Below are 144,179 nucleotides of genomic sequence, written 5' to 3'. Positions count from 1 at the left end.
CACGAAACGAAAAGATGCTTGCTCCTTGGAAGAAAATCTATGACCAACCTAGAGAGCATATTAAACAGCAGAGACATTACTTTGCCAACAAAGGTCCATCTAGTCAAATCTATAGTTTTTCTAGTAGTCATGTATGGATGTGAGAGTTGGACTATAAAGAAAGCTGAGCACTGAAGAATTGATGCTTTTGAACTGTGGTGTTGGAGAAGACTCTTGAGAGTCCCTTGGACTGCAAGGAGATCCAACCAGTGCATCCTAAAGGAAATCAGTCCTGAATATTCATTGGAAGGACTGATGCTGAAGCTGAAACTCCAATACTTTGGCCACCTGATGCAAAGAACTAACTCATTTGAAAAGACCCTGATGCTGGGAAAGATTGAAGGTGGGAGGAGAAGGGGATGACAGAGGATGAGATGGTTGGATGGCATCACCAACTCAATGGACATGAATTTGAGTAAACTGGGGGTGTTGGTGATGGACAGGGAGGCCTGGCGTGCTACAGTCCATGGGGTCGCAAAGAGTTGGACATGACTGAGCGACTGAACTAAATTGAACCAAACTGGGGCCACAGCCCAAAGGGGGCATGTATTTTGAGAGATACATCTGTCACACTATGGGTTGCTCCTGTCTGTCTGCCTTCTTTTCCTCTGACCTGCTGGCACTGGAAGAGATGTTTTCCTTTCAACTTCTGCTTCCTTATTTCTTACTTTCTTATTGTTTTCATCTTTTTAGCATCTTCCTTAAGACTGCTGCTGCTGCTGCTAAGTCACTTCAGTTGTGTCTGACTCTGTGCAACCCCATAGATGGCAGCCCACCAGGCTCTCTGTCCCTGGGATTCTCCAGGCAAGAATACTGGAGTGTGTTGCCATTTCTTTCTCCCTCCTTAAGACTACCACTCCTTATAGGATTTTTAATAATATTCATATAGGAAGAGGTCCAGTTAGCATGTTAAATGAATATATATCTTCACAAACTCTTGAGATGAGAAGCTAAAATGAACTTAATGATATAGAAAGATATCTATCTCCCAGAAGGATAATATTTTTGTTATGTAAAAAATATGATGAATGCTTTAAAAACCCAAAATATTTTTCTTGTTGGCACATTTTTCATGTTGATGAATGAATATGTCGGATAAACCCAGCATTTCCACTTGGCTCAAGATTTCAACCCCAAACAAGACTCTGTTGGGATTGAAGGCTATGAGTGATGCTATAGCTTTTGGCCAAAGAAAGTACATCATTCCCAGAAGCTGTATCATTATTGAAACTTTGCCAAGGAGTTTATGTTGTGATTTAGTTCAAGGTGACTCAGATGAAGCAGGTGATGCAGCAATTAATCTAAGAAGACTTAAAGTGAAATAGAAGCCTAGAAAATACATTGTGAAATTAAAATCAAGGATGGGGTCCTATAAAAATAATATAATTTTTATTTAAAGTTTGATTATCATGTCTTTTTTAGTGCTATTCTTGTCCCATGTCCTGAAGTCAATGATATACCACATGCAGCTTATTCTTTTATACTGGTTTTCTTTGCCAAGCAACTTCTTCTGGAGACCTATGCTCCTCCCTTCTCTGCCCTGCTTTGTTTCCTGGAAGACTGACCCATGTGGACTGCCCAAGAGGTTCCCTTGCTCCCTGGCATTGGAAGAGATGGGAGAGTAGGATGGCAGAGGAATTGGAGTATTTTCTCCCCAACTCCCTCATGGACTTGGTGATGCAATTCCAAGGTCCCCCAATAGTCAGTCATGTTCTGCTACTCCAGCCCCCACTGGACTACAAGACATCATTGCCCTTTCTGCTTATGGACAAAGAGCAGCTTCCCACTGGTCTCTGGCTATCTCAACATTCCTGTTAGTTTTCTTAACTCTACCCAGACCTCTGTGAATAGATTTTTCATAACATTCTGTACTACAGTCCAACTCAACCTATGTTCTTCCTGCTGGTCTCTCAACTGGCATTCTTTTCCAGGATATTTGCACTTTAAGAAACAATAGATTTAGACACAGTTAGAAGAGTACATCATGAGAAACGCTGGACTGGAAGAAACACAAGCTGGAATCAAAATTGCTGGGAGAAATATCAATAACCTCAGATATGCAGATGACACCACCCTTATGGCAGAAAGTGAAGAGGAACTAAAGAGCCTCTTGATGAAAGTGAAAGTGGAGAGTGAAAAAGTTGGCTTAAAGCTCAACATTCAGAAAATGAAGATCATGGCATCCGGTCCCATCACTTCATGGGAAATAGATGGGAAAACAGTGGAAACAGTGTCAGACTTTATTTTTTTAGGCTCCAAAATCACTGCAGATGGTGATTGCAGCCATGAAATTAAAAGACGCTTACTCCTTGGAAGAAAAGTTATGACCAACCTGGGTAGTATATTCAAAAGCAGAGACATTACTTTGCCGACTAAGGTCCATCTAGTCAAGGCTATGGTTTTTCCAGTAGTCATGTATGGATGTGAGAGTTGGACTGTGAAGAAGGCTGAGCGCTGAAGAATTGATGCTTTTGAACTGTGGTGTTGGAGAAGACTCTTGAGAGTCCTTTGGACTGCAAGGATATCCAACCAGTCCGTTCTGAAGGAGATCAGCCCTGGGATTTCTTTGGAGGGAATGATGTTAAAGCTGAAACGCCAGTACTTTGGCCACCTCATGCGAAGAGCTAACTCATTGGAAAAGAGTCTGATGCTAGGAGGGATTGGAGGCAGGAGGAGAAGGGGGCGACAGAGGATGAGATGGCTGGATGGCATCACTGACTTGATGGTCGTGAGTTTGAGTGAACTCTGGGAGTTGGTGATGGACAGGGAGTCCTGGCGTGCTGCGATTCATGGGATCGCAAAGAATCGGACACGACTGAGCAACTGAACTGAACTGAACTGAGAAGGACAATTTGCCTGGAAAATCCCATGGGTAGAGGAGCCTGGTAGGCTGCAGTCCATGGGGTCGTGAAGAGTTAGACACGACTGAGCATCTTCACTTTCACTTTTTACTTTCATGCATTGGAGAAGGAAATGGCAACCCACTCCAGTGTTCTTGCTTGGAGAATCCCAGGGACAGGGGAACCTGACGGGCTGCTGTCTATGAGGTTGCACAGAGTTGAACATGGCTGAAGCGACTTAGCAGCAGCAGCAGCAGCAGAATAAGGACATTTAAAGGAAACAGTCTTTACAGTTCAGCTCAATAGGGTTCAGGTCAACAGAGCTCAGATCAACTGCCATCAGGTAATTTTAGATCTAGACTCATTGAGAATTTATATCTCAGTTTTGACTGTTAAAAACCCATTTTATCAACTCACCTGGGGATGACAGAATCATAGGGAATATGTTCATGCCAGATAAACTCACAGGACACCGAGTTTTATTTCTAGACTTACATTTATTAACTTGCATATGGGAATCTTTGGCACCAGAACTGTTAGACTATCAGCCCAGGGTTCTCCTTTCAGATGGATAGAGTCATGCAGAGTCTCAAATTACAAATTGGAGGTTTGCATCATGGTATGTACAGAGTTAGAATTAGAGACATTGGGTGCTTTTAAGGGCTTTTTCCATGAATTTGTATCAACACAATGAATTGTTCTTATATACTTCAGGTATTTGCCTAACACAAATGCAACAAAAACCAAACAGTAGTCACATGGAATACTATAAAGTAATGAGAATAAACAAGTTGCAACCAAATAACATGAGTGACTCTCACAAACAGAAAGTTGACTAAAGGTAGGCAGACACAGAAGAGCATGGATTATATAATGCATTAATTGGTGCCATTTAGAAGTTAGTGCTTAACTTGGAGTGGGGTGGGAGTTATGACTGGAAGAGAGCCATGAGGTGGGATTCTGGGAAGTTGGGGAGGTTCTCCTTTTTAATCTGGGTGCTGGTTACACAAGGGAATCAATTTGTGAACATTTATCATCAAGCTATACATTTATAATAGGAGTGCACTTTTTTATATTTGTATTATGCTACAATAAAGCTTTTCAAAATTATCAGTACCACTCCTAGGAACAGACGTTGCCCTCTATTGGACGATACTAGAGATCTGCTGACCAACAGGCATCAGTCTTGTGTCTCTGATGAAGTAGTCACTGTCAGTACTAAAGCTTCTGTCATGACATTATCTCAAATAATATAGTCCAACATCACAAATATTTTACATCAGCATCTAATACTTTTTGGATGTCTTCCAGATGGAACATAATGATAGCATTCTGGTTCCATTCACAAAAAAATTCTTGGAAATAATTTCTTAGATTAGGCTATTTCTGGAGAGAGTTCCATTGATCTCTTTTAAAACTTTTATCTCAATTTTTATGTGCCTTCCTGATGCATCAGAGCAGTGATGTGTAATACGATATATGCCTTGGGAATCTCACCCGACACCTACTGAGTCAAAGCCTCTATAGTTTCCCACTTTCTTGTCATATGTATTTTGAAAATGTGTCCTGGATGAATCAGATGCACTTCTCTATTTATAAACCACTTTCTTATTTGAACAGATATTTGGTTCATCACTGTTCATAGCTTCATTATCTGCAATAGCCAAAAGGCAAAAACAACAAATGTCTGTCAACAGATGATTGGATGAACAAAACTGGTATAAACATGCCATGGAATATTATTCAGACTTAAAAAAGAATGAAATTCTGACACATTCTACGATATGGATGAACCTTGATGACATTACTGCCGGGGTCCAGCCCCGGTGGATCCAGGGTAATTCGAAGGGGAGACAGAGTCAGGGTCCTAGGAAAAAGCTATTTAATTAGAAATATAAAGAGAGATTAGAAAAGAATAGTGTAGTAGGAAAATTAGTGGAGAAAAAGAGGCTGAATAACTTGGTTTACATGGAATACCAATAAAACCTCAAGACAAGAGGTTTGCACCACCTACGTAGGCCACTGGTGCCCGCTTGAATAGCAGAAGGTGCCCTGCCTTGGGCTCCCTCTCTCATGGGTCTTAGCAGCCAGGGCAAAATTAGCAGCCTTGGTGAGCATCCACACTCCAGATGGGAATTCAGCCAGAAGGGGAAAGAAAGAACAACACGGGAGAACCAGTCTTTCCAGAAACTGATCCATTTTCTTTATTTTCAGGTTTGCTTATATACTTTTTGTAACACATAGAGATAGAATACAGAGTCATGCAGGGTCAGGAGACCTGACCCTTGTCAAAATCAGGTGCTTCATATAAATGTATACAAAGGTCTTAGGGGCTTTACATCATCTTATGGCCATGAGGCCTGCTGACATTTTATGGCCCTTTCTGATAACGGTCAGTCAGCCAGAAAACTTATTTTTTCCAGGGGTGATTTTTTCTTAAACCAGGTGCAACCCTCTGAAGGTACCAGATAAAGTTGCATTCCTATAGGGTGAGGGTGCAGGGGGTTATAATCAAGAAAGGAATTTACTTAGCTTAAGGTTTAACATGATTAATATCAAAGGTTAATACTTCTTTCTCAAAGAAAAAACTTATTTCTCTTATATGCTAGTTATATTCATTAATGTGTATAAGGGCAAGGAATATGGAGACTTAGCAGCAAATATGGGCCCAACAAATGAAAACCCTTCACCAGTATAATTTCTAACCAACCCACTATACTAGTAATTTCTAACTTCTCAAAAGAATCTGTATTTAGAAAGTTTAAAGAATCTCGTGCCTCTCACGGTTGAGAGGCTGTAAACAATCACATGTGGCCAGACAAACCTGTTCAGGCAGGCTAGAGAACCTTCAGAGGAGTTTGTAAGTTGAAACACTCTTGTCACGCCCAGGAATTTTTATTGACTGGAGCTGCAAGTTAACTCCTTCTCCAAGAGATGTGGTGGGGGACAGCCCCCTGTAAAGTCAGAGGTGTAGGTGAAAGCATAGAACAGTAAAGTAGGCAGACTCTGGTTTGGGGGTAGATGCTCAAGAACAGGGGTCTCCTGAGGCTCAATCCTGCCTTTGCGTTATGCCGAGCCTCCTTCCTCATGACCTTTGCCACGGGCGGAGTTCCTCACGCTGGCTCCCGGTACATTACCCTAGGTCAGGTACCAAAAGACAAATCGTGTATGATTCCACCTACATGAGGAACTTAGAGAAGTCAAATTCATAGAGACACAAAGTAGAATGACGATTTCCAGAAACTAGAGATACAGGGAACAGACAGCTAACATTTAATAGTACAAAGTTTCAGTCCGGGAAGATGAAGAAGTTCTAGTGATGAATGGTTACAGTGGTTGCATAACATTGTGTATGCATTTAATGCCACTAAAGTTAGTGAAAAGTGAAAGCGTTAGTCATTCAGTCATCTCTGACTCTTTGTGACCCCATGGACTGTAACCCTCCAGGCTCCTCTGTCCATGGAACTATACACTAAAAATGGTTAATACAGTCAATTTTATTTTACATATATTTCACCACACAAATAAAACTAGTCTCCTGGAATCTTATTTAGTTTATTTTATGCCAAAATAAGCTAAGGTTTCACATTATTTGAGGAAGATAATAAAACAAAATTCAAGAGCCACCTTAAATGGCACCAGTAGCCCCCTACTTGAAGACGAGAGTTCCCCATAGCCTTTAATGTAGAGAGATATTTGTACAGTGCCATTTTGGTTCTTGTTTATTTGATCTGGATGGTGATTAGTGGGAGCAAGCATTATGTACTCAGCCTACAGACTACATATGGTTCCTCTGGCCTGTTGATTAAAAACAGCCTCTTATCTCATTGAACTCCTTAGGAAGCTAAGCCCTACGTGGCAACAGTTGCCATGCCAGAGGGACTTTGTTTAAACATTGTTCAGAAATGTCACTGATGAGCATTAAAGAAATCTTGCAATAAAGAATTTTACTCCATTTGTCTTGATTCTTCTAAAGAAAATATCACTTTTCTTTGAGTACTATCATATAATTGTTTCTAATAACAATAGTAGTTTGTTATTTTAAGCATCTAATTGCTTTGGTTTAGTTTGTCTATAATAAGATTTATTTCACCCACCTAGCTGTCAAAAGAAACCTTAAAATCCTTCATGGATTTCATAAGAAGCTCCTTTTGTGGACAAATTCTGATTCATTACAGTCTCAATGAAGATATTCACTATATGAAATATCTCCAAATGTTTAGTATGTATCAACAACATTAGAAAATTACACCCTGATTAAAATTGTCCAAATACCCCTTTTGTAACCATTGTTTGCATAACAACCATACTTCCAACACTCTAATCTACTTTCGGAAATCCAGTTGCAAATATGCTCTTTTTCCTTTAGTTAACTAAAGCTGTTGCAAATATAGGTGCTCTTAACCCTCTCTCTCACCACCAAAAAAAAAAAAAAATACCTTTTATGAGCTAAAGATCTGACGAAATGACAAGATAGAACTTCTTTTCAGCCAGTTATGATTCCAAATTAAAGTGCATCGACTAAGGCACTCTTTTTAGATGAACCATAGTTCTATGATTAGAAGAATGCAATAGTTAATTGTCTTGTAAACTGGCTGTACTCAAGCAGCAATGGATTCCAGGAATGCCCAACACTGCACACGTTTATTATCTCCCATTCCAGCTGAAACATGGAGCATATGTCCTTGGTAACAGAACATGGACTTCACCTAGAGTATTGTATTCATTTCTTATTGTTGAGGTAACAAATTACCACAAATTTAGTGTCTTTAAAAGCACAAATGTCGTATTTTTCAGTTCTTGAGGTCAGAAGTCTAAAATCAGTTTCACTGAATTAAAAAGCTAACATATCATCAGGCCTAACTTCTATGTCCTTTGCCTTTTCTAGAGGCTGCCTATACTCCCTGTTTTGTGACTCATTTCTCCATCTTCAAAATTCTTCATCACTCCAAACTTTCCTTCCATTTGTCCCATCTCCTCCTGCTTTGAAACCTCTTGCTTCCCTCTTATAAGAATCCATGAGAATATATTGGACCTACTCAGAAAATTCAGGAAAATCCCCACCTCCAGATCCTTAATGTAATTATATCAGCAAAGTCCCTTTTGCAATGTAAGGTAACATACTTACAGATTTGAGAAATTAAGGGGACCATGATTCAGTCTGTGGGAAGCTATAGCTTCAGCTAAAATACTGATGTTATACTTACAAGCTTCTCTTACAGGTACAATAATAAGGTCAAAATTTGGCCAGTGAAAGGTAATAAGTGGACCTTCCAGGGAGAACAGTTAAAGGGAGCTGATTTAATTGGAAGGTTTTACCCCTTTGTTCTTCCTCTTTTCTTTCGCTCTTGTGCCTCAAACACAGACATGTTGGCAGGAATTCAGCAGCTACTACAGAAACTGAGGTTAACACTGGAAATACAATCTATGACTAGGATAATGAACCAAAAAAGGTAGAAAGAGCCTGAGCATTTGCAGGGTCAGTGTACCAGCCTGAAATGCCAAACTCTGTTCCTGAGATAATAAACCCTTGGATATAGAACTTATTGTTTGTGTCTATTACTATCATCCAGATACAATTTCTTCCTAACTGATTGTGACTCTTCGCCTAATTTAGCATTTCTATCTTGTTAGTTGATCAGAGGCTATTCGTTAAGAATCACATGAAACTGTGTGTCTCTGCATTAGCTTTCAAACTGAATTTAAGAGGAAGGAAAAAAGAAAGGGAGAGAGGGAAAAGGAGAGGAGAAGGAAGGAAGGGGAAGGAGGAGGGGAAGGGAAGGGAAGAGTGAGGAAAGGAGACGAGATGAGAGGAGACAAGAGGAGAAGGGAAGAAAGGAAAGCGTTAGCCCCCATAACTGAAACCTTCATTTAGGGTTGGCACCAGGCGCAGCCTGAATTTAAGCCAAACTGGAACATTAGGATCATGTTGTCTTGTTAACTTTGCCTCCTCGGGGGCTTCATCATCAAGCTGGTTCCTCTTCTGATAGCAAGATGGGAGCAATTCCATCTTCCTCATAGCCTCATTTCCCTAAATCCAGAGGAAGGGTGAAGGCCTCTCGGTTCTTGAGGTCACTTCAAGGTCTTATTAGGTCCCACTGACTCTGATTAGATTATGTGCATGTTCTTGAGCCGGTTGCTCTGGGGCTGAGGGTTGGGATAGCCTAACTGAATTGGTTTAAGCCAATCAGGACATGCCCTTATGGATGGGAGTGGGGTCCATCCCTCACAGACAACAAGGCTGAGAATAAGGGAGGCTGTACGTTACGCAGACAATGAGTATTCAGAGGCAGTCTAGAAGACTTTTTTCCATGATCCAGTGGATGGCAATTTGATCTCTGGTTCCTCTGCCTTTTCTAAAACCAGCTTGAACATCAGGGAGTTCACAGTTCATGTATTGCTGAAGTCTGGCTTGGAGAATTTTGAGCATTACTTTACTAGCATGTGAGATGAGTGCAATTGTGCAGTAGTTTGAGCATTCTTTGGCATTGCCTTTCTTTGGAATTGGAATGAAAACTGACCTTTTCCAGTCCTGTGGCCACTGATGAGTTTTCCAAATTTGCTGGCATATTGAGTGCAGCACTTTCACAGCATCATCTTTCAGGATTCGAAACAGCTCAACTGGAATTCCATCACCTCCACTAGCTTTGTTTGTAGTGATGCTTTCTAAAGCCCACTTGACTTCACAATCCAAAATGTCTGGCTCTAGATTAGTGATCACATCAGCATGATGTGATCTCTTTTGTACAGTTCTTCCATGTATTCTTGCCACCTCTTCTTAATATCTTCTGCTTCTGTTAGGTCCAGACCATTTCTGTCCTTTATCGAGCCCATCTTTGCATGAAATGTTCCCTTGGTGTCTCTAGTTTTCTTGAAGAGATCTCTAGTGTTTCCCATTCTGTTGTTTTTCTCTATTTCTTTGCATTGATCGCTGAAGAAGGCTTTCTTATCTCTTCTTGCTATTCTTTGGAACTCTGCATTCAGATGCTTATATCTTTCCTTTTCTCCTTTGCTTTTCACCTCTCTTCTTTTCACAGCTATTTGTAAGGCCTCCCCAGACAGCCATCTTGCTTTTTTGCATTTCTTTTCCATGGGGATGGTCTTCATCCCTGTCTCCTGTACAATGTCACAAACCTCATTCCATAGTTCATCAGGCACTCTATCTATCAGATCTAGGCCCCTAAATCTATTTCTCACTTCCACTGTATAATCATAAAGGATTTGATTTAGGTCATACCTGAATGGTCTAACGGTTTTCCCTACTTTCTTCAATTTTAGCCTGAATTTGGCAATAAGGAGTTCATGATCTGAGCCACAGTCAGCTCCCGGTCTTGTTTTTGTTGACTGTATAGAGCTTCTCCATCTTTGGCTGCAAAGAATATAATCAATCTGATTTCGGTGTTAACCATCTAGTGATGTCCATGTGTAGAGTCTTCTCTATTTCTGCTTTATTGACTATGCCAAAGCCTTTGACTGTGTGGATCACAATCAACTGTGGAAAATTCTGAAAGAGACGGGAATACCAGACCACCTAACCTGCCTCTTGAGAAATCTGTATGCAGGTCAGGAAGCAACAGTTAGAACTGGACATGGAATAACAGACTGGCTCCAAATAGGAAAAGGAGTACTTCAAGGCTGTATATTGTTACCCTGTTTATTTAACTTATATACAGAGTACATCATGAGAAACACTGGACTGGAAGAAGCACAAGCTGGAATCAAGATTGCTGGGAGAAATATCAATAACCTCGGATATGCAGATGACACCACCCTTATGGCAGAGAGTGAAGAGGAGCTAAAAAGCCTCCTGATGAAAGTGAAAGAGGAGAGTGAAAAAGTTGGCTTAAAGCTCAGCATTCAGAAAATGAAGATCATGGCATCCGGTCCCATCACCTCATGGGAAATAGATGGGGAAAGAGTGGAAACAGTGTCAGACTTTATTTTTGGGTGCTCCAAAATCACTGCAGATGGTGACTGCAGCCATGAAATTAAAAGACGCTTACTCCTTGGAAGAAAAGTTATGACCAACCTAGATAGCATATTGAAAAGCAGAGACATTACTTTGCTGACTAAGGTCTGTCTAGTCAAGGCTATTGTTTTTCCTGTGGTCACGTTTGGATGTGAGAGTTGGACTGTGAAAAGGCTCAGTGCCAAAGAATTGATGCTTTTGAACTGTGGTGTTGGAGAAGACTCTTGAGAGTCCCTTGGACTGCAAGGAGATCCAGCCAGTCCATTCTGAAGGAGATCAACTCTGGTATTTCTTTGGAAGGAATGATGCTGAAGGTGAAGCTCCAGTACTTTGGCCACCTCATGCAAAGAGCTGACTCATTGGAAAAGACTCTGATGCTGGGAGGGATTGGGGGCAGGAGGAGAAGGGGACGACAGAGGATGAGATGGCTGGATGGCATCACGGACTCGATGGACGTGAGTCTGAGTGAACTCCGGGAGATGGTGATGGACAGGGAGGCCTGGCGTGCGGCAATTCATGGGATCACAAAGAGTCGGACATGACTGAGCGACTGAACTGAACTGAACTGAACTGAACTAGAAGCCTTAGTGTGTCTGTCTACCAGTTTCATAAGAGACTTCTCCAGGGCCCTAGAAAGAGAATTTGAGCCAAGAATAATTAACATAAATGCTTCTAGCTCAGAAAGTGAGAATTTAAAGCAAATACCTTAGATTCCTAGTCCCTGGCCATCCTCACAGTCTTCCAGTTTGCTTACACTATTGCTCATGGACTCTTTCCCTCCTCAAACCAAAAGCTTCCAGAGCCAGTACAGATTCTCTTTGTGGTAGCTTCAAGATTAAATCTGTTCCAGGTTTATCTGCACATACATTTTGCAAGAAATTATGTGGTCCTGAGACACTGTTTCCATGAGAGCTCTAAGATGGGTAATGTCATCACACCTCCCAGGAACAATAGGAACTTCTCTTTGATAAGTTGTGTGTATAGACTCAACTGGTTTTTTGTGTGCAATTCAACCAGTCTAGGACCTTCAATGTTCAGGCATTGATTCCCTTTTCTTTAGTGCATGAACACAAATCTGCATTCATCTGTACACATAACCTGACGCATAAAGTAGATTCTTTTACAAAGGTTAAACTTAGAATAAGGTAATTTTTACTTCATTTTTTATTTTTCAAAAGAATCAGAAAAAAGACATCCACATGTCCATGACCAAGATTAAACAAGCATTAATTATTTGCCATACTTATTTTAGCTTTTGTTGTTACTGTTAAGTATTATTTTCATAACTAAGACAGTTTAGAAATAGTTTTAAAAACAGAAATCTTAACTCGTACTTTCCTCTTCTCCTCTCTTCTTCAAAAATAATCACTACTCTGAAGCTGATATATATCATTCCCATTCTGTTTTATTTTTTGGGTGGTTGGTAACATTTTTCTTCCTGTGTGTATATCTAATATAAGATACACTATGGTTAAATCAGTTAGGATCCCAGGGAATTCCCTGGTGGTCCAGAAGTTAGGACTCTGTAATCTCACTACCAGGGCCAAGGTTCAACTCCTTACTAGGGAACTAAGATCCCACAAGTCCACAAAAATAAATTTTTAAATGTATTTTTAAAAAATCAGCATCCCAACAAAAAAGTGAAGGCACACTCAGAGGAGTAACTAGGGAGAGGTAATAGAGGGGTAAAAAGGGAGTATTTATAAGAGGGATTGTTGTTGTTTTAGTGGCTGAGTCATGTCCTACTCTTTGAGACCTGATGAACTGTAGCCTGCCAGGCCTTTCAGAGGAATGAGCAACTTTAAAGAAAAACAAGATGTGATGAGGCAGCCAGGAAGTTGTAAAGGTGGGAAACCCTGATCACCTGTACACTTAAAAGGATGAAGAGTGGGAGTCATGTTTCCAGAAGCTGGTGTGAGTTGCAACTTGGGACAGAAGTCTGATGGGGCATTGATCTACAGTAGAGGAGTTAGGGGATCTCAGCTGTTGCCTAAACCAAGACCTACTGTGTGTGTGTGTGTGTGTGTGTGTGTGTGTGTGTGTATGTGATTGTCACTCAGGTATGTCCAACTCTTTATAACCCCATGGACTGCAGTCCACCAGGCTCCTCTGTTCATGGGATTCTCCAGGCAAGAATACTGGAGTGGGTAGCCTTCTCCAGGGATCTTGTTGACCCAGGGATCAAACCTGGGTCTCCTGGAATGCAAACAAGCCACCATGATGAAAAGCCATAATGAAAATCAATGTCAGGCTCTCTTTCCTTCCTCTTCTGATCTCTTGCCTACTCCTATTGGCCACAACCAACTAAAAGCCAAGAGGGCTTGTCTGATGCTCTCCATAAAGATCAATTTCTTGTGGCACAGAACAATAAAGAGAAGGATAGGAAATGAGATCTGGACAGTCAAACAGGTAACACAATTGTTCTGTATCTTAAAAAATTAACATAAAAATTATCGCAGGGTACATTAACTTCAAAATGTTGTATAAACTGCTTCCTTCAGCCATAAGTTAAAAATTCAAGTTACTAAAGTTTTATCTATGAGCACTACAGTTGTTCATCAATATGTATTTGGCAATCAGAAAAATAATAATAAAGGAAGAAAAAAGAGAAGAAAAAAAGAAAGAAAAGGGATTATGGTGGAGGGACAGAAGAGAGGGAGGATGAGAGAGGGGAGAACGTGGTGAGAGGGTACAGTAGGACAGGGTAGAGAGAGGTTGATTAATTCCAGAGTTCACTGAAGAAAGGGGTAGATTTGTTTATCCTCTCCTTTGGCTTAGAGAAGCAGCAAGAGCCACAAGTTTCTGATTTCCTGTCATGGGTCATTTTAGAATCACTCCATGTTCCACTTTTCACCTTGCCCTAGCGGAGAATAAAGATATTTGTTGTTGTTTTTCAGTCGCTCAGTTGTGTCCAGCTCATTGAGACACCATAGACTGGAGCAAGTCAGGCTTCCCTGTTCTTCACCATCTCCCGGAGCTTGCTCAAACTCATGTTCATCAAGTTGGTGATGCCATCCAACCAACTCATCGTCTGTCATCCCCTTCTCCCACCATCAATCTTTCCCAATATCAGGTCTTTTCAAATGTGTCAGTTCTTTGAATCAGGTGGCCAAAGTATTGGAGCCTCAGCTTCAGCATCAGTCCTTCCAGTGAATATTCAAGACTGGTTTCCTTTAGGATTGACTGGTTTGTTCTTGAAATCCAAGAAACTCTCAAGAGTCTTCTCTAGCACCACAGCTCAAAGGCATCAATTCTTCTGCGCTCAGCCTTCTTTATAGTCCAGCTCTCAAACACATATATGACTACTGGAAAAACCATAGCTTTGACTAGATGGACCTCTGTTGGAAAAGTAATACCTCTGCTTTTTAATATGCTGTCTAGGTTGGTCATTGCTTTTCTTCCTACGAGCAAGCGTCTTTTAATTTCATGGCTGCAGTCACCGTCCACAACTATTTTTTTGCCCAAGAAAATAAAGTCTGTCACTGTTTCCATATTTTCCCCCCATCCATTGGCCATGAAGTGATAGGACTGGATGCCATGATCTTTGTTTTCTGAAAGCTGAGTTTTAAGCCAGCTTTTTCACTTCCCTCTTTCACTTTCATCAAGAGTCTCTTTAGTTCTCCTTTGCTTTCTTCCATAAGGCTGGTGTCATCTGTGTGTCTGAGGTTATTGATACTTCTTCCTGCAATCTTGATTCCAGCTTGTGCTTCACCCAGCCCTTTTGCATGATATACTCTGCATATAAGTTAAATAAGCAGGGTGATAATATAAGCCTTGACGTACTTGACAAATAAAGATATAGCAGCTGGAAAAATATTCTCTTAGCAAAGAAATACCATTCCCCATCTTAATTTAAAAAACAAAATTAAAAATGCAGAACCTTTATTGAGATATAATACAAATACTAAGTAATTCACCCACTAAAACTGTACAATTCAATTGCTTTTAGTATGTTCATAGAGTTGTGAACCCATCATCACAACCAATTTTAGAACATTTTCATTATCCCAAAAAGAAGTCCATATCCCTTAGCCATCATCCCAATACTCTCTCTTTTTCAACTTTTTAGGTTGCTTGCTATAGCATTGCAAAAACTAATACTGTTATCTAATTTCTGCAATTCTAATTTGCACAATCTACAATTTTCCTGTAAATTCTGAAGAACTAGATCAGATATATTATGGTAACCTATTGAGTGTAATGGAAACATTGTTAACATTCTTCTCTTATTTATTACCCTTCAACAGAGATGCCCAAATTAATCTGTCGAAAATGTCAATAACTATATACTGCTTCTTACTCTTTTAAATTACTATTATATGTTCTGAAGTTTTTAATTACTTTGAAATTTCAATTACTTTTTGCTTATTTCAATATCGTCTTCAGTAAGTGAAATACCATTTAGGATACAACAAATTATTTAAAAGTTTTAAATGATATTAATTGGGACAAACAAAAAAGATTGTGAAATTCCCTGGAGGTAGTTCTGCTTTGCTGGGAATTAATTATAACCTTTATTAATGCACTGCCTCTGATTTTAGTTCCTTCTTTCAAGCATAATATGTGAAAAGAAGTGAATGTCCAGAGCAGAACAATGGAAATAAAAGATTATAAAAGGGAGTAGGTACAGAGAAATTAGAAGTGGGTGTTGGGCATTGTTTCACTTGGAAAAGAGGAAGGCTGAGGAAGAAGCTGGCTTGTCCTCAAGTTTAAAGAGAGGATATTAACTCACCTCCTTCTCCACAGATGCCTACATCTGCTCTGCCCACACTCCACTTGCAGTTCCCATATGCATCTTGCTTTTCAACACAAACACACTTGCAACCTGGAGTTCCCTTAAGTCAACAGGACAATTTCTACTCATCTTTTTTTACTTGACTTTGGTGTCATTTTCTCCAGAAAAATTTCTCAGACCTCACTATCTGGATCCGTGTAAGATGCCCTTCCCATGTGCTCTCTGAGTCCTAATGGGCTTGATCACAGCAGATGGGTTATTTGTTTGCATTTCAATCTCTTCTATGAGATAGCAATCCCCTTATCTGCTGGATTCTTGCCTTATTAATTTAAATGTTCCTCCTGTAGTTAGCATTGTGTTTGACCCAAGCAATAAATGGTTGTTTAATTAATGAATCAATAAGCTTGCACTTTTAAAATATATGGCAGTTGGCAGTGAATGTAATTAACTGCACAATGAGAAGATATTGACTTTTATGAGCAAGATGTGAAAGAGAAAAATAGCCTTATTCTGCCCTCGGCTCAAGGTTAAGCTCCCATGTCTAAGGCATGTGCTTCACAGACACTTCCATTTTTGCAGAGAGTGGTGATGGGGGATTGAACATGGTTCCTAAAAATTCATTCTTGGCTCAACACATTTCTAAGATCTTTGAAGCATTGGTGGAGGTAGTAGAAATTGGGGGATAGTGTAAAATGTCATCTCAGAGCTATAATCAGTCTCTGAGTAAATGTCATCTCAGAGTCATAACCAGTCTCTGAGCATCAGAAGTCATGGCATCAGGTCCCATCACTTCATGGGAAATAGATGGGGAAACAGTGAGAAACTTTGTCTTTGGGGGGCTCCAAAATCACTGCAGATGGTGACTGCAGGCATGAAATTAAAATACGCTTGCTCCCTGGAAGAAAATCTATGACCAACCTAGAGAGCATATTAAAAAGCAGAGACATTACTTTGCAAACAAAGTAATCTGTCTAGTCAAAGCTATGGCTTTTCTAGTAGTCATGCATGGATGTGAAAGTTGGACTATAAAGAAAGCTGAGCACCGAAGAACTGATGCTTTTGAACTGTGGTGTTGGAGAAGACTCTTGAGAGTCCCTTGGACTGCAAGGAGATCCAACCAATCCATCCTAAAGGAAATCAGTCCTGAATATTCATTGGAAGGACTGATGCTGAAGCTGAAACTCCAATACTTTGGCTACCTGATATGAAGAACTGACTCATTTGAAAAGACCCTAATGCTGGGAAAGATTGTAGGCAGAAGGAGAAGGGGGCAACAGAGGATGAGATGGTTGGATGGCATCACCAACTCGATGAACATGAGTTTGAACAAGCTCCGGGAGTTGGTGATGCACAGGGAGGCCTGGCGTGCTGCAGTCCATGGGGTCGCAAAGAGTCAAACACGACTAAGTGACTGAACTGAAGAATTGAAGACAGATTTGATACCAGTTATTTTTTAATTTTAAAAAGCCACCCAAATAGAACATTTAAATACACAGAAGAAAACTGGAGCCCATATAAAACCATGTAGAAATCAAGAGTTCTGTGATTTTCAGTTTGGGTTTTCCCTATACCTGAAACTGAATCAAGACTTGGGTGTAGGTTGTTTATTTAGAAGGTGAACCCAGGAAGCTGAAATAAAAGGGTGGAGAGAACAAGCTAGAGAAAGGAGGACAGCCAACAACGAATGCCTCATTGACCTGTAGGCAACCGGGGTTTGATTCCCATGGGAACCCTCTGAAGAACCATATAGAATGTGCTCCAGAATCATTCCACTGAAGAACTGGTTAGTCACCTGGAGCTCAATCTGGTGCTCTGTGACAACTTAGAGAGGGTGGGGTGGGGATGGGCTGGGAGGAAGGTTCAATACGAAGGGGATATGTGTATACTTCTGGCTGATTTACCCTGTTGTATGGCAGAAACCAACACAACATTGTAAAGCAATTATCCTCCAATTAAAAAACAAAAATAAGAACTGGTTATTTTCCAACCTCCCTCCACCTTGCCCCCAGGGCTGTTAACTACCTCTCCCCCAACTTTCCATCTGAGCTTGCTGGGTCTGAGTGGCCTTCTGTAGCTTCAGAGAAAATCCTGAGCTAGAAAGGTGGAGAAATTCCACTGCCCACAGTGAGACTGGACACTGGCACTGTGCTTGGAATTGTCCATCACCTCTGTTTTGGAATCACATGAGCTAATAGGATATCATGTGAGACACCCAAGTGTCTGCTCTGTGTTTAAGAAGCTGAACCTTTTGCATTGGGGATTGTGAATGTCTCTTTGTTCTAGTCTGAACTGAACCTCTGCAGTTTGTGCCCTCTTTGAAGAAATGTTTGCTGTGACTGGAATTAAATTGCACTAGGTGTGTAGAAAGTTGCTAGATTTTGTTGAGGTGGTTGTGTTCTAAATTGAGTGGTCATCATGGATAAGACTCTGTCATCCTAAGAATGGCAGGAAGCATGTACATACATCTTCATCTCGTACTGGAGAAGAGATCATGACAGGAACTAGCATGGGTTTGACAAAGTTCATCTCAGACTGAATTGCTGTTGTCCAACATATATTATTTGAAATATAACAACATAGGGTTATGAAGCATTTTTTAAAACCTGTCTCTCTGTTATTTGGAAGTAGGGAATTTAAGGTTGCAATCCTACTGCTATTGAGAGTGTATCACCTGTACTGTATCAGATATTGTGCATTGAGGTCATTTCAGGGAGAGTGTTCAAGCTGTTTCAAAAGGTGTGACTATCACTGTCAATCATCTTAGGAAGATAAAGATCTTCAATAGGGTGAGAAGGAAATTTCTCCTGCTCTCCAGGACAGAGAGGTGAAGGTAACTGTCCTCTACCATGGAAACAATGTGGTAACTAGTTAGAAGAGCAGCTGCATTATGGATGAACCAGGGTTGTGAAAACAGCCACATCAGGTAGCCAGTAGTCTATACTGGGTTTCCCTTCCTTCTCCTCTGAGACTCTAGTAAAGTTTACTTTTTTTTTTTTTTACAGCATAGAGCCTAACTTCAAGCTCAGCTTTGAGGATTTAAGCTTCTGCTTGATATAGAGTGCTTTATCCTAAAATTCAAGGGAAGAGGGTATGCCCGAGAGCATAAGAGTGGTAATGGTGTCATCTGCAGAGAGGTTAGGAGGAAAACAGGCAAATAAAACATCATTGGACCAGAGTCAGACATTCTGGAATGTGAAGTCAAGTGGGCCTTAGGAAGCACCACTATGAATAAAGCTAGTGGAGGTGATGGAATTCCAGTTGAGCTATTTCAAATCCTGAAAGATGATGCTGTGAAAGTGCCGCACTCAGTATGCCAGCAACTTTGGAAAACTCAGCAGTGGCCACAGGACTGGAAAAGGTCAGTTTTCATTCCAATCCCAAAGAAAGGCAATGCCAAAGAATGTTCAAACTACCATACAATTGCACTCATCTCACACACCAGCAAAGAAATGCTCAAAGTTCTCCAAGCCAGGCTTTCATTGTCATGAACTGCAAACATCCAGATATTCAAGCTAAATTTAGAAAAGGCAGAGGAACCAGAGATCAGATTTCCAGCATCTGTTGGATCATAGAAAAAGCAAGAGTGTTTCAGAAAAACATCTACTTCTGCTTTATTGACTATGTCAAAGCCTCTGACTGTGTGGATCACAACAAACTGTGGAAAATTCTTCAAGAGATGGGAATACCAGATCACCTTACCTGCTTCCTGGGAAATCTGTGTGAAGGTCAAGAAGCAACAGTTAAAATTGGACATGGAACAACAGACTGGTTCTAAATGGGAAAGGAGTACATCAAGGCTGTATATTGTCACCCTGCTTATTTAACTTATATGCAGAGTACATCATGCAAAATGCTGGGCTGGATGAAGCACAAGCAGGAATCAATATTGCAAGGAGAAATATCAATAACATCAGATATTCAGATAACACCAGCCTTATGGCAGAAAGCAAAGAAGAACTTAAGAGCCTCTTGATGAAAGTGAAAGAGGAGAGCGAAAAAGTTGGCTTGAAACTCAACATTCAGAAAACAAAGATCATGGCATCCAGTCCCATCACTTCATGCACATAGGATAACAATGGAAACAGTGACAGACTTTATTTTGGGGGGGCTCCAAAATCACTGCAGACGGTGACTGCAGCCATAAAATTAAAAGACACTTGCTCCTTGGAAGAAAAGCTATGCCCAACTTAGATAGTATATTAAAAAGCAGAGACATTACTTTGCCAACAAAGGTCCATCTAGTTAAAGCTATGGTTTTTCTAATAGTCATGTATGAATGTGAGAGTTGGACTATAGAGAAAGCTGAGCACCAAAGAATTGATGCTTTTGAACTGTGGTGTTGGAGAAGACTCTTGAGAGTCCCTTGGACTGCAAGGAGATCCAACCAGTCCATCCTAAATGAAATCAGTCCTGAACATTCATTTGAAGGTCTGATTCTAAAGTTGAATCTCCAATACTTTGGCCACCTGATCTTTTCTCTATTTCTTTGCGTTGATCACTTAGGAAGGTTTTCTTATCCCTTCTTGCTATTCTTTGGAACTCTGCATTCAGATGCTTCTATCTTTCCTTTTCTCCTTGGCTTTTCGCTTCTCTTCTTTTCACAGCTATTTGTAAGGCCTCCTCAGACAGCCATTTTGCTTTTTTGCATTTCTTTTCCATGGGGATGGTCTTGATCCCTGTCTCATGTACAATGTCACGAACCTCCGTCCATAATTCATCAGGCATTCTATTTATTCAGCTTACTCTCACTTAAAGCAAAATTAATATTAACTGAGCATCTAGTAATGTGGACAAGTGAGTGTAGCCATGCTGATAAAAAAGAAGATGGATTGTGGTTTTAGTTTGTAATCTCCATGGAAATTCAGATTTATGTTTTTTTTTAATATAAATTTATTTATTTTAATTGGAGGTTAATTACTTTACAATATTGTATTGGTCAGATTTACATATTGACATAATACTTGCTATGGCTGTGCTGGGTCTAGCTGGTAGAATAACTAATTGTCATGGACATTTGTTCCCTTTGTCTGAACAGTAGCACTTTCCCCTTTGGAGAATGTTACTTTTTTCACATCTTCTAGTGAGATGGCCATTTCAATAACTCTCCACGTAGTTGGTTGAGGGAGGGGTCTGCATGTGACTCAGGCAGCTCTCGCTTATCATTATGCCCTCTTCCATGTATAGGGATAATTGGTTCAATAGTTGGACACTTGACCCAAGCCAGGCCGATTAAAGTTCTTCTCTGAGATTGTTCTAAGGGGTAGTGGAGAGAGAGAGAAAAAGGGAGGGAGGGAGTAGGGTTGTAGCCTTGATGACATAATTTAAGTCAATGGATCCATTTTGTGGCTGAGATAACCAGATTAGTTTCCTATTGCTGCTGGAAAAATTGCCACGAATTGCCACAAATTTAGTGGCTTAAGACGATATAATTTATTACCTTACAGTTCTGAAGTTTGGAAATCCAAAAACTGTCTCAATGGACTAAAATCAATCTCACTGGAATAAGTCAGGACTTATTTCCTGTGGAGACTTCAGAGGATAATCTGGTTTATTGCTTTTCCCAAATTCTAGAGGCTACCTGAATTCTTTGTCTCAAGGCCTTTTCCTCCATCTTCAAAGCTCTCTCTTTCTCTGGCCCCTGCTTCCATTATGTCATCTTCTTCTATAATTCTGACATTCCTGCCTTCTTCTTTCCCTCATAGAGAGCCTTGTGACTATATTGGGCCCAGATAATCCAGGAGAATCTCTCCATGACAAGATCTTCATCTTGATCTCCAAAGTTCCCTTTGCCATGTAAGGTAGCACATCCACAAGTGCTGGGGATGAGGATGTGGACATCTTTGGGGAGTCATTCATCTTTTTACCACACCAGCTCCACCCCATGTGAAATGTTGGGCTGGATGAAGCACAAGCTGGAATCGAGATTGCCAGAAGAAATACCAATAGCCTTCAGATATTCAGATGACGCCACCCTTATGGCAGAAAGAGAAGAGGAACTAAAGAGGCTCTTAATGAAAGTACAACAGGAGAGTGAAAAGGCTGGTTTAAAACTCCACATTCAAAAAGACAAAGATCATGGCATCCAATCCCATCACTTCATGAAAAATAGATGGGGAAACCATGGAAACAGTGACAGACTTTATTTTTGGGAGTTCCAAAATCACTGCAGATGGTGACCACAGCCATGAAATTAAAAGACGCTTGCTCCTTAGAAGAAAAGCTATGCCTAGCCTAGACAACATATGAAAAATCAGAGACATTACTTTGCCAACCAAGGTCCGTCTAGTCAAAGCTATAGTTTTTCCAGCAGTCATGTATGGATGTGAGAGTTGGACTATAAAGAAAGCTGAGCACCAAAGAATTGATGGTTTTGAACTGTGGTGTTGGAGAAGACTCTTGAGAGTCCCTTGGACTGCAAGGAGATGCAACTAATCCAACCTAAAGGAAATCAGTCTTGAATATTCATTGGAAGGACTGATGCTGAAGCTGAAGTTCCAATACTTTGGCCACCTGATACAAAGAACTGACTCATTGGAAAAGACCTTGATGCTGAGAAGTATTGAAGGCAGGAGAAGGGGATGACAGAGGATAAGATGGTTAGATGGCATTACTGACTTGATGAACATGAGTCTGAGCAAGCTCTGGGAGTTGGTGATGGACAGGGAGGCCTGGCGTGCTGTAGTCCATGGGGTTGCAAAGAGCTGGACACAACTGAGGGACTGAACTAAACTGAACTCTAACCCTGGACTTGTAAAAAGTTATTTTCTTCATCTCTTCCTTTTGTCACTTGCAAATAAGACTCCTGGCCTCACTGACTGACTATACAACTCTCCATGTTAAATTTTACAGAATAGTTTGAGTCCACTTGGATTTCTCATTGTCTGTAGACCTCTTTACCCAGGCCAATAATGATTCATCATAGGAATTCATTCAACTGATACATTCTAGCATAAATTCTCAAGATTCATGAGGGTTGATGGTTTTGCGTAAATTAAACATGATATTGCCTCTTGTATATTCTGAATCCCAAGAAGTCTAAGATTTTAGAGCAAAATTATTACAAAATAGTGGTACTGTATATGGATTATTAAGTGCTAGGATGTGTTTATGCCCTAGAAATATCAATGCCCTAATTCTATGCAGAAGCTAAAACTTTATACAAATAAAAACCAGTATATAAACAGAAACTACCTGGGGACTTCAGGGAGAAGAATAACAGATAAACCATGGAGAGAGCTCAAAACTTGAAGAATGGCCTGTACAGGGGTTAATTTCCCTTTTTTTTTGTTTTTAATCTGCTGGAGTTGACCTAATGAAAACTCTGGTGTGTGAAACTGTGTAGTAACATGGGCAACTATGTCTGAGAGAAATAGCATCTTTCTATCCAGAATATTGGGAAAAGAGGACCTCAAAAGTTGGAGAGAATGATGGAAATATCCAAGAGGAGAGAGCTGAAGGAGAGCATTTGTTCTGTGCATGAACCAACATGAATGACAGGCTTATTCTCGAGCTGTGCATACATGGAATAGATATAAAATATCACAGCAAAGCCTTCAAAAACTGAAATGACATTGGAACTGCTTCCCATAAAAACTGAGACAGAACTTAAAGTGTGAACCTAACTAGGCTGATTTCTGTTAAAACAAAAAGTAATCAACATTCTCCAGAGGACTTTAACAGGTACCAGAGTCTCACTATGTATTATTCAAAGTGTCCAGAATGCAAACCAAAATTACTCAATGTACAGAAAACTAGGAACATGTGGCAATTTTTAAGGGAAAAGACAATCAACACATGCAAAGCCTGAGCTAATCGAGATCAGGAGCAAACTTTTTTGTAAACAGGCAAATGGAAAGAATATTTTGGGTTGTATGGGCCATATGGTCTGCGTCACAACGACTCGTCTCTGTCATTGTATTACAGAACAAAAGCAGTCACAGTATGTAGACAGTATGTAGATGAATAAGCATGGCTGTGTTCCAATAAATTTCCATTTTTGGAAAGTGAAATTTTAATTTCGTGAAAATTTCACATCACAAAATATTGGCCTTTAAATTTTTTTTTCCCAACCATTTAAAAGTTTAGTTTTGGCTAAAACCATAGCGTGAAAAAAATTCTTTGCTCATGAGCCAAGCAAACCCAGGCAGCTGGATTAGGTTTACAGGTTTTAGCTTGCTAGCTCTTGATACAGATATGGAACTTATCAGACAAACAGTCTAACGTAGCTATTATACCAATACTCCATAAGGAAAAGGTAAACACTTGAAATGGATGAAAAGATAGAGATCCTCTCAACTGAGAAATACAAACAATAGCAATAATAAAAAAGAATCAAATGGGATTTTTAAAACAGAAAATTACATATTTGAAATAAATGTTGAGAAACTAAGCAAATCCTTAAATATTATTAGGATATCTCTGCTCTACAAGAGACCTGGCAGGATAAAAATGTACTACATAATTATATGGGTGATTATGTGGGATGAAACACATCATTTCTGAAGCAGAATGAAGTTGTGTAGTGGCAGCAACTAAGACCTAAAACTTCTAGATGTTAGATATACTTTATTCTTATGTATACTGGGGAAGAGAATGGAAAATGAGTCATCAACTAAAAAAATACCTGGAAGATAAAAACATTTTTGGCATTTTCTTTTAGTAATTTTTCTTTTCTTTCTTATCATTTTTTATTACAAAACTAATACATAAAGTGCAATGTGGAAGGAATTTATCCCTTGTCTTGCAGTATCAGTCCTGAAGTTTCAGTCTCTCTATACATATCTGTATCTACTCAAGGTCTTTATTTCTATCTGTATCTACTCAAGGTCTTTACTGTCCATATAAAATAAATACATGTATTCAAAGGCTTTTCTTTTAAGTAAAAATACCGTTGTATGCATATCTTGCAATTTGTTCCTTTTATTTAAATATATTGTGTACATTTTCCATTTTCAGCTCAGTTCAGTTGCTCTGTTGTGTCCGACTCTTTGCAACCCCACGAACCGCAGCATTCCAGGCCTCCCTGTCTTGCACCAACTCCCGGAGTTCGCCCAAACCCATGTCCATTGAGTCGGTGATGCCATCCAATCATCTTATCCTCTGTCATCCCTTTCTCCTCCTGCCCTCAATCTTTCCCAGCATCAGGGTCTTTTCAAATGAGTCAGCCCTTTGCATCAGGTGGCCAAAGTATTGGAGTTTCAACTTCAACATCAGTCCTTCCAATGAACACCCAGGACTGATCTCCTTTATGATGGACTGGTTGGATCTCCTTGCAGTCTAGGGGACTCTCAAGAGTCTTCTCCAACACCACAGTTCAAAAGCATCAATTCTTCAGTGCTCAGTTTTATTTATAGTCCAACTCTCACATCCATACATGACCACTGAAAAAACCATATCCTTGACTAGATGGACCTTTGTTGACAAAGTAATGTCTCTGTTTTTTAATATCAGGACATTCAAATTTACTCATTCTTATTGATGTCTGCTTAGCATGAACATACTGTATTTAGTTAACCCCTGTCCTATTAATGATTATGGTAGGGTAAATTGTGGATCCAATTCTTCATTATCCTATAGTACGTCACATATCTTAACCATGGCTTCATAGTGGTCTTGGTATGATTTCTCGTGTCTTGACTTTGGGCTCAGCTTGGTTATGTTACTTGCTTTGACCATTAGGATATCATCGGGTATGACATAAGCAGAGACTTAGAATGTGCTTGTGTAATTGGGCTTGCCCTCTTGTTCTTCTATCATGCCCAAGAAGAGCATGCCCCCAGCTAGTCCCTCCTTGCCTTTTGCCTGGGACCTAGAAGAGGACACATGGAGCAGAGCTTTCCCAGCCAAACTGTAGACATTGCAAGTGTGAAAATAAATGCTTGGCTTTATGACACTAAGGCTTCCCTGATGGCTCAGACAGTAAAGAATTCACCTGTAATACAGGAGACGCCAGTTTGATCCCTGGGTCAGGAAGATCCCATGCAGAAGGGAATGGCTATCCACTCCAGTGTTCTTGCCTGGAGAACTTCATGAACAGAGAAGCCTGGCAGGGTACAGTTTGTGGGGTTGCAAAGAGTCGGAAACACCCTAGCGACTAACACTTTCACTCTTGTGACACTGAGTTTCAGAATGGTTTTATTTGATGGTATTACTGTGGTGATAGCATTCTTATAGGATGGTTATTTAGGCTTATTCCAATTTTTATTATCTAAAAATTTACAATTAATATTTAGCACTTTACACATATCTCACAACTTTCAGCCAGATTCCCAGAAGTATAACTGCTAGGCCAAAGAGTATTTTAGATGCTGAATAATGCTGATGGTGATAAATATTAATAGTTGTTGAACATTTTCTACATTCCAGAATCTAAGTTGGTCACATGTGTCAAAAACTGTAAAGGATCTTGGATTTTACCCTACTTTCAAGCTAGCAAGTTATCCTGCCACAATTTCATGGATGCTGACAGACACACAAGACACCTGGGTAAGAGACAAAGGACTTTGTTACTCAGGACACAGTAAGCAGCACAAAGACCAGCAAATTTGCCTTAGTTCCCTTTTTCTCAAAGTATCAGAGGGGCCTCATGGCACCTGAGGTGGATTGTGTTACAGGAGGGTATCCCTGAGCTTAGGGAATCCAAGCCTTTTATAAAGGATGGTAAGCAAGCCTTCCCCTTGCTCTAGAGGCAGACTCTATCTCTTTTTTTCCCCTAGAAAAATATTCTTGAAAAGATAGTTCAGAGAAAGGGCAGTCAGTGCTTTTCCTCACAAGCCATAGAGAAATGCGAGAGACCTATGGACAACTGTCTCCTGAAAGTATTATTAACTTACTTAACCCTCTTTACTTTACAAATATGGAAGCAAAAGCAGAGAATCTAGTAGCTTTCCCAAGATCATATAGCTAAAGGGTCAGACATTGGAAAAAAAAGTCAGGTAAATTGGTTAATATTTCTAGGATAAAGATAGATTTCTGTTTAATAAAAACTTCAATATTATAATTTAAGGATAAGGAATATATGAATTTAATTTCATTACCATGTTAAATATCAGTCAGTATAGTTGCTCAATTGTGTCCAACTCTTTGTGACCCCATGAACTGTAGCACGCCAAGCTTCCCTGTCCATCACCAACTCCAAGAGCTTGCTCAAACTCATGTTCATTGAGTCAGTGATGCCATCCAGCCATCTTATCCTGTGTCATCCCCTTCTCCTCCCTCCTTCAATCTTTCCTAGCATCAGGGTCTTCTCCAGTGAGTCAGTTTTTCGCATCAGGTGGTCAAAGTATTGGAGTTTCAGCTTCAGCATCAGTCCTTCCAATGAATATTCAGGACTGATTTTCTTTAGGATGGACTGGTTGGATCTCTTTGCAGTCCAAGGGACTCTCAAGAGTCTTCTCCAACACCACAGTTCAAAAGCATCAATTCTTCAGTGCTCAGCTTTCTTTATAGTCCAAATCTCACATCCATACATGACTACTGGAAAAACCATAGCTTTGACTACATGGACCTTTGTTGGTAAAGTAATGTCTCTGCTTTTTAATAGGCTGTCTAGGTTTGTCATAGCTTTTCTCCCAAGGAGCAAGTGTCTTTTAATTTCATGGCTGCAGTCACCATCTGCAGTGATTTTGGAGCCCCCCCAAAATAAAGTCTCTCACTATTTCAGTCTTTGACATATTCAGTTGTTGAGTTTATATAAGAAAAGAAACTATATCTTCATAACACTCTATCTAGAGAGAGTGTTTCTCATGTACACTTATTTTAAGAAATTAGGATACTTTCCAGAAAGAAGATAACAGGGTTAGAAAACGAAACAAGTCATACTGTCAAAGGTTTCAAGAGATACTACAGACTTCAGAGCTAATACAGAAACTTGATTTTATGATCAGAATGTTTGATCAAATTTATTACCTTTGTGGGTCTTCAGTATTGATTGTTATGAGAGAAACAAGGAAGAAAGTAGTGTGAATATGTATTTTTCTATTGTTGAGTTGCAGAGGAGTAACTGTTCTACTTGTTATATAATCTTTTTAAACATTTTATGAAGATTTAGCCTTTTACCATTTGATCATTGTTTCACCAAGATATCCAAGTGATACCTTGATGTCTATTTGAATGTTTTTAGTAGAATGTATATATTTATATTTTGTAGGGATAATCATTATTGTAAGAAGGTATCATCTTTGTCTAAATAAAATTATGAGAGGCCTATAAAGAAATCACATAACTTTAGAAATAAAGGAAAAGATTCTGAGAAATAAGATCTATAAGTTGGTTGTTTAGAATTCAGTGTCTGGGTGAAACATTATTTTGATTTCCACTTTTTTCATCCACCTGAAATTTCCTATATTTTAGATGAGACACATTCCTGTTGTAATGTGATCTGTAACTTATTCCAGAGTTCTGTGTTTTGAAGGACTGAGTTAATTTTTGATTATTAAAAATAGAAGCATTCTTATTACTTACAGGAAACGTACCTGAATTCATTACTTACATTTAACTTATCAAATCAGATCTCTAAGAACCTTTTTTCATTCCATAAATACAAATTTTATTCTATTCATATGATTTATTGATTCATGGAAGTCAAGGATATACTGAATATACAATCATACATCTAAATTTTGGAAACAACAGGACTAAGGTCCTGATTGCAGTTGTAACATTTTACCCATGAAATTCTAAACAACTACTTAATAAATTTTATTTTCATCAGTTTTCCCATTATTGTATAGTTTCTCTTGACTAAAAATTTTGTGGGAAAACTCCGTACACTGGAGATATACATCCAGAACTATGTGTGAAGATGGAAATCCCCACAGTAACCATGGAGATGAGGCACAGGTCTTGAGGAAAAGGAACAGAGCTGAGGAAATTCCTCTGCAGGACCTCAGTGATGTCCTCAAGGATGTCTCTTTCTTTTCTCCTGCTTTTCCACAGCAAATTGCAGTTCATTCTTTCTTCATGTGTCAGTTCAGTCCAGTTCAGTCACTCAGTCGTGTCTGACTCTGCGACCCCATGAATCGCAGCACGCCAGGCCTCCCTGTCCATCACCAACTCCGGAGTTCACCCAGACTCATGCCCATCGAGTCAGTGATGCCATCCAGCCATCTCATCCTCTGTCATCCCCTTCTCCTCCTGCCCCCAATCCTTCCCAGCATCAGAGTCTTTTCCAATGAGTCAACTCTTCACATGAGTTGGCCAAAGTACTGGAGTTTCAGCTTTAGCATCATTCCTTCCAAAGAAATCCCAGGGCTGATCTCCATGCTTCAAATAAATTTTAAAAAGGCAAAGATAACTGTAAATGATAAGATACAAATAATAAATAAGAACAATCCAACCAAGTCTAAGATGATAATATTCATATCACCAAACCAGGTGGCACAAGTGATAAAGAAACCGCCTGTCATTCAAGGAGACATAAGAGACATGGGTTCAATCCTCTGGTAGGGAAGATCTCCTGGAGGAGGGCATAGCAACCCACTCCAGTTTCCTTGCCTGGAGAATCCCGTGGACAGAGGAGCCTGGAGGGCTACAGCCCATAGTGTCACAGAGTGTCGGACACAACTGAAGTGACTTAGCACACAGCCCACAAAGCTGCAGTTTAAGAATACAGAGAAAACTAATTAATCATTCATTTCTGATATATTTGTTGCAGACTTTTAGAGTTGGATGTATAATGATGACCCCATTTTCTCCAATGAAACTCAGGTAATTACCAATGCTAACTGATCAACTGATTCATTTATTTATTCAACAGCATATGTTAAGCTCTTATTATATGCCAGGAATTATGCCAGGTATTTAAAGAGATATATTTATTTTAGTTTTAATGGGTTATACATTTAATGATCTAAAATAAAAATAAGACTAACAGGTATATACTGTAAAGTTTTATTCCCACAGAGGTTCTCATCTACCACTTTCCCTATACCTCATAATCTATAGGTAGGGTGATCATACAACCTGGTTTTTCTGAAACGTTTCCAGTTTGTGCATTTTGTCTTGATTTAGTTATTAATAGTGTCCCTTTTTACTCTTAAAATGTTCTGGTTAAAATAATAAACATGAGAGGAAAAAATCGATAAATTTGAAAACAGAAAATCAATAGAGAAAATCAATGAAACCAAAAGCTAGCTCTTCGTAAGAACAGTTAATAAAATTGATAAAACTTTAGCCATACTGACCAAGAAAACAAAGAGAGAAGATAAAAATGACCAATATTAGGAGTGAAAGAGGAACTATCATAACAAATCACCATAGAGAATAAAAGGATAATAAAGGAAGACTATAAAAACTCTATACCCATAAATGAACTACTTAGATAAAAGGGTTCAATCATTAAGAGACAAAAACTACTTAAACTCACACACAAAAAAGATCCCACTGCAATACGAAAAAAAAAAAAAAAAGTAGTCCTATAACTATCAACGAAACTGAATTTGTAGTTAAAAGCTTTTGAAAAGAAAACTCCAGGCCCAGATGTGCCACTGACAAGTTCTAAAAAACATTTAAGGAAGAAATAATATCAATATTCCAAACAATTGCTTTCAGAAAATATAAGAGAAAACACTTCTCATGCATTTTATGTGCCTAGGATTATCCTAATATCACAACCAAACACATTATAATACAATAAAAATAAGGCCAGTATCCCCCCACAGACACAAAAATACTCAATAAATAAACTACTACCAAGAAGAAGTGGTACATATATACAATGGAATATTAGCCATAAAAAGAATAAAATGATGCCATTTGCAGCAACATGGGTGGATCTAGAGATTATCATGCTAAGTGAAGAAAGTCAGACAAAGACAAATATCATATGCTATCATTTTCATGTAATTTAAAAAAATGATACAAATGAGCTTATTTACAAAACAAAAGCAAACTCACAGACTTAGAAAATAACCTTATGAGTACCAAAGGTGAGAGGCATAAATTACGAGGTTGGGATTAACATATGTATGCTGCTGCTGCTAAGCTACTAAGTCACTTCAGTCGTGTCTGACTCTGTGCAACCCCATAGCGGGCAGCCCACCAGGCTCCCCCGTCCCTGGGATTCTCCAGGCAAGAACACTGGAGTGGGTTGCCATTTCCTTCTCCAATGCAGGAAAGTGAAAAGTGAAAGTGAAGTCACTCAATCGTGCCCGACCCTCAGCAACCCCATGGACTGCAGCCTTCCAGGCTCCTCTGTCCATGGGATTTTCCAGGCAAGAGTACTGGAGTGGGGTGCCATTGCCTTCTCTGATAGGCATGCTACTATATATAAAATATGTAATCAACAAGAACCTACTCTATAGCACAGAGAATTCTATTATTCTGCAACAACCTATATGGGAAAGTGATCTGAGAAAGAATAGATGTATGTATATGTATAACTGAATAACTTTGCTATACACCTGAAACTAGCACAGCATTATAAATCAATTATACTCCAAAATAAAATAAAAATTTTAAAATCTATTAGCAAATCTAATCTAGGCATATATAAAAAGGATAATACAGAATGACCAAGTTGGGCTTATCCTAGGAATTCAAGGTTGATTCAACTTTTGGAAAACCAGTGTAATTCACCAGAGTACCAGACTAAAGAAGGAAAAAACTCATGATTATTTCAATAGCATTTGCCATAATTAAACATCTCTTCAAAATAAAAAAACTCTTAACAAACTAGAAATGGAAGAAAAACTCCTTAACCTGATAAAGGACAACTGCAAAGAAACCCCAAACTAATATTGAACACAATGGGAACAAGGCAAAGATAATCTCATTTTACTACCCCTACTCAACATCACAGTGAATGTCCTAACCATTATAATAAGGTGAGAAAAATAATTTCAGATTATAAGGGAGGAAAGTACTCTATTTGCAGATGACAGGATTCTGTATATGGAAAATCCCAAGAAATATGCTCCCAAAAGTCCCTAAAACTACTAAGTGAATTTAGCAAAGTCACAAGATAAGAGATCAAAATACAAAAATCAATTATATTTCTATAAATTGATTTTGATTTATAATTTGTAAATACAATATTATTTATAATAGTACCAAAAATGAAAACATAGATATAAACATAACATACTATGTATAAGATCTACATGCTGAAAATTATAAAATGCTGATTAAGGAAATGGCAACCTACTCCAGTATTACTACCTGGAGAATCCCCATGGACAGAGGTGCTTGGCAGGCTACAGTCCATGGGGTTGCAAAGAGTCGGACACAACTGAGCAACTAAGCACAAGCCAAATAAATCAAAGAAGACCTAAATAAATAGAGAGATATAATATATAATGTTCATGGATTGAACTCACTCAATCATTACATTCACTTACTCATTATACTCAATAATGTTAATACTAAATTCTTTCCAATTTGATATAAATATTCAGCATATTCCCAGTCAAAATCTTAGCAGAACTTTCTGTAGGTATCAACATGTTGATTTTTAAGTTTCTACAGAAAGGCAAAAGAATTAGAGTAGCCAAAATATTTGAAACATTAGAACAAAGTTGGAGGACTACACTTCCCGAATTCAAGAAATACTATAAACCACACTGGTCAAAAACAGTGTAGCACTAGAAGAAAGGATGGATAATCTTTCCAACCACAGTGTTAGAATAAGCAAAACAAAATACCTAAAACCTCAGAATCTATATCTCACACCTTATTTTTTTAAAGGTCTAAATAGATCATAGATCTAAAGGTAAAACATAACATGACACAACCTCTAGAAGAAATAATAAGAAAAAAATCTGCATGATCCAAAGTTAAGCAAGAAATTTTTCTGAATGACACCTAAAGCATAATCCATAACAGGAAAAAAAAAAAAAACAAAACTGTCTTAAGTTGAATTCTATTAAAAGTAAAAAATTTTGCTCTGCAAAACACCATTCAGAGAATGGAAAGACAACTGGCAGACAAGGAGAAAATGTCAAATCACATTTGACGTGTAGCTCAAAAAAAATCATCAGGGAAAAAAATCCACTTCATTTTAATTTTTGTTTGTTTGTTTGTTTTATTTTGGCAGGAGAGGCTTCCCAGGTGGCGCTAGTGGTAAAGAATCCACCTGCTACTGCAAGAGACATAAAGAGATGTGGAAAACCCATTCCATTTTCTAAGTGGGCAGTAGGTATAAACAGACACATTATTACAAAAGATACATTCATGTCAAATAAGCATATGAAAATATGTTCAACATCCCTAGCCACTGAGGAGATGTGAATTAAGCCCCAAGATATCACTAAACATCTACTAGAATGGTCAAAGGGGAGAAAAAAATTCTAACACTATTAAGCATGGATAAGGATGAGAAGCAACTAGGAATGCCATACATTGTGGATGTATATGCAAGATGGCGGAGCCACTATGGAAAGCAATTTGGCAGCTTCTCACAAATGTAAACATATAGCTACAATATAATCCAGCAATCCCAATCCTATGCACTTATCCAAGAGAAATAAAAAATTTATTTTTACACAAAAACTTCTATGCAAATATTTATAGCTGCTTTATTAACAACCCTCCTCTCTGCCAACTGGAAATAACTGAGATAGCCTTCAACCAGCGAATGAATAAGCAAACTGTAATACACACACTCAGTGGAACACTACTCAGCTACAAAAATTAATTATTGATCCATGCAATAACATGGACAAATCTTAAATGCGTTTGCTAAATAAAACCAGTCAGACCCAAAAGGGTATGACTCCATTAATATGACATTTTGAAAAAGAAAATTTATGGATATGGAAAACATGTCAGTGGTTGCCAGAGGCTGGGAGGTGGGGGAAGGGATTCACTATAAAAGAGCAGCATGATAGAATTTTGAGGGTGAGGACATTTCTGTATACAACTGTGATGGGAGAGAGAAGACTCTGTCAAAATTCTTTGATCTGCACACCACAAAGAGTACATTTTACCATATGTAAATTAAATAAAATAACATGGATTTGCATAGAACACAAGTTGGAATGCAGACTGGGACACATACATCTAACTGTATTACAAACACATCAAACAGCCATCCTGAAACAGGTGGAGAAGAAAGGACTGACTCTGGAAAGTGGTATTTGGACTTGGTAGTATAAGACTACCAAGGCTTTCCCTGGTGGCTTAGAGGTTAAAGTGTCTGCCTGCAATGCGGGAGACCCGGGTTTGATCCCTGGGTTGGGAAGATCCCTGGAGAAGGAAATGGCAACCCACTTCAGTATTCTTACCTGGAGAATCCCACGGAGGGAAGAGCCTGGTAGGCTATAGTCCACGGGGTCTCAAAGAGTCTGACATGACTGAGCTACTTCACTTTCACTTTCAGTATAAGGCTGAAGGCAAAAAGAACTGTGCCCAAGTAACATGCTTTAACTTTAAATATGTTTCTTATCTGGTTTGGACTTGCAATTTTTAAAACTGCTTTACATGTGTACTAGGGTTGAACAAACAAGTAGATAAATTGTAGAAAATGAGAGCCAGGTTTTTTACAGTCACAGAAAGAAGTTAAAAGAAAGGGTCAAAAGTTATAATAAATTGTGGTGCTGGATTTGAGTGGCAATATCACTATGAACTTATGTTCTATTTATATATCCATGCAGTTATACATGTAAAATATATATATGGGCTTCCCTGGTGGTTCAGTGGTAAAGAATGAAGGAGACTCAGGTTCAATCCCTGGGTTGGGAAGATGCCCTGGAGAAGGAAATGGCAATTCTTGGCTGGGGAATCCCATGGACAGAGGAGCCTGGCAGGCTACAGTCCATGGGGTTGCAAAGAGTCAGACATGACTTAACAACTAAAGAAAACAACATATTACATACAGACACACACACACATAAATATACACAGGTAGATACAGAAATATAGATAGGTATGCAGATGACACCACCCTTATGGCAGAAAGTGAAGAGGAACAATTTTACATACAGACACACACACACATAAATATACACAGGTAGATACAGAAATATAGATAGGTATGCAGATGACACCACCCTTATGGCAGAAAGTGAAGAGGAACAAAAAAGCCCTTTGATGAAAGGAAAGAGGAGAGTGAAAAAGCTGGCTTAAAGCTCAACATTCAGAAAACGAAGATCATGGCATCTGGTCCCATCATTTCATGGCAAATAGATGGGGAAACAGTGTCAGACTTTATTTTGGGGGGCTCCAAAATCATTGCAGATGGTGATTGCAGCCATGAAATTAAAAGACGCTAGTTATAACCAACCTAGATAGTATATTCAAAAGCAGAGACATTACTTTGCCAACAAAGGTCCGTCTAGTCAAGGTTATGGTTTTTTCCAGTAGTCATGTATGGATGTGAGAGTTGGACTGTGAAGACAGCTGAGCGCTGAAGAACTGATGCTTTTGAAGTGTGGTGTTGGAGAAGACTCTTGAGAGTCCTTTGGACTGCAAGGAGATCCAACCACCTCATTCTAAAGGAGATTGGTCCTGGGTGTTCTTTGGAAGGAATGCCGCTAAAGCTAAAACTCACATCCATGCATGCAAAGAGTTGACTCATTGGAAAAGACTGTGATGCTGGGAGGGATTGGGGGCAGGAGGAGAAGGGGATGATAGAGGATGAGATGGCTGGATGGCATCACCGACTCGATGGACATGAGTTTGAGTGAACTCCGGGAGTTGGTGATGGACAGGGAGGCCTGGTGTGCTGCAATTCATGGGGTCGCAAAGAGTCGGATACGACTGAGCAGCTGAACTGACTAACTGATTAATATATGCATGGCGTGGTATTTATACATATATTTTCTATTTCTACCTTCAGAGAGGAACTAGAGGCAGTGATAGACAGCATTCAGATTTTAAATACCATTCTTTAATTTAAAAAAAGAAAGAAAGAAGGCTCCTTGCAGAAGTGGTTGAATCCAGAGATGAGCCAGGAAAATATAAGATGAGCCTGGAAATTTTGCAATGATAGACAGTAGGGAATTGCTTAAGAAAAAAAGGAAAGACAGAGAAGCTCCTTAATGGTCTCTGAATGACCAAAGCTGGAACAATTTCAGCAATAAAAGAATGATTTAGTTTAGTTTAGTTCAGTCACTCAGTCGTGTCTGACTCTTTGCAACACCATGGACTGCAGCAGGCTTCCATGTCCATCACCAACTCCAGAGCTTGCTCGAACTTGTGTCCATTGAGTCAGTGATGCCATCCAACCATCTCATCCTCTGTTGTCCCCTTTTCCTCCTGCCTTCAATCTTTCCCAGCATCAGGGTCTTTTCCAATGAGTCACTTCTTTGCATCAGGTGGCCAAAGTATTGGAGTTTCATCTTCAGCATCAGTCCTCAAATGAATATTCGGGATTGACTTCCTTTAGGACTGATGGCTGTGATCTCCTTGTAGTCCAAGGGACTCTCAAAAGTCTTCTCCAACATCACAGGTCAAAAGTACTCAGCTCACTCAACTCACAATTCTTTAGCACTCAGCTTTCCTTATGGTCCAACTCTCACATCCATGCATGACAACTGGAAAAAACATAGCTTTGACTAGATGGATTTTTGCTGGCAAAGTAATGTCTCTGCTTTTTCATATGCTGTCTAGGCTGGTCATAGCTTTTCTCCCAAGGAGCAAACATCTTTTAATTTCATGGCTTTTAATTTCATGCAGTGATTTTGGAGCCCAAGAAAATAAAGTCTGTCACTGTTTCCATTGTTTCCCCTTCTATTTGCCATGCAGTGATGGGATCAGATGCCATGATCTTAGCTTTTTGAATGTTGAGTTTTAAGCCAGCTTTTTCACTCTCCTCTTTCACTTTCATAAAGAGGTTCTTTAGTTCCTCCTCTCTTTCTACCATAAGCGTGGTGTCATCTGTGTATCTGAGGTTATTGATACTTCTCCTGGCAATCTTGATTCCCACTTACGCTTCATCAAGCCTGGGATTTTGCATGATGTAGTTTGCATATAAGTTAAATAAGCAGGGTGACAATCTACGGCCTTGATGTACTCTGTTCCCATTTGGAATCAGTCTGTAGTTCCATGTCCAGTTCTAACTGTTGCTTCTTGACTTGCATACAGATTTTTTTCAGGAGGCAGATAAGGTGGTCTGGTGTTCCCATCTCTTGAATAATTTTCCACAGTTTGTTGTGATCCACACAGTCAAAGGCTTTGGCATAGTCAATAAAGGAGTAGATGTTTTTCTGGAACTCTCTTGCTTTTTTTGATGATCCAATGGATGTTGGCAATTTGATCTCTGGTTCCTCTGCCTTTTTAAATCCATCTTGACCATCTGGAAGTTCATGGTACACATACTGTTGAAGCCTGGCTTGGAGGATTTTGAGCATTACTTTGCTAGCGTGTGAAATGAGTGCAATTGTGCAGTAGCTTGAGCATTCTTTGGCATTGCCCTTCTTTGGGACTGGAATGAAAACTGACCTTTTCCAGTCCTGTGGCCACTGCTGAGTTTTCCAAATTTGCTGGCATACTGAGTGCAGCATTTTCATAGCATCATCTTTTAGGATTTAAAATAGCTCAACTGGAATCCCATCACCTCCACTAACTTTGTTCATAATGATGCTTCCTAAGGCCCACTGGACTTTGCATTCCAGGATGTCTGGCTCTAAGTGAGTGATCACACCATTGTGGTTATCTGGATTGTGAAGATCTTTTTTGTATAGTTCTTCTGTGTATTCTTGACACCTCTTCTTAGTATCTTCTGCTTCTGTTAGGTTCATACCATTTCTGTCTTTTATTGTGCCTATATTTGCATGAAATGTTCCCTTGGTGTCTCTAATTTTCTTGAAGAGAGCTCTAGTATTCCCATTCTATTATTTTCCTCTATTTTTTTGCATTGATCACTTAGGAATGCTTTCTTATCTCTCCTTGATATTATTTGGAACTCTGCATTTAGATGCTTTTATCTTTCCTTTTCTCCTTTGCCTTTCACTTGTCTTCTTTTCTCAGCTATTGTAAGGCCTCCTCAGACAACCATTTTTCCTTTTTGCATTTTTTTTTCTTGAGGATGGTCTTGATCAATGTCTCCTGTACAATGTCACTAACCTCCATCCATAATTCTTCAGGCACTCTGTCAGATCTAATCCTTGAATCTATTTGTCACTTCCACTGTATAGTTGTAAGGAATTTGATTTAGGTCATACCTGAATGGTCTAGTGGTTTTCCCCACTTTTTTCAATTTAATTCTGAATTTGGCATTATGGAGTTCATGATCTGAGCCACAGTCAGCTCCTGGTCTTGTTTTTGCTGACTGCATAGAACTTCTCCATCTTTGACTGCAAAGAATAAAATCAGTCTGATTTTGGTATTGACTATCTGGTGATGTCCATGTGTAGAGTATTCTCTTGTGTTGTTGGAAGAGAGTGGTATGACCAGTCAGTTCTCTTGGCAAAACTGTGTTAGCCTTTGCCCTGCTTCATTTTGTACTCCAAGCCCAAACTTGCCTGTTACTCCAGGTATCTCTTAACTTCCTACTTTTGCATTCCAGTCCCCTATGACGAAAAGGACATCTTTTTTGGGTGTTAGTTCTAGAAGGTCTTGTACGTCCTCATAGAAACATTTAATTTCAGCTTCTTCAGCATTACTTGTTGGGGCATAGACTTGGATTACTGTGATATTGAATGATTTGCCTTGGGAACAAACAGAGATCACTCTGTCATTTTTGAGATTGTACCCAAGTACTACATTTCGGACTCTTCTGTTGACTATGAGGGCTACTTCATTTCTTCTAAGTAATTCTTGCCCACAGTAGTAGATATAACGGTCATCTGAATTAAATTTGGCCATTTGGGTCCATTTTAGCTCACTGATTCCTAAAATGTCCATGTTCACTCTTGCAATCTCCTGTTTGACCACTTCCAATTTACCTTGATTCGTGGATCTAACATTCCATGTTCCTATGCAATATTGCTCTTTACAGCATTGGACTTTGCTTCCATTGCCAGTAACATCCTGCTTTTGCATTCCAGTCCCCTATCATGAAAAGGACATCTTTTTTGGGTGTTAGCTCTAAAAGGTCTTGTAGATCTTCATAGAACCGTTCAACTTCAGCTTCTTCAGCATTACTGGTTGGGGCATAGACTTGGATTACTGTGATATTGAATGGTTTGCCTTGGAAACGAACAGAGATCATTCTGTCGTTTTTGAGATTGCATCCAAGTACTGCATTTTGGACTCTTTTGTTGACCATGATGGCTACTTCATTTCTTCTAAGGGATTCCTGCACACAGTAGTAGATATAATGGTCACCTGAGTTAAATTCACCCATTCCAGTGCATTTTAGTTCACTGATTCCTAGAATGTCAACGTTCACTCCTGTCATCTCCTGTTTGACCACTTCCAATTTGCCTTGATTCATGGACCTAACATTCCAGGTTCCTATGCAATATTGCTCTTTACAGCATTGGACCTTGCTTCTATCACCAATCACATCTACAGCTGGGTATTGTTTTTGCTTTGGCTCCATCCCTTCATTCTTTCTGGAGTTATTTCTCCACTGACCTCCAGTAGCATATTGGACACCTAATGACCTGGGAAGTACCTCTTTCAGTATCCTATCATTTTGCCTTTTCATATTGTTCATGGGGTTCTCAAGGCAAGAAAACTGAAGTGGTTTGCCATTCCCTTCTCCAGTGGACCACATTCTGTCAGACCTCTCCACCATGACCTGCCTGTCTTGGGTTGCCCCGCGGGCATGGCTTAGTTTCATTGAGTTAGACAAGGCTGTGGTCCTAGTGTGATTAGATTGTCTAGATTTCTGTGAGTATGGTTTCAGTGTGTCTGCCCTCTGATGCCCTCTTACAACACCTACCATCTTACTTGGGTTTCTCTTACCTTGGGCGTGGGGTGTCTCTTCACGGCTGCTCCAGCAAAGCACAGCCGCTGCTCCTTACTTTGGATGAGGGATATCTCCTCCCACCGCCCTTCTTGACCTTCAACGTGGGGACTGGAATGCAAAAGTAGGAAGTCAAGAAACACCTGGAGTAACATGCAAATTTGGCCTTGGAGTACGGAATGAAGCAGGGCAAAGACTAATAGAGTTTTGCCAAGAAAATGCACTGGTCATAGCAAACACCCTCTTCCAACAACACAAGAAAAGACTCTACACATGGACATCACCAGATGGTCAACACCGAAATCAGATTGATTATATTCTCTGCAGCAAAAGATGGAGAAGCTCTATACAGTCAACAAAAACAAGACCAGGAGCTGACTGTGGCTCAGATCATGAACTCCTTATTACCAAATTTAGACTGAAATTGAAGAAAGCAGGGAAAACCGCTAGACCATTCAGGTATGACCTAAATCAAATCCCTTATGATTATACAGTGGAAGTGAGAAATAGATTTAAGGGCCTAGATATGATAGATAGTGTGCCTGATGAACTATGGAATGATGTTCGTGACATTGTACAGGAGACAGGGATCAAGGCCATCCCCATGGAAAAGAAATGCAAAAAGCAAAATGGCTGTCTGGGGAAGCCTTACAAATAGCTGTGAAAAGAAGAGAGGTGAAAAGCAAAGGAGGAAAGGAAAGATATAAGCATCTGAATGCAGAGTTCCAAAGAATAGCAAGAAGAGATAAGAAAGCCTTCTTCAGGGATCAATGCAAAGGAATAGAGGAAAACAACAGAATGGAAAAGACTAGAGATCTCTTCAAGAAAATTAGAGACACCAAGGGAACATTTCATGCAAAGATGGGCTCGATAAAGGACAGAAATGGTATGGACCTAACAGAAGCAGAAGATACTAAGAGATGGCAAGAATACACAGAAGAACTGTACAAAAAGGATCTTCACGACCCGGATAATCACGATGGCGTGACCACTCATCTAGAGCCAAACATCCTGGAATGTGAAGTCAAGTGGGCCTTAGAAAGCATCACTACAAACAAAGCTAGTGGAGGTGATGGAATTCCAGTGGAGCTATTTCAAATCCTGAAAGGCGATGCTGTGAAAGTGCTGCACTCAATATGCCAGCACATTTGGAAATCTCAGCAGTGGCCACAGGACTGGAAAAGGTCAGTTTTCATTCCAATCCCAAAGAAATCCAATGCCAAAGAATGCTCAAACTACCGCACAATTGCACTCATCGCACATGCTAGTAAAGTAATGCTCAAAATTCTCCAAGCCAGGCCTCAGCAATACGTGAACTGTGAACTTCCTGATGTTCAAGCTGGTTTTAGAAAAGGCAGAGGAACCAGAGATCAAATTGCCAACATCCGCATGGATCATGGAAAAAGCAAGAGAGTTCCAGAAAAACATCTATTTCTGCTTTATTGACTATGCCAAAGCCTTTGATTGTGTGGATCACAGTAAACTGTGGAAAATTCTGAAAGAGATGGGAATACCAGACCACCTAACCCGCCTCTTGAGAAATCTGTATGCAGGTCAGGAAGCAACAGTTAGAACTGGACATGGAACAACAGACTGGTTCAAAATAGGAAAAGGAGTACCTCAAGGCTGTATAATGTCACCCTGCTTATTTAACTTCTATGCAGAGTACATCATGAGAAACTCTGGGCTGGAAGAAGCACAAGCTGGAATCAAGATTGCCGAGAGAAATATCAATCACCTCAGATATGCAGATGACACCACCCTTATGGCAGAAAGTAAAGAGGAACTAAAGAGCCTCTTGATGAAAGTAAAAGAGGAGAGTGAAAAAGTTGGCTTAAAGCTCAACATTCAGAAAACAAAGATCATGGCATCCGGTCCCATCACCTCATGGGAAACAGATGGAGAAACAGTGGAAACAGTGTCAGACTTTATTTTTTTAGGCTCCAAAATCACTGCAGATGGTGATTGCAGCCATGAAATTAAAAGACGCTTACTCCTTGGAAGAAAAGTTATGACCAACCTAGATAGCATATTCAAAAGCAGAGAAATTACTTTGCTGACTAAGGTCCGCCTAGTCAAGGGTATGGTTTTTCCAGTAGTCATGTATGGATGTGAGAGTTGGACTGTGAAAAAGGCTGAGTGCTGAAGAATTGATGCTTTTGAACTGTGGTGTTGGAGAAGACTCTTGAGATTTCCTTGGACTGCAAGGAGATCCAACCAGTCCATTCTGAAGGAGATCAACCCTGGGTTTTCTTTGGAAGGAATGATGGTAAAGCTGAAACTCCAATACATTGGCCACCTCATGCGAAGAGCTGACTCACTGGGAATGACTCTGATGCTGGGAGGGATTGGGGGCAGGAGGAGAAGGGGACGACCGAGGATGAGATGGCTGGATGGCATCACTGACTCGATGGATGTGAGTCTGAGTGAACTCCGGGAGTTGGTTATGGACAGGGAGGCCTAGTGTGCTGCGATTCATGGGGTTGCAAAGTGTCGGACATGACTGAGCAACTGAACTGAACTTAACCAGTCACATCCACAACTGGGTGTTGTTTTCTCTTTGGCTCTGCCTCTTCTTTCTGGAGTTATTTATCCACTGATCTCCAGTAGCATACTGGGCACCTACTGACCTGGGGAGTTCATCTTTCAATGTCCTATCTTTTTGCTTTTTCATACTGGTCATGGGGGAGAATGCTGGATCCCACCAAAGAAAGATACTCTAGGTCCAAGGGCAATGGAGAACCCCCAGCAAGACAGTAGGAGGGGTGAAATCATGTTTGGAATCAAATCCCATACCTGTGAGAGATGCTTGGAGGGCTCAAACAAAACCTCTTGTGCACCAGGACCCAGAGACTGAGCCAGACCTGTGTTTGAGTCTCCTGCAGAGGTACGGGTCAGCAGTGGCCTGCTGCAGGGGCAGGGGCTCTGGGTGAAGCTGCCATTAACCTCACCATAATGGCTCGTTGGTGCCATTAATACCACCTAGCAGACGACCCATAAACTGCAGAACAATTATAGCAAGGAAATTTTCACACTGTTAAGAAAGTTCTAGGACCCACAACAGATTTCCCAACCTGGGGGTCTGGCAAAGGGACTGAGAATCCCTAGGGAATTTGACTTTGGAGGCCAGTGGGATTTGATTACAGAACTTACACGGGACTGGGGGAACAGACTCTTGGAGAGCATAAACATAACTTTGTGTGCACCAGGATCCAGGAGAAAGGAGCAGTGACCCCACAGGCCCAGACTTGCCTGTGAGTGTCCAAGAGTCTCCGGCAGAGGTGTGGGCTGGTGGTGGCCTATTGCATGGTCAGAAGCACTGAGTGTGGCACTGCGTGCATGGGAACTTTGGAAGGAGGTTGCCATTATCTTCATTACCTCCACCATAGTTTGGTCTCAGGTCAAACAACAGGGAGAAACCAGAGCCCCGCCCATCAACAGAAAATTGGATTAAGGATTTACTGAGCATGGCCCTGCCCATCAGAACAAGACCCAGTTTCCCCCACAGCCAGTCCCTCCCGTCAGGAAACTTCCACAAGCCTCTTATTCTTATCCATCAGAGGGCAGACAGAATGAAAACCACAACCACAGAAAACTAATCAAACTGATCACATGGAACACAGCCTTGTCTAACCCAGTGAAACTATGAGCCATGCCATGGAAGGCCACCCAAGATGGACAGGTCATGGTGGAGAGTTCTGACAAAACGTGGTCCACTGGAGAAGGGAATGGCAAACCACTTCAGTATCCTTGCCTTGCGAACCCCATGAACAGTATGAAAAGGCAAAAAGAATGATAGTGTTGAATTATAGGGTTTCCCAGGTGGCTCAGTGGTAAAGAATCTGCCTGCCAATATAGGAGATGCAAAAAATGTGGGTTCAATACCTGAGTTGGGAAGATCACTGGAAGTAGGAAATGGCAACTCACTACAGTATTCTTACTTGAAATATTGCATGGAGAGAGGAGCCTGGCAAGCTTCAGTCAAAGGTGTCGTAAAGTGTCCAACATGACTGAGCATGGCACACATAGGCACCCCACCCCCACAGTACTGAATTATAACCCAAAGAATAAAATAAATATCCATAAGCTCATACTAATATAAATAACTGAATAAGTAAATAAATGGGAGAAAACATAGAACTCTTCTCTACACAAGAATTCCAAATAAGAAACGAGGAAAGAGAAAGCTACCATTAAGACAGCATAACAGCTAAATCAGTTCAATTCAGTGGCTGACAGTTTGAGAAGAAACAGGATATTTGCATAGCCTCAAAGTATCTCTCCCTAGTTCCTTATTAGTTACAGAGAGGAACACAGGAAGATTAGTGGAGAAATCTAACAGACTTCACCTTAAGAAAGTGATAAACAACAGTAATAAGACAGATATATCATATATCTTCAAATATGAGGCATCAAGAAGTATACAGTATCACTTGTGTGTTATTCTTTCCAAACTGCATAACCTCAATCTAGCCACGAAAAATCATGACAAACCCAACGTGAGGGACATTTTACAAAATAACTGACCAGTAGTCTTCAAGACCCCAAGGTCAGGAAAGACAAAGATCAAGGAAAGAGACAGGACAAGTAAACACATAATAGGATCTTGGATTATATCCTGACACAGAGAAAAAGACATTTGTGGGCAAACTAACATTTGATGAGATCCAAATAAAGTTTGATGTTTAGTTAATTGTATTGTACTGGTATTAATTTCTCAGTTTTGATCATTGTGCCATGATCACATAAGATATTAATAGTAGTTAAGCTGGGTGAAGCGCATATAGGAGCTCTACGTACTCTTTTTGCAACTCTTCTGTGAATCTAAAATTACTTGATAATACAAATTTTGTAAAACTTACCTTGGTTGGGATGAAAAATTTTAGTCACTTTTATTGATTCCTTATGTATCCTCCCAGTACTTATTTACACATATATAAAATTTTTATCCCCTCTATTATCCCATAACACCTTGTTTTTTTCACTGAATGTGTACCTTGGAGACTTTCCATGTAAGTACATATATATTTTCTTTTCCAGTTTTTGATTATCAATAAAATTTTAAACATAGAGAAAACTGGTAAACATATACCATCACCTCTATTCCCTCATTTTTTAAAATAAATGTGTGGTATCCCATTCTGTGGAGTTAACTCATGTATATCTCATCTCATAGTTAGATGTTGAAATCTGTCTTGATCTACTATTGTCAGAATGGAGTAGAAAATGAGTCAGAGATGGAATCAAATTGAAAATCATGGGCTTTGAAACCAGATAGATCCAAGCCCAAATAACCATTCTGTTACTGTCTGTATGGCTCTAGGCAATCTCACTTCCTCAAATCTCAACTGCCTTATCAGTAAAATGGGAATGTAACTACTACATCTTAAACTTACAGTTGGGATCATGTGAGGCAACATACAGTCAGCCCTCCATATCCATGAGTTCCACATCAATGGATTCAACCAACCTCAGATATAAGGGTTTTTTTGCGGGGGGGGCGGGGAATTCCTGTAAGTTACAAAAAGTAAAACTTGAATTTGCTGCAGAGAGCAACCATTTACGTAACATTTACACTATGTTAGGTATTACAAGTAATCTAGAGATGATTTAAAGTATAGGGAGGATGTGCATAGTTTACATGCAAATATTATCCTATTTTATACAAGGGACTTGAGCATCCTTGGACTTTGATATCCTGGGGGTGGGGTAGTCCTGGGAACAATACCCTGCAGATGGGAAGGGATGACTGTATATAAAACATCCAATTCAAAAGATATTCAATAGATCATATTGTTATTTTGATTCAATCGGAAAATTTCAGAAATACCTGGCAGCTGATTTAAGTCAACTTCAAAAACACCCATGCTTCTTCCTTCTGTTGATTATATCATCCTATTAATACCAAGAGTACTCTTAGGAAATGTAAAACAGAGCTCCAGCAACATCCCTATAACCTTGACTTTATTCTTAAATTGGATCAACAACACAGCGTGAAAATCTACTTGACCACACAATTTAGTTGCTAAAGCTAAGTGACAGAGACCTTGTAAGAAGCACTGCTACCCTAAACTGATTCAACTAATAGATTTATATATTCAACTCTGGGCTGATCACCAGTTCATTAAAAAGTCAGAGAATCCTCCACATTTTAATTTCTATGGGTGAGTCATGTCTGACTCTTTGCAACCCTATGGGCTGTAGCCCTCCAGGCTCCTCTGTCCATGGGACTCTCCAGGCAAGAATACTGGAGTGGGTTGCCATATCCTCCTCCAGGGGCTCTTACCCACCCAGAGAAGATCTTTTATGTCTCCTGCACTGGCAGGCGGGTTCTTCACCACTAGCACCACCTGGGAAGCCCTTTAATCTTTAATAAACCTGAAGCCAATACTTCATCAGACTGACCACAGAAGGTGAAGAACCAGTTAGTGAATTTGCCATTCTCATTCCTCCATAGTACCACCAACATATGAAAACTTTAATTTTGTGTATGTGTTTGCATTTCTTTGTCCACAGAGTACATTTCCAACTCTAAAGGGAAGTGGTTGCAGCTAACTTTGCTGCTATTTGCGTAATTGCAACATCAAATCATTCCCAGGTGAGGAAAAAAGGAGATACCTTCTCCTGGCCTACAAATCAGAGAAGGCGATGGCACACCACTCCAGTACTCTTGCCTGGAAAACCCCATGGACAGAGGAGCCTGGTAGGCTGCAGTCCATGGGATCGTGAAGAGTCAGACTCGACTGAGCGACTTCACTTTCACTTTTCACTTTCAAGTATTGGAGAAGGAAATGGCAACCCACTCCAGCGTTCTTGCTTGGAGAATCCCAGGGACAGGGGAGCCTGTTGGGCTGCCGTCTATGGGGTCGCACAGAGTCGGACACGACTGAAGGGACTTAGCAGCAGCAGGCCTACAAATAGAATACATAAACAGTCAGGAAAGTGTAGAAGCATTCTGTCTGTAGTAGCATTAAAAATTTATTCATTAATTCATTCACTAAACAAGGATTTACCAAGCTTCTGCTATCTGTGAGGCACTGTGCTCACTGTTGAAAATTTAAAAATCAAAATGAAGAGAACAAAGGTCTTGCCCTAGAGTAACTTACAGCCCAATCCAGGGGAGGTAAGACACACTGACAATTATAATGCTGTGAAATAAATACTTTGGGAGGGAATAGACTGCCTTTACAAAAGAGGTAAATCTTTACATTTGCCTTGAGTTCACCAGCATGAGGGCATGCCTGGCAGAGCAAGCAGACCCTGCAGGGGCAAAAACATGCCTGTAGGCTTGAATTCAAGGTTCCATTAGGGAGGGGATCAGGTGCATATGAGGCTTGTGGATGAGGCTGAAGCTTTTAGCAATCTGGGCTTCATACTTTTCAGTGGAAAACGACAAGTTTAAGTGGAAGCTATTAAATGTTTTTAAGCAAAAGACTAAGATAATCATGTTACTTTCTCAAAAGACCATTTTGGCAATTATATGAAAGATGCTTTGGGAAGAATGATTGTAAACCCAGTTAGAACGCTGTTCCAGTACTGTGATGAGAGAGAAAGTGGTCCTCATGGAATCCCTAGGATTTCCATGGCTGAAAAGACCTTACTTTTTGAATGAGGTCAGCAAGTATGAAAACTATTGAGTTGGCCAAAAGATGTTACAAAAAACCCAGATGAACCTTTTGGCTAACCCAGTATTTATCATTTGAAGTCAAAAGGGAAATCAGGAAAAAAAATCAATAGGTTTAGGCACTTAGAAAAAAGTCTTTCAATATAACAAATTCTCAGGTGTCCAAAAACTGATGAACTAGTTTATTGAAGACTTCAGATTTTTTTTCTCTAACTTTGTAATTGCTAAAGTTTTTCTATGGTATGCCAGATGGTAGACAGAGGAAAATAAATTAAAAACACTAAATTTAAACAATTTGGCTCCCTGACTACTGCTTAATATGGAGATTCAAGGAGAAGGTGAAAATTCTCATTACACTGAAATGTGCAGATTATCTGTGTTGTGCATACATATACCCCTTACCTCCAAGCATAAATCAGAGGTCACTGCAAGAGAAAACGTAAGAGAAAATGACTGTATTGAGGCTCTAAAATACTCTCCCGCTTTTCAAATTAAAAGCTTTATATGGTCCCTTCACTTGAATAATATATGAGGTGCTCATCTCTTTCACTGGATGGGCTTACAGTTTGATGAATATGTTTTACAGCTGTGGTCTGATGGACATTCATCTCACGCGGGGCTCAGCTATCTTAGAACAGCGAGATCAGTTCAGCCAGCCACTCGCTAGGCAAATGAGGACTCATCTCGGATCCGACTGCATTCATTTGAGGGCGAAAATTATTCTCAGCTGCAACCCTAGGGAGACGAGAAGAATGGCTTAATTGCCCTCGCGCTGGTAAAAGGTGTTCTGCCCAGCTACTTAAAGCAAAATCGCAGTCTTTTCACTGTAGAAGAAGACATCGTTAAGTTTGAATTCCCACTCTTAAAACTCAGAAACGACTGCAGTTTTATTCTCAACGCTCCCTCTCGTTGAGAAATACCTACTAATCTGTACACAAGGCAAGAAATAAATTACGCTGAAGAGATCAAAGACGAGAGAGCGGATCCCCGGTGTTTTACTCTCGGTCTGGCCATCATGATCAAGGATGAAGAGAGACTGTTTTTTTCTTTATTGGGAAAAATGTTTGAGCTCGGTTTTACCATTTTTTTATACTCATTTAAAAAAATCTTATTTTCCTATTGTTCAGGAAATTTTGATACTTTCCGTCCTTCTAAAAACATTTTCTTTTCTTGGACTCTGGTCTGCTGTGGGGTGTCAAATAACCCAAAAGCACACGCTCACCGAGAGGAAAAGCTTAACTCTGCAAAGCTGGCGCCGTAGGACCTCCGGGAGGTGAGTGGGCGGAAACTACCTATCCCGGCGTGCCTGGCTCGCGAGCACAATGGAGCCCTGTCGTCATCCGGGTCACTGGGCTGTGCGTTCCGTGCGCGCCGCTGGATTCCGGCCTGGATCCCGCCCGGGGCGGAGGGCCCTGTAGGGCCGGGAAAACTGCGATTCCCGGCATGCCCTGCCACGGGTGCGCAAGCGTACGGGAGCTACCGCCCCGGGGAGCGGGTAGGTAGAAAGTGGAGTCTTAGTTCCATGGAAACCAGCCTGCCTGATACCCGACAGAGCCACGGGCGGCAGAAGGACTGTGGGGCGCTGGGAGATGCGGGGTCATCGGAGGCGAGTCGGTGGCTCAGATAAGGCCCCCGTCATCTCTCCCTGCCGCCCTCTCCCCTCGCTGGCGGAGTTTAGTCTCGCCCTCTTGACCTCAAGACCCTGGGGTTTATGGCACTTCTGCACTGGATTCGGTTAAAAACCGTTTAGGAGCGAGGTTTGCATTGACCTGGCTCCAGCGAGGGAAGGATAGCCACCAGAGAGGGTCTGCCGATAAACCTCAGTACAACTTTTCTTTACATGTTAAGTTGGCGTTATAGGTTCCTGGGAAAACCATTTCGACGTTAATTATTTCTTAGTTTTGCCACCTGTTATTTTCCTTCGCTTGCTTGTTAGCTACTAATTATGTTGGAACAACTTAATTTTTGCTCAACTATCCCCGTTTGCTACCCTCAATATCCCATGTACTGTCCGGCTCTGGAGATAGAAGTGGTTAAGAATATGACCTTAGGTGAAGCTCGAGTTAATCAGACTTGAAAGTCTCACGGAGCGCCCAGGGCTAGGTCTTTGAATCTTTTCTGTTGTTATCCAGTCTCCACGGCTTTAAAAGCCATGTTGACAACTTCAAAATGTATATCCCTATTCCACCTGTCTCTGCTGACTCCATATCTACAAGTTCAGTCATGTATTGGGCATCTTTCCTGTTTTAAATTTAACATTTCTAAAACAACTCTTGATCTTTCCCCGAAAACTTGTTCTTCCTAATAGACTTTCATTGTCTCAATTAATGACAACACCCTCCTTCCAGTGCTTCCTTTCCCACCTAATCTATGAGCCAAACTTGTCTTGAAAATATGTCTGAACACTGACCTCTTCTTACTTCTTACTGTTTCGTTGCTTAAGCACCCTGGTCCTAGCCCTCGGCATCTCCCCTGGATTATTGTAGTTGCTTTCCAGTGGGTTTTCCTACTCCTGTTGTCTTTCTGCCATCTTTCTGTTGTCTTGGCTACCATCTGGGCAGAGTGATCCAGTTAAAAGTTAAGTTAGATCCCAGCACTTCTCCATTCTAAAACCTCCAAGTGCTCTGAGAATAAAGGCAGACCTTTACAATAGCCTATAAATCACTGTGTAACACAGTCCCTCTCACCTCATCTCCCAGTATTCTGTCCTTCACTTTGTCCTCCCCAGTCAAACTGACCTTACTGTTCGCAGACCCATCAGACATTCTGACTTAAGGTCTTTGCACTATATTCATTTTTTCTGGACTTTTCTGTCCCCAGATATCCACATTCATTCCTGTACCTCCTTCACAGGTCTTTCCTTAAATAACATCTCAGTGAGGCTTTCTTTGAGCACTTTATTTAAAATGGCAGTCTATACCAGCCTCCATCCCATCTTCTTTCCAACTTTTTCATCATTGTACTTACCACAAATGAACAAACTAAACATTTAACTTATTTCTTCATATGGAATATAAGTTCCAGGAGAGCAAGGAGTTTGTCTCTCTAGATCATTGCTGTATTCCTTGGTGTCAAAACAGTTTCTGGTTCATGATGGGCATTCAGGATATGTTTGTTGGACATATGAGTTAATGAAGACAATATTACTTACCAGATTATTTTTTAGTGATTGTGATAAGCAACACTGAGTCCCTGGCCTGTTTTTGGAACCAATAGCATATAGTTGTAGTTATTGCCACATAGAAGAATGGAGCTCGTGTCTGCAAAAGCAAATGTTGCCTTTTCAGAATCACCTGACTTACTAGATATTGCTTATGACATTTGTCTTATTGAAGCCATGCTTTCAGTGAGGTAACCTGAGCTTTTTGAAAATACTTTCCCTAAACATAAGGACAGAACTGTATTAATTTGATAATGACATTTATGAAAGTAATTGTGAATTAACTTTTTTAAAAATAAAATCTTATATCTTAGTGTTTTTATTATTGTCGCTTTCAAACTTCAAGATTTTAGGATCAAGGCTGCATTCAATGATATTTACTCCTTTTCAGAAATAGCATAGCACAGATACGTTCAAGCTATATAGTCTCTTTGTTAGAATGTTAGCAGTTAAAGCTCTTTTGTTGTAAGAGAAGTTATGGCTTCTATCCCCTTATGTTAAAGAGTTGAAAGTCTATTATAACTTAATAACTTATAGAATTGCAAGTCTACTGAATATAACATCATAAAGTTCTGGCCACTGGCTCCAGGTAGCCTGTGGATTGTGTATGAAGGCATGGTATCTCTGTTGCCTTTGCTTGGACCCGCCCGATAAGGGAGGACAGGCAGGGGTAGGAGTATCTGCAGTGAAAGTGAGAGTCTCCCCTGACTCTAAACCTGAGCTCAATAGTTTCACTTGATCTCAAGTCCTTCCTTTACTCTTACTCTAACAGGCTCTCAGGGACTTCTTGGTGGCTGTTAGCGCTGTCTTTGCTGTTACTGCTGGGCCATCATTGCTGCTTTGTTTCTGAGTATTCTCCTGACCTTAACATTGTTTGTTTCCCCATGTGGAGAGGGGATGGGGAAGAAGAATTTTAAACTAACCCTGAGACCTGTTTGTAATAAATCCTCCAAGGGATAATTGGCTTGTTTAGTTTTTGAATCAACCTCTTAAATGACCTGAACCTCAGTGATAGACTAAGAGAATATTAAAGCTAGATCCCCTGCACACCATCAGCTGGTGGCCCAGGCATCTCGATCTCTCCTCCTTTAGGATGAGTTTTCTATAAACCTCCTGTCCCTCAGAGGCTGGGGGCCAAGTTTATTCTTCCTTTTTGTTTGAGAGTATTTTTTTCTTTCCAGAAGCCTGAGAAGCTCCAGTATAGTTCAGGTTCAGGTGGGTGTGAGCGATGATGCCAATCAAATTCTTACCTAAACGTATATAGACTTTTCTCTTTCCTAAGCGAATGAAGCAACTTGAGTTGTTTTTCAGCTTGTTTTTTTGGCTGAATGCATGCACATCCTGTAAAGTAATGTAAGCATTTTGTACATGCTGTGGGTACCTTGAGGAAATAGCAGCAAAACTATGACATTTCAATAATTACATGAAAAAAATTTAAGTGGAAATCTACATCCTACTAAAACTAGATGGGGAACTCATAGTCCATTTTCTGTATTTTTTTTTCCAAAAATGAACTTTTATATCTGTGTTAGTATTTTTGTCTGACTTCTTTTAATCAGACAATCCTTTTTATTATAACCAGCTCCCTGGGCATAACAAGTTGCCCCCAAAATTGACCTTCCCTCCCATCTCAGGCACCGCTTGTCATTTTCTTTATCTCCTCCTCCTCCTCATTGGTCTACCAGCTATTACCTGGGACTACTGTGTATCCCAGGAATACTATTGTTGCAAGAAACAGGAAAAAATGACTAACGAAAGTGTATATTTCTCACATAAGCAAAGTTCGGAGGTTACTACTTTTAAATGTCAGGTTAATCTGAGTTACTGTCGCCTTTTCCATGTTCTAAGATGCTGGTGATCTCTGGCTTTGTTTATATGTAACAGTGAGGCACTGCATGGCTGACTTTTCTGAGAGCCTTCAGAGCTCTGGGCTTCACACAGGAGGAGGAAAGGACTGGTGCCATCATTTCTATTCTTTTTATCAGGAAAAAAACATCTTCCCAGAAGCTTCTTGAAAACTGCCTAAAGCCTCTTTGGCCAAAACATGTCACCTGGATGTGCCAGCTATAAGGGAGGGTAAAGATGTGAACTTTTCAACTTCTTTTGGAGAGAGAGGACAAAGGAGCCAGCTGTCTATCACAAACCAGATTAAACACCCTTTTCTTACTTTATCTCACAACCCTTTGTCTGGTTTATTTCTATGTTGGCAGTAGCCAGACAGCAGGTGAAAGAACGTGGAATGGAGGGTAAACCCATGTTGTCTTTTTCATTGCTACTCCTCCATTTTCTCCCCACCCTCTACTGTTGGTGGTTCCCCCAACCCTGACCCTCGTTTCATGGCAGTAGAACCAGTCCTGGGGTTTATCTTGTGGCTCTTGTATTACCTGAGGACCACTGTCCTTGCTCATGTGGTGACCTGAGCAGGAATCTCGAAATATGGCTTTTCCCCAGAAATGTAGATAAATCTCACTTCATATCTTTGTGTATCCAGAGACTCCACTGATACCTGCCTGTACTTTTGTCTTTCCCTTTAAGAATGCATTGAAAACATAAAAGCTTCTTTATGCCATATCCTTAAGCTGATTCTTACCAGAGAATCTGTTATAGAATTCAGAAAGGTTATGTGTGAGAAACGCATTATGTTTTATCAGTTCAGTTCAGTCGCTCAGTCATGTCCGACTCTTTGCGACCCCATGAATCGCAGCACGCCAGGCCTCCCTGTCCATCACCAACTCCCGGAGTTCACTCAGACTCGCATCCATCGAGTCAGTGATGCCATCCAGCCATCTTATCCTCTGTCGTCCCCTTCTCCTCCTGCCCCCAATCCCTCCCAGCATCAGAGTCTTTTCCAGTGAGTCAACTCTTCGCATGAGGTGGCCAAAGTACTGGAGTTTCAGCTTTAGCATCATTCCTTCCAAAGAACACCCAGGGCTGATCTCCTTCAGAACGGACTGATTGGATCTCCTTGCAGTCCAAGGGACTCTCAAAGAGTCTTCTCCAACACCACAGTTCAAAAGCATCAATTCTTCGGTGCTGAGCCTTCTTCACAGTCCAAATCTCACATCCATACATGACTACTGGAAAAACCATACCCTTGACTAGACGGACCTTAGTCGGCAAAGTAGTGTCTCTGCTTTTGAATATACTATCTAGGTTGGTCATAACTTTTCTTCCAAGGAGTAAGCGTCTTTTAATTTCATGGCTGTGGTCACCATCTGCAGTGATTTTGGAGCCCCCCAAAATAAAGTCTGACATTGTTTCCACTGTTTCCCCATCTATTTCCCATGAAGTGACGAGACTGCATGCCATGATCTTAGTTTTCTGAATGTTGTGCTATAAGCCAACATTTTCACTCTCCTTTTTCAATTTCGCCAAGAGGCTCTTTAGTTCTTCTTCACTTTCTGCCATAAGGGTGATGTCATCTGCATATCTGAGGTTATTGATATTTCTCCCAGCAATCTTGATTCCAGCTTGTGCTTCTTCCAGCCCAGAGTTTCTCATGATGTACTCTGCATAGAAGTTAAATAAGCAAGGTGACAATATACAGCCTTGATGTACTCCTTTTCCTATTTGGAGCCAGTCTTTTGTTCCACGTCCAGTTCTAACTGTTGCTTCCTGACCTGCATACAGATTTCTCAAGAGGCAGGGCAGGTGGTCTGGTATTCCCATCTCTTTCAGAATTTTCCACGGTTTATTGTGATCCACACAGTCAAAGGCTTTGGCATAGTCAATAAAGCAGAAATAGATGTTTTTCTGGAACTCTCTTGCTTTTTTGATGATCCAGCGGATGTTGGCAATTTGATCTGTGGTTCCTCTGCCTTTTCTCAAACCAGCTTGAACATCAGGAAGTTCACAGTCCACGTATTGCTTATGTTTTATAGAGAAGCACAAAGGGGTGAAATCTTGATCAGAAGCATAAAATGAGACTAAAAAGAAAATTTGTACACTTTGACCTTCATCATTCCATTTCCCTTAGCCCCTGGCAACCACCATTCTATTCTGTTTCTATGAAATTGGATTTTTTTTTCCATTGGTTTGGTGTTTAGATTCCATATATGAGTGATATCACACACTTTTCTTTTCCTCTGTCCAGCTTAGTTCACTTAGCACATGCCCTCCAGATTCATCCTGCAAATGGAAGGATGGCCTCTCATGTGGCAGAATAACATTATAAATCACATCTTTATTCATCTACTGAAGGACATCTAGGTTGTTTCCATATCTTGGCTGTTCTAAATACTGTTACAGTGAACATGGAAATGCAGATACTTCTTTAAGATACTAATTTTATTTCCTTCAGATATTTACCCAAGAGTGGGATTGCTGGATCTTCTGGTAGTTCATTTTTAATTTTTTGAGGAATTTCCATACCGTTTTCCATTATGTCTGTACCAGTTTACAGTCCCACCAACAGTGCATAAAATTCCCTTTTCTTCACATCTGTGCCAATGTTTGTTGTCTTTTGTTTTTTAAAAAAATAGGGAGGGGGGGTTCAGGATTGGGAACTCACGTACACCCGTGGTGGATTCATGTCAGTGTATGGAAAACCAATACAGTATTGTAAAAAAAAAATATATATATATATATATATATAAAAATAATAAAAATTAAAAAGATAAAAATCTAAAAAAAAAAAATAGCCATTCTAACAGATGTGAGCTGCTATCTTGTGGTTTTGTTTCCCTGATGATTAGTGATGATAAGCATCATTTCATGTACCTGTTCACCACCTGTAAACCTTCAATAGAAAAGTGTCTTTTCAGATCCTCTGCCCATTTTTTAATTGTATTGTTTCTTCGCTACTCCACTATATGTGTTCTTTATATACTTTGGATATTAGCCCTTTAATATGGTTTGCAAATATTTTGTCCCATTCAGTAAGTTCAGTTCAGTTCAGTCGCTCGGTCGTGTCCGACTCTTTGCAACCCCATGAATCGCAGCACACCAGGCCTCCCTGTCCATCACCAACTCCCGGAGTTCACTCAGACTTACGTCCATCGAGTCAGTGATGCCATCCAGCCATCTCATCCTCTGTCGTCCACTTCTCCTCCTGCCCCCAATCCCTCCCAGCATCAGAGTCTTTTCCAATGAGTCAACTCTTGCATGAGGTGGCCAAAGTACTGGAGTTTCAGCTTTAGCATCATTCCTTCCAAAGCCTTTTCAAATAGGAGGATCTAGTGTATAACATGGTGGGGAGAAGGCGATGGCACACCACTCCAGTACTCTTGCCTGGAGAATCCCATGGACAGAGGAGCCTGGTGGGCTGCAGTCCATGGGGTCGCTAAGAGTCAGACCCAACTGAGCGACTTCCCTTTCACTTTTCACTTTCACGCATTGGAGAAGGAAATGGCAACCCACTCCAGTGTTCTTGCCTGGAGAATCCCAGGGACGGTGGAGCCTGGTGGGGTGCCTTCTATGGGGTCTCACAGAGTCGGACACGACTGAAGTGACTTAGCAGCAGCAGTGTATAACGTGGTGACTATAGAAATGAGATTGTATATTTGACAGTTACTGTGAGAAGGTCTTTAAGCATTCTTGCCACAACAAAAAAGTTAGCTACATTAACTATACAAGGTTGTTAATTTTGTGGATGTAATTATTTTGATTTTGGTCAACATTCTGGAAAGTATATGTATGTCAAATCACATATACACTTTATATATATATTCAATTTTATATTTGTCAGCAATGATTTGAGCAAATACCAGGCGATAATGAAGGACAGAGGATCCTGGCATGCTTCAGTCCATGGGAATCACAGAGTTGGACATGCGTTAGCAACTGAACAATAACGTCCCTCAATAAAGTTTTTTCCTTTTATTTAAGTAAAAAGAAATAGAAAAGCCATTCTCTGGGACCTGTAGGGGAAAGATAGAAGGTAATTGAAGAGCTATTCCATGATGAGAAAATGTCTTCAATGGCTATAGCAATATTACGTTGGAAAGAAGCTCAGCCTTGCCACAGTGCTCCCCTACCCCTGCCATGGTTCTTAAATCCTGCCATCAATTTTAAGACTTACTTAATTCCTTCATTGGTTCCTGGGGACCATCTTCAGTGACTTGAACCTAAGGTAGTCCCCACTTCCATTGCCTGGGAGGTAAGGAGAAGAGAGAGTAATTACACACCAAGTTGGGGAGAAAGATGTGTTAATAATATCCCAAGTGGGGCCTTTGTGAGCACATTCTCACAGGTACAGTATTGCTAGTGATGGTTAAGGTTTACAGTTTGTTTAGTGTGGAAATGTCTGTACAGGATGGAGTTACAGGAAAATGTTCTTAAAGTTTCCACCACTGATCTTGTCATTGAACTTTGGAAATGTGATTCAGTGGTAAGAATGCTTTTAAGCTAATTCTACTTCTGTAATTAATACGTGAAAGAGTAGTGTCGCTACTCCCAGTTACTCTTGTGTGTTCTTGAGGGAGGAGTCTGGTAATTTGATGTCAGTAGCTGTAGAAGGAAATGGCAGCCCACTCCAGTGTTCTTGCCTGGAGAATCCCAGGGACGGGGGAGCCTGGTGGGCTGCCATCTATGGGGTCGCACAGAGTCGGACACGACTGAAGCGACTTAGCAGCAGTAGCAGCAGCTGTAGAAGAGTTTTTGCTATGAAGTTTGCAAGTTATTTTTAAAAGTCACTGCTTCAAGGTATTTGATAAATCTATTTTATGTCAACTGCTCAGAGGTCCAAGTACTGCAGAATTGTTTTTATCAGAAAGTTTGGATGGCAACATGTTAAAATGAAAATGGCTGGTAATGAAAGAGGTAATAACTCCCTCAGCCAAGTTATAGATCCTAGTGCATGTCTAATAGCAGCAGACAGGATAGACTGTGATCAGTAGTGAACTACCCAACAATCTGTGGCTTATAACAACATAAGTTTATTGCTCACTCACACTGTGCGTTATGAATGGGCCACAGCTCTGCTCACGTCATCTTTACTCTGGGATCTTAGCCTATGGAGAAGACCCTATCTGGGATGTTGCTCATCTTACAGAGAAGGGAAAAGAAAGAGCTGATGAATGACAAGTTGGCTCTTAAAGTTTCTCTGTGTCTGTTCAGTTGCTTCAGTTGTGTCTGACCTTTGTAACTCCATGGACCATAGCTCACCAGGCTCCTCTGTCTATGGGATTTTCCAGACAAGAGTGTTAGAGTGGCTTGCCATGCCCTTCTCCAGGGATCTTATTGACCCAGGGATCTTCCTGACCCAGGGATCAAACCCTCATCTCCTGTGCATCTTCTGCATTGCAAGTGGATTCTTTATCGCTGAGCCACCTAGGGAAGCTCCTTAAAGCTTCTACCCACATTTAATTGACTAAAGCAGGACACATGGCCATTTCCAAGCTAAACAGGACTGGGGTGTATAATCCTCCACAGAAAGGGGCAGTTGCTATCTTGAACAATAATATAATCAACTACACTAATATTGTAACTTTATTCTCAGGTGCATATGGAAACTACAATGTCCAGACCAGTCCTCTCTCCAACCCGCATCAATGCTACAGCTTCTGAAACATTCACAGTACTTCAGCAAAGGATGAGAATAGTTGAAGAACAGACCAGTTCTCTGAGGGATGACCTAATAATGTTGGACTTTGGTGACAAAAGGTAGCAAATGAAAAATGAACACTGTAGGTTGAGTTTTGCTTCACTGGTTACAATAAAGAGTCACAGTATGGATAGTTTGGCAGTTGAAATAAGTATTTAGAAAATAATTGAGAAATAACCATTTTGAGTAGAATATTAATTAGAAAATATTTGCAAGATAAAGGGTTGTCCTCCTTTACTACCACTTGTAAACAGGTATTCAAAGTGTGTTATATTCAATACTTGATTAAAAACAAATGTAATTATTTACATAATTAGAAAAAATTTGATCCTTTTTGTAACAATAGACTTTTATATTAGTTAAGATTAACATCTCACTTGATTCATGCCGTTAATATGATCTGTATTTTCTTTCTCCAGATTTATTGTAAATTAAGAGAGAGGTTTTAAGTCTTAAAAAAAAATTCATAGTTTAGAATGCTGCTGCTGCTAAGTCACTTCAGTCATGTCCGACTCTGTGCGACCCCATAGATGGCAGCTCACCAGGCTCCCCCGTCCCTGGGATTCTCCAGGCAAGAACGCTGGAGTGGGTTGCCATTTCCTTCTCCAATGCATGAAAGTGAAAAGTGAAAGTGAAGTCACTCAGTCATGTCCAACTCTTAGCGACCCCATGGACTACAGCCTACCAGGCTCCTCTGTCCATGGGATTTTCCAGGCAAGAGTACTGGAGTGGGGTGCCATTGCCTTCTCCGAGTTTAGAATGAAGTACTCAAAAAAAGAACTGTGTTTTTCCTTTGTGCTATAGAAGAAGTTATTCCCATTAAAAGTTAGATTGTTAAAGGCCTGAAGAATATGGGTGCTTACACAGCCAATATTGAATTTACTGGTGTGATTTTCTTTAAAATTACCAGAGAGATGATATGGGATGGGAGGTAGGAGGGGGGTTCATGTTTGGGAACTCATGTACACCCATGGTGGATTCATGTCAATATATGGCAAAACCAATACAGTATTGTAAAGTAAAATAAAGTAAAAAATTAAAAAAAAATTTAAAAAATTACATATATATATTTTCCTGAATGTCTCTTATGAAGATCAAAAATTAGTATGATTGGTGTTATAGCACCTATAGAGTAAATAACTGTTCAGCAGTTACAAGATTAAAATTGTACCAATGTTGAGTATGTCAGAACAAAAAAGGAATTTTTATTATGTCTTTGTTTAAAAATTTTCTAAGAAGGATGTGAGTATATTGCCTCCATGCTAACTAATTCTTAATTTTCTATTATAGAATTAGCATTTAGCATGTTTTATGTATCACTTGTTTTTACATACAAAGCAAGTTTACGAAAAATTCAGATTAAAATAACCATTAAAATGTCAGTAACGTTTACCCATCGCACACTGGTCTCATTCTCTTTACCTAGTTGTTGTCATTTAGTTGCTAAGTCATGTCTGATTCTTTGTGACCCCATGAACTCTAGCCCACCAGGCTCCTCTGTCCATGGGATTTACCTAATAGTTCTCTCTATAGTTAAATTTGCAGAGGCTATCAGATATTTGTTAACTAAAGAACTTACTGTTTATTCTCAGTAGAAATGCAACATTGACTCAATGGTTTCAGTTTCAGTTCAATCACTCAGTCGTGTCCAACTCTTTACGACCCCATGGACTGTAGCACACCAGGCTTCCCAGTCCATCACCAACACCCGGAGTTTATTCAGCCTCATGTCCACTGAGTTGGTGATGCCATCCAACCATCTCAACCTCTGTTGTCCCATTCTCCTCCCGCCTTCAATCTTTCCCAGCATCAGGGTCTTTTCAAATGAGTCAGCTCTTCACATCAGGTGGCCAAAGTATTGGAGTTTCAGCTTCAACATGAGTCCTTCCAATGAACATTCAGGACTGATTTCCTTTAGGATGGACTGGTTGGATCTCCTTGCAGTCCAAGGGACTCTCAAGAGTCTTCTCCAACACCACAGTTCAAAAGCATCAATTCTTCCATGCTCAGCTTTCTTTATAGTTTAACTCTCATGTCCGTATGTAACTACTGGGAAAACCATAGCCTTGACTAGATGGACCTTTGTTGGCAAAGTAATATCTCTGCTTTTCAATATGCTGTCTAGGTTGGTCATAAGTTTTCTTCCAAGGAGCAAGCATCTTTTAATTTCATGGCTGAAGTCACCATCTGCAGTGATTTTGGAGCCACAAAAAATAAAGTCTGTCAATGTTTCCACTGTTTCCCCATCTATTTCCCATGAAGTCATGGGACCAGATGCCATGATCTTCATTTTCTGAATGTTGAGCCTTAACCCAACTTTTTTACTCTCCTCTTTCACTTTCTTCAAGAGGCTTTTTAAGTTCTTCTTCACTTTCTGCCATAAGGGTGGTATCATCTGCATATCTGAGGTTATTGATATTTCTCTTGGCAATCTTGATTCCAGCTTATGCTTCATCCAGCCCAGCGTTTCTCATGATGTACTCTGCATAGAAGTTAAATAAGCAGGGTGACAATATACAGCCTTGACGTATTCCTTTTCCTATTTGGAACCAGTCTGTTGTGCCATGTCCAGTTCTAACTCAATGGTTGGGATTACTTTATAATATTGTTACATTGGCATCTTTGTCCAGGGGCCAGTTGGAAACTCCAGAATGTTTAGAACAGCCTATGAGCCAGAACATCACTAGACCTATCCAGAATGAGATAATTTGCTCAGGAAAAACAAATATTTTGTGGAAGAACTGTGAGTTCCTGGTCAATCGAATGTGCCGTCTGGAAAGTCTCATCCAGTCCTTGAAGATGAACATCTTCCGTCTGCAAACTGAAAAGGATTTGAACCCACAGAAAACAGGTACAGAGAGAAGAGAATCACCAGAAATTTGGTCCTGTGTGGGTGCTTGATGAGTTTGTGATTCTTTTCCTCACCTTCTTTAAGCTGCTTGATGACCCTTCTGTCCTGTCTGGTAGATTTTCTGAAGGAAAGACTGAATACAATACAGGAGGAGCATTCCAAGGACCTCAAGCTGTTGCAACTGGAAGTGATGAATTTGCGCCAGCAACTGCGAGATGTAAAAGAGGAGGAAGACAAAGCACAAGATGAGGTGCAGAGATTGACTGCGACTCTGGAGATTGCCTCTGAGACAAAGGTTTGTGTCCAAAGTTCTGGATAACAAATTCACCATTATGTGTTAGCTGGAGGAGGCAACAGACCCCAAAAACTGCCTTTTAAAAATAGGTGATGTTGATGTGAGAATTCTTGACATTTGAAATTTATCTCCATCGATAGTGTAAAGCATTGTGTGCTATTAGTAACCGAATATTTATAGATCTCTTCTATGTGACTTTTGAGGACTCAGAGGTGTGAGGGAGTCTGAGTTCTTCAAAAGCTTATATGCTTACTGGGAGAACAAGGCATAACAGGAAACTAAAGAGAAAAGATAAGAGTATAAGAAATAATATTAAAGGATAAATGTAAGCCAATATCGCCAGCTAAGTGTTTTATGTTCAGGCAGATTTAAGAAGATGTACATGTCTTGTCTAGAACAGATTAGGCTAGGCTTCAAAGAAGAGACAGGACCTGAGCTGAACCTTTAGAAGGTAAAGCGGAGAGGTGTGGACATTTCAAAGAGCACTCACAGAGGCAGCAAAAAATAAAGACTAAGGAAAGAAATTTGTCTTCCCTCCATAGGCCAGGCAGTATAACAGAGATTATTTTGTGTAAAACATGTTACTTTGCTTAATCTCTGCAAAACCTCAAGGTTAGGGTATTGTTGTCCTTATGTTAGTGATGAGAGGACTGGGGCCCAGAGAGAGGTCACTTCTCTGAGATCACACTTCCCTGTATTCTTCCTGTATCTCAGATTTGAACCTGCATCTTTCTACTGGATGCAGTTAGGGGGAGATGCATAGGCTAGCCTGACCAGAGTGAAGATTTGTTTGTGTGAAGGAAGTTGGAAATCAGCTAGGGCTAACTTCATAAAGGATCTCAAAATCAAGAGTAATCAAGTAGTTGGGCTTGGTCTTTGAGGGAGTGACTAAGATTTTTGATAAGAAAGTGAAGTTGTGTCCGACTCTTTGCGACCCCATGGACTGTAGCCTACCACACTCCTCCGTCCATGGGATTTTCCAGGTAAGAGTAATGGAGTGGGTTGCCATTTCCTTCTCCAGAGATAAGAAAGTGACATAATGAAAATAAGAAAACTAATCCAGAAATAGTATAGGACAGCAGTCCCCAACCTTCTGGGCACTAGGGAATGGTTTCCTGGAAGACAGTTTTTCCATGGGGATGGTTTCAGGATGATTCAAGCACACTGATTGTGCTGCTGATCATCTGTATTTGCAGCTGCTCTCCATTGTTAGCACCACCACCTCAGCTCCACCTCAGATCGTCAGGCATTAGGTTCTCCTAAGAAGCACGCAGCCTAGATCCCTCACATGTGCAGTTCATGGTAGGGTTCATGCTTCTCTGAGAATCTCACGCTTCCGCTGATCTGACGGGACACGAAGCTCAGGCAGTAAGGTGAGTGATGGGGAGCGGCTATAGACACAGTGGAAGCTTCCCTCCCTTACCCAATGCTCACCTCCTGCTGTGCAGCCCAGTTTCTAACACCCCACAGGCCAGTACTGGTCCATGGCCCCAGGGGTTGGGGGTCCCTGGTATAGAGTATCAATTATAGGAAGAGAGACTGGAGACAGGAAAACCGGTTAGGAATCCATTGCATTATTTGAGGCATAGACCTTATTAGGTCTGAACTACAGTTGTGGCATGTTGAAAAGAAAGGTATGCTGGAATATGGTATTGGGCAGGGGCTCAAGGTAGGGAAGAAGGCATAGATGACCCTATAAGTGTAGCTATATCAGGAACATTCTCTTATGTGAAGTGCTTTATTTATCTGAGGTTTTACATCTTATGAAAGAATGACTAGTGAAAGCTGTGTTTTTCGTCCTCAACTCCTAAGCATATTTGAGGCTAGAAGAAATGATGTTTGTTATTTTAGTCTCTAAGTTGTATCTGACTTTTTGTGACCCGCATGGACTGTATGCTGCCAGGCTTCTCTGTGGGATTTCCCAGACAAGAATGTTGGAGTGCGTTACCATTTCCTTCCCCAGGGGATCTTCCTGACCCAGGGATCAAACCCATGTCTCCTGCCTTGGCAGGCAGATTCTTTACCTTTGAGCCACCAGGGAAGCCCTAGAAGAAATAGAGTACTTAAAAAAAAAAAAAAAAAAAAGGAATATATCCCATAAGAAAAATATCTAGCAGTTACCAGGTTTTCCTCTGATGATTGAATTTTACACAGGAGGTACCTGTGACTAATCATTTTTTAATGATCTAAAAGGGAAAATGATAGAAGTCATGAATCAAAGTAATAAAATAACTCTAAATATCTCATTGTAATTTCTTTAGATTCATATTAAGAAGTATTTATAACTGTAGTCAGAATAGCTTTTATGGATTTCCCCCAAAAGTCTAGATTTGATATACCTATGGACAGTTTTGGAGAAGGCAATAGCACCCCACTCCAGTATTCTTGCCTGGAAAATCCCATGGATGGAGAGGCCTGGTAGGCTGCAGTCCATGGGATCGCAAAGAGTTAGACACAACTGAGCAACTTCACTTTCACTTTTCACTCATGCATTGGAGAAGGAAATGGAAACCCACTCCAGTGTTCTGGAGTGAGAATCCCAGGGACGGCGGAGCCTGGTGGGCTGTCTGTCGTCTATGGGGTCTCACAGAGTCGGACACGACTGAAGTGACTTAGCAGCAGCAGCAGCATGGACGGTTTATTCCTATCAGATTTTAGAACCTTTTCTACTTCTATTTTTAGAAGAATGCAGCTATTATTGAAGAGGAACTGAAGACCACAAAACGTAAAATGAACCTTAAAATTCAAGAGGTAAGGTAAAAAGGATGCTGAGGGGGTGGAGGGGGCATTGGAATTGTAGAGGGGGAAGTGAAGAAAGTGAATAGAGTGAGAAGAAACCACTGAAGAAGAAAATGTGACTATCAGGAAGATTTTAAAAATATGCTGCTTGAAGTTACACCTGCGTTTATGTGACATTAAGATTTCCTTTTACCTCAATAATGCCATAAAACCTGAAATAAGAAATAAGGGCTCTGTGAGTCAGGAGGGAACAGTAACCATGGAACTCATGCAGTTGCCCATCCACTAGAGTTAGTGGGCCCCTTCACACAAGGACCTTTCACATTAACTGAACGTTTAAAATGAAAAGCTTTTAATAAGTCTGCTCATCTAATTTTACCTTATAACTTTCAGCCTCTATGTAAGTAGATAACAGATTGGAATTATGAAGTAGGTGGCTACTAAAAGTTGTTGGACTAAAACTTTGCAGCTGAAAACAGTGGAAAGAGTCAGAACTACTAACTCAATATACCCTGACAGTGTCCTAAAAACCTCAGTGTTCCCTGACAGAATAATTGACATTAGTCCAAATCAAAAGGATCAAATTATATTTAAAATATTCTGTTCTACAAAACAGAAATAGATATAGTATTTTAAAAATTATAAATTTTAGTGTGCTTAAGGTGGTAAGTGTAGCTATATCTGGAACATTCTCTTATGTGAAGTGCTTTATTTATCAGTAATTGCTGACAAAAGCATTATTGTTCATTGCTGGAATATATTGTTTCACATTAAAAAAATACTTTGGATATTTTAATAGACTTTTTTGAGCTGTTTTAAGTTCTTAGAAAAATTGCACATAGGCAGAGTTCCCATATACCCTTTCTCCCCACCCCCCGAGTTTCTGTTATTATTAACATTTTGTATTAGTCTGGTGCCTTTGATTTGTTATATTTGGTTATGAACCAGAATTGATGCATTATTACTCAGTCCACAGTTTAGATTGTTTCATTTTTTAATTTATTACAGTATACAAAAGAGCTCCACTTCACTGCCCTAAAAATACCCTCTGCTTTACACACTCATCACCACCACCCCCTTTTTCCCAAGTACCTGGCAACCACCAATCTTTTCACTGTCTCTGTAGTTGGAATCATACAATATGTTGCCTTTTTGGACTGCCTTCTTTCACTTATTTAGCATATGTATTTAAATTCTCCATATCTTTTCATCGTTTGATAGATCATTTATTTTTATCACTGAAGAATAATCAATTGTCTGGATGTACCAAAGTTTATCCATTCAGCTACTGAAGGATGTCTTGGTTCCTTCCAAGTTTAGCAGTCATGAGTAAAACTACTATAAACATTCATGTGTGGGTCTTTTTGTTTTTTGGACATGTTGTTAACTCGTTTGGATAAATACCTAGGAGCATGATTGATGGATCATATGGTAAGCTTGTGTTTAGGTATCTAAAAAACTGCCAACCTGCCCTGCAATGACTGTACCATGTTGCACTTCCACCAGCAATGAATGAGAGTTCCTATTGTCCCACATCCTCACCAGTGTTTTGAGTTTTTACCATCCTGATAGGTGTATGTATAGTGGTATTTTGTTTTAATTTTCAGTTCCCTGATGATGTGATATTTAGCATCTTTCATATGTTAATTTGCCATCTGTTTATCTTATTTGGTGAGGTATCTTAGACCATTTCCCCATTTTGCAGCTGGGCCTTTTTTTTTTTTTTTTTAATCTCATTGTTGAGTCTTAGAAGTTCCTTTTATATTTTGGATAACAGTCTTTTATCCATATGTGTTTTACAAATATTTTCCTCCCAATCCATAGTTTGTCTTTTCTCTTAACAGTGTCTTTTGCAGAGCAGAAGCTTTTCATTTTAATAAAGTTCAACTTACCACTTTTTTCATGGATTATACTTTTGGTAATTATATCTAAAATATTGCTTTAAACCCATAGTCACCTAGAGTTTTCTGCAGTTTTATCTTTTAGAAGTTGTATAGCTTTGCATTTTACATTTAGGTTTTGAATTGCTAACTTTGTGAAAGGTGTAAGGTCTGTATCTAGATTCTTTGTATGAGTTTGTGTTTGTCCAGTGATCCAACACCAATTTGTTGAAAAAACTATCCTTTCTCCATTGGATTGCCACTTAGTGTTGTTTTTTATTGGTAAAGTCTTAATTCTTGGTGCTGTGGTAAAATCTTAATTTTCGTTATACTCGTTGAGGACCTGAAGAAGGACAGTATGAGTCAAACATGAACGTCTTGAGGGTATGTGGAGCAAGGAAGGTGTATTCTGCTGGGGCTGCCACACACTAGGCTTGAACAACGGAAGTTTTTGTCTCACTGTTCTGGAGGCAACAAGTCCAGGATGAAGATATCAGCAGGCTGGTTCTCTCTTGAGTCCTTTCTCCCTGGCTTGCAGACGGCTGCCTTTTTCTCTGTGTCCTCACATGGTCTTTTTTCTGTGCACACATCCCTGGTGTCTCTGTGTACAGATTTCCTCTTATAAGGACACCAGTCACGTTGGATTAGGGCCCACCGCAGTGACCTCATTACTGAAATGACCCTTTAAAGGCTTTATCTCCATTTATGGTCGTATTTTGAGATACTGGGGTTATGGCTTCAACATATGAATTTTGGGGGGATACAGTTCAACCCATAACAGAGCTATACAAAGAATAGAATAAATGCAGTATATAACCTAAGAGATAAATATATATATATAAAGTCTGATTCTGATAAACATGAAATAGATTAACTGATTGCGCTTAATAAAGCTTTAGGAATGAGTATCTCAGTAGTATAATTATCAAATAAAGATTCCTTTTGTAAGGCACTTAAATTATATCCTGAGCAAATTATACTGTATAATTTGATGTAGAGCTTAGAAGAGTATATGATGCTTCTCTTAAATTATAAAGTGATTATAATCTGATACTGAAATAGAACCTGAAAAATACAGCCAAAAGCAAAAACTATGACTCATTCCTAAATAAAACTAATATTTAACTGATCATTGGTTAAGGAAGGAATTTTAAAACTTGAACAGGATTATTAAAAGCTCAGTTGGTTTGACTATATAAAAATTAAAGTCTTATACATGTAAAAAAACAAAACAAAGAAAACATAATGAAATTAGACAGTTAATAATCTACCTTTTAAAGAACTTTAAATGACTTTGAAAACCTCAAAATCAGTGGGCAAAGGATAAGCACAGTTCAGAAAATATGTGAAGAACAAATAACCATATTGGAAAATTTTAATCTCACTAGGAACCAAAGAAATGAAAAAAAAATTAAGATATTGCTTTTTATTTATTAGATTAGCAAAGATTTAAGAATGTGATAATCTCTAGTGCTGATGACATTTATTCAGATACTACTGATAAGGAAGTAAGATTGGAAGAATAATTACAAAATGTATGAAAAGTTTAAAATAGTGTTTATACTTTTAGCCTAGTAATTCCTTTTGTAGGATTTATCTCAAGGAAATAATGAGAAATTCAGTGAAAAGTTTATTCACAATCATGTTCAGCAGAGCAGTATGGAATAGCAAGACACTGGAAATGTCCAGATGTTCAGTATTAGGTGTATGGTTAAGAAAATCATAGAACATTTCCAAAACAGTTTATCTTGTAACAGTTTCATGTCAACATACTTTTCATCTTTTCCACTTTTAAAAACTTTTTAAAAACTGTAAAATACACCATCCTTCAAGAAAACACATATAAATTACATATGTACAATGTAGAAAAGAGTTATAAAATAAACTCAAGTTGTCTTTACTGGGGTTTAAAAATAGAATTTCTTTGAACTTAGTATCAGTTTATGAAAGGAATGCGTGCACGCTCAGTTGCTGCAGTCCTGTCTGACTCCTTGCAACCCCACGGACTGTAGCCCCCAGGCTCCTCTGTCCGTGGAGATTCTCCAGGCAAGAATACTGGAGTGGGTTGCCATGCCCTCCTCCAGGGGCCTTCCCCACCCAGGGATTGAACCGGAGTCTCCTGTCTCCTGCATTGGCAGGTGGGTTCTTGACCACCAGTGCCACCTTCAGTTTCCACTTAAATTGGAAAGAAGGAAAAAAAACCTAACCTTCTTTGTATCTTTATCTGACTGATAGTCATTTATGGATAGAAATAAGGTCAGTGTACCCAAATTCTTGAATGTTATTTTTGTCTGCTAGTTAACAACTACTTCATTATTTGTTCTGATCTTTAAATTCTAACAAAAAAATCCAGTACATAATTAAAACAGCTTTCAGAGAAATGTTTACACTATTATGGGATAAAAATATATATATATATACACACATATAGATGAAGAAATCAAATTATAGAAAAATAGAGTTAAATACAGAAAATACATATGCTAAGACATATTCGTGTTTTTCAGACTTCCAACATATTTTACACAGCAGCAGCAGCATACACAGACGTTTCATGAAGTGGTACTCACTACTTGCTGTGTGCTCCAATATTTTCTTTGTGTTCTTTTTTGCCCCTCTTTTCAAATGCTTCTTACAACTTACAAATGAGTCTGCAGGTTGGAAAACAGACTTACCTAGTAGGAACGTGAGGATAACAAATTTGACTCTGCATTTCTTAGAAAGTTAACCATTAGGGAGAAACAAAAAACATGTTTTTGGGTAGTCATAAACGTATGAAGGATGGGAGTGAGATGATATGTCTGTAAACTTTTCATGGTGACTTTGATCTTTGTTAAACTGCTGGGAAGTTCCCTTGGTCTCATCTAACTGCAGTGTTACTCTGTAGCTAAGGAGACAACTGTCCCAGGAGAAGCACCTACGGGAATCTCTTGAGAAATCTGGATCAGCCTTGCTACTGAGAATACAAGAAATGGAAGCAACAGTGGAGGTGGAACGGAAACAGGTAGTGAGATTTTCTCTCCTTGTTTATGTTGGGGAAGTGAAACCAAAAGGGAAAAGCCAGTGTTTTGGCTACAAACCTATAGTTTTGCTAATTTCTTCTAGATTTATTAAATTCTTTTCTTTAGTAATCTTCTATTAACATTCTTACTATGATTTTTAAAATTTTAGTCCAAAATAAGGACTCTGATGCCATTCAGTCCAATACTGTTACTTTATGAATGGGGAAGCAAAGGACAAAGAAGTTATTATGTGTCAGGGTTTATAGAAGTGAACTCTTAGCTCCTGGGAGGGAATCATTCCCCTACCACATACTCTGTGTTCCAGAAATTGATTTTGGAAGGTATTGCCCTAGTCTTGTATTATATGTACATGATGTAGATAGAAAAGAAGGATTAAACCGAGCTGACATTTGAAGCAAAGAATACCAGTAAGTCAAGTCAGGAACATGTTTACATTGCTGTTTTCAGTTCTCATTATTTTAGCATAATATTTTTGCCTCCAGAAGTTGTTATTTGAAGTACCTATATGTATGGCTCAAGATTGTAAACAATCTGCCTGCAGTGCCAAAGACCCAGGTCTGATCCCTGGGTAGGAAAGATTCCTTGGAGAAGGGAATGGCCACCCACTCCAGTATTTTTGCCTGGATAATTCCGCAGACAGAGGAGCCTGGCAGGCTCTAGTCCATGGGATCGCAGAGTCAGACATGACTGAGTGTGTCACTCAAGTTCACTCTAAGCACCCAAGGCAATCAGTAACTTCAAATCCTAATACCTATAATTAGATTATGTTATGTTTATTATTTTAAGCAGTACTGTCCCTAACAGTGGAATTATTAAAAGGATTCTACTTAAGGAATTTGCAAATGATCTGTTATTGCTATAATTTATATTGCCGGTATAGAGGCCATTAACCATATGTGGTTATTTAAATTTAAATTAGTTAAAATTAAATAAAATTAAAGGTTCAGTTCCTCACCCTGGCCACATTTCGAGTGCTCAGCAGTTGGTCCTGAGCTGGTGCCTGTTGTGTTGAGTGCACAGACGTCTCCTGGATGGCCCCACTGTAGGACACTGTACTTTGCTGAGATCTTGAACATAAAAACTCTGCGTTTTCCTCCAGTTACATTCAGAAAATCTGCTTTACACATGTGCTGTAAGATAGCTTAAAAGGAGGGGTTTTTTTGCACAATTTCAGGTGCAAATTTTGCAGGAGAACTGCATTGCCCTACGCAGTTCTATTCAGACCACCCAGGAACTACTGGCACAGGAGCAGCAACAGAAAGGAGAGTTGGAAACTGCTTCCTCACAACTCAAGTCTGACCTAGGTATGAAAATAGATGCTAGAAACTACACTTTCGTTAGTTTGTTGAGATTTTGTGCAAAAGCTTTCAAGATTCCAAATTCTTGTAGTGGCCAGTGATACTGGTATTCCCACAGAATGTAAAAAATTGCTGACTTTCTTTCCATCCATGGCACTGAGGGGGGAAAACTAGAATTTGACCCTCTTAATTTTAAACTAATTATTTAGATTTTTACCAAGTTTATTTAATTGTTTGTGGACTTGGGACTGTTTGGGTTCTATAAGTCTAGATTGGATGTTGGGTTATAGAGTGCTAATAAGGGAATGAGGCCATTAATCCTTGCTGAGTTACTCATTCTAACCATTTATCATGTCAGACTCTCCATTCTTCAGGTTATCAGTCTATTTTGGTTAACTTATATTTGTAGAAATGGATGGTTGTAAGGTACTATAGACAGCTTAGATTAGCTCGTTTCACATTTTTTTGTTTTTTGTTTGTTTTTTTTTTTTAAAGAGTCCTTAAAGATGACAAAGCTAGACAATGGAAGTGTCTTGCCCGGAGAATCCCAGGGACGGGGGAGCCTGATGGGCTGGCGTCTCTGGGGTCGCACAGAGTCGGACACGACTGAAGCGACTTAGCAGCAGCAGACTTGATCCCAGGGTGCTTGGAGACATGTTTCTTCAATCCAACATCCTTTGTCAGACTGCTGTTTGTTAATATATAATTATAAAGGCAGTTTTCAAATAGATCTCACTGTAGAAATCAGAGTTCCAGTGCCGTGCCTCACAAGTGAATAACCCTTCATGGTTTAAATAGGGCTTTCACAAAAATTATCTCAGGTAATAACACAAAACTACCTATACTTTGCAGAGTTACAGGATGAATAAACAGTGAAGTGAGGCCTAAACTGGATCTTCTAACTCCAGACTCAGTGTTCTTGTCATTGCGGCTTCTACAGTGTGGCTGCAGTGAGGGCAGGGAATACTGAAAGAGAAATGAAATAAAAAAAAGGCAAAGAGTAATCCATTTAATGGTTTTACTTGGTGCTTTTAGCAGAAGGTACTCCTTTGCCATATGGTTGTCAAGTAGTGAATTATTCTGTGAAGTTCTCACTGATGATGCCCCAGGATAAGTTTCTGTCTTCCTGTGATTGCATACTTATAAAAATATACATTACATTTTATGATACTATGACAGTATCCCATTTGAGCCTTATAGCAAACTTGTGAGAAAGATAAAATATACCCCATTCTAAAGAAGAATAAAAAGATGTGTATCGAAGGACCCCCAATAAATAGAATAGCTGGGACTAAAATACAGATCTTTGTTATATTAGGTGTCCTTCTGATTAAGTGATTTTTTAAAAATGTTTCTTTCTTGATAGATTAATGCTTTCCTTTTGAATTTTTAAAGAATTTATGAAAGACCATTGAAAACATTAAGATTAGAACAACAGTAATTCAAACTAACATAAAGAAGAGGAGACTTGTCTCAATACCAACTATATGCTTCATATTGAATAATAGGTGTTCTACACGCATGCAATTTTATTACTTAAAAATACAAATATTGATAGTTATTATAACTAGATTAGTAAAAGGAATGCCTTTAGATATTTGCTTCAATGAATTTTAAAATGTACCTTTTTATTATTAGCAATAAACATGTATATATATGTGTGTGTATATGTGTGTGCATAAATACACACACACTAAAGTGATTACATTGTTCTCCTAAACAGAATAAACTTTCCCCTTTGATTCTTTCTTTGAGTAGTGGAATTTCCAAGATAGATCATATAGTTTACCTTCTTGATCCTTCAGTTCAGTTCAGTTGCTCAGTCGTGTCCGATTCTTTGCGACCCCATGAATTGCAGCACGCCAGGCCTCCCCTGTCTATCACCAACTCCTGGAGTTCACCCAAACTCATGTCCATCGAGTCAGTGATGCCAGCCAGCCATCTCATCTTCTGTCGTTCCCTTCTCCTCCTGCTCCCAGTCCTTACCAGCATCAGAGTCTTTTCCAATGAGTCAACTCTTCGCATGAGGTGGCCAAAGTATTGGAGTTTCAGCTTTAGCATCATTCCTTCCAAAGAACACCTAGGACTGATCTCCTTCAGAATGGACTGGTTGGATCTCCTTGCAGTCCAAGGGACTCTGAAGAGTCTTCTCCAACACCACAGTTCAAAATCATCAATTCTTCGGCACTCAGCCTTCTTCACAGTCCAACTCTCACATCCATACATGACCACTGGAAAAACCATAGCCTTGACTAGATGGACCTTAGTCAGCAAAGTAATGTCTCTGCTTTTGAATATGCTCTCTAGGTTGGTCATAACTTTCCTTCCAAGGAGTAAGCGTCTTTTAATTTCATGGCTGCAATCACCATCTGCAGTGATTTTGGAACCCGAAAAAGTAAAGTCTGACACTTTCCACTGTTTCCCCATCTATTTCCCATGAAGTGATGGGACCAGATGCCATGATCTTCGTGTTCTGAAGGTTGAACTTTAAGCCAACTTTTTCACTCTCCTCTTTCACTTTCATCAAGAGGCTTTTTAGTTTGTCTTTACTTTCTGCCATAAGGGTGGTGTCATCTGCATATCTGAGGTTATTGATATTTCTCCCAGCAATCTTGATTCCAGCTTGTGCTTCTTCCAGCTCAGCGTTTCTCATGATACACTCTGCATCTAAGTTAAATAAGCAGGGTGACAGTATACAGCCTTGACGTACTCCTTTTCCTATTTGGAACCAATCTGTTGTTCCATGTCCAGTTCTAACTGTTGCTTCCTGACCTGCATACAGGTTTCTCAAGAGGCAGGTCAGGTGGTCTGGTATTCCCAGCTCTTTCAGAATTTTCCACAGTTTATTGTGATCCACATACGTTAAATTAGAGTTTATTTAAAATAAGTCTTGGACTCATTTTCAAGAAGTATACTTTCCCTGAGTATATCATAAATGTGAATTTTTATGTATTTTATAATTTTTCTGGCTTTAAATACTTAAGTGACAAAACTAATAGATCTTTATGAATTTTCTGTGAAGCCAAATATTAATCTCAGAAGAGTTTACATCTTTTGGCTACTAGTATCAAGGGCTTCCCTGGTGGCTGGGTGGTAAAGAATCTGACTGCTAATGCAGGAGACTCGGGTTCCATCCTTGGGTTGGGAAGATCGCCTAGAGAAGGAAATGCCAAACTATTTCCCTATTTTTGTCTTTGGTTTTCTTTTCACTATATATAAGACTCTCTGAGTGGTTTCAAATCACCCCCCCACCCCCGCCACCTCAAATCATCCTCCTGAGTTCCAGATGGTATCTTACTGCCAACTAATCATCTATATTTAGATACCTTGCAAATACCTCAAGACACATGATGAAAGCTTAAGTGTTGGAGTCACTATTACTCATTACATATCTCCCAAACCTGCTCCTTGCCTGAATTCTCTCTTTTGTTAGATCCACCATCCACTCCGCTGTCCAGGGCTACACACTAGATAATTTTCTTGAATCATCTGTTGCCTTCACCTCACTGGTCAGTCACCAAGTCCTGGCAACCTTCTGCTTACTCTTCTGCATTCCCATTGTCATTACTTTACAGCCACCTTTCATTGTTTTACACTTTGGTTACTGCAACAGCTACTAAACTGATCTCCTTATCTTTATGGAGCCTTCATCAGAGTAATCTAACAAACAGCTTTTGATCGTTTGCCTCTGCAGCTTGAAATCCCTCAGAAACTTGTTTATTATCTGTGTATTGAACAAAATGTGATCTCATTTACCACTGCATGTGACTGTGGACTAGTTTTCCATGACTTAGTTTCAAGTCTATAAAAACACGACAGAAATACTGGTGTTCTGCTTATTTCTGCAAAATACAGACTAAAAATCTTTTTGTAAAAATGAAAAGTTCTCAGGGGAAAAAATACCATGTGATTTCAATATAGTTGTAAGCTATGAACATCTTAGTTATGTGAACTTTTTGTCTTTAGTTTCTAGAGACGACATCATTTCCAAGTTGGTTGAAGAAAATAAGGTAAATTTAGAGGTGTAGAGTACAGAGGTTTTCTTTCATCTCTTCACTATGTAATATTTCCTCATTCATGTTGGTTTATAGACCTTCTGATTCTTCTAAAATCTTTATTAAAAGTTTCAGTGTATATTAGTTTATATCCAGAACTGTTATCAACTGGATATTATGAAATAAGTTATTTCACACAGATTATTATAATTTGGGAAAAGGTAAATTGGCAAAAATAAGATGTATTTGCATTTTACACCTATTGTCAATGAACTGTAATGAAGTTTTTTTAAGTAATATGTAAGAAACATTAACTATTTTTGTTGATGGCTGCTCAGTATCATGAATGTATGTACTTAATACTGCTGAACTAAACAAACAATATGTAAATATTTTTAAGTGAACTGTACACTTAAAAATGGTAAAAATGAGTATAGTTCCCTGTGCTATATATAGAGTAGGTCATTTTTGGTTGTTATTTTATGTTAATCCCAACCTCCTAATTTATCCCTCCCCACCCTTCCCCCATAAGAGAAAATAATCTGAAAAAGAATGTATATATTATTATATATATTCTTATTATATATGTATATATTATTGTATACATAATATATACACAGTATATATACATGTCACTATATAATATATTATGCATATAATATATTTTAATATCAGTTCAGTTCAGTTCAGTTGCTCAGTCATGTCCGACTCTTTGTGACCCCATGAATTGCAGCACACCAGGCCTCCTTGTCCATCACCAACTCCCAGAGTTCACTCAGACTCATGTCCATCAAGTCAGTGATGCCATCCAGCCATCTCATCCTCGGTCGTCCCCTTCTCCTGCCCCCAATCCCTCCCAGCATCAAAGTCCTTTCCAATGAGTCAACTCTTCACATGAGGTGGCCAAAGTACTGGAGTTTTAGCTTCAGCATCATTCCTTCCAAGGAAATCCCAGGGCTGATCTCCTTCAGAATGGACTGGTTGGATCTCCTTGCAGTCCAAGGGACTCTCAAGAGCCTTCTCCAACACCACAGTTCAAAAGCATCAATTCATCGGTGCTCAGCGTTCTTCATAGTTCAACTCTCACATCCATACATGACCACAGGAAAAACCATAGCCTTGACTAGACAGACCTTAGTTGGCAAAGTAATGTCTCTACTTTTGAATATGCTATATATAATATATATTATGTATATAATATATACAGTAACATTATATATAATATAGTATAGAATGTTATGTATAGAATTATATATATAATTAACCATTAATATATAATATAGAATGTTAATATATATTAACATTTTTATAACAATATATAACTTTTATATATAACTGAATAAATATATAACATATATAACATTTATTTATAACCAAATCACTAAAATTAACAATATTGTAAATCAACTATACTTCAATTTTAAAAAGACATTTCATTAAGAAGACTTTAACAGTGGTTAAAATGATAAATTTTGTTATGTGTATTTTGCTACAATAGAAAATGAAAGATAGAAATAAATGTTACTACTTTTATATCTTAAAATATTTCTAAATCAGTCTCATGGTGTAGATGTTATATGATGTTTACTTTTCTTAATGCTTCTTCTGGAAAACTAGAAAAGTGAAGGAAGAGGACTTAGACTTTGTTCATCCCCATTTGACTTAAGTACTGGTTAGGTAAACCACCCCACAACTCACATCCCTATCACCTTCCCTCATCTTAAAGGGAACATTTTTTTTCACAGAATGAAGGCACTTTCTTCTGCTCCACAGGTATTCCATGATGAAAATATTTTCCCCTACTTATAATTTGAAAAGATCCTTGCATCTGTTTCTTTGAAATAATAAGATGTTACTGCTACTTGGAAGAAATGTATATGTAATTAAACTAACAAATATTTCATGTTAGTATAGTTTTCTTGACATATGAATACTAGGTAAATACCAAGGTTTGTTTTCTGTAATTCAGATTTATAGGCAAATTCTTTCTAATTGGAATCCCAGTATGAAAATATTTTTAATAAATCTTTTTGATAACTTATAAATATAAGTTTGGGAATTGAAGATACCAAAATGTCAATGTATGGCAAAACCAATACAGTATTGTAAAGTAAAATAAAGTAAAAATAAAAATTAAAATAAATAAATAAATAAAAAGTCCTTTTCTATGTATATCATTAGAACTTGAACTGGTACTGGCCACAGTATAGCACAGGTATTTTGATAGAGGTATATGTAATAACTCGTACACATAGAAAATGAGAATTGTTTTTTTCCCTATAGAATATACAGATGTCTTTCAATAAGGAACATGAAGGAAATGCCTATTTGAGGTCTGAAATAGTATCTCTTCATGAAGCATCAGAAAAAGCACAGGTAAATCTTCCCATTTCTCTAATGTTTAGATGTTAATTTTGTTTAGTTAAGTAACCAAGAATAATCCTGGTTACATAAATTCATACCATTGCCATCATCTAAAATTTTTATTTCCTTAAGAGTTGTTTCATTTATGAAGCATCATCAAATTAACTCCAGTTCCCATTTAGGAATTCTCTAAATTCCTGTGATAGGTAGGTGTCTGGGATACACTGTTATATCATTCACTAGTCTATACTTTGTGTGCTGATTTACTTATTAAATATAGACCTTTTATTTCCCCCATTGAACTTCTAAACAGTTCAGTGCTATGTCTTATTGTTTCTTTATGTCTTCTTTGTCAAAGTACAGTAAGAACCTAATAAATAATTGCTGATACTGGAGGTGTATGAAATCATTTAATGTGGATGGTGGTCCCCAGATTCAGCTGTTTTGTGTATATGCATGTGTATGGAGAGGAGTCACCACCTGTACAGGACACCAAGTTATTTCTCATAGGGCCCAATGAAATAGTGTTGATCAATTGAAAGAACTTTTTGTTAGTACAATTTGATGTTTCAGTGTTAGGATCATAGTGTTGCTATGCTCTTTATGATAAAGAAAATACAAAATGTGTCCTTTGATAAAATAGTGATAACAGTAACTACTAATGTGTTCAGTCACAAAGTCACCTCTGACTCTGTGACCCCATGGATTGCAGCACCCCAGGCTTCCCTGTCCTTTGCTACCTCCTGTAACTTGCTCAAACTCATGTCCGTTGAGTCAGTGATGCCATCCAACCATCTCATCCTCTGGCATCCCGTTTTTCTCCTGCCCTCAATCTTTCCCAGCATCAGGGTCGTTTCCAGTGATTGGGCTCTTTGCATCAGGTGGCCACAATATTGGAGCTTCAGCCTCAGCATCAGCCCTTCCAGTGACTATTCAGGGCTGGTTTCCTTTAGGATTGACTGGTTTGATCTTGCTGTCCAGGGGACTGTCAAGAGTCTTCTTCAGAACCACAGTTTAAAAGCATCAGTTCTTAGGTGCTTAGCCTTCTTTATGCTCCAGCTCTCTACTACTACTCTTACTATAAATGATAGTTGAGATTTACCGAACCCATACTGTATACTATGTTACTAACAAATTGTAGTTCTCTCAATAACACTACTACAGAAACTTTTTTCTTATTTTAAAGGTAAGAAAGCTGAAATACAGAGAGGTTTAATAATATAACTAATACATGACACAGTTGGAATTTGAGCCCAGCAATCTAACTCTAAAGAAAATTAGCTATTTCTTTTCAAAAAGTAAGAGTTCTCCTCTGTCTCACCTCTCAAGTGTTCCTCAATGAATAGTTTGTACGTCTGGTTATAACTTTAAAATATTCCTTAGTGTATTTCTACCTACTTTGTTATACACACTACTTATGATGCTGTTCACATAGTCTTTCATATATCTCTCCCTTCTTGTTACTAATTCTTGAAGGTTTCTTCTATTAATTCTTCAGAATTATTTGCCCAATCCTTAAAGAACTTGTATATTAAAACATAAGATCCTTACCAAATATACTTTGCAAAAATAACTGAGAATTAAGATAAATATTTTCCATAGGAATACAAATTTAAAAATACCAAATGGACAAAAGAATTATAAACTAACTACATGTTTAATAGATGTGTTGCTCAAAAGACTTCTGTTTCATTTTGGAAGATTAATTCTGTGAAATGGTACAGGCATCTGTATTTTGCTTTTTTGAATACTATAATTGGTGATGAAGGAGCTTAGCTATTTTGTGTTATCAGCTAAATAATTCTAAAAGCTCATCATCCAGTTTTGGGAATGGATTTGTATAACATTGACTATGCATCTACATTGTAAATCCCATTCTGTAGATATCTTGCTCCAATTGACCAGCATGCAAAATGCAAAAGAACAAAAGATTGGTAAACTGCCAAATGCTTCAGTTGTTCTACCAAATCAACAAATTTGTCCTTTTAATTTAGAATTAAATTAGAATCACTTAGGATGGTGATTCCAAATATTTGAAAGTATTTTATAATTAAATATCCGTTGGGTTAAAGTTCACATATATAGTGAAATAATACTATGAAATACTATGTAATTGTAAAAAGAATGATGCATAAGTAAAAAGAATTATTTATTGGAGAGATCTGTGATTTGCTATATATGTTGTCTTAGATTTTGAATGACCAACTGACCAGAAAGTGTTCAGAATTGAGCAGCATGCTTCAGACTGTTAAAATGGAAAATACCAGAATCATTGCTGACCACCAAGCCATTCTGCAGGTATTTATTTTTATTTTTTTCACAATAATAAAAGATGCTTATTCATTTCCATAATCAATAGCCAGATAAAAAATGTAATAACAATTGCAAGTGATAATGGAAACATGATCAACCTAACAATATAAAATAATTACATACAATTTGGGGGAGTCAAGCAGAGTTATGTGCACATGTTTTCTTCCACCCAGTGTCCTTTGGTTAGTGCATTTAATCCATTTACATTGAAGGTAATTATCGATATGTATGATCCTGTTACCATTTTCTCAATTGTTTGGGGTTTATTTTCTGAAGATCTTTTCCTTGTCTTGTGTTTCCTGCCTGGAGAAGTTCCTTTAGCATGTGTTGTAAAGCTAGAATTCTCTTAACTTTTGCTTGTCTGGAAAGCTTTTCTCCATCAAATCTGAGAGTCTTGCTGGGTGGAGTATTCTTGGTTGTACGTTCTTCCCTTTCATGACTCTAAACATATTGTAGCATTCCCTTTTGGCTTGTAGGGTTTCTGTTGAGAAATCAGCTGATAATTTGATGGGAGTTCCCTTGTATATTACTTGTCATTTTTCCCTTGTTGTTTCTAATATTTTATCTTTGTCTTAAATTTTTGTCAGTTTGATTACTATGTGTCATGGTATTTTCCTCCCTGCATTTATCCTAATGGGGACTCTCTGTGCTTCCTGGACTTGATTGACTATTTCCTTTCACATGTTAGGGAAGATTTCAGCTGTTACTGCTTCAAATATTTTCTCACGTCCTTTCTCTCTCTGTTGGTGAGAGAGAGTGTTTAATGTTGTCCCAGAGGTCTCTGAGGCTGTCTTCCTTTTTTTTTTTTTTTTTCATTCTTTTTTCTGTATTCTGTTCTGCAGTACTGATTTCAACCATTCTATCCTCCAAGTCATTTATCCATTCTTCTGCCTGTTACTCTGCTATTGATTCCTTCTAGAAGGTGTGTTTTCATCTCTGTTGCCTGTTCTTTAGTTCTTTTAGGTCTTTACTAAACATTTCTTGCATCTTTTCAATTGTTTTCCTGATATCCTGGATCATCATCACTATCATTGTTCTCAATTCTTTTTCTGGAAGGTTGCCTATCTCCATTTTATTTAGTTGTTTTTCTCCCATTATATCTTGTCCCTTCATCTGGAACGTAACTTTCTGCTTTTTCATCCTGATTAACTTTCTGTAATATGAATTCTGTTCTATCTGATGTGGGCTTGTGGTTCTTCTTGCTTCTTCAGTCTGCTCTCTGATGGAAGAGGCTAAGCTTGTTAAGCTTGATGATAGGAGGGACTGGGTCTTGCTCTAGTGAGCAGGACCATGCTCAGTTCAGTTCAGTCGCTCAGTCATGTCCAACTCTTTGTGACCCCATGCAGCATGCCAGGCTTCCCTGTCCATCACCAACTCCTGGAGCTTATTCAAACTCATGTCCATTGAGTTGGTGATGTCATCCAATCATCTCATCCTCTGTTGTCCCCTTCTCCTCCCACCTTCAATCTTTCCTGGCATCATGGTCTTTTCCAGTGAGTCAGTTCTTCACATCAGGTGGCCAAAGTATTGGAGTTTTAGCTTCAGCATCAGTCCCTCCAATGAATATTCAGGACTGATTTCCTTTAGCATTGACTGGTTTTATCTCCTTGCAGTCCAAGGGACTCTCAAGAGTCTTCTCCAAAACCACAGTTCAAAAGCATCAATTCTTCAGCGCTCAGCTTTCTTTATAGTCCAACTCTCACATCCATACATGACTACTGGAAAAAACATAGCTTTGACTACATGGACCTTTGTCGGCAATGTAATACCTCTGCTTTTTATTATGCTGCCTGGTTGGTCATAAGTTTTCTTCCAAGGAGCAAGCATCTTTTAATTTCATGGCTGCAGTCACCATCTGCAGTGATTTTGGAGCCCCCAAAAATAAACCCACTGTTTCCATGTGTATTTGCCATGAAGTCACGGGACCGTATGCCATGATCTTAGTTTTCTGAATGTTGAGTTTTAAGCTGTCTTTTTCCACTCTCTTTCACTTTCATCAAGAGGCTCTTTAGTTCTTCACTTTCTGCCATAAGGGTGGTGTCTCTGAATATCTGAGGTTATTGACATTTCTCATGGCAATCTTGATTCCCACTTGTGCTTCATCCAGGCCAGCATTTCATGTGATATACTCTGCATAAGTTAAATAAGCAGAGTGGCAATATACAGCCTTGACATACTCCTTTCCTAGTTGGAACCAGTCTGTTGTTCCATGTCCAGTACTAACTTGCTTCTTGACCTTCACACAGATTTCTCAGGAGGCAGGTCAGGTAGTCTGGTATTCCCATCTCTTGAAGAGTTTTCCACAGTTTGCTGTGATCCACACAGTCAAAGACTTTGGTGTAGTCAATAAAGGCAGAAGTAGATGTTTTTCGGGAACTCTCTTGCCTTTTCTATGGTCCGGTGGATGCTGGAAATCTGATCTCTGGTTCCTCTGCCTTTTTGAAATCCAGCTTGAACATCTGGAAGTTCACGGTTCATGTACTATTGAAGCCTGGCTTGGAGAATTTTGAGCATTACTTTACTAGTGTGTGAGATGAGTGCAGTTGTGCAGTAGTTTGAGCATTCTTTGGCATTGCCTTTCTTTGGAATTGGAATGAAAACTGACCTTTTCCAGTCCTGTGGCCACTGCTGAATTTTCCAAATTTGCTGGCCTATTGAGTGCAGCACTTTCACAGCATCATCTTTTAGGGCTTGAAATAGCTCAATTGGAATTCCATCACCTCTACTAGCTTTCTTCATAATGATACTTCCTAAGAACCACTGACTTTGCATTCCAGGATTTCTGGCTCTAGGTGAGTGATCACACCATCGTGGTTATCTGGGTCATGAAGATCTTTTTTGTATAGTTCTTCTGTGTATTCTTGCCACCTCTTCTTAATATCTTCTGCTTCTGTTAGGTCCATACAATTTCTGTCCTTAATTGTGCCCATGTTTGCGTGAAATGTTCCCTTGGTAGCTCTAATTTTCTTGAAGAGATCTCTAGTGTTTCCCATTCTATTGTTTTTCTCTATTTCTCTGCATTGATCACTGAGGAAGGCTTTCTTACCTCTCCTTGCTATTCTTTGGAACTCTGCAATCAAATGAGTATATCTTTCCTTTTCTCCTTTGCTTTTCACTTCTTTTCTTTCTCAGCTATTTGTAAGACCTCCTTAGACAACCATTTTGCCTTTTTGCATTTCTTTTTCTTGGGGATGTTCTTGATCACTGCCTCCTTTATAATGTCATGAACCTCCATCCATAGTTCTTCAGTCACTCTGTCTGTCAGATCTAATCCTTAAATCTGTTTGTCACTTCCATTGTATAATCATAAGGAATTTGATATAGCTCATACCTTAATGGTCTAGAGGTTTTCCCTACTTTCTTCAATTAAGTCTGAATTTAGCAATAAGGAGTTCATGATCTGAGCCACAGTCAGCTTCCCATCTTGTTTTTGCTGACTGTATAGAGCTTCTCCATCTTTGGCTGCAAAGAATATAATCAGTCTGATTTCAGTATTGACCATCTAGTGATGTCCATGTGTAGAGTCTTCTCTTGCGTTGTTGGAAGAGGGTGTTTGCTATGACCAGGGTGTTCTTGTGGCAAAACTCTATTAACTTTTGCCCTCCTTCATTCTGTACTCCAAGGCCAAATTTGCCTGTTACTCTAGGTATCTCTTAACTTCCTACTTTTGGAATCCAGTCCCCTATAATGAAAAGGACATCTTTTTTTAGTGTTAGTTCTAGAAGGTGTTTTAGGTCTTCATAGAACCGTTCAGCTTCTTCAGCACTACTGGTTGGGGCGTCAGCTTGGATTACTGTGATACTGAATGGCTTTCCTTGGAAACTCACGGAGATCATTCTGTCATTTTTGAGATTGCATCCAAGTACTGCATTTTGGACTCTTTGGTTGACTATGATGGCTACTCCATTTCTTCTAAGGGATTCTTGCCTATGATAGTGTATATAACGGTCATCTGAGTTAAATTCTCCCATTTCAGTCCATTTTAGTTCACTGATTCCTAAAATGTCAGTGTTCACTCTTGCCATCTCCTGTTTGACCATTTCCAGATTACCTTGATTTGTGGACCTGACATTCCATGTTCCTATGCAGTATTGCTCTTTACAGCATCGGACTTTACCTCCATCACCAGTCACATCTGCAAGTGGGCGTTCTTTTTGGTTTGTCTTCGTCTTGTCATTCTTTCTGTAGTTATTTCTCCACTGTTCTCCCGTAGCATATTGGGCACCTGCCGACCTGGGGAGTTCATCTTTCAGTGTCCTATCTTTTTGCCTTTTCATACTGTTCATGGAGTTCTCAAGGTAGGAATACTGAAGTGGTTTGCCATTCCCTTCTCTAGTGGACCACATTTTGTGAGAAACATGTCTGCTCAGTAAAGCTTTAATCCAGTTATCTTCTGATGGCTGGGGTTGTAGTTTGGCCTGAGGCAACCCAGCCCTGGTGTCTGAGGGTCTATAGTAGGATTAATGGTGACCTCCAAGAGGACTAACCCAAGGGGGACCTTCTAGGACTGCTGCTTCCAGTGACTCTGTCCCTGCAGTGAGCTCCTGCCAACCCACACCTCCACAGGAGACCCTCCATCACTAGCAGGCAGTTTTGGTTCAGTCTCCTGTGGAGGCACTGCTCCTTTCCTCTGGGTCTTGGTGTATGTACTATTTTGTTTGTGCGCTCCAAAACTGGAGTCTCTGTTTCCCCCTAGTCCTGTGAAAGTCCTATAATCAAATCTCGCTGGCCTTCAAGGTCAGATTCCCTGGGGATTCCTAATCTCTTTGTTGGATCTCCAGGCTGGGAACCCTGACGTGGGGTTCAGAACCTTCACAACAGTGGGAGAACTTCTTTGGTATTATTGTTCTCCAGTTTATGGTTGCCCACCTGGTGAATATGGGATTTTATTTTTATTGTGATTGCACCCTCCTACCATCTCACTGTGGCTTCTTCTTTGTCTTTGGACATGGGGTATCTTGTTTTGGTGGGTTCCAGCGTTCTCCTGTAGATGGTTGTTCAACAGCTAGTTGCTATTTTGGTGCTCTCACAGGAGGAGATGAGTGCATGTCCTCCTACTCTGCCATTTTGAACTGGAAGTTCTGCTCATTCTTTAAGACTCACTGTGATACAGAAGCTTGATCACTCCAATCAGGAAAGATCAGTTTTGTCTTTCAATTTTTACTCCTAGGACACTAAGCAGACTATAATCATAAGGTTCTCTTGCTCTTTTTTTTTTTTTTCCCAGCATACTTATATACCAAGCATGTGCTAAGGATTACATATATTACCTCCTTTAATCCTAGCAGCTGTTATGTAAAGGGATATTTGACATCCTTATTTTACAGATAATAAAAAAGCTTAGAGAAGTTAATCAACTTGTCCAAAATCACCCAGCTAGTACGGGATGAAGCAAATATAAATCAAGGTTTGACCCCAGACTTGGTGTTTAATAATTTATGTTATGTTGCCTTTTATTCTGCATTCTGTAGTAGTACTTTATGTGTATGACTCATTTCCTGTACTACATTGTGTTCTTCCTAGGACATTGTCTTATGTGTCTTTGTTATTACCCATAGTGCTAAGTGTATTTTGCATCTAACAGATACTCGATAAATATTTTTCATTATTTCAAACATTGTGTGTTTACCCCATGTAAGTATTGTTATGATACTAGATCTGGATAGAATTATGGTAGTGAACAAGACAAATCCCTACTTTCATGAAATTGACCACTTAGTAGACTGAATAATGTGACTTATATACATAACACTTTAATAAGCATTTTAAAACCTTGGAATATGACACAAGTGAGATCCCATTTTATCAAGTGTGAAGCTGTGAGGATTTGCCTTGTAATCAGTATTGTTCAAAACAATGTATTTTAATGTATGCTTACAAAAGCAATTATTAGCATGTAGTATATTTATAAAAGCTTTATAAATTGTGGATAGAGGGAGTATGCATAAAAATGGTAAGCCAGAGAAAAATTAATTGTGCAAAACGGTTACAGACTTCTGCTCTCACAGTATCTGAGCACAGTTTCAGATACTGTCAAAAGAATTTACACTAAACTGTGAAACATGATTGTCCCTGGAGAGTGGAATTATTTGGAAGAGATGTCAAGGAGTTAGAGGTGGAAGAATTTTTTTACTTTGTATACATTCATATTGTCTTACTTTTTAAAGTATAGTACCATGTTGAAATTTTAAATTACCAAAATATACCTAATACAGTTCTGTATCCAAAAATTTGTTCATTCATGTTAGGAATCGTATAAATTTTGCAGCAAGCTGGGTAAATGATGCACCTTGATTGTTGCAAGAAGAGCTGTAAAGTGATAAAATTGTGGTCAAGTCAGGGTAGGAACAAAGAGAAAACTGGACATTAAGATAAATTCTTTCAAAAAGAGGTTTTATTTATATAAATTAAATTTTACTTTTGTAAGTATCAGTATCTTTGATTAGTTATTTAGAATGATATCCTATCAAATGACTTCTGGCATCTCAGCTTTTAATATTACTTCTAACACTCAGGAGGAACAGAAAATGATGACACAGACATTTCAAGAACAAAACTTACTGCTGGATGCAGCCCATGCCAGTATCACAAGTGAGCTACAGACTGTTCAGAATGAAAAAACACAACTCCAAGTGCATCTGTAAGTAAACTGTAGGCAACTTTTGCATTTTTTGCTTTTGCACTTGTATTTCATATCTTTAATGCAAAGGTTTTGATTCTGCATTTGCTGGGCCAGCCACAAAAATAAAGACACTGCTTTCATGGAACTAATTTTGTTAGAGAACATTTTGGTAATTGCTCTCAGGCAGGATATACGTTCTATAAGAACATTTAGTCATAAAGAAGAGCTCCCATTTAGCTTTCATATCTCCTTGTTCTCTTCCTGCAGGGACCATTTAATCCTTGAGCATAACCAATGTATCCAGAAAGCACAGGAGGCTGAGAAGAGGACAACAGTCCAGAAAGAGCTGCTAGAATCCACTATTGCAAGATTGCGAGGTGACCTGGAAGCATCAATGCAAGAGAAGAAGTGTCTGCTAGAGGAGAAAGACAGACTTCAGAAAGAGGTAGGTGGAGGCAGATTTGTTACCTCCTGGTTGTGGGCGGTGGTCTTGTTTTAAAATTGTATTTTAAGTGCAAAAGACAAGAAATATAACCCAGATGGAGTTTGTCTGAGTTACCCATGAAAGAAGTCTTTGGGTGGGTAATCTCTGTCTTTTAGCCATGTGAGTAGTCTATGCCAAATAGTATACCCTTACATAGCGTTAGTGAACGTTAACTAACCATTCACACATCCTCATGTTAGTTAAGGGGTCAGATTTTAAAAATCAGTTTTCCCCAGTGGGAGTGGGACAGTGTAGCAGAAACAGTGTAAGGGGAAACAGCCCTGTCTTCCTAGTTAGGAAGGAACCAGCAGAGTCTGACATGCAGACGTGTCTTTCTAATTTCAGGGCTATTTGTGAAGTCTGCTCTGCCTCAGAGACTCCCTGAGTGGCCCCTTTTCTGAGAGGATGTGCTATCTCTGCAGTGTAGGTATTAACTCACATGCAGGGTGTGTCTGCTATAGTAGAGCCTGTCAACTGTTTTTAAAAGACTGGTTTCCTTTTTTTCCCCCCTTCTTGGGCAGGTTAATAAAACAGAGAAAGAAGTAGCAGAAGAAAAATGCAACTTGGAAAGAGAATTAGCTAAAAGCAAGGTATTCCACATTTTCTTTCTTTTTGTGTCATCATGTTTTATTTCCTTCTGTATTGCTGCCTGCTGTATCAGCTTATCTTAGTGAGGAGACAGGTTATATTGTTGAATAGCAAAATGTAGGGGAGAAGAGAAGCTACGAAGCTGGATGCCCTCAGAGCACTTCAGTCACTTCAGCATAAGGCTGCTTCTGGGAAAGGATTGCTTGCTGAGCGTCTTGTGTTTGCCAGTGAATTATCACTGCCTCTGACCCTAGTGTTCATCAAGCAGTTTAGCTAGGCAGACTCCAAGAGTGAGCTTATGGGCCTGTGGGAAGCAGAGGGATGATTGCTGACAGTGCTTTTTTTAGAAAAAAAATAAATAAATAAAGCTAATTTAGGCTTATTAGTTCTTGCAGTTTTGTGAGATACCCCTTTCTAGGTATTAAGGTAGAATGGCCAGGGAAACGAATACAATCCTTATTGAAATAGAGCAACAACAACAACAACTTTAAAACATTGCTATTTGCATTTCAGAATTTAAGAGAGTAAGGATTATGTAGCGTTGTCATCTGGAGTATATCTGGAGCACCAAGGACTATTAGGCCACCCTACTCAATAAAACCAGCAACAGGTGTCAGATATAGTCATCAAGCCTTGACTGTTCGGCTTCTGGCTCAACTAAATAGCATTCCTATTACCTACCATCTATGTGAACTTTCTAAACACTGATTTTTATACATCTTTGGCCATGCTGGGTCTTCGTTGCTGAGCAGGCTTTTCTCAAGTTGCGGTTGCGGGGAGGCCACTCTCTAGTGGGGTGCATGGGCTTCCCATCGCAGTGGCTTCTTCTACTGCAGAGCACAGGCTCCAGGCACCCAGGCTTCGGTAGGTGTGGTTCCTGGGCTCTAGAGCACAGGTTCAGTAGCTGGGGAACACGGGCTTAGTTGCTCTGCAGTGTGTAGGATCTTCACAGATTGGAGACTGAACCTGTGTCTCCCACGTTGGCAGGTGGATTCTTGACCACTGAGCCACCAGGGAAGACCCATCTATGTGAACTTTTAGTTTAAGAACTACAGAGAGAAAAAAAGCTAAATTCTGTACTGGAGCTCCAAGACAGTTCACCAAGCTGGCAATACCTTCTGTGGTTTACTCACTCATATCCAGTGATTCAAAAACAGTCCACCCAAAAGATCTTTAAATAAAGCTGACTTCCTGTGGCTAGGATTTTGCTGGTGTCAATGTGGCCTCAATATGCTTTTTAAAATTCAGAAAATTGGTGGATACTATTAATTCGTTAATACTTTTTGCTTTAAAATTCTAGTGAATATTTCATGGCTGTAGTGAATGGCCATTTCTGATTACAACATAGCATTATTATTTTGCTTGTCTGATTTCATTTGTCTTAATGTAGACTAAGTATATGTTCATGGGGCTGAAAGATATTATACTTCCTTATTTGCTGTTGTTCAGTCAGCAAGTTGTGTCCAACTCTTCACAACTCCATGGACTGCAGCACACCAGGCTTCCCTGTCTCTCACCATCTCCTGGAGATTGCCCAAGTTCATGTCCATTGAATCGGTGATGGCATCCAGCCATCTCATCCTCTGTCATCCTGTTCTCCTTCTGCCTTCAATCTTTCCCAGTATTAGGGTATTTTCCAATGAGTCAGCTGTTGGCATCAGGTAGCCAAAGTATTAGAGCTTCAGCATCAGTCCTTCCAAAGAATATTCAGGGTTGATTTCCTTTAAGATTGACTCTCTTTGATGTCCAAAGGGACTCTTCAAGAGTCTTTTCCAGCACCACGGTTCAAAAGCATCACTTCTTCGGCACTCTGCTTTCTTTTGGGCTTCCCTCATAGCTTAGTTGGTAAAGAATCTGCCTGCAATGCAGGAGACTCAGGTTTGATACCTGGGTCTGGTAGATCTCCTGGAGAAGGAAATGGCAGCCCACGCCAGTATTCTTGCCTGGAGAATCCCATGGACAGAGGAAGGCTATAGTTCATGAGGTCTCAAGAGTAGGACATGACTTAGCGACTGAACCATTGCTACCACCTTCTTTATGGTCCAGCTCTCACAAGCATATATGACTACTGGAAGGATCATAGCCTTGCCTATATGGACCTTTGTCAGCAAAGTGATGTCTTTGCTTTTTAACACACTGTCTAGGTTTGCCATAGCTTTCCTGCCAAGAAGCAGTGGCCTTCTAATTTCATGGGTGCTTGTACCATCCACAGTGATTTTAGAACCCCAAGAGAGGAAATCTGTCACTGCTTCCACCTTTTCCCCTTCTGTTTGCCATGAAGTGATGGGACTGGATGCCATGATCTTAGTTTTTTTAATGTTGAGTTTTAAGCCAGCATTTTCACTCTCCTCCTTCACCCTAATCAAGAGGCTCGTTAGTTTTCCTTCACTTTCTGCCATTAGAGTGGTATCATCCATATATTTGAGGTTGTTGATATTTCTCCCAGAAATCTTGATTCCAGCTTGTAACTCATCCAGCCTGTCATAACTTATATATGATGTGCTCTGTGTATAAGTTAAATAGACAAGGTGACAATAAATAGCCTTGTTGTATTTGTTTCTCAATCCTGAACAAATCAGTTGTTCCATATAGGGTTCTAGCTGTTGCTTCTTGGCCCAATTACAAATTTCTCAGGAGACAAGTAAGAAGGTCTGGTATTTCCATCTCATTAAGAGTTTTCCACAATTTGTTATGATTCACACAGTCAAAGGCTTTAGCATAGTCAATGAAACAGAACTAGATGTTTTACTGGAATTCCCTTGCTTTCTCAATGATTCAGCAGTTTGATCTCTGGTTCCTCTGCCTTTTCTAAGCCCAGCTTTAACACCTGGAAGTACTCAGTTTCCATAATGCTGAAGTCTTGAATGATTTTTAGAATAACCTTACTAACATGGGAGATGAGTGCAGTTGTCCAGTGGTGTGAACATTCTTTAGTATTGCCCTTCTAGGGAATTAGGATGACAGTTGACCTTTTGAAGTCCTATGGCCACTGCTGAGTTTTCCAAATTTGTTGACATATTGAGTGCAGTATTTTCACAGCATCATCTTATAGGATTTGAAATAGCTCAACTGGAATTCCATCACCTCCTCTAGCTTTGTTCGCAGTGATACTTCCTAAGGCCCACTTGACTTTACATTCCAGGATGTCTGGCTGTAGGTGAGTGATCACACCATCATAGTTATCTGGATCATGAAGATATTTTTGTATAGTTCTTCTGTGTATTTTTGCCACTTCTTCTTAATATCTTCTGCTTTCGTTAGGTCCATACTATTTCTGTCCTTTATTGTGCCCATCTTTGCATGAAATGTTCCCTTGGTATCTCTGATTTTCTTGAAGAGATCTGTAGTCTTTGCCATTCTGTTGTTTTCCTCTATTTCTTTGTATTGATCACTAAGAAAGGCTTTCTTATTTCTCTTTGCTATTCTTTGGAACTCTGCATTCAGATGGGTATATCTTTCTTTTTTTTTTTTTTTTTAAATTTTAAAATCTTTAATTCTTACATGTGTTCCCAAACATGAACCCCCCTCCCACCTCCCTCCCCATAACATCTCTCTGGGTCATCCCCATGCACCAGCTCCAAGCATGCTGTATCCTGCATCAGACATAGACTGGCGATTCAATTCTTACATGATAGTATACATGTTAGAATGTCATTCTCCCAAATCATCCCTTTTCTCCTTTGCCTTTGACTTCTTTGCTCAGCTATTTGTAAGGTCTCCTCAGACAACCATTTTGCCTTTTTGCCTTTCTTTTTCTTCGGGTTGGTCTTGATCACTGCTTTCTGTACAATATCACAAACCTCTCTCCATAATTCCTCAAGTACTCTGCCTGTCAGATCTAATACCTTAAATCTGTTTGTCACTTCCACTGTATAATCATAAGGGATTTGATTTAGATCATACCTGAATGGTCTAGTGGTTCTCCCTACTTTCTTCAATTTAAGTCTGAATTTGGCAATAAGGAGTTCATGATCAGAGTCACAGTCAGCTCCTGGTCTTGTTTTTGCTGACTGCATAGAACTTTTCCATCTTTGGCTGCAAATAATATAATAAATCTGATTTCAGTATTTACCATCTGGTGATGTCCATGTGTAGAGTCTTCTCTTGTGTTGTTGGAAGAGGGTCTTTTCTATACCAGTCTGTTCTCATGGCAAAACTCTATTAGCCTTTGCCCTCCTTCATTCTGTACTCCAAGGCCAAATTTGCCTGTTACTCCAGATATCTCTTGGCTTCCTATTTTTGCATTCTAGTCCCCTGTGATGAAAATAACATCTTTTTTTGGTGTTAGTTCTAGAAGGTGTTGTAGGTCTTCATAGAACCATTCAACTTCAACTTCTCCGCATTAGTGCTTAGGGTATCACCTGGGATTACTGTGATATTGAATGGCGTTCCTTAGAAATGCACAGAGATTGTTCTGTCATTTTTGAGATTGCACCCAAGTACTGCATTTTGGACTCTTGTTGACTATGAGAGCTACTCCATTTCTTCTAAGAAATTCTTGCCCACAGTAGTAGATATAATGATCATTGAATTAAATTCGCCATTCGGGTCCATTTTAGTTCACTGATTCCTAAAATGTTGATGCTCACTCTTGCCATCTCCTGTTTGACCACTTCTACTTTAACTTGATTCGTGGATCTAACATTCCAGGTTCTTATGCAATACTGTTCTTCACAGCATCAGACTTTACTTCCATCACTCATCACATCCACAGCTGGGCGTTCTTTTTGCTTTGTCTTCTTCTTTTCATTCTTTCTGGAGCTATTTCTCTACTGTTCTCCAGTAGCATATTGGGCACCTACCAACCTGGGGAGTTCATCTTGCAGTGTCCTATCTTTTTGCCTTTTCATACTGTTCATGGGGTTCTCAAGGCAAGAATATTGAAGTAGTTTGCCATTCCCTTCTCTAGTGGACCACATTTTGTCAGAACTCTCCAGCATGACCTGTCCATCTTGGGTGGCCCTCCACGGTATGGCTCATAGTTTCACTGAATTAAAGAAGGCTGTAGTCCATATGATCAGTTTGGTTCAGTTCAGTTTGGTTGCTCGGTTATGTCCGACTCTTAGCAACCCTATGGACTGCAGCACACCAGGCCTCCCTGTCCATCACCAACTCCTGGAGTCTACTCAAACTCATGTCCATTGAGTCGGTGATGCCATCCAACCATCTCATCCTCTGTTGTCCCCTTCTCCACCTGCCCTCGATCTTTCCCAGCATCAGGGTCTTTTCAAGAGTCAGCTCTTTCTATCAGGTGGCCAAACTATTGGAGTTTCAGCTTCAGCATCAGTCCTTCCAATGAACACCCAGGACTGATCTCCTTTATGATGGACTGGTTGGATCTCCTTGCAGTCCAAGGGACTCTCAAGAGTCTTCTCCAACACCACAGTTCAAAAGTATCAATTCTTCGGTGCTCAGCTTTTCTCACATCCATACATGACTACTGGAAAAATCATAGCCTTGACTAGAAGGACCTTGTTGGCAAAGTAATGTCTCTGCTTTTTAATATGCTGTGTAGGTTGGTCATAACTTTCCTTTCAAGGAGTAAGCATCTTTTAATTTCCTGGCTGCAGTCACCATCTGCAGTGATTTTGGAGCCCAGAAAAATAAAGTCTGTCACTGTTTTCATTGTTTCCCCATCTATTTCCCATGAAGTGATGAGACTGCATGCCATGATCTTAGTTTTCTGAATGTTGTGCTATAAGCCAACATTTTCACTCTCCTTTTTCAATTTCATCAAGAGGCTCTTTAGTTCTTCTTCACTTTCTGCCGTAAGGGTGATGTCATCTGCATATCTGAGGTTATTGATATTTCTCCCGGCAATGTTGATTCCAGCTGTGCTTCATCCAGCCCAGCGATTCTCATGATGTACTCTGCATATAAGTTAAAGAAGCAGGGTGACAATATACAGCCTTGACGTCCTCCTTTTCCTATTTGGAACCAGTCTGTTGTTCCATGTCCAGTTCTAACTGTTGCTTCCTGACCTGCATACAGGTTTCTCAAGAGGCAGGTCACGTGGTTTGATATACTCCCATCTCTTGAAGAATTTTCCAGTTTGTTGTAATCCACACAGTCAAAGGCTTTGGTATAGTCAATAAAGCAGACACAGATGTTTTTCTGGAACCCTTCCTTTTTCAATGATCCAACGAATGTTGACAATTTGATCTCTGGTTCCTCTGCCTTTTCTAAAATCAGCTTGAACATTTGGAAATTCACAGTCCATGTATTGCTGAAGCCTGATTTGGAGAATTTTGAGCATTACTTTGCTAGCTTCTGAGATGAGTGCAATTGTGTGGTAGTTTGAGCATTCTTTGGCATTGCCTTTCTTTGGGATTGGAATGAAAACTGACCTTTTCCAGTCCCATGGCCACTTCTGAGTTTTCCAGAGTTGCTGGCATATTGAGTGCAGCACTTTCACAGCATCATCTTTCAGGATTTGAAATAGCTCAACTGGAATTCCATCACGTCCACTAGCTTTGTTTATAGTGATGCTTCCTAAGACCCACTTGACTTTGCATTCCAGAATGTCTGACTCTAGGTGAGTGATCACACCATCGTGATTATCTGGGTCATGAAGATCTTTTTTATATAGTTCTTCTGTGTATTCTTGCCATCTCTTCTTAACATCTTCTGCTTCTGTTAGGTGCATATGATTTCTGTCCTTAATTGTGCCCGTGTTTGCATGATATGGTCCCTTGGTATCTCTAATTTTCTTGAAGAGATCTCTAGTCTTTCCTTTTTTATTATTCTATTTCTCTGTACTGATCACTGAGGAAGACTTTCTTATCTCTCCTTGCTATTCTTTGGAACTCTGCATTCAAATGGTATATCTTTTCTTTACTCCTTTGCTTCTCACTTCTCTTCTTTTCTCAGCTTTTTGTATGGCCTCCTTAGACAGCCAGTTAGCTTTTTTGCATTTCTTTTTCTTGGGGATGGTCTTGCTCCCTCTCTACTGTATAATGTCACAAACCTCCGTCCATAGTTCATCAGGCACTCTGTCTATCAGATCTAGTCCCTTAAATCTATTTCTCACTTCCACTGTATAATCATAAGAGATTTGATTTAGGTCATACCTGAATGGTCTAGTGGTTTTCCCCACTTTCTTCAATTTAAGTTTCGTTTTTTGTGATTGTGGTTTTCATTCTATCTGCCCTCCGATGAATAAGGGTAAGAGGCTTATGGAAGCTTCTTGATGGGAGAGACTGACTGTGGGGAAAAGTGGGTCTTGTTCTGATGAGTGGGATTATGCTCAGTAAATCTTTAATCCAATTTTCTGTTGATGGAGGAGGCTGTGTTCCCTCCCTGTTATTTGCCCTGAGGCAAAACTGGACCAGTGCCTCCACCAGAGACTCCTGGACCCTCACAGGCAAGTCTGGTTCAGTCTCCCACTGGACACCAAAGTCAAATTTCCTGGGGGTTCTCAGTACCTTTGCCTGATCCCCAGATTCGGAAATCTGTTGTGGGTCCTAGAACTTTCTTAACAGTGCAAGAATTTCCTTGGTATAATTGTTCTGCATTTTGTGGGTCATCTGCTCAGCAGTTCTGTGTTGGAGCTAATGGCGACCTCCTCCAAGAGGGCTTATGCCACATGCTGCATTATGCCAAATCCTCCTCAGACAACCACTTTGCCTTTTAGCATTTTTTTTTTCCTTTGGGATGGTTTTGTTTTCTGCCTTATGTACAATATTTCAGACCTCTTTCCATAGTTCTTCAGATGCTCTGTTTACTAGATCTAATCCTTTGAATGTATTCATCACCTCTACTGTATATTCATAAGAGATTTAAGTCATTCTTGGCTGGTCTAGTGGTTTTCCCTGCTTTCTTTAGTTTAAGCCTGAATTTTGCAATGAGGAGCTGATCATCAGAGCCATAGTCAGCTCCAGGTCTTTTTTTTTGCACACTGTATACAACTTCAACTCCATCTTTGGCTACAAAGAATGTAATCAATCTGATTTTGGTATTGACTATTTGATGATGTCCATGTGTAAAGTGGTCTCTTGTGTTGCTGAAAAAGGGTGCTTGCTATGGCCAGTGCATTCTCTTGGCAGAGTACTGTTAGCTTTTGCCCTGCTTCCTTTTGTACTCCAAGGCCAAACTTGCCTGTTACTCCAGGTATATCTTGACTTCTTTTGTATTCCAATCCCCATGATGAATCCCAAAGAATGTTCAAACTACCACACAGTTGCACTCATCTCACACACTAGCAAAGTAATGCCCCAAATTCTCCAAGCCTGGGTTTAACAGTACGTGAACCGTGAACTTCCAGATGTTCAAGCTGGATTTAGAAAAGGCAGAGGCACCAGAGATCAGATTGCCAACATCCACTGGATCATCAAAAAAGCAAGAGAGTTCCAGAAAAACATCTACTTCTGCTTCACTAACTATGACAATGCCTTTGACTGTGTGGATCACAACAAACTGTGGAAAATTCTTCAAGAGATGAGAATACCAGACCACCTGATCTGCCTCCTGAGAAATCTTTGTGAAGGTCAAGAAGCAACAGTTAGTACTGGGCATGGAACAACAGACTGTTTCCAAACTGGGAAAGGAGTATGTCAAGGTTGTATATTGTATAACTTACATGCAGAGTGCATCATGCAAAATGCTAGGCTAGATGAAGCACAAGCTGGAATCAAGATTTCCAGTAGAAATATCAATAACCTCAGATACGCAGATGACACCACCCTTATGGCAGAAAGCAAAGAAGAACTAAAGAGCCTTTTGATGAAAGTGAAAGAGGAAAGTGAAAAAGTTGGCTTAAAGTTCAACCTTCAGAACACGAAGATCATGGCATCTGGTCCCATCACTTCATTCCAAAATAGATGAGGAAACAATGGAAACAGAGAGTTCATTTTGGAGGGCTCCAAAGTCACTACAGATGGTGACTGCAGCCATGAAATTAAAAGACACTTGCTCCTTGGAAGAAAAGCTATGACCAACCTAGACAGCATATTAAAAAGCAGAGACATTACTTTGCCAACAAAGGTCTGTCTAATCAAGGCTATGGTTTTTCCTGTGGTCATGTATAGATGTGAGAGATGGACTCTAAAGAAAGCTGAGTGCCAAAGAATTGATGCGTTTGAACTGTGGTGTTGGAGAAGACTCTTGAGAGTCCCTTGGACTGCAAGGAGATCCAACCAGTCCATTCTGAAGGAGATCAGCCCTGGGATTTCTTTGAAAGGAATGATGCTAAAGCTGAAACTCCAGTACTTTGGCCACCTCATGAGAAGAGTTGACTCACTGGAAAAGACTGTGATGCTGGGAGGGATTGGGGGCAGGAGGAGAAGGGGACGACAGAGGATGAGATGGCTGGATGGCATCACTGACTCGATGGACGTGAGTCTGAGTGAACTCTGGGAGTTGGTGATGGACAGGGAGGCCTGGCATGCTGCGATTCATGGGGTCGCAAAGAGTCAGACGCTACTGAGCGACTGAACTGAACTGATGCTTTATTGTTCCTCTGTTTCTCCATTACTGTCTTCCTTTGTATTAAGTAGATATTTTTTGTTAACTGTTTTAATTCCCTTAATCTTTCTTTTACTGTGTATTTTTGATTTATAGGTAACAGAGTTACAAGCAAAAAATAGCTGTACGTTATACCTATATATTGCTACATTTGCTGATACCCTTTATTTCTTTGTGTAGATTTCAGTTATCATCTAATGCACTTTTATTTCATCTTGAAGAGCACCCCTTAATATTTCTTGTAGGGTAATTTTTATAGCCTCACAGTCCAGACCCCATGAAAGAAATGGACACTGGTAAATTACCCCACACAATTTAAATTGATATAGAGAGAACTGAAATCTTAGGAATATTGAATCTTCTCATACAGCAATGCAATATATCTCTCCATTTTATTTAGGTTTTTGACTTATCTTGTCAGTATTCTAAGTCAAAAACCTAAATAAAATGGAGAGATATATTGTGTTCCTGTATGAGAAGATTCAATATTGCTAAGATTTCAATTCTGTATTCTGTCAGTATTCTGTAATTTTCAGCATGTGAAATATTGGATTTTTTTTTTTTAGATTTTTACCTAAAAATTTCATGGATTTTGATGTTATAAATGGAACTTTTAAGAAATAGAAATTTTCTAATTTCTTTTCTAATATATAGAAATGCAATTAATTTGACCTTGTGACCTTCAACCTTACTAAAACTCTTATTCAGGTACCTTTTTTGTAGATTTTTTTGGAATATAGAAAATCATGTCTATTGTAAGTAGAGACAGTTTTATTTCTCCCCAGTTTCTATGCCTTATATTACTTTTTCTTACCTAATTGTACCAACTAAGCCCTCCTGTTTGATGTTGAATAGAAATGGCAAGAGCAAATGTCCTTGCCTTTTTCCTAGTCTTAGCGGAAAACATTCAGTCTTCCACCAATATTGGTATTAGTTGTAGGTTTTTTATAGATATACTTTATCAGGTAGAGTTGATTCCCTTTTGTTTCTGGGTTACTAGGTTTTATCATAAATTCATACAAATTTTGTGAAATGCTTTTCTTTTATCTGTTAAGATGGTTATATGATTTTCCTTCTACAGTCTATTGGTGTGGATTATACTAATCAATTTTCAGTGTTGAACGTGCTTTGTGTTACCAGGATAAACTTCACTTAGTCTTGATTTGTTATCCTTTTATGTATTGCTGGATTCATTTTGCTAATATTTTTTTGGAGGATTTATTTTTACATCTGTATTTATATACTTGAGTTAATATTTATATAAGTACCAAGCAACGGAAGGACTTCTGGTAAATGCACGCTATGCAGTAACCCACCTGCTAAAGACAACTAGAAAAGCAGGGGAACTTGTTCATAAGATACCATTTATTTTATGGTTAAAAATGTCATTTTAAAAACAAGACAGTGTTTTTGGATCTGCATAGATTTCTTTCCTCCCTTTGTTTTTCAAAGGTAGACATAAATGCATTAACCCGCAACGTGCAGACTCTAGAGGAAAAGAATAAACAACTGACAGATAAGATTGCTTCCCTGGAACTTGAGCAAGCATCTTCTGACTACCATTGGGTGGGTATAAAAAGGTCAGTCTAAAGTAGGAATTAATGACTAACGAGTTTTTTACAAATCAGAAATTAGGAGATGGGTTTCTTCATTTGTTTGTATTTTGATAATTATCACAAGTCCTGAATAACTAAGCAGGCCAAGTATGTCAGAGAGCCCTACAGTATTCAGGCAATAGAAGATTTAAGAGAACGAGAATTGAAAGCAGCTGTTAAACATCTGCCTACACAGATGATCTGTAATGATGAAAAGTACCAGTATTTCTAACATTTTAAAATACTTTCTTTTCCATAAATTGTGAGAAAGAAACTTGTAATTTTTTTCCCCTGACAGTTCTATCTGTTGGGAAATCAGTAGTAAGTTAGATTTCTTAAAGCTGTTTGACAAGGTCTTTGCCTTACAAATAAATGAAAAAGAAAGTGAAAGTGAAGCCGCTCAGTTGTGTTTGACTCTTTGTGACCCCATGGACTGTAGCCTGCCAGGTTCCTCCATCCTTTGGACTCTCCAGGCAAGAATACTCGAGTGGGTTGCCACTTCGTTCTCCAGGGGATCTTCCCTACCCAGGGATGAACCCAGGTCTTTCACATTGCAGGCAGAACCTTTACCATCTGAGCGACCAGGGAAGTCATTACAAATAAACATTTAAGTCTTACAACATCTCCAGGTGAAGGAGACTTAAAGAGATTGTTCTGTTAAACAGCTAGTAAGTTTTCTGTGTGATTTTGAATACTTCAGTTCAGTCACTCAGTCGTGTCCGACTCTTTGTGACCCCATGAATCACAGCACGCTGGGCCTCCCTGTCCATCACCAACTCCCGGAGTTCACTCAAACTCATGTGCATCGAGTCGGTGATGCCATCCAGCCATCTCATCCTCTGTTGTCCCCTTCTCCTCCTGCCCCCAGTCCATCTCAGCATCAGGGTCTTTTCCAATGAGTCAACTCTTCACATGAGGTGGCCAAAGTATTGGAGTTTCAGCCTCAGCATCAGTCCTTCCAGTGAACACCCAGGACTGGTCTCCTTTAGGATGGATTAGTTGGATCTCCTTGCAGTCCAAAGAATTACCTATTTCTTCTATAGTTTGAAATTCAGCTTTCAGAATTCCAAAGAAGATGTGAAGTCTGTCTTAATCTGAGCTAAATTCTTTCAAGCTCTGTCATAAGCTGCTCATTACTTCAACTATGAAAAATTACAAAAACTAAATCTAAATCCTGTTAGTTTTCATGCCCCTGGAGCCAGACTATTTGTGTTTCAATTTTGGCTGTGACCTTGGGTGTGATCCTTAATGTTTCTGAACCTGAGTTTCTTAATCTGTCAAAATGGGGATAATATTATTATTAGGAGGTTGTTGAGATTAAGTTAATACATGTACAGCATGTAGCACACTGCTCACATTTATTGAATTCTTAGTATCTCAACTGTCCCTGGAAAAAGCCTGTTAAGTTCCTTTCAGAGCAGCAGGGTGTTGTAGCTCTAAATCCTGGTACTATCTCAGGCCAGCCCTCCCTCCCTCAAAATTAAAGATTCATCCTTGTCCTTTGCTAGTTGGCCAGACCTCAGCTGGGCTTATCTACCCACCAGGTTTGTGTCTCTCAGTGTGCATGGTTCTTTCATGCCTGTACTGCCAGTGAGCAGACCTGTGGCCTTATCCTTTGAGTAACTTTGACAAATCTTGCAGGTAACTTGGTCAATGTTGATTCTTGCCTGCTTACCATACCTCTTGATTAAGGTCTCACAGTAATTACCCATACCTCAATTCCAGCTTACATGTCTCTGCATAAAATCTTCTCTAACCAGGCCTTGTTGCAGTTGGCTGTAATGAGTCTTGAGGAAAGAGGTAGAGATTTTACAACTTTTAATTTTTTAATCTGAGCAATATCATTAAACCTATTGCCATTCATTGCTGGCAGTATATTTTTGTTTTTTAAAAATTTACGCTTAATCCTCAATAAAAACTACCCTCTAGCATAACCTCTTGGAGAAGGCAATAGCAACCCACTCCAGTACTCTTGCCTGGCAAATCCCGTGGACGGAGGAACCTGGTAGGCTGCAGTCCACGGGGTCGCTAGGAGTCGGACACTACTGAGCGACTTCACTTTCACTTTTCACTTTCATGCATTGGAGAAGTAAATGGCAACCCACTCCAGTGTTCTTGCCTGGAGAATCCCAGGGATGGGGGAGCCTAGTGGGCTGCCGTCTCTGGGGTCGTACAGAGTTGGACACGACTGAAGCGACTTAGCAGTAGCAGCATAACCTCTTATTTTTAGAGATGTGCATATGAGTTTGTGTCTTATATGCCACACCATAGATTGAAACTCAGATTCAGTTTTAACCCATGGCTTCATTTACTGTGTGACCTGGACAGATTCTTAACCTCTGTGGCCCTCAGTACCAAGGGGATCTTCCCTGTGGAACTCCCCTGAGGGTTCCCACAGCCTACTGTGCATACTCATTAAAATAGTTACTGTTACTTCATAAATTAGAAATTGACCTGTTTCATGCCTCTGCTTTCATGCTGTTATAATGTAAGAATAGTTACTTATTTCTATATTCCCTTGCCTAGCATAGTGCCCATACATATATAGGTGTTTAAGTAACCTTGGTTGGGTAGAATAACAAAGAGGGTCATGTGTATCATGCCAGGCTGTGAGACTCAAATGTGATATTGTGAGTAAAGTGCCAGTCACAGGGCCAACATACAGTATCCTTGTATAAATATCACGCTCGTTTTCTTTTCTCACACTTGCTTATGTTAGGTTTTTGTTTGCCATTTCAGCCTTTAGTGATAGTGTAATTTTAAAAAATTTTTATTGAAGTATAGTTGATTTATAATGTTAATTTCTGCCATACAGTAAAGTGATTCGGTTTTACATATATGTATTCTTTTTCATATTCTTTTCCAAATTACAGTTTATGACAGAATATTGAATATAGTTCCCTGTGCTATATAGTAGGACCTTGTTGTTTATCCATCTTATATATAATAGTGTGTATCAGCTAACCCCAAACTCCCACTCCATCCCTCACACTCTCCCTACTCCCCTTTGACAACCACGAGTCAGTGAATGATGGGGTAATTTAAGTCCATTACCACAGGCCATCATGAAGGGAACCACAGTGAGAAAAGATCCAAATGTGGCAAGTTTACTCTTTCTGGGTTCAAATTAAGTGACTAGTTTCTCCACTTTTTGTTGGTGTTTTAAACATACATTTTCAGATGGTAGCACCAGAAGGAAATAGAATTATTTCCATATACAACTAGGATTTTAATGACTTGAAATTAAACAATGTATTAAATATATTAGTTCTTAAAACTCGGATGACATTTAGTCAGTATACACTTGTGAGGGTGACAGAATCAGTTCCATCTGCATGGGCCCATGTCATACTGGTTGTTAATAGCATAAAATTCTTACTTACCCGTCTGCTTATAAAATAGCTTTGTTGTTGTTGTTCAGTCACTAAGTCATGTCTGTTTGTGACCCCATGAACTGCAGCACACCAGGCTTCCCTGTCCTTCACTGTCTCGCAAGAGTTTGCTCAACCTCATATCCACTGAGTTGTTGATGCCATCCAACTATCCCATCCTCTGTCACGCCCTTCCCCTCCTGCCCTCAGTCTTTCCCAGTATCAGGGTCTTTTCCAATGAGTCAGGTCTTCACATCAGGTGGCCAAATTATTGGAGCTTTGGCTTCAGGATCAGTCCTTCCAATGAGCATTCAGGGTTGATTTCCTTTAGAATTGACTGGTTGGATCTCTTTGCAGTCCAAGGGACTCTCAAGAGTCTTCTCCAACACCACAGTTCAAAGGCATCACTTCTTTGGCATTCAGCCTTTTTTTATTGTCCAGCTCTCACATCCGTACATGACTATTGGAAAAACCATAGCTTTAACTATACAGACCTTTGTCGGCCAAGTGATTTCTCTTCTTTCTAATATGGTGTCTAGGTTGGTCACAGCTTTTCTTCCAAGGAGCAAGTGTCTTTTAATTTCATGGCTGTAGTCACCATCTGCAGTGATTTTGGAGCTCAAGAAGATAAAGTCTGTCACTGTTTTCATTGTTTCCCCATCTATTTGCCATGAAGTGAGGGGACCAGATGCCGTGATCTTAGTTTTCTGAATGTTGAGTTTTAAGCTAACTTGTTTACTCTCCTCTTTCACTGTCATTAAGCGGCTCTTTAGTTCCTCTTTGCTTTCTGCCATAAGGGTGGTGGTATCTGCATATCTGAGGTTATTGATATTTCTCCCGGCAGTCTTGATTCCAGCTTGTGCTTCATCCAGCCTGGCATTTAGCATGATGTACTCTGCATGTAAGTTAAATAAGCAGGGTGACAACATGCAGCCTTAACATATTCCTTTCCCAATTTTGAACCAGTCCATTGTTCATGTCCAGTTCTAACTGTTACTTCTTGACCTGCATGTAGGTTTCTTAGGAGGCAGGTGAGGTGGTCTGCTATTCTCATCTCTTTAAGAATTTCCCACAGTTTTTTGTGATCCACACAATTAAAGGTTTTAGCGTAGTCAATGAAGTAGAAGTAGATGTTTTTCTGGAATTCTCTTGCTTTTTCTGTGATCTAATGAATGTTAGCAATTCATTCTGGTTCCTTGTATATTGCTAAGAGTATTTAAACAAAGGATAGTTTGAGTTCAGCATTCCACAACTCAGAATCTGAGATATTCACTCATTTAAATGATCTCTTTCTAATTCTGGTGTCCCATCAATTTTCTTAAGTATAGGGCCTGTTTAAATGATAATTTAAATTACTACCTTAACATTTACCTTAAGTTAGCAAAAAAGGAGGACATTATTTCCAAAGTTTACTTAAAAAATTAAAGAATTATTTATGCCTTTGCCTACCTAAAAAATGAAATTTTATTGAGAAAAATATTGCCATTATTTAAAAAATTTGTATAAGAAACCCAGACTCTCCAAGTTCTTTTAAAAAAATAAAAGTCTTCAGCATTCCAAGAACACAGAGTATTTTTGAGTATTCTTATGTGTAATAGCATATTTTTGGTTAAATCTAGCTCTTTATTTTTTATAAGCTTTATGTATACTTTGCAATGCTTTGGGCACCTTGATTTATAGAACTTGGAACTGAATTTGAAATTTTTAATAGTTAAGCTTTTATTTCATTAGTTATATGGTGTAGCTTTGTTTTTGTAGTGTTATCAGCCATCCTTGTAATATATTTTCTGCTGAAGACTTGATCAAAACATAGCCCCAAATGTTCATTTGTGGGATGATTTTACATTTTTTACATCATAGTTTCTAAAATGTTGTGTTAAAGGAGGACTGTATGTCTTCCACAGACAAAAAAATTAATGTTATGATAATATATCATTACTGGCCTCCTGTTTATTGCTAGCAGTCTACATTTCTGTTAGGTTACTTTGAAACCAATACTTAATTGGTCTTAATACTTTAAAAAAATATTGCCTTGGTGGGAGCAACACACAGCGATTACAAGTGAACCTTTAGAAAACTGAAAGTGTGAATCTGTATAAGCAAGTATGAAATGAATATCTGATGTGGCAAATGCCTGGGTGGCCGTGCTAGTTAGCAGCCCACTGACCCCTAATGTTGGGTGCACACGTTTATATCAGGTGTGCATGATTTCATAGCAGAACTAGTCACTATAACTTCTCCATCTCTTTTTCTTAAGTCTAGAATGTCTAAAATGGCTTAATTCTTCTAGTCAAGGCAACTACCAAGAAGACAATGCTTCAGACTAATGTGATCTCTTGTATGCTGTCATGAAAATATTTGAACAGGAAAAAATGGGTTACATGTTATATAGTAATCTAGTTTGGAATTTTTTTTACTTTTATTTGGAAAATATTCACAATATTTAAGATGAAATAAAGTGCACCACAGATTGGCTGTGTTGAAGACAGTGAGGAGCATCTCTTGTGTAAATTAATATCCCAACATATATGTTTTTATCTTTAAAATTTGCCTTAAGTTGAATATAAATTCTTTGGCTTTAAATGCTAAAAAGGAGCCTTGTTCTGTTATTCACAGATTAAGCAAATATAAGCCCGAAATAATGATTTTGTCAGCATAGGATATTTACCAACATCAATAAGACTTTGAACTCAAAATTAACTGCAAATGATCCATAGTGCAGCTAGTCGGCCTCTGTGATTAAGAAGTTGTGTTCTTAGTCACATTTGCTTTTGTGTGTATTATCCCTACCGTGAACTTATAAAGGTGATTTTGGCTTAATGGCAAATATCAGTATTTTCTGTTATTAAGATACAATAGTGAAACTGATTGTGGAAGGTGAAAATTTCCATCTTCCAATCACTAGTAGTGTTCCTCAAGTATACCAGTAAGGTCCAAAATTTAATCAAGAGAATCTATTTTATACTTATTTCTTCTGAAAAGGTGAGCAAAAAGGCATAGGAAAAAAATAACTGTCATTATTAAAGGTTGTTTTAATGCTTAAATATGTGATTTCATGAAATATAGAGGTTTCAGTAATATTTGTTATAGGTAACATTGTGTTGAGTACTTTGTCAAACAATGTTTCCAACAAGCATTTCTTTTGCTTTTTCAGTTTTTTTTTCCCTAACTGCCTTTTAACTATGGTAACTGAAGTGTCTCCAGTTGTCCAAGTAGTTGTGACCATTTTCTTAAAGAGCTACAGTTATCCCTCAGTATCCATGGAGGATTAGTTCCAGGACCCCTGCAGATACCAAAATCTGTGGATACTGGAGTCTCTTATATAAAATGATATATTTGCATATATTCTACACACATCCTTCCATATCCTTTAAATCATCTCTAGATTGCATATAATACCTAGCACAATGTAATGTTATTGTAAGGAGTTGTTAGTTGCCCATATGTGGAAAATTCAAGTTTTGCTTTTTGAACTAGCTGGAAATTATTTTTTTCCTGAATATTTTCCATCCACAGTTGGTTGAACTATTGGATATGGAACCCTATGGATACTGTAATCCTCAAACTGCATATCTGTAACCACTAGTAAAACCATCTACATCTGGCTTAGATTGCAACTACAAAAGGATAATTTATGTCACAAAAATAGAGTTAGGAAACAAAACAAACTCTGTGACTCTTCAGGCACTCATACTTCATTAGAATTTTCCCTATGTGTTGCCGGGCTTCCTGGGTAGCTCAAACAGTAAAAAATCTGCCTGCGATGCAGGAGACCTGGGTTTGATCCCTGGGTCAGGAAGATCCCCTGGAGAAGGACATGGCAACCCACTCCAGTATTCTTGTCTGGAGAATTCCACAGACAGAAGAACCTGGTGGACTACAGTCCATGGGGCTGCAAAGAGTTGAACACAACTGAGCGAATAACACACACATATGTGTTGCATATTACACTATGATCAGCTGTCTAAAGAAGGACGAAGATGTAGCAGTAGCAAATAAATATGAATCCTGGATTCATTACTGTAGAAATAGTAAGGGTATAAATGCTTGTTTAAGAAGAAAAATAATTATTCATTCTATGTCTAGAGATACTGATACCTATGTTTGTTTTATTAGCTTGCCCAACAACAGGTGGAAAACGTCTTGGGAAAAATTACTGACAGTAAAAATAAACTAGCCTATGAAAAGGGAAAACTTCAGGTATGAAATTTCATTTTCTGATTTTTTTGTCTCATTTTCTAATGCCAATTGTGAAGCTAAATATTGCTGGACTTTGAAGAGGACCTAGCTCAGTCATTTACCAGTTCTGTAACTTTGGACAAGTTTTTAAACCTCTGTAAACCTGGTCCCTTATTCACATCCAGCTGACCCCTATTTACACACTTATAATATAATGCTGAAACCTAAGAGTGTGATCCCAAGGTTCATTCTGTGACAATATGAAACTTTATTATAATTATTTTATGCATAGTCATTTGCTGCCAATGTAGAAAGCCTATGTTCTGTCTCTTTTTATTGAAGTTTTGTTGATTTCCAATATTATATTAGCTTTGAGTATACAGCAGTGATTCAGTATTTCTATAGATCATATTCTAAAGTTATTATAAAATATTGGCAATATTTCCTGTGCTGAATAACAGAGTCTTATAGCTTATTTTATCCATAGTCAAGAGTTACAGTTTCAGCTCCTGCCCCACCGCTTTTACACACACTGGTTATGGTTACCCTCACTCTGTTCAGGCACAGGGCTGGGTTTGATCCAGCTCCATCTCCCCCAGTCGCTCACTCTCCTTGACAGTGCCAGCCTTTGCCCTAGTGGGGAGCTGCTCCAGAGCATGAGGGTCTGGAGCTGGTATCTGGTGTGGGCTCGGTCACCTGTTGGGGCCCCAGCCTAATTTCCACTGGTTTCCTCTGCCTTGTTCCTAGGAGTAAGCAAGCCTGTGTGTGCTCTTTAGGAGTGGGGTCTGTTCCTTACAACTCTCTGATATGTCCCACTGATTTTCAAACCAGGTAATGGGACTCATCTTTCCCGTGTTGGTCCCCAGAACTGCGATTCCTAATATGTGGCATGAGCCCCAAAATCCCCAGGGAGGATCTCTGAACCTATGATATCGCTTTTTTTTCTGTGTCTCTACTAGGGGCACAAATCCTGACCTGATCATGTCTCCCTACCAAACTGTGTTTGTCTTTCTTTAGAGCCTTGGTTGTAGACATCTTTCTCCAGGTTCATTTGTTTTTAATAAGAGCTGCTCCACATATAAATGTATTTTTGATTTATTTGTAAGGGTAGATGAGCTCAGTGTTGTCCTACTCCACCATCTTGGTTTTTATCACGTATGTTTTCTTTTTTGCTGAATTTTTCTAACATTCCTAAAAAGAAATAATCCTGGAAATTAGGTCTCAAGGCAATGGAATTGACTTGAATGCATAAGATGATTCTTTAATTCCATGTTCTTTAATTTTATTGTTCTTTAATTTAATGTGGGTTTTGCCTCTGTAGTATCCACAGAGCAGGAAACTTGCCACTGGTATAACTAAGTCTGCCTTAAACCGACTTTGGTAGAAACACTGAAGTCTGAATTAATGGTTCTTAGCTTCAGCTACTGGAGAAGGCAATGGCACCCCACTCTAGTACTCTTGCCTGGAAAATCCTATGGACGGCGGAGCCTGGTGGGCTGTAGTCCATGGGGTTGCTAAGAGTCAGACACAACTGAGCGACTTCCCTTTTACTTTTCACTTTCACGCATTGGAGAAGGAAATGGCAACCCACTCCAGTGTTCTTGCCTGGAGAATCCCAGGGACTGGGGAGCCTGGTGGGCTGCCGTCTATGGGGTCGCACAGAGTTGGACACGACTGAAGCGACTTAGCAGCAGCAGCTTCAGCTACACAGTAGACTCCTCTGGGGAATTTTAAAAACACCTCATGCTGGGAAGTGTATGATGTCTGCCATTTACTTTCAAATGAATCATTTAAAAAATATTAGTTTTTTAACATACATAGGAGAAGTGATAGATGGATATATGATAAGCAAGTATAAGAATGTAATGGTTAAATTTGGATGGCAGGTGTCTGTATGTTTAAACATTTTCAAAATAAAAGGGGAAAAATCCCCATGAAAAGGCTTGCACCCCAGAGCAATTAAATCAGAATCTCAAAGAGTATGTTATATAGGCTTTAATACTTTTTAAAACTCCCCAGTGATTCCATGGTGCAGCCATTGAGCACCACTGGACTGAATGCTATGAAGCAATGTCTGGTTAGGCTTGGCAGCTATAGAGCTGATAGAATAAGTAATCTCACTAGAGGCTTGCCATGTACCTCAGCGTTAATCTTATCTATTCAAGGGACTTAGCCATCAGGTTAGCAGACATGATCCAGGACAGAAACAGCAAGATAGCTGTTTGACCACTATTTGCATGCTTTTAATTAATATTTTCTGGAGGCAATGATGCATTTAAGTATAATCTATACTTGTGTAATCTTGCACAAGTCTTAAGTTTCTTGAGTTTCATCTTAACCTATGAAGTGAGCTGAGGAAGCACACCTCTCTTACTTTCTCACTAGAAAAGACTGTAACAGGCTGGATATATAGATTATTACAGGCACAAAAGAACTTTCTCCTTTGTGAAACTAATGGTCTCATAGAAACTATGGCCCATAATATTGACCTTCTTTTAGCTTTCCCAGGAGAAATGAAGTATATTTTTATGTGTGTGAGAAAAATCACAAACACTCATAGGCAACTTGAAGCCAAATTTTTTCTGGGCATGGAATACATTTTAAGGTTTGTTAGTGAGTCTGATGTTACTTTTCTAACATTTTAAACCTCAGTTACACATTTGAGATTATCCTTATAATCTTAAGGAAAATATGTGCCTTTTTCTGCCTGTATTCCTATAATAAGGGCCAAAGTGTTTTGATAGTCTTTGAAAGCTGAAACATTTTTGAAATTATTGATTCACTGGTGTTTTTATGTCAAGCTTTGTGTTGAAACACGGCAAAGATACTGATCTCATCAGCCCAAGGGAAAGTGCTCTTATATAGCATATTGGTGGTGGTGGTGGTGTGGCTGTCATTACTCCTGAGCCACCAGGGAAGCCCATATAGCACATTACTCTTTTTAATTGAAATATAGTTAATTTACAATCTTGTGTTAGTTTCTGGTGTGCACCAAAGTGATTCAGTTATATATTCTTTTTCATATTATTTTCCATTATACTTTATTACAAGATACTGAATATAGTTCCCTGTTCTGTACAGTGGGAGCTTGTTGTTTATCTGTTTTATACACAATAGCTTGAATTCTCCAATCCCAAACTCCTAATTTAGCTGCCTCCTTCACTGTCCCTTTTGGTAACCAGAAGTTTGTTTTTTTTATGTTTTCATGCCTGTGAGTCTTGTTTCCGTTTTGTAAATAATGTCATTTATATCATATTTGGCTCAGACAGTAGAGAATCTGCCTGCAATGTGGGATACCTGGGTTCGATCCCTGAGTTGGGAAGATCTCCTGGAGAAGGGGAAGGCTACCTACTCCAGTATTCTTGCATGGATAATTCCATGGACAAAGGAGTCTGGCAGGCTATAGTCCATGGGTTCTCAAAGAGTCGAACACAACTGAGTGACTTTCACTTTCATATCATATTTCAGATTCCACATATAAATATCTGTTATTTTTCTTTTTCTGTCTGACGTCATGTAGTTTGATAATCTCTAGGGTGATCCATGTTGCTACAAATGGCATTATTTTGCTCTTTTTATGACTGAGTAATATTCCTTTGTGTGTGTGTGTGTGTGTGTGTGTGTGTGTATGCATGCACCATATTCTTTATTCATCTGCTGATGGACATTTTGGTTGCTTTCATGTCTTGGCTATTGTAAATGATACATTATTCTTGCCAGGTAATCTAAAGAAAGAGCTGCACACTAAGCATAATCAAAATAGTCTGTTTTCTCTCAATTGGATTATAATTAATTAAAATATTATGTATCAACCATATTAGAAAAGAGATTGCATTTTTTAAACTAATAATGTAAATACTGGGTTTCAGGTGTTAATGTAGACTGTCAGAAACTGCTGCCTCACATTCAAACTTGATTTTGATTTGATATTTGGTGCTGTATACTATTACATTATCTAAATATGTCCAAATGTATTTATCCTTTATGTTGATGGATATTTAGGCAGTTTTCAATTGCTTACAAACAATGCCTTTATGATAAATTCTTATACATGTCTTTGTACACACATCCAAAGAGTCTCTAACTATAATTCTTAGGAGGACTGTAGCTTGCCAATGCAGGAGACATAAGAGACACCAGTTCAATCCCTGGGTCAGGAAGATCCCCTGGAGAAGGAAATGGCAATGCCCTCCAGTATTCTTGCCTGGAGAATCCGATGGACAGAGGAGCCTGGTGGGCTACAGTCCATAGGGTCACAAAGAGCCTGACACAACTGAAGTGACTTACCATGCATTCAGGGTGTGCATAAATTGAATTTTACTAGACTCTCTCAAATTTCTCCTGAAAGTTTAGAAAGCAGTCTGTATAAGAGAATGTAGAATGACAGTGTTACGAATCTTATAAAGTAGATGAATCTCATAAAATAATGCTACATGATGTTTTAAAAGTCAAAGCGTTAGTCACTCAGTTGTGTCTGACTCTTTGTGACCCCAGGCTGTAGACTGTAGCCCGCCAGGCTCCTCTGTCCATGGCTGTTTAGGGATATGACATTTATAGTAACATTATTTAAAAGGAATAGGAATGATAAATACCAAATTCAGGATAATAGTAAACTCTAGAATGGGAGGAAGATATTTGTTGGATTAGGCTACACAGAGGTATATTTGTATGTTTTATTCTTTCTAAGTTGAGTGATGGATAGATGGGCTGTTGCTATATAGGTCTGAAAGATTTCTATCACTTTTTTCCTTGTCTTTAAACGTATGTCAGTTAGTGCTTTATGCTCACTCTAATCTACCATCAATCCCATCACTCTTATGCCAGCTGGATTCAAATATTATCTTAGCTACTTGGCCCCTTATTATAGGCAGCTGCTTTTATGATCTTAGTTTAAAGATTATTTAAGAGTTTTGTTTCAGTAAATCTTATTAAGCTATAACATACAGAAAAGTACACAAGGTACAGCTCATGAATTTTCACAAAGTAAAAGTATCCATGTGACCAGCACTCAGAATAAGAAATAGAATGTTCCCAGAACTCATTTCATAACCTTTTTCAGTCACTGTCTCCCATGATGTTACTATCCATCATCTTGACTTCTATAGCCAGATTAGTTTTACCTGTTTTGAACTTTATATAATTGTAACAGAATATACTTTTTGTGTCTTGTTTCTTTCACCCAGCATTATAATTGAGAGATTCATCCATGTTGTTCATTGTATTAATGCTTCTTTGGCTTGAATTGCTGCATGAAATTATATGAATGTTATTAAGAGTGCTGTGCTGAAGTTATCACAGTTTTATGACTATATTATCATATTTCAAGTCAAAATATATAACTTCGGCAGTTCAGGTTGTTTCAGTTATGAAACTCAATCTAAACTATGAAGGCGCTAACATTATAGGCTTGTCCTACTTAATTTCTGATTTATCATATGTACTGAAAAAAAAAAACCTAGGAAATTTCTTAATAGCATTCATTTAGAATGCTTGCACTAGGAAACACATAAAAATAAAAATAAGTTTTTCTTTTCATCGGTATCTTAGGTGTCTCATAGTTTCTTTTTTGTTTTGATCTGTCCTGTGCAGCATATGGGTATAGTTCCCCAGCCAGGGATCGAACCTGCGCCCCATGCACTGGAAGCATGGAGTCCTAACTGCTGTTATATTTTTTTAGTTTTATATTTCAAAATATATATAACAGGCAGTAGTGGGGTAAGGAATTAAGTGGCACAGACTACTGTGCATAAAATAAGCTACAAAGATATATCATATATCACATGAAATGTAGCCGATATTTCATAATAGTGAAATGGAGTATAATCTTCAAAAATTGTGAATCACTGTGTTCCACACTTGAAACTTACATAATACTGTAAATCAGCTGTACCTCAATTTTTAAAAATACATATCTCTATATTTAAATCATTTGAAATAATAGGAGGAAATGACCTTGACCTAAATACTGCTTTTTTTGAGACTGCCTAATAAGCTGGCTATGGAAGCTATTTTTCATGGATTTAATGACATAGAAACATCAGATCTCTGAGGGTAGCAGGATTTATTTGCTTCTATGTTCTTCCCCATTTGAATGTCCTGAATTAAAAATTGTTTTGAAAAAGTGACCCACTGCAAAAACTAAAGTGGCTTATAGATGCGAATATGCCATCTAACAAGTTTCAGAGCATTTTATTGAGTACCTTGAGGTTGAGGGTAGGGTAATTACCTGAGAAAAATTACCCACAAAAAATAATGTGTGTTTTGCTTGAAGAGAGGCAAATTTAAAATTCTTTGGGTGTTTATCAGTACTTTTCCACTGAGTTCTAAGATTAACAGCGGTTTGCTTTTTTTTAGAATGAGAATAATTGTTGCATCGAAACACACCTTTAGAGGCAGCCATTCTAATTCTGAACCTTAAGTGAAAACCACTTAATGGGGAGCCACGCAACATGTTTTATACTGTGTTGTTCAGTCACCAAGTTGTGTTCTACTCTTCATGACCCCATGGCCTGCAGCATACCAGGCTTCCCTGTGCCCCACCATTTCCCAGAGTTTGCCCAAGTTCATCCAACCATCTCATCCTGTCACCCTTTTCTCCTGCCTTCAGTCTTTCCCAGCATCAGGGTATTTTCCAATTAGTCAGCAGTTCGCATCAGGTGGCCCAAAGTATTGAGCTTCAGCTTCAGCATTAGTCCTTCCAATGAATATTCAGGGTTAATGTCTTTTAGGATCAACTGGTTTGATCTCCTTGCTGTCCAAGGGCTGTCAAGAGTCTCCTCCATCATGGAAGTTTGAAAACATGAATTTTTTGGCATTCAGCGTTCTTTATGGTCCAACTCTCACATCTGCACATGTCTTCCTAGAAAAACCCAAGCTTTGACTGTATGGACCTTTGTCAGCAAAGTGATATCTCTGCTTTTGAATACACTGTCTAGGTTTGTCATAGCTTTTCTTCCAAGGACCAGGCTTCTTTAATTTCATGGCTGTGGTCACTGTCTGCAGTGATTTTGGAGCCCAAGAAGAGAAAATCTGTCACTGCTTCCACTTTTTCCCTTTCTAATTGCCATGAAGTGATGGGACCAGAAGCCATGATCTTATGTTTTTTTAATATTTTAAACTGGCTTTTTCACTCTCATCCTTCACCCTCATCAAGAGACTCTGTAGTTCCTATTTGCTTTCTGCCATTAGGGTGGTATCATCCGCATATCTGAGGTTGTTGATATTTCTCCCGACAATCTTGTTTCCAGTTGTAACTCATCCAACCCAGCATTTCTCATAATGTGCTCTGGTATAAGTTAAATAAACAGGGTGACAGTAAACAGCCTTGTCATCCTCCTTTCTCAATCCTGAACCAGTCAGTTGTTCCATACAAGGTTCTAACTTTTGCTTCTTGACCAGCATATAGGTTTCTCAGGAGACAGGTAAGATGATCTGGCATTCCCATCTCTTTAAGAGTTTTCCACAGTTTGTTATGATCCACACAGTCAAAGGCTTTAGCATTGTCAATGAAACAGAGGTAGATGTTTTTCTGGAATTCCCTTGCTTTTTCTATGATCCAGCAAATGTTGGCAATTTGATCTCTGGTTCCTCTGCCATTTCTGTATCCAGCTTGGACATCTGGAAATTCTCAGTTCACACAATGCTGAATCCTAGCATGTAGGATTTTGAGCCATAACCTTACTAGCATGAGAAGATGAGAGCAGTTGTCTGGTGTTTTGAACATTCTTCAGTACTGCCCTTCTTGGGAATTGGGATGAGGATTGACCTTTTCCAGTCCTGTGGCCACTGCTGGGTTTTCCAAACTTGCTAACATGTTGAGTGCAGCACTTTGATAGCATCATCTTAAAGCTCTGCTGGAATTTGATCACCTCCACTAGATTTGGGTGACTCCACTGGGTTTGGGTGACTGACCACACCATTGTGGTTATCTGGGTCATTAAGATCTTTTTTTGTACAGTTCTCTGTATTCTTTCCATCTCTTCTTGATCCTTTCTGCTTTTATTAGGTCTTCACCATTTCTGTCCTTTATTGCGCCCATTTTGGGATGCAATATTTCTTTGATATATCCAATTTTCTTGAAGAAATCTCTAGTTTTTCCCCTTCTGTTGTTTTCCTCTTTTTCTTTGCATTGTTCATTGAAGAAGGGTTTCTGTCTCTGCTATTCTGTGGAACTCTGCATTCAGTTGGGTGTACCGTTCTCTTTCCCCCTTGCTTTTCATTTCTCTTCTTTCTTCAGCTATTTGTAAATCCTTTTCAGACAACCACTTTGCCTTCTTGCTTTTCTTTTTCTTTAGGATGGTTTTGTTCAGTGCCTCTGTACGATATTATGGACCTCTGTCCGTAGTTCTTCAGGCACTCTGTTTACTAGATCTAGCCCCTTGAATCTATTTGTCACCACCACTGTGTATTCATAGGGGATTTGGCTTACGTCATACCTGGGCTGGCCTAGTGTTTTTTCCCACTTTTAGTTTAGGCCTGAATTTTGCTATGAGACACTAATGATCTGAGCCACAGTCAGCTCCAGGTCTTGTTTATGGTGACTGTCTACAGCTTCTCCATCTTTGGCTACAAAGAATGTAATCACTCTGATTTTGGTATTGACCATTTGGTGATGTCCATGTGTAAAGTTGTTTTATGCTGTACACTGTGGAAGAGAGAAACAAACAGGCAAAGATGAGAGAAAGGATTCTGCTGATGAAACAAGAGAGATTTCCTGAGACAAAATGTGTTTCCATGTAGCCTTTCCCAAAAAAGTTAATATTAGCACTCAAATTTTAACAGTTGCTAAAAATTATCAGTACCTACAGCCAAGAGGAATATGCCCTTCACATGTGGGAAATAAAAGATTCTAAGAGAGGAAGAAGTTTATTTAAAATTTTGGATGAAACTTTTTCTGATTCAGAGATAGGCTCAGTAATGTTATTTGCATGAAAGGATTGGAAATAAGAGGAAGAAAATATAGAGAAATACACAATTTGGAGATTTGTACGTAAATAATAATGATTCATTTCCCCAAATGGGGCTTCCCAGGTGGCACTTAGTGGTTAAAGAAGCTGCCTGCCAATGCAGAAGTAAGAGACTAGCATTCAGTCTTTGGGTTGGAAAGATTCCCTTGGAGGAGAAAATGGCAACCCACTCCAGTATTCTTGCTTATGGAGAATCCCATGGATAGAGGAGCCTGGTGGAGGTCCATAGGATCCCAAAGAGTTGGACAATACTGGAACAACTTAGCATGCACATTCCCCCAAATAATCATCATCTTTAAAGATATGAATAGTCAGCTTTATGAGTTCATTTTCAAATATAATTCAGCCTATAAGAATTCTGTTAATTCAGCTTTTGTAATTCTCTGTTGGTTAAACACAAAATTCTGTCTCCTCCTTACATAGTGACAATTCTAATTATTTGTACTCAGAAAGGTTTCAGAGTGCTAAATACCACAATTCCTTTAAAATAGATATGAAAATACATTGCCCACAAAGTCTCACTGTCATGTTCATGAACTGTGTTAATTTGGAGTTTCCATAAGTGCCATAAACCAAATGAGTTATCTCAGTACTTGTATATGGCTACAGCCTACTTTTATTTGTTGAAGTAACTATTTTAGTTGACATAGAATCATAGAAAAATGTAGGCTTGCTTTCTTAAGAATTTGCTGTGATTTTTTTTTTCCCAAAAATTCTTGGCTTTTTTTTTAACTTTTTAAAGTGTACATACCTATCTATTTCATCAGCAAGGCTTATTTTATTGCTCTTCTGTTTTTTCCCTCTAGACAAAAGTTAAGCAGCTAGAAGAACAACTGCATTCTCTTACTGAAACGAGTTCACAGAATGATCATCTACGCAAGTTGAATAAGGCACTAGAAGGCAAATATGCTCAGGTGTGATTAATAGCTACAAAACAGATTGCTTTTATGTTTTCATTAGCTTTTAAGAAACAGGCCTTTCTCCCCACCTTACCATACAATCCCAGGAAGATGAATATTCTCTCACTGTACTCCATTTAACAAACATTTTTTAAAACACCCTCTATGTACAAAGTTCCACTTAATCCTAGAGGATTTCAGAAAGATGCCAGAATCAGGATTGGGACATTCAGCTTGCTTATGCTCTAACTGGAGGATTAGGAATGTACTCAGTAGATTTTATTATAGACGATTACAGCTTTTGGAAACAAAATAGATTGTAATGGGAGCATCCTTAGGGAGTGTTATTATGATGAAAGCATCATGAATCATGTTGTTCATAGAAGAAGTGGGTTTTTTTGATGTGAGCCTTAAAACTTTTGGCAGATGCGAGGAACAAGTATCTTTGATTTTTTTAGTTATAGGCAAAGACAGAACTTGGTGCCAGCACGACCCACAACAGCGCACTTGAAAGAGGTATTAGTAGTGAAGGTGCTTACTTGTCAACATGGTGGCTCTTGAGACTGAAAACCTTTCATAAGTCACATAATACTTTAACAGATGAAGAGAAAATTAGACAAATAAAGGTATATAAAACATTTAGTGAAGAAAACAATCCAGGAATATGTGTTAGTAAAAAAAAGTGATTCATTTCAGTGATTTACAATTTACCACATTATCTGTTTATTTTTAATTCTTAACACTCAGTGTTAGCATGTGTAATATTTGTGTCTATAACACTTGTGTATGTTACACCTCTGGTAACCAAGGAAGTAGAATGCATCTTCAGATGGAATGCTGCTAGCGTTCTAACCATCCGACTACACCGGAAAAGGGGCCTTCATTAGATTCGCTTTCTTTCTTCACTAGGACATACTTCATTCTGGTTATTTTTTTTCATTCTGAAAGCAAAGGAACACATTTTTAAGTATATTTTCCATCACAGCTTTGTTTAGAACATTGTGTTGTTTCTCATAGTAAACGGGGCACTTATTGAATAATAATCCCAGGTTTAGTTGATTTGTTTTTCTCAATTGGTGATGCCTCCAAGAAGAAGGAAATCTCCAGAGAGGCCTGCTTCTTCTAAATTCCTTGAAAGCTATAGGCCTCCTGTCAACAGCGTAAAGGAACGAATTTCCTCAGGTTTGCCCAATGTTGTGCCAAACCCCACACGCCGTGTGACCTTTGCACCTACCCTGACTTCTGTGAGGTCTTCTCAGGAGATTGGAGACTCTAGGATCTCTCTAAAGACTCTCTTGAATGCCATTAAAACCATGGAGGGAAGACTAGAAGGTAAAATAGACATTCTTGCCTCAAGACCATTAATAAATGATGAGTCACCAAATTTTCTTAATCGAGATTCGGTAAGTGAAGACCAGACATCATAAAGAAATTTCAGATTTATACAACAATGAAGAAAAGTACTAACATCTAGAGAGATAAAGTTTAGAGATGTGCATACTAACAAGGAAACAAGCTTCTTCACAAACAGGATAGATTAATGTAGATTGAAACCATCATTCTAGCTATCTCATACTTTTTCTTTTGGACACAGAAATGTCCAATTTGGCTTAACACTAACCATTGAGATTTTTTAAATCTAATTTTCTATTTCTTAAAAATTAGTATGTTAATAATCTTAACATTTACAGTAAAATGTGTGGATAAAGGTTGATTTTAAAGTAGAAGTACATAAATAGGAGCCCTAATATCTTGGATGCTGGCATATATTTCGCCCAAAAAACTTACTAGAGCACCTATCTTTGTTTCCTATTTAAAAACAGAAAGTACTATAACTTGTCTTAGAGTTAACTGATGTTTAGATACTTTCGTTAAGTACTTTGGCTAGCGGCCTTTTCAAATTTATATAAACACTGGTAAAACTGTAAACACTATGTTCTTCTAATGTACTTTTCCCATTCAATAGGTTTTCAAAACGTCTAAGCATTTCTGTACTATGCTTGGATCCCTACAGAAAAAGTATTTTAAATGTTACACGTTAAAAGTTATAGGGAAGTATAATATTGAGGGAGATATGGGGAAAAGGCATTCTTTGTTGATGTTTGGAGTGCCCTCTTCCCACAAAGGACAATTTGGCTTTGTTTACGTTTATTTCTTGGGCTTCCCTGGTGGCTCAGATGGTAAAGAATCTGCCTACAATGCAGGAGACCTAGATTCAATCCCTGAGTCTGATCCCTGGGTTGGGAAGTTCCCCTGGAGAAGGGAATGGCTATACCCAGTGCAGTATTCTTGCCTGGAGAATCCCATGGACAGAGGAGCCTGGCAGGCACAATCCATGGGGTTACAACACAAAAAAACCAGAATTGAGTGACTAACACTTTCACTTTTTCACAGAGGAGCCTGGTGGCCTAGTCAATGGGGTCGCAAAGAGTTGGACATGACTGAAGGGACTTAGCACACACAAATACAATATATAAGATGTATTAAGATATATAAATATATATTTTATATATATATATCTTCAGATACATAAGATATATAAATATCTTTAGATATTTAAATATACAATATATAAATATCTTAATCATAACATATGTTAGGTTAAAACAAGGTTCAGAAGAGTGTACAAAATATTTCTCTATTTGTGTGCAAAAGGGTTGGGAGGATGAAGAATATATAAATATGTGTTCACCTTTGCAAAGAGTATCTCTAAAATGAATTATAATAAATTGGCAATGTTATTTTCAAGAAAGGAGACTGGGTGGCTGAGAGATTTTTCACTGTATCAAAAGGATAAAGTGAAAAATCTCCCAGCCAAAGCAAAAGTGGACAAAGGATGGTTTTTTCAGCAAGTGGTGCTTAAGCAATTGTATATCACATGCAAAAACAAAAACCAAAATACCTTTGATCTGTACCTCTTACCATATATAAAAATTATCTCAAAATGGATGAGAGCCCTAAAGGTAAAACCTAAAACTATAAACTTCCTGAAGAAAACATTGGAAGAAAGCTTTATAATCTGGAATTACACAAAGATTTCTTAGATTTGACATCAAAAGCATGATCCATAAAGAAAAAAAAAAGAGAAATGACGGCTTATGCTGTTCAAAGACATTGTTAAGAAAATGAGATAAATTACAGGCTGGGAGAAGAAACAACTGCAAATCACATATGTGATGAAAGTTTTGTCTCCAGAATTTATTAAAATCACAAAACTCAGAAGGAAGCAATTTGGAAAAAGAAGGGGCAAAGTATTTGAACATATATTTCACTAAAAAGATACATGGATATAAGTAAGAATTTGAAAAGATGTTAAACATCAGGCATTAGGGAAATGCAGATTAACATGCAGTGAGATACTGCCTCACACTATTGTGTGTTTGTGTTCAGTCATGTCCGACTGTTTATGACCCCATGAACTATAGCCCTCCAGGCTTCTCTGCCCATGGAATTTTCCAGGCAAGAATACTGGAATGGGTTACCAGACAGTAAAGAATCTGCCTGTAACGTGAGAGACCCAGGTTTGATCCCTGGATTGAGAAGATCCCCTGAAGAAGGAAATGGCGGTCCACTCCAGTATTCTTGCCTGGAGAATTCTATGGACAGAAGAGCCTGGTGAGGGCTACAGTCTATGGACTCACAGAGAGTCAGACACAACTGAGCGACTAACACTTTCACCTCCGGGGGATCTTCTGGACCCAGGGATCAATCCACATCTCTTGCGTCTCCTGCCTTAGCAGGCGGATTCTTTACCACTAGTGCCACCTGGGAAGCCCACCACATACTATTAGAATGTTTAAAATTGAAAAACTGATTGTACCGAGTGTTAGTGAAGATATGGAGGAGCTCTCATACATTTTTGAAGGAAGTGTAAAATCAACCATTTTGGAAAATAGTTTGGTAGTTTCTTTAAAAGTGAAACAGGGGACTTCACTGGTGGTCCAATGACTAAGATTCTGCAATCCCAATGCAGGGGTGCTGGGTTCCATCCCTGGTCAGGGAACTAGGTCCCACATGCCACGACTAAGACCTGGTGCAGCCAATTTTTTTTCAAATGAAACAAATTACTACCATATGACCTATCTCTTCCACCCCTATGTATTTACCAAAGATAAATGAAAGTTTATATCTACACAAAGATTTGTATACAACTACTCAAAGCAGTTCTATTTGTAATAGCTTAAAACTATCACTTCATGGCAAATAGATGGGGAAACAGTGAAAGACTTTATTTTCTTGGGCTCCAGAATCACTGCAGATGGTGACTGCAGCCATGAAATTAAAAGACGCTTTCTCCTTGGAAGAAAAGCTATGACAAACCTAGACAGCATATTAAAAAGCAGAGACATTACTTTGCTGACAAAGGTCCATACAGTCAAAGTTATGTTTTTTCCAGTAGTCATGTACAGATGTGAAAGCTGGACAATAAGAAAGGCTGAATGCCAAAGAATTGATGCCTTCGAACTGTGACTCTTGAGAGTCCCTTGGACAGCAAGGAGATCAAACCAGTCAATCCTAAAGGTTATCAACCTTGAATGTTCATTAAAAGGACTGATGTTGAAGCTTCAATACTTTGGCCACCTGAGTGAAGAGCCGACTCGTTGGAAAAGACCCTGATGTTGGGAAAGAGTGAAGGTAGGAGAAGGGAATGACAGAGGATGAGATGGTTGGATGGCATCACTGACTCAATGGACATAAGTTTGAGCAAGCTCCAGGAGATGGTGAAGGACAGGGAAGCCTGGCATACTGCAGTCCATAGGGTTGCAAAGAGTTGGACACGAGTGAGCGACTGAACAGAACAGAAAACTGGAACAACTCCAGTGTCTAGCAGAATACTGTTCAGCAACAGGGAGGAAGAACTGTTGATACATGCAGAAGATTGAGTGAATCTTAACCGTGCTGAATAAAACAAACCATTCAAAAATGAGTACAGTACATCCTCTACATATGAACCTTCAAGTTGTGAACTTTCAAACTTGCATTCACGTGTCCAGTCATGAAGTTTAGTTCTATTTGAGGCGGCACAGGATTCGAATGTAGACTGGTACTGGAAGTCTGCAGCAGCTGTTCAGAATACAGCCCAGTTCAGCTCAGTCGCTCAGTCGTGTCCAACTCTTTGCGACCCCATGGACTACAGCATGCCAGGCCTCCCGTCCGTCACCACCTCCTGGAGTTTACACAAACTCATGTCCATTGAGTCGGTGATGTCATCCAACCATCTCATCCTCTGTCATCCCCTTCTCCTCCTGCCTTCAGTCTTTCCCAGCATCAGGGTCTTTTCCAAAGAGTTAGTTCTTCGCGTCAGGTAGCCAAAGTATTGGAGTAGCAGCTTCGGCATCAGTCCTTCCAATGAATATTCAGAACTGATTTCCTTTAGGAAGGACTGATTGGATCTCCTTGCAGTCCAAGGGACTCTAAAGAGTCTCCTCCAACACCACAGTTCAAAAGCATCAATTCTTCGGCGCTCAGCTTTCTTTGTAGTCCATCTCTCACATCCATACATGACCACTGGAAAAAACATAACTTTGACTAGAAGGACCTTTGTTGGCAAAGTAATGTCCTTGCTTTTTAATATGCTATCTAAGTTGGTCATAACTTTCCTTCCAAGGAGTAAGCATCTTTTAATTTCATGGCTGTGCTACCAAAGAGTCCAGTGCTGCCAAAGGGCTATACGACCCTGTAGCTCAGACAGTAAACAATCTGCCTATAATGCAGGAGACCTTGGTTCGATCCCTGGGTCAGTAAGATCCTCAGGAGAAGGGAATGGCAGCCCACTCCAGTATTCTTGCCTGAAGAATCCCATGAAAAGAGGAGCCTGCCGGGCTACAGTCCATGGGATCACAAAAAGTTAGAAACGACTGAGGGACTAACACTACCCAGATGTCACTGGATCATTTTTTCAAGAGGGTAGCTGGAAATGAATCTAGCAAGTAACCAGAACTTGTGCCATCAGTGTCCGGCATGAGCGAAATTGCAGTGTGCCCTCGGTCTCCTCTTGCTGATGATCCTTCGTCTCTTAACCATGTCCCACCTCCATTCCCTCTTGCAATCAGTTCCCACCTGTCCACTTGACGCCAGTCAGCCCCTGTATGCCAGCTGTTGTACTGCTGTGCTTTTCAAGGTACTATACTGTAAGGTTGATAGTGTTTTTGGTTTGCTTGTTTTTTATGTATTGTCTGAAAAGTGTTATAAACCTATTAAAGTACAGTACTACATAGCTGGTTGTGTTAGTTTGGTACCTAGACTAACAGACTTAAGACCAAATTGAATTTATGAGCACGTTCTTAGAACAGAACTCATTTGTATGTAGGGGACTTACTGTACATAAAATACCTCATTTATATAAAATTCTAGGAAATAAAAATGAATTTATTGTGACAGAAAATAGGTCAGTGGAGGCCTTGCGTGGACATGTAGGAACAGGGAGAGAAAACGGTTTGATTACTAAAAAGGCATAGGGGAAGTTCCGGGTAATGGAAATTGTTCATTATTGTCATGATTTTAAGAGTTTATATATATTTCAGAGACATTAGTTTGCCGACTAAGGTCCATCTAGTCAAGGCTATGGTTTTTCCCGTGGTCATGTATGGATGTGAGAGTTGGACTGTGAAGAAGGCTGAGCGCCGAAGAATTGATGCTTTTGAACTGTGGTGTTGGAGAAGACTCTTGAGGGTCCCTTGGACTGCAAGGAGATCCAACCAGTCCATTCTAAAGGAGATCAACCCTGGGATTTCTTTGGAGAGAATGATGCTAAAGTTGAAACTCCAGTACTTTGGACACCTCATGTGAAGAGTTGACTCATTGGAAAAGACTGTGATGCTGGGAGGGATTGGGGGCGGGAGGAGAAGGGGACAACCGAGGATGAGATGGCTGGATGGCATCACTGACTCAATGGACGTGAGTCTGAGTGAACTCCGGGAGTTGGTGATGGACAGGGAGTCCTGGCGTGCTGCGATTCATGGGGTCGCAAAGAGTCGGACACGACTGAGCAACTGAACTGAACTGATACATATTTCAAAATTGTACATGTTAAATGTACACAGCTTACCGTATGTCAGCTATATCCCAGTATGGCTGTTTTTAACATGTATACTATCATGTAAGAATCGAATCACCAGTCTATGTCCGATGCAGGATACAGCATGCTTGGGGCTGGTGCACGGGGATGACCCAGAGGGATTTTATGGGTAGGGAGGTGGGAGGGGGGTTCATGTTTGGGAACGCATGTACACCTGTGGTGGATTCATGTCAATGTATGGCAAAACCAATACAGTATTGTAAAGTAAAATAAAGTAAAAATAAAAATTTTTAAAAATGAAAAATTAAAAACATAAAAAAATATAAAAAATAAAAAAAATAAAAATGTTAATTTTTGTATAAGTAATTATTTTAAAGTATTTAAATTGACATTCTTGAAATGACAAAAACCATAAAGATAGATAACAAGTTAGTGGTTGCCAAGGAACATGGAATGGATTTGGGGAGGACATGAACACAAAGAAATAATACAAGTGAGTTCTTTGTGGCAGTGGAGCAGTTCTGTATCTTGACTGTGGTGGTGGTCACCAGAATATGTGCATGGGATCAGATTACATAGTTATATGTACGTGTGCATACACAGGTGAATGCAGGTTAAAAAAATGGTGAAAACTGTAACTTTTGTAGTCCAGTTAATCTGATTAACAATCATGTAAGATTGTGAAGATGTAAAGATGTCATTATTAGAAGCAGGGTGAAGAGTATGTGGGACTGTCACTAATTTTGTGACATCCTGTGAGTCTAATTATTTTAAGATAGAATCTTTTTTTTTTTAAGAGTAGTATTTAAGATAGTATGATGATCTGAAATGATTGTGTAGATACACTGAAAGTGTTTCAGGGATGTAAAATGGTAATAATTTTAATTAGGATTAGAACACTATTTAGAATACTTTTATAACTATTTTCTTGATACTATTTGATACTTACCTGCTTTTATTATGTACTTTGTTAATTTACATCATATTTTCAAATTCTGTGAGAACCAATTTCTCCCCCAGTTTTCATCTTACCATCAGAGGGTTTTTTTGTTTTTCTTTTTTTAGTATTTTTAAGTTTTTATTGGTATATAGTTTATTTACAGTGTTATGTTAGTTTCTGGTGAACAGCAAAGTGAATCAGTTATACATATATCCACTCTTTTCCCATATAGGTCATTACAGAGTATTGAGAAGAGTTCCTTGTGCCATATAATAGCCATCATAATCATAGTCTTATCTCCCATATCCCTCATTCCAGGCCTTTCATATTGACATATATATTAGAGATTTGTACGTATATATTAACATTTATTTTCCTTTGTAGTTTTAAGGGGAAAAACAGCTACTAGAGCTAGTTTTTTTGGGCTTTTTTTTTGCAGTTATAGATAAGCATGTTTAATTAAACATTTTAAATTTGGCTTCTAAATTGCTATGTCTTATTCTAACCAGAGCTTCCCTTATGGCTCAGATGGTAAAGAATCCACCTGCAATACAGTAGGTCTGAGTTTAATCCCTGGGTTGGGAAGATCCCCTAGAGAAGGAAGTAGCTACCCACTCTAGTATTCTAGCCTGGAGAATCCCCATGGACAGAGAAGCCTGGCAGGCTAACAGTCGATGGGGTCGTAAAGAGTCAGACAAGATTGAGCAACTAAGCAGAGGACATTCTAACTGCTGATTGATTGTGCTTTAAGAAAGTCATTTATTATCGTTTCTTTCTTTCTGCTAAGGTGAAATCCCTTCTTGAAAAGAATGAAGCGGAGCTTTCACAAGCAGTGAAGGGTCGTGATGCAGCCCTGAAAGAGAGTCAGAAGTTGAAAGGGGACCTTGAAACTCTGGAGGACAGGGAGAACAAGAAGGCAAGACATCACGCCTTTGTGAACTCTTTAACTGACATGAAGCGCTTTTGAAATTTTCATGAGCCACATTCTTTCATTTCTTGTTACCTTTAGTTTTAAAAAAAAACAAAGAAGATTGATCAGATGAGAATTTTCTTTTCTAAAGGAAAGATAACTTTAGAAAAACTTTAAAATACTTCCCTTAAAAATAGATTTAACTCACAATGTGTTTTTTTTCTTTCTTAATCAAAAGTCTGCTTTTTTTTTGTTGAAACACATCTGACCTTGGTAATAATAACCACCTACTTATGTCTTATTAATGTGATAAAACATTGTTATGATTCTGTGTTAAATCACCAAATGCTTTCTGCTTAACAGTGTGTGTTCTCGGTGGGAGGAGAGGTCACATCCCAGACTCCTTCCCCTCTGACGAGGGCTGTGACTTACACCATTCTTCAGCGGCTCCCACTCTCCCTTATGTTCTTTTTTCCCTCAGATAATTCTGATGGGCTTCGGAGGTGTTAGCTTCTTCTGAGCCCATGATAAGATTAGCTGAGCAGGGCCTGTATGGGCCACCCTGGGACTACCTCGAGATCCAAGAAGTTGTCGGTCTTTATGTCTCTGGTTAATACTGATGTGTGTGCTGGGATATGACAGTAGTCAGGAAGCACTGCAGAGTTTTTCATTGGAGCCATAGGATCTGGGTCTAGTTTTCTTTTTCTCAAAGTCAGAATAACTTAATAAACAAAATAAAAATAAAATATACTTTAAAGCAATTATCCTCTAATTAAAAATAAAACATCGTAGAAGCATACCTCACACCTATCTACGGAAAATCTCTGTGGAATTGTAAATGAATTTAAGAAGAATTTTATATTCTCTTGTTTATTTAAAACTGCTTTGGTTAAAAAAGAAAAAATATATATTTATATATACACACACACTGAATCCTCTTAGCATTGTACCAGACCTGGTTTCGATACTCTTCTAGCAGTCACAGGCCTCAGCAGCAGCAGAATAACTAGACCAGATCAAAACATTGTCTTATTTCGTCTTCTGTTAGGTGGGAAACTTTCAGCGACAACTGGCAGAAGCCAAAGAAGACAACTGCAAAGTGACAATCATGTTGGAGAATGTGTTGGCTTCTCACAGTAAGATGCAAGGTGCTCTGGAAAAAGTGCAGATAGAGCTTGGCCGGAGGGATTCAGAGATTGCAGGCCTCAAGAAAGAAAGGTACCAGAGATTATTTTTGTCTTTGTACTTGTAATTTTCTGCTGTGTTGTATAAGGAACAGTGTGTGATCAAGAAACAGTCACTTTATGTTACTTCCTTTGTGAAAAAAGTAGTACAATGGTATTTAAAGAATTAGCAAATTTGGGAGAATCTGGAATTATAAAAATGATATCCAAAAATTCACATATTTTGTAGTGGTGTAAATGAATATGTATTCCAGCAATTCATGTGATAAATGCTGTCTTGTCCTTGCTGTTTTCTACACCATTTAAACCTGCCCTTGGGTCTACAGAATAGTAATGGTCAAGATTATTAAAGCCAGGCATCTACTTTATTTTGAATTAATTATCCATTTATTAATATACTATTTAATAAATTATTTTAGAGGAATCATTCTGAGAACTGCTTTCAGTTATAAGAAAACTCCTTTGAATGTTTCAAAAATTACATGCACATTTCCCATTTAGGTTAATTAACAAATGGTTTGAGTTTAATAAGGCCTCTAAGTATGATGTATTACTGGTACATATTGCCTCTGTGTTAAGGGAGAATTAGGGACTTTTATATTCTTCATCATGCTAATTTTTTTTTTTTTTTTTACTTTATGAATCAGTGTTACCTCTGCACTTAAATCAAGGGGATGGTATTAAAAAACAGTTTACTGTTCACAGTAAAATTCTAGGTAAAAAGCAGAAATCTCAAGAGTAAGCTAGTCCATCTAGAGGTGATACGTTTTTGTGCCAATGATATATATAGAGAGAGAGTAGAAAATGCCAGCTTTTAACTTAGTCATTAATATGTACTGATAGTTTAATATACCAAACAAAATTGAATCATAGAGATGGGACAAATTTTTAATTCCCAGGAGAATTAGTCTCTTACTCTGACGCTGAGGCTGCAGATTTATCACCTGCCAGTTCTCAGATATTCTGAGCATCTGTAGCCCATGATCTAATGCCATTTTGACTTCCTGGAAGAGTGCCCTGTACATCGCAGTGGTATCATTTCTAGATGGTTCTTTCCATTTCTAGAAAGTGGTCACTTTCTTTGTGCTCTCCATCTTCAGGGCTCTAAATCAACAGCGGGTACAGAAGCTGGAAGCAGAAGTGGACCAGTGGCAGGCCAGAATGCTTGTCGTGGATGCCCAGCACAACAGTGAGGTAGAAGCCAGGATTTTATAGATGATAATGTTAGTGGTTTTTTTTTTCTTTTTTTAATTGGGATATCACTGTTTGGGAAAAATGGAGGAAAATAATCAGGTAAATTTCCTTCCCATTCAAGTCTGAGTTTTGAACAATACATATTCCCAAATGGGAAACTGGTTTATAATCTTGCAGTGAGTCGTTTGGCAAACCAGGACCATAATTATGCCTAATTCTTTTTCTCTTATATGGTCTACATTCTTTTTATATGTTAATGCATAAGGGATTGCAAATGTTAAAGTTCAGTTCAGTTCAGTTCAGTTGCTTAGTCGTGTCCAACTCTTTGCGACCCCATGAATCGCAGCACGCCAGGCCTACCTGTCCATCACCATCTCCTGGAGTTCACTCAGACTCACGTCCATTGAGTCCGTGATGCCATCCAGCCGTCTCATCCTGGGTCGTCTCCTTCTCCTCCTGCCCCTAATCTCTCCCAGCATCAGAGTCTTTTCCAATGAGTCAGTTCTTCGCATGAGGTGTCCAAAGTACTGGAGCTTCAGCTTTAGCATCAGTCCTTCCAAAGAAATCCCAGGGCTGATCTCCTTCAGAATGGACTGATTGGATCTCCTTGCAGTCCAAGGGACTCTCAAGAGTCTTCTCCAACACCACAGTTCAAATGCATCAATTCTTCAGCGCTCAGCCTTCTTCACAGTCCAACTCTCACATCCATACATGACCACTGGAAAAACCATAGCCTTGACTAGGCGGACCTTAGTCGGCAAAGTAATGTCTCTGCTTTTGAACATACTATCTAGGTTGGTCATAACTTTTCTTCCAAGGAGTAAGTGTCTTTTAATTTCATGGCTGCAGTCACCATCTGCAGTGATTTTGGAGCCCAAAAAAATAAAGTCTGACACTGTTTCCACTGTTTCTCCATCTATTTCCCATGAAGTGATAGGATCAGATGCCATGATCTTCGTTTTCTGAATGTTGAGCTTTAAGCCAACTTTTTCACTCTCCTCTTTCACTTTCATCAAGAGGCTTTTTAGCTCCTCTTCACTTTCTGCCATAAGGGTGGTGTCATCTGCATATCTGAGGTTATTGATATTTCCCAGCAATCTTGATTCCAATTTGTGTTTCTTCCAGTCCAGTGTTTCTCAGATGTACTCTGCATATAAGTTAAACAAGCAGGGTGACAATATACAGCCTTGACATACTCCTTTTCCTATTTGGAACCAGTCTGTTGTTCCATGTCCAGTTCTAACTGTTGCTTCCTGACCTGCATACAGGTTTCTCAAGAGGCAGGTTAGGTGGTCTGGTATTCCCATCTCTTTCAGAATTTTCCACAGTTTATTGTGATCCACACAGTCAAAGGTTTTCGCATAGTCAATAAAGCAGAAATAGATGTTTTTCTGGAACTCTCTTGCTTTTTTGATGATCCAGCGGATGTTGGCAATTTGATCTGTGGTTCCTCTGCCTTTTCTAAAACCAGCTTGAACCTCAGGGAGTTCACGTTTCACGTATTGCTGAAGCATGGCTTGGAGAATTTTGAGCATGAGTGCAATTGTGCGGTAGTTTGAGCATTCTTTGGCATTTCCTTTCTTTGGGATTAGAGTGAAAAGTGACCTTTTCCAGTCCTGTGGCCACTGGTGAGTTTTCCAAATTTGCTGGCATATTGAGTGCAGCACTTTCTTTCAGGATTTGAAACAGCTCCACTGGAATTCCATCACCTCCACTAGCTTTGTTCGTAGTGATGCTTTCTAAGGCCCCCTTGACTTCACATTCCAAGATGTCTGGCTCTAGATGAGTGATCACATCATCATGATTATCTGGGTCATGAAGATCTTTTTTGTACAGTTCTTCTGTGTATTCTTGCCACCTCTTCTTAATATCTTCTACTTCTGTTAGGTCCATACCATTTCTGTCCTTTATCAAGCCCATCCTTGCATGAAATGTTCCCTTGGTATCTGATTTTCTTGAAGAGATCTCTAGTCTTTCACATTCTGTTGTTTTCCTCTATTTCTTTGCATTGATCACTGAAGAAGGCTTTCTTATCTCTCCTTGCTATTCTTTGGAACTCTGCATTCAGATGCTTATATCTTTCCTTTTCTCCTTGGCTTTTTGCCTCTCTTCTTTTCACAGCTATTTGTAAGGCCTCCCCAGACAGCCATTTTGCTTTTTTGCATTTGTTTTCCATGGGGATGGTCTTGATTTGCATAAGGGATTGCAAATGTTAAAGGGCTTAGAAAATAACGTAACTTCAGTTAGAAGTAGGGTAGTCCTACCAAATAAGGAAACACATGCGTTATAGGTATGTGAATGTGAACTCGCTCAGTCGTGTTTGACTCTTTGCGACCCTGTGGACTGTAGCCGACCAGGCTCCTCCATCCATGGGATTCTCCAGGCAAGAATACTGGAGTGGGTTGCCATTTCCTTCTCCAGGGGATCTTCTCGACCCAGGGATCGAACCTGGGTCTCCCACATAGGAGGCAGACGCTTTAACCTCTGAGCCACCAGGGAAGCCATAGGTATATACGTATATATATATAAGTTCATAGGTATATACATATATAAATATGTATCTACACATATGCACACATGTTAAATACATAGGGATATTTCATATGAATAAGCTTTTTCTAGAGAAATATACAAGGAGCAGTTGCCAGTTCTTATCTCTGTAGGCAGTGAGGTTAAAGAATCAAAAAGGGGAATTTAACTAATTTAAAATTTTAGAAATTAGGATAAATAAGTTGGTTCTGTTTTCAAAAACTCTCTAGTGACCAGCGGAGCATGCCCTTCCCATCACCTTCTAAGAGTCTGCTAAGCACTGTCTGTAATAAGTTCTCACATACATATCCCAGGCATCTGGAGTCTTTGTTTCTGGTTCCAAATAATTATTGTTCCAAAGTTTAAGGAGGGAATATACAGTGTTATGTACTTCTAGTATCTTTTACAGTAAGTAGAACAACAAGATTAAAAACAATCTTCTCTTTCAGATGGAACCTCTGCAGAAAGCTCTAGATGTAGCTAGAGAAGACAACAGGAAACTGGCTATGAGCCTGGAGCAAGCTCTCCAGACAAATAATCACCTACAAACAAAGCTTGACCATGTTCAAGAGAAATTGGAAAGCAAAGAACTTGAGCGACAGAATTTGGAAACCTTTAAGTAAGAGCAGTATAGTCACAGTGAAATTAGGGAAGAGCCTCTGGGAGAGTAAGTCTGGCTCATTCACATAAACCAGTTAAAGCTTTTTCCCTACTTTGAGCTGGTCCTCCTGTAGAACCACGTTGAAGGAGACAGGCGTAGCTAAACAGCAGAGGATGCTGGCTGGGATACGCTCCTCTTCAGCTCTTCCCTCATCTGGTGTTAATCTTCTGTATATGAAGGTTAAACCAATTCGGGAGGGACACATACACATTTTTGCCAAACCTTTTCTATCAGATGCTTATGTATCCTTCAAAGGCATGACTTGGAAAAGGAACAACAGAAGCCTGAATGGAAATAACCCCTCCAGGAGTGGGATAATTCCATTTAAGCAGATGCTCGACCATTAATTGTTTCCCATTTTGCCCTGAGATTAGTTAGCTCAAATCCTTCTGTTTCAAGTCAAGCCACTAGAGTTTTTTTCTTAAACTGTATCTAGGCAGATATGATTTAGATATTAACAACATCCCATGAAAATTTATACCCAAGGGAAATATATTATGCCCATAGATCTTTATTGCTTTCAGGTAGTGAACATATTGATATAGCAGAGCATGTTTATATAAGCTAAAGCTAAGAGGGTATTTTTCATGTTTGTAATCTGTACAAATTGTATATTCTGGTGAAATACTGCTGGCTCCGAACTATTCAGTATTGGTTAAAAGAATATGTGTTTTCACTCTTAAGGGTGGATCTCTTTATATTAATGACTTTGTTTTTTAAGGCTATAGGTAAATGCTTATTTTTCTTTCTGTTAATGAGTTCCAGATCAGTGATTTTACATGGTGACTGATCTGCTCAGTTGTAAATCATACTGCCTAAGATGCTTTCTAAAGGTGCTTTAACATCTCTCTTTTTCAAAACAGAGAACGGATGAGTGAAGAATCCAAAATAGAAGCAGAATTGCATGCTGAACGCATAGATGCTCTAAGAAAGCAGTTTCAAATTGAGAGAGAAACTGCCAAGAAGGCAGCACAGCGGGAGGTGACTGAGGTATGGAGGCACACGACAAAAGACACATAACATCCTTCCTCTAGGTGGTTGCCCGCTGGAGGATTCCTGAGAATGGCTGCAGTTGTTCTTCAGCGCTTCTAATTCTCCTTTCACCAGCAAGTGGGATGCAGCTGTATGCTGTTTGGTATACAGTTATCTGCCCAGTGAAGGAATGCCTTGATGATAGTCTTCCCCTTGGAGAATAGTAACTTGAGTGGTAAAGAGAAGGGAGGAGACTGCCATCTGCTATACAGATAGCAAGTCACCTATCTCCTCAGTCCACTTCACTACCATCCATCATGCACCTACCTTCTCCTGAGAGGCCTATCTAAAAACAGTAGAAGACGTGGTCTATACTAAATGACCCCTTATTTGTCACCTCCACTGTTACATGAGACAAGTAGGGAAGACGTCAGAAGACTCTCTGATATTTAGAAGCTATGTACAATTTTAAATGAATGCAGAGTAAGGGAGTTTGTTTTAGGCTGGCTGGGTGATAGGAGGAGGAGGGAAGCTTGACCAAAGTACAGGACTGAGACTGGCAGAGCTTGCAGGGATAGGACACGCTATGTAAGAGGATAACCAAATGAAAAATGAACAGCATATGTGAGCAAAGGAAAAGCATTTACCTGTCTTGATTAAAGCAGAGACTAGGAAATTTCTGAGAAAGAAGGGCTATTGCTGCTGCTGCTGCTAAGTCACTTCAGTCATGTCAGACTCTGCGCGACCCCATAGAAGGCAGCCCACCAGGCTCCCCCATCTCTGGGATTCTCCAGGCAAGAACACTGGAATGGGTTGCCATCTCCTTCTCCAATGCATAAAGTGAAAAGTGAAAGTGAAGTCGCTCAGTTGTGTCCGACTCTTAGCGACCCCATGGACTGCAGCCTACCAGGCTCCTCTGTCCATGGGATTTTCCAGGCAAGAGTACTGGAGTGGGGTGCCATTGCCTTCTCCGGAAAGAAGGGCTAGCCTAGAGGAAACCAGCTGGTAGATGGTCTTAACTACCAGAATATTGGCTGGAAACTGTTAGGTAAAATTAAAGCACTGTAGGTTTCTGAGAAGGATGTAAGCACAGTTTTAAGTAGGTTAGTCTGTTGGCAGTGGAAAGTAAGTAATAATGAAGATAAACCAGAAACATGGAGGCTCATGGGAACTAGAGCAGTTACTTCGGGCTTCGGATGATTAGGGCCAAGAAAAGCGGTTCTGTTGAAAGTAGAGAATAATTAAATAAAAAAGCCACTTGTAATAGAAAAATCAAACACACAAAATGTATCAAAAGCAAAGGGGAGGGAGTAATTAAAATAATTCCAAGACTTAGCTGGAGTGGCTGGTCTGTATTTTGCCAGATTGAGTGCATTGCTTTGCAATTTACAAGGAGCAGTCACAAAAATCAGATTCAACTTTTTATATGGTACTATGTAAATTGCAAAAGCACTGTATAAATATTATAATAAAAACAATTTCTGTGGGAAACAAAAATGGACACTGAAATTAAAGATACCTTTAATCAGAGATAGTTGTTCAGAATACTTAGTTTAAACCCTTTTAACAGGAATCAGTGAAGATCATGAACTTGTGCAGGAGACCAAAGAACAGTAGTATGAGTGTGCTGTCTTGAGCAGTTAGCCAGAGAAGTGGCATCAGGGTGCGCTATTTAAGTGCCTCAGCTCTGCCTCTTGAAAGCAATGTGGTAATTTACTGTCTGTGCAGATGACTGAACTTTTGAGTCTGTTTCCTTAATCATAAAATGGAACTTCTGAATGTTTCCTTGATCATAAGATGGAAATCATCACAACTACTTTCCTAGGTGGTTTAGAGGATTAAATTGGAAAATATATGAAAAGTAATTACTAAGATCATGGCATCTGCTCCAATCACTTCATGGAAAATAGATGAGGAAACAGTGGAAGCAGTGTCAGACTTTATTTTTGGGGGCTCCAAAATCACTGCAGATGGTGACTGCAGCCATGAAATTAAAAGACGCTTACTCCTTGGAAGGAAAGTTATGACCAACCTAGACAGCATATTCGAAAGCAAAGACATTACTTTGCCAACAAAGGTCCATCTAGTCAAGGCTATGGTTTTTCCAGTGGTCACGTATGGATGCGAGAGTTGGACTGTGAAGAAAGCTGAACGCCGAAGAATTGATGATTTTGAACTGTGGTGTTGGAGAAGACGCTTGAGAGTCCCTTGGACTGCAAGGAGATCCATTCTGAAGGAGATCAGTCCTGGGTGTTCTTTGGAAGGAGTGATGCTAAAGCTGAAACTCCAATACTTTGGCCACCTCATGCGACGAGTTGACTCATTGGAAAAGACTCTGATGCTGGGAGGGGTCGAGGGCAGGAGGAGAAGGGGACAACAGAGGATGAGATGGCTGGATGGCATCACCGATTCAATGGACATGAGTTTGGGTGAACTCTGGGAGTTGGTGATGGACAGGGAGGCCTGGTGTGCTGTGATTCACGAGGTCACAAAGAGTTGGACACGACTGAGTGACTGAACTGAACTGAACATAAGTACAAAGTAAGTGATAGTTTTTAAGGCTTACCCAGTTTTGACAAAGCTGTGATTGAGGTAATGGTGGAATGTCTAACAGAAATTTGGTTGAGTGATAAAAGACTAACACTGTAGTGTGAATTCAGGAGCTGAAGGAATGAGCTAGTATAAAGAGAAAAGGTAACATTATTTTGGTTCTTTCTTTGACATGTTAAACACTTACCAGCCGTAGAGAATACCACCTTCCTATCTTCTCCCTTCTCAGCTGCCTCGTCTTCCTAAAAATCAAGTGGTACTTTTTAGGTGCTTCTTCCTAAAAATTCAAGGATCCAAGAGGAGGAGAGGAACTCTGTAAAATGATTTAAGTAATGTTAAAAGATAAATTGAGGCATAATAAAATTGAGTTTATTTGAACAAAAATCTGTTTGAATTGGACATTATGCCATTGATTGCAGTAGAAGGCACTCCGAGGAGTTGTACAAAATGGAAGACTCTTATAGGCAGAAGGGAGCAGGAACAAGAGAGTTAAACTAGGCAAAAAAGTAGATGGGTTACAGCAAACTTACTTCCTTTAGTGGATGGCAGGATTACCCAACTAATGCTGATCAGATGATTCCTGACTGACTGGTTTGAGAGTGCATTTCTGGGAGAGCCAAAACTAATTAAGTTTGGTGACAATAGGGCTTAGCATAGGTCATTTTGTTTGGGACCTGTTGTATTATTTTTTTGTTAATAACCACTGTTATTTTACCATAAGACAAGTTTCCTAAAATTTCTAAAAGCAGTAAGTACAAATTATTATGTAAAATAAATAAGCTATAAGGGTATATTATACAGCACATGGAATATAGCTGGAGTATAATCTAAAAAAATTATAACGAGTATAATCTATATTTTAATCACTCATATACCTAAAAATATTATAAATCAACTAAACCTCAGTAGAAAGGCAATAATAAAAATATTTATATTCCAATTAAAAATGAATGCATGTAATAGTCAGTAGCTGATAGGTATTTACATGTGTGCTTAGTCACTAGGTCATGTCCTGCTCTTTGCTGCCCACCAGGCTCCTCTGTCCATGGGGATTCTCCAGGCAAGAATGCTGGGGTGGGTTGCCATGCCCTCCTCCAAGGGATCTTCCCAACCCAGGGATCAAATCCAGGTCTCCCACATTGCAGGCAGATTCTTTACCAGCTGAGCTACCAAGGAAGTCCATTACAGAAGCTACGATATAATTCATTTCACTTCTCCAAACATGACATCACAAGTGACAGAGATGAGCTTAATCTTAAAAAAAAAAAAAAAAAAAAGCCTTAAAGCATGGTAATGATCACTGAGCAATTAGTGTGTGTCAGGCTCTATATTCTTTTTCTACCTTGTTTTGCTGTTACATGACTCCTATGAGGTAGCCTATTCACACAGTTCTCCAGCGATGAACCCAAGGTTTACGGATATTATCTGAAATTACTTGACTAGTGACTGGTGAAGTTGAGATTCAAAGTGTCTGATACAAAAGCCAAGCTCTTAATATATGATGAACATATATTTATATTGTTTATGTGTTCTAAGAAAGATTGTGTTTTTTAGTGTTAAATCACTGAGAGTGTTTCTCCACAAATCTCTTCAGTTCAGTTCAGTCGCTCAGTCATGTCTGACTGTTTGCGACCCCATGAATCGCAGCACCCCAGTCCTCCCTGTCCATCACCAACTCCCAGAGTTCACTCAGACTCACATCTATCAAGTCAGTGATGCCATCCAGCCATCTCATCCTCTATCGTCCCCTTCTCCTCCTGCCCCCAATCCCTCCCAGCATCAGAGTCTTTTCCAATAGTCAACTCTTCTCATGAGGTGGCCAAAGTACTGGAGTTTCAGCTTTAGCATCATTCCTTCCAAAGAAATTCCAGGGCTAATCTCCTTCAGAATGGACTGGTTGGATCTCCTTGCAGTCCAAGGGACTCTCAAGAGTCTTCTCCAACACCACAGTTCAAAAGCATAATTCTTCAGCGCTCAGCCTTCTTCACAGTCCAACTCTCACATGCATACATGACCACAGGAAAAACCATAGCCTTGACTAGATGGACCTTAGTCGGCAAAGTAATGTCTCTGCTTTTGAATACGCAGTCGAGGTTGGTCATAACTTTTCTTCCAAGGAGTAAGCGTCTTTTAATTTCATGGCTGCAGTTACCATCTGCAGTGATTTTGGAGCCCCCAAAAATAAAATCTGACACTGTTTCCACTGTTTCCCCATCTATTTCCCATGAAGTGATGGGACCGGATGCCATGATCTTTGTTTCCTGAATGTTGAGCTTTAAGCCAGCTTTTTCACTCTCCACTGTTACTTTCATCAAGAGGCTTTTTAGCTCCTCTTCACTTTCTGCCGTAAGGGTGGTGTCATCTGCATATCTGAGATACTGCCTTACCTAAACCTACTTTTTAAAAGGATAGTCCAAGGAGAACAAAATATATGGACACAGCTAAGCATAACCTTCTCTTACTGAATGGAAGGTTAAAATGTTCTCATTTTCCCTTTGTGTCCCACAGATGAAGAAAGCCCTTGATGAAGCCAACTTCAGATCAGTGGAAGTGTCCCGGACTAACCGAGAGCTGCGGCAGAAAGTTACAGAGCTGGAAAAGCTACTGAACAGCAGCAAGGAGAAAATAAAGAATCAAAGGGCCCAAATTAAGCTCCACTTGTCCGCCAAGGCGAATAATGCTCAGAACGTGGAGAGGATGAAGGTTGTCTGAGAAACCCTGTTTCCCCTCACCTCCTAGTATCGATGAGGACCCAGACAGGCAGTGGTGTTGGAGGAAGATGGTCTCGGAGCTCTAACACCACCCTGTGATCTCTGGGAATTATAGCTACACCTGGGACGTGGGCAGACTGCCTTGAAGGGGATGGGTACTCTCTTTTTTTCTGGCAAAGATACTGCTGTGTGAATGTTTGGCTGCTCATTAGCTGCCAGTGTCCCATCCTGGCTCCTAGCTGTCTCTCCCGCAGTGATTGTATAGGACTTGGCTCTCTTGGGGTCAGTGGGCTAGATGGAAGAAGACCCAGCAAGAACTGATAAAACTGGGTCGCATGTGGGATTCTTTCTGTCATCCTATAGGCAAAAAAAGCAAGCCCTTTTTTCCACTGATTATCTTTCTATGTTATTTCCTCATTTACTTTCAGCAAATAGAAACAGAATTGAGGCAAATGGAGCTAATTAAGGATCAGTATCAGAAAAAAAACTACGAACAGGTAGATGATGTCCACACACTGTTTACCATTCATGTCAAATCCCAAACTTGGGCAGGTTCGCCAACCATCTCCCTCTTTGTGCCCTACAGTCACTGAGTATCCAGAAATTTGTATCTGAAATGACTAACCTGCAGAAGGAGATGCAGCTGTTGGCCAGGAGCCAGTATGATACCTCAGCACGGAATAAACAGCAAGAGCTGCGCCTTGAGGCCGAGCGGAAGCTGAGGCAGGAGCTGGAGGATCGGTGCAAGGTGAAAAGGCTTCCTAGGATTCCTCTCAGAGATGACCAGCAAGTGCCATGTGCTGAACCCAGCATTAGGGCATATTGCTTTTCTAGGCTCTAGAGAAGAAAACAAATTTCCAAGTTGTTCATCTTAGCTAAGACCTCAGAATCATATCTAGGAAGAAGCCTGTAGCTTTGAATATGGCACCTCATTGTCATTTTCAATGTAAAAAACTCATTTTTAAAGAAAAGCTAAGTTCATGGGGTTCTCAAGGCAAGAATACTGAAGTGGTTTGCCATTCCCTTCTCCAGTGGAACACATTCTGTCAGACCTCTCCACCATGACTCGCCTGTCTTGGGTTGCCCCGCGGGCATGGGTTAGTTTCATTGAGGGAGGGATTGGCGGGAGGGCAGGAGGAGAAGGGGACGACAGAGGATGAGATGACTGGATGGCATCACTGACTCGATGGACGTGAATCTGAGTGAACTCTGGGAGTTGATGATGGACAGGGAGGCCTGGCGTGCTGCGATTCATGGGGTCGCAAAGAGTCGGGACACGACTGAGCGACTGAACTGAACTGAAGTGAAGGCTCACATATGCAAAGTACTAGTTACTGAGTAGGACTTCTGAATTTCATAGTCTTTCAGGAACTTTAGACTCCTTGGTTCTTCCCATAGCTCAGATCTGTCTGTCTGTTGCCATTACAGGACTTTTGCCTATCCCCAACCAAATGAAAAGCATATTTTATTCCTGAAAAGGGACTTCAGGAGAGCATCAAGCTCTTGCCTTCCAACAGAGATTGTCTGCTACGAATATTATTCCCTCAGTTCTAGAAAGAAGTGTTAATCACCTTTCCTCAGGAGAATCAGTAAATCAATATCTTTCATCATGTACAAATGTGTATACAGTCAATTAAACTGAAAACAAGTTTTTAGCTTGTAGTCTGGTAGCACCTGGTATTAGAAAGTATCCTATCATACTTTCATAATTTGGTTTGTCTTATTACAATATGAAGGTTTTTCTCCTATATATGGCACATTGGGAGTTTGTAAAAATCTTTGTATCACATTTTCAGGAATTGGAAGAAACTATCAGACACCTAAAGAAATGTAAAGAGGCGACGGAGAATAAGCTGAAAGAAGCCAGTGTGGAATCAGAGCAGGTGAGCCAGACACACGAATGACCCTGAAACACAAAAATCTCTGTAAAATCCTCCATTAATACAGTTGTCAGAAGTGTAAAAGGCAAGAACCAATACCTTATTGACTATTGCCTCTGACATGTTATAAAGAGCAAATAGTTTTAGATTAAGATTCTGTGTCTTGATGAGCGATCATAGAATACTGAAATACTGATATTAACTTGATAGTCCAAGTCCCTACCACTAGATATAAGGGAAAACCAGCATGTGTTTGGATTTTAGTGATTATTGTTTGACACAAAAGCAGAGATATTATTTTGCCAACAAAGGTCCGTCTAGTCAAGGCTATGGTTTTTCCAGAGGTCATGTATGGATGTGAAAGTTGGACTGTGAAGAAAGCTGAGCGACGAAGAATTGATGCTTTTGAACTGTGGTGTTGGAGAAGACTCTTGAGAGTCCCTTGGACTGCAAGGAGAGCCAACCAGTCCATCCTAAAGGAGACCAGTCCTGGGTGTTCATTGGAAGGACTGATGCTGAGGCTGAAACTCCAGTACTTTGGCCACCTCATGTGAAGAGTTGACTCATTGGAAAAGACTCTGATGCTGGGAGGGATTGGGGGCAGGAGAAGAAGGGGACGACAGAGGATGAGATGGCTGGATGGCGTCACCAACTTGATGCACATGAGTTTGGGTGAACTCCGGGAGCTGGTGATGGACAGAGAGGCCTGGCGTGCTGCGATTCATGGGGTCGCAACGAGTCGGACACGACTGAGCAACTGAACTGAACTGAACTGAATAAAAGTAGAAACACTTTACCACCAATAACTAGAAATATAAAGTAGACCTTATTAATTTGTGAATTTGATTTCTCTTAAATAGGCCTTTTTGAAGGTACTTAAAATCATAATTTAAAAAAATTTTATTAAAATATAGCTGATTTATAACTGTGGTCATTTCTGCTATGTAGCAGAGTGCTTCTGTTATACATATATTCTTTTTCATTGTGACTTATCATAGAATATTGACTTTAGTTTTCTGTACTATACAGTAGGACCCTGTTGTTTATCCATCCTGTGTATACTAGTTTGTATCTGCTAATTCCAAACTCTGAATCTTTCCGTCCCTGACTTTCTCCCCCCGTGGTAACCACAAATTTGTTCTCTATGTCTGTGAGTCTGTTTCATAGATATGTTCATTTCTGTCATATTTTGGATTTCATATATAAGTGCTATCATACGGTGTTTTTTCCTTTCTGACTTACTTCGCTTGGTATCATAATCTCTAGGTCCATTTGTGTTGTTGCCAGTGGCATTATTTCATTCTTCCTTATGGATGAGTAATGCTCCATTGTGTATGTGGACCGTATCTTCTTTATCTGTTTGGCTACCGATGGACATTTAGGTTGTTTCCACATCTTGGCTCCTGTGCGTAGTGCTGCTATGACCATAGGGGTGCATGTGTCATTTGGGATTATAGTTTTGTCCAGGTGTATGCCCAGGAGAAGGATTGCTGGATCATGTGGTAACTCTGATTTTTTCAGGATCCTGCATACTGTTCCCGTAGTGGCTGCACCAGTGTGCGTTCCCACGAACAGTGTAAGTGGGTTCCCTTTTCTCCACACCCTCACCAGGATTTGTTATTTATCGACTTTTTAATGATGGCCATTCTGACCAATGTGACGTAGTATCTTCTTGTAGTTTTGCTTTGCATTTCTTTAATAATTAGCAATATTGTGCATCTTTTCATGTGCCTACTGGCCATCTGTATGTCTTCTTTGTAGAAATGTCTACAAAACAAAAACCCACTTTTCAGTTGGGTTTTTTGTTGTTGATTTATAGGAGCTATTTGTAAAATCCTACATTTTTTTAGAACTGGAAAAGATCTCCGGAATTATTAGTCTACCACAACTACCCCTCATTATCCAGATAAGGGAAGAGTTTCTTTGGCTAAAGGTAGCACAGTGACATTGCTGCCAGTTTGTCCCTTTGATAGCCATTAAATTACATGACAGTATGACTTTCAGAATGGTTTATTAAACGGATTATGGACTCCTGTTGTGAGTTTGCCAACTGTGACACTTACTATGCCTAAGTTACATTTACATTGTTTAACTCATCAGTTACCACATCTGTAGTAGGAAGTGGTTACCTACCATTGTTACTCTGATAGATGGCTCGGAGTAAGTTTGAATGTACGTTAGCGCCCTTCTCATTCACCATACAAGAGGAAATATAATGTATGATGCCATTACAAGTATCATTCCCTCCACTTCTGATAGAGTGCCGGAGAAAAGTGGGGTTTCGTTTGGGTGGGAGAGGTGTCTACCATCAGGATGCACAGACTGCAGAACACTTAACTTTGTGGCTTTCTAAGAATTTAAAGACAAGGGGAGCTCTGTTTTCTTATCTCACACTTGTACCCACACTGTGCCCTAGTTAATATGAGACAGGTACATTACAGCACAGATTTGAGGACCTGTTATGGCTGTGCTAGGTGCTGGAGATTAGAGGATGAACAAGCCAGATGAAGCCTCTGCTCTCAAATTTGCCTTCTCAAGCAAGAGAGAAATATACTACTCTCTGAGAACTGAGTCAAAACATGAAAATGCTGTCTATGAAACATAAATAATCAAGAGAGGGAAGTTAGTCATTTTACTTTTTATTCTAGAGGATATGTTGTAGAGCCATTTTGAAGCAGCCTTTATATAAAAGCCTGTTGGCTCCATGTTCAAAATATTAGAATATCCCAAATACTTAATGGAGTGCCAGGCACATATAGGCAGTCAGATATTTGTCAAGTAAATGAAATTGATTCCAGATCATCTTCAAAGGCAGACTATTAGAGGGACTGTTTTCAAGTCTAACAAAGATAATTTGGAAGTTTGTGCTTAGGGGCTAAAGTATAAGATATTTTGATAAAGGAAATAAAGAGTACAATTTACACTAAGCTACTCCAGTGTTCTTGCTAATCTATTCTATTACTTTCATAAAACACAGCAGAAAAAATCTAATCTTTATAGTTTAGGGACTCTGGAGAAGTATTTAGTCTTAGAGAACAGAACTCAAATTCTGAATGTGGTTCACACCACCACGTTAATTTTCAGTGCCATCTGACACTTTCACGCCTGCCTTAATTTGAGTCCTCTCTCACCTCACTTCACATCCAGGAAATATTAACAATATTTTATTAATTCAGGGCTGCATGTATTCTTTAACTTCACATTCTAAAATAATTCTCTCATCTATAGGAGGATGTGTACATGCAAATAGGTGGCAAAGACCATGCAGTCAGAATGTGAGTCTTTAATAGCTAGGTAAAAAGTCTCTCAAACTGGCTATAGTAAGAAAACTTTCACACTAATGTGAAACCCACTTGGGGGGAAATTAAGTTTTTACATTATACAGTGTAAAAAGAGTCAAAGTAGCACACAAAAAAACTTACAATTGTTTCTTTATTGTAATTTTTAAAAACGTTTGTGCATTCAGATAACAGCTAACCTAGAAGAAGCTCACCGCTGGTTTAAGTGCAGATTTGACGGTCTACAACTTGAGCTGACCAAAAACCGGTTGCAGAGGCTTCCCCGGGAAGACAAGTGGCAGGAAGAGGTAGGATATTTGTCTTAAGCAATTCTGGATTTGTTCCTTCTCAGATTTCTAATTACACAAGTTATCTCTTCATCCAGTTACTTGCTCCACTAATTTGTAGATTTCTTTACAGTACTGCTTAGAAAACCAGTGAACTGAATTTCTTTCTTAAAAGTTCTACTTCTCCCATGCTGTCTAGATTAGAACCACCTATATTTATGAAAAAAAAAATCTTCTTAAAGACAATATAGGTCCTCAGCTCTGCAGTTGTTTTGAACAGTTTGGGGTGTGTGTTGTTTCCAACAGGACCAAGATAAAAGGCACAACAGCATGTCAAACCAGTCTGCTCTGCATCGATGGGAGAATAAACGAAATAGACTTGTGCCCAAGAAGTGCCACTCTGAACAAGAGAGAAAGTGATGTCCTTGACAGAGCAGCTTCTTCAACTTAGAACAGCTTCATCACCCTGATTGCCTGAGTCCAGCAACTAGGGCTTGCCTGTTTCCACAGTCATCAGAACATGAAGTCTTTGATGTGGGCTGAGGATTTTGGACCTAAGTTTATCCGTTTATGAATTATTCAATATCAATTCAGAACCATCCCATCTTTTTTGTCCCTTTCCCTATTTTCCACCCAATAAATTTATATTCATGTGTTTTATGATAGGAGATGTTGTTGCATGATATTTGGCTGTTTTTCCTAAGTAAATTTCATCAAAAAGCATTTAATGAGGTATGGATGATAGACTTTCAGTGAAATGTTCTAGTCTAACATCTAGTAGATAATCCCTGAAAATACAGTAACCTGTAAAAAGGTAAAAACTTTCCCACTGTCTAGTAAGCATATATTTTTCTATGTGAGGTAATTACTAGCACACCTTTAATAAAACTGTGTCTCTTTTTATATAAGATATCTCAGAGATGGTATTTGCAGCTTCCTTTAACATTTACAGAGTTACTGAATTCTGCTCCATGAGATTATGCCAAGCTCTCTCTTACCATAAAGTAAGCAATAAATTCAGCTTTACCTTTTCATTTCAGATAGAGTAGTGGATTAGTTAATCCAGACCTAAAATATGTAACTAGCTGGCATAATGCCTCGCTTAATTGATGTTAAGTAATGATAGTTGCTGGTAATAAATAAGAAATCATAATAAATCAAGTGACCAATTATGAAACTGGAGAGAATATGAAATATAAAACTCAGAGGTTGATGAGCCTACCACTCCATAGCTGATATTAAAAAAAAAAAAAAAAAAAAACGCAGCTGAGTTTACTGCTGGATTTGTTTTACTATGGTAGGGAAGAGCTATGTTGGTCAAACAGAGTCCTCCCTGATCAGAGCCAGCCTCTGATCTTATATAGGATTTTAAGGGAGCATGGAGTTAAAGCACTGGAAGACTTTCAGAAGCTTAAATGGGTTCACATTGTCTACTTGGGTAAGACCATTGTTGATTAACTGACATTCAGAGGCAAGTTTACTGGAGTGTGTCCATTTCTGTATCTGACCCTAAAGTTGTCTAACTCCTCCGGTGTTTATCTATTTGGATTCTATAAGTATGGGGCTTCCCTGGTGGCTCAGACGGTAAAGAATCTGCCTGCAATGCAGGAGACCAGGGTTCAATCCCTGGGAGATCCCCTGGAGAAGGGAATGGCTACCCACTCCAGTATTCTTGCCTGAAGAATTCCATGGAAAAAGGAAGCTGGCAGGCTACAAGTCCATGGGATCACAAAGAGTTGAACACTAGTCAATTTGACAGTACTGGGGAGTCAGAATCTTAAAACAGCCTAGGAACCCCACAGAACAATTAACCTTGGTCCTGGGATGACACTGAAAACCATGGTCCTGAATTCTGCATAAGAATAAGGTCCCAATTACTGCACAAGAATGATCACCCTTAATGGGCTGTAAATACATTGTCCCTGAGTGTTATGATTACTTGCCAAGAATACTAACATCCTCATCCAGAACAAGAGAGAAGAATTAGATTGGTGATCATTTCTAGTCAGGTTTATAGTTAAAACTGCCTATTTAGTGTGATGATTTTGTTAAAGTATTTCTGTGCTATTTTTAAAGTGTTTCTATAGTACTTGAAGAGTGTCTATCATACATACTACCTTCTATTATGACCCTCTACTTTCATGTGAAATAACCAAAAACCAGACAAAAATATGACACTGATTTTTAAGACACTGAATGTCATGCAACAAAGCTCTGTGATACTTTGAGAGAAAAGAAACAAGTGCAGTGAGCCCTTCTGTTGCCTCAGCTTACAGCCTAGAAGGTGAAATCAGGGCAGGTCTCTGAGTTAAAGAATGAGAACAGAGTCCAGGGAAGACACTGGCTGCTAGGGTTCCAGGACAGAGTATGAGATAGGAGAGGGCTGCACAGAGGGGAATCTCAGAGATGTCCTAAAGGCCCCCACTGAGTATTCAACTGACTACTGGTCAGCAGATGCCTGAGAGAGACTGTCTAAGGCTGGAGACAGGGCCACCCAAAAGGGCTATAAGTGACAATGCCCAGCACACACACATACAGTACCGGTTCCCACCAGCCAGAATCAGACACCTTATGGTTTACAAGCTTTGGGTAGCATCTACAACAGGGTCTCGCCTCAGTAGTAGAGACTAGTGAACCCTAGAGTCAACAGTGCTGTGCTCCTAACTTAACACCATGACCCCAAATGACCCACATCCAAGTAGCTGCATTTCAAAACAGAGCTTAAGAATATTTAGAATACAAAAATATGCACATCAAGCTAAAATCATGATGTCTGGCATCCAAAATTATCAGACATGCAAAGAAGCAGGAAAATAGGACCCATAATGTAAAAATCAAATTGACCCCAAACTAATACAAACCACTTCAGCATTCTTGCCTTGAGAACCCCATGAGCAGTATGAAAAGGTCAGAAGAGATCCAATATGCTACCAGAGAAGAGTGGAGAAATTGCTCCAGAAGGAATGAAGAGGCTGAGCCAAAGTGGAAACGCCCAGTGTTGCAGATGTGTCTGGTGGTGAAAGTCTGATGCAGTAAAGAACAATATTGCATAGGAACCTGGAATGTTAGGTCCATGGATGGTCAATTGGAAGTGGTCAAACAGGAGATGGCAAGAGGGAACATCACTATTTTAGTAATCAGTGGACTGAGATGGACTGTAATTGTTCTGAAGCAAGGAGACTAAGCTATGGCTACTGCTGATTTAGAGACAGGCAATGCCATGTTGTTAACACCCCAAGAGCCCAGCCTAACCTTTCCATGTTACTATGAAAAGAGAACTATGAAAATCCAGTAAAAGTTCATCTGAACTCTGTAATGAACTTTAGCCTATGAAGTCTTTTACCCTTGGGTATTCTGTGACCATAGCCAAAAGAAACTTGGCAATTTTTTAGTTAGCTTTATTGACCTGAGTTCAATCCCTGGGTTGGAAAGATCCCCTG

The 144,179-nt window shown here is 39.3% G+C and overlaps 1 protein-coding gene across 1 annotated transcript; it reads left to right on the top strand.

The window, feature by feature from the left end:
- CCDC150 (coiled-coil domain containing 150) lies at window positions 48,353–141,407 on the top strand (the record flags this gene model as incomplete). The annotated part of the gene is made up of 27 exons (XM_018066597.1): window positions 48,353–48,493; window positions 57,597–57,760; window positions 60,332–60,552; window positions 60,669–60,847; window positions 63,530–63,598; window positions 68,354–68,470; window positions 69,664–69,793; window positions 73,754–73,797; window positions 76,066–76,158; window positions 78,337–78,444; window positions 84,975–85,099; window positions 85,349–85,526; window positions 86,087–86,155; window positions 97,068–97,181; window positions 104,698–104,781; window positions 114,533–114,640; window positions 123,371–123,499; window positions 124,542–124,711; window positions 125,778–125,871; window positions 128,850–129,019; window positions 129,925–130,051; window positions 135,092–135,286; window positions 135,723–135,791; window positions 135,881–136,042; window positions 137,091–137,177; window positions 140,641–140,760; window positions 141,046–141,407. Coding segments are annotated over 27 exons (3,381 nt in total), but the record flags the coding sequence as incomplete, so codon positions are not given.

Source organism: Capra hircus, chromosome 2 (assembly GCF_001704415.2).
Source record: "Capra hircus breed San Clemente chromosome 2, ASM170441v1, whole genome shotgun sequence".
NCBI lineage: Eukaryota > Metazoa > Chordata > Mammalia > Artiodactyla > Bovidae > Capra > Capra hircus.
This window is presented reverse-complemented; position numbering and strand designations above follow the sequence as displayed.